The 144,179-nt window shown below is 43.2% G+C and overlaps 3 protein-coding genes across 6 annotated transcripts in view; 2 read left to right on the top strand and 1 right to left on the bottom strand.

The window, feature by feature from the left end:
- ARPC3 (actin related protein 2/3 complex subunit 3) overlaps window positions 1-94 on the top strand; it is an 8,659-nt gene extending 8,565 nt beyond the window's left edge. Inside the window, exon 7 of the mRNA XM_031948564.1 lies at window positions 1-94. This exon is cut by the window's left edge and continues 193 nt beyond it. The gene's annotated coding sequence lies outside the window, so the exon portion shown is untranslated.
- Window positions 95-32,144: 32,050 nt separating this feature from the next.
- ANAPC7 (anaphase promoting complex subunit 7) lies at window positions 32,145-59,559 on the top strand. Of its 2 annotated transcripts, none has more exons than XM_031948563.1 (11): window positions 32,145-32,463; window positions 44,638-44,824; window positions 46,209-46,328; window positions 49,644-49,755; window positions 50,174-50,327; window positions 50,914-51,056; window positions 53,018-53,135; window positions 53,738-53,934; window positions 57,238-57,462; window positions 57,901-58,051; window positions 58,629-59,559. In XM_031948563.1, the coding sequence occupies exons 2-11, from the start codon at window positions 44,738-44,740 to the stop codon at window positions 58,816-58,818; spliced, it is 1,497 nt and encodes a 498-aa protein (XP_031804423.1). In that variant the 5' UTR covers window positions 32,145-32,463; window positions 44,638-44,737; the 3' UTR covers window positions 58,819-59,559. The 2 variants fall into 2 exon arrangements, with proteins under 2 accessions (XP_031804423.1, XP_003761070.1); XM_003761022.4 differs by lacking the exon at window positions 32,145-32,463 and adding an exon at window positions 32,521-33,104.
- Window positions 59,560-64,422: 4,863 nt separating this feature from the next.
- ATP2A2 (ATPase sarcoplasmic/endoplasmic reticulum Ca2+ transporting 2) lies at window positions 64,423-117,349 on the bottom strand. 3 transcript variants are annotated; one of them, XR_004231285.1, is made up of 21 exons: window positions 117,232-117,349; window positions 116,286-116,303; window positions 116,114-116,196; window positions 109,299-109,403; window positions 105,441-105,579; window positions 80,237-80,317; window positions 77,997-78,082; window positions 77,236-77,700; window positions 75,179-75,267; window positions 73,594-73,696; window positions 72,901-73,032; window positions 72,698-72,820; window positions 72,345-72,563; window positions 71,566-71,901; window positions 70,918-71,138; window positions 70,494-70,696; window positions 69,390-69,475; window positions 69,166-69,299; window positions 68,576-68,693; window positions 66,941-68,465; window positions 64,423-65,328 (listed from the first exon to the last, which is right to left on the bottom strand). XR_004231285.1 is itself a non-coding variant. In XM_031948562.1 (21 exons), the coding sequence occupies exons 1-21, from the start codon at window positions 117,347-117,349 to the stop codon at window positions 65,315-65,317; spliced, it is 2,994 nt and encodes a 997-aa protein (XP_031804422.1). In that variant the 3' UTR covers window positions 64,423-65,314. The 3 variants fall into 3 exon arrangements, 2 of the variants coding, with proteins under 2 accessions (XP_031804422.1, XP_031804421.1); XM_031948562.1 differs by having other exon boundaries at window positions 68,345-68,465; XM_031948561.1 differs by lacking the exon at window positions 64,423-65,328 and having other exon boundaries at window positions 66,844-68,465.
- Window positions 117,350-144,179: the final 26,830 nt, after the last annotated feature.

Below are 144,179 nucleotides of genomic sequence, written 5' to 3'. Positions count from 1 at the left end.
CTTTATTAAGAATGTTGGGGTTTAAGGATCACTGAGATTTTTTTGCAATGTTAAGCTGGTGCTTAATTATAATAAAAAAAAGATTTATAACATTCCACGTCCAATACTGTTTCTTATTCTCTCTGTTAGGCAGATAACTTCTGCTTTGTTTTGACAGAGATGTGATTCAATTTGTAAACCTTAGTCAGTTAGTTATACCTCACATCTAGCCAGGAACATGTAATTTCTGTTCTCAGGCATCATCTTTTTTGAAACTGCTAAGCTTTATTGATACCTTTTGTTTTTATATCCATCATTCCAGGACAGAGTGTTCTCACCTTCCCAAAATTGAACCTACTCTTTACAAAGAAAAACATACATACAAAAGTAACCAATAGAGTGACCTTGCTCTAGAAGTATGTGCAATATTCTCTCCCAGTCCCCCCTTTCTCTGTCAAGAGAGAAGGGATAAAACTCCTTGTCTGCTGTGATTTAAGGGACAGAGAAGGAGAGTGGAAAGTGCATTGGAATTGGAGTTTAAAAACCTAGGGGCCAATCCCAGCTCTTCTGCTCGCTACCTTTGTTTTGAGACTTTGGGCAAAGGTAGGGTGGGTTTGGATGACTTCAAAGGCCCTGTCCCTTCCAACTTTAAATCTACAGTCCTGTGATCATCTCAGGCAGCTTCTCACTTCCCAAATCTGCCTTTCTCCTGTAAAGTCTTGGTTTTTGTTCAACATCTTTGTTGAAAATATCACCCTGGTGGACAGCTTGGTGGCGCAATGGATAGAGCAACCAGCCCTCAAGTCAGGAAGATTTGAGTTCAAATCCACCTCAGACACTTAACACTCCCTGGCTGTTTGAGCCTGGCCAAGTCATTTAACATTAATTGCCTCAGCAAAAAAAAAAAGAAAACATCACCTCAGGACTTCATAAAGAATGAAAGTTGACTCCAAAGGAGGGAATACCCACAGGTCATTTTCCCACCAAGCACAAAATCGCCTTTGTGGGATCTGAATGTTGGCTCCTGGGGTGTTATTTCATTAGAGTTGAAATGGTTCCAGCCATACCAACCTATTCCAAGTGGGAAATATTGTACCCCTTCTGGGCTCATGTGGCACATAAATGATAGGATTAGAAATTCCAGCCCTTTTGTATCCCCAGCTAGTGAGTTCTTTAATTGACATTGATTAGCTTTTGCAAAGAGATATTTGCTAAAAAGATAAAAATTGAATTATAGTTCAAATTCACCTCCCAAACTAGGGGCCAGTTCTTCCCTTACACAACATGCCTGGGGGAGAATGGAGTCAAGTTTAGGTCTGCACATGGAGAACCTGTAGCCCCACTGCCATGCTCATTCTCTCCCTTCGGAGGGTCCCAGGGTGAGTGAGGTGCCCTCATTCAGCAGGGCTGGCCCCTTGTAGACGTCACTGTTGGGCTCAGAGCATGTGGCTCCTGTGCTCGCTAACACTGACCTTCTGGAGCTGGCAAGGTTGTAATTACTTGGATCCTTCCATCTCTGTTGCTCGCTGATCTAATATTAGAAAACTGAACAAGAGAAACAAGTACTATATGTTCAAGGACATGTGACGGCAGGGGGGGCAGTCTGCCTGTTCCGCACCCGCTGGCTTAGTTCCCGTCACCAGAGAAGCAAACTGAGATACTCCCCTTGAAGCTTGTGTTCGCCCTCAATTCCAGCTGCTGAAGCAATTAATTAAAAGATTTCACCAGCGTAGCTGGAGCCCGTTAGTCCCTCCTCACTAGAAGACAGTTGGAAATGGAGAGGGAATATTGTGCCTTCTCTGTACAACCCCCGGGAATGGCAGGTTCGTGCACGCTTTAAGCACTAGGCCTTATGGACCAGCTGCCCCCACGGCAAAAAGTTTGGTTTTGGAAAATGGAATTTTGTCGAGGTAACTGAGCAATCTTTCGGTATTTAAAATTTCTAGCTGCCTGTTGCCAGCAGGGGGAGCAAGAACTTTCCAAAAGCAACTGCAAGGATGGGTTTTAGAAATGCCTTGTATTATATAAAAAGCAGATTAAACAAATAGAGTTCTCAAATTTAGACCTTTTAGTGAGTCCGGGAAGTACATAGTTCCTCTGCTACTCCTGACATCCTAATTCTCCAAAAAAGCATTCATTCTCTAAGAGGTGGATCTGTAAGAGTAGTGGGGGCAGGACCTCAGAGATCTCAACTCGTTCAAGTCCCTCATTCTGCAAATGAGGGAACTGAGATTGATATGAGTGAGTCTCAACAGAGTTGGAATTACAGAAATCACACTAAATTTGGCATCAGAAGGCCTGAGTTTTGATCTCTCCCTTTCATGAGCAAAATCACTTCACTTTTCTGGGTCTAGGTCCTCTCATTCTTAAAATTTTGAGGACCAGCCAGGTGATGGAGCACCAGCCCTTAAGTCAGAAGGACCTAAGTTCAAATTTGGTCTCAGACACTTAACACTTCCTGGCTGTGTAACCCTGGGCAAGTCACTGAACCCCAATTGCCTCAGCAAAAAAAAAAAAAAAAAAAAAAAAAATTAAGGTTTGGGGTGGATCATTAATGGCCCCTCAGTTTTGACCACGACTCCTTTTTGTAACATTAAATTTTTTTTCTTTAATTTGATCGCATTATTCTAATTCTCATTGTTCAAAAGAATCATTAAATGTAAACTATGGTAATAGGTCCCAAAGTGAAAAGTCAAGGAACTGTCAATTAATGCAACCCTTAGGATAAATTCCTTGTTCACAGTAATCAGGACTACTTATTCTACTTATATCTATCAATTGAGGAAAAATACATGAATGCTAAATGTAGAATACAGGAAAATACAAAAATACTGGATTATGGGTTATTAGGTGGTGATGATTCCTGATGTTCCTTCTAAATCCTGAAATTAAGAAGATCTGAGTTCAAATCCAGATAACATGCAAGCAACTGTACAAACAAATCCTAGCTGGGCTATATTGGAAATAATCTCAGAAAGAAGGTATGAATGATTAGGGGCATTGGAAAAGGCTTCTTGCAGAAAGTGGAATTTTAGCTGGAAAAATCCAGGGAACCCAGAAGGCAAAGATAAGAAATGAATTCCAAGCATGAGAGTGAAACAGCCAATGCAAATGTTCCCCAAATCTCTGTCCTAGGCCCTCTCTTTTCATTATTAGTTTTTCCACAGCTCCCTGGACCCAATTTCCATTTCTTATCAGATGATTTCTAGACCTACATAGATCCAGCCCTAGGCTCCCTCTTGAGTTCCAGCCTCATATCACCAATTGCCTGAATCTCCTGAAGACATTTCTGACTCCACCTGCCCCAAATAAGGCTCCTTCAAACCAAATGTTACCATCATGGGTGCCATGACCTTCCCAGTCAGCCAGGCTGGCAGTCTGGGTTTTCTCCTCGCCGGTGCTCACGCCATATGACCAATCGAGTCAAATCTTGCTTCATTTCCACAGTCTCTCAAGTCTGTCCCTCTCTGTCCACTCACAACGACACAACTCTAATTCAGACTCTTCTCACCTCTCCCTTGGACAACTGCAATAAGCTTTTCAGCGGTCTCCATTCATCAATACGGTCAAAGTGATTTTCCAAATCCAAATTCCAAAGTAGGTTCTCCCTCCCCAGCTCTCACTCTTGGCTTCCCGGGCTCCTTTCAAGTCCCTGGTAAATCCTGTCCCCTCCACAAAGCCTTTCCTAAATCAGTTCAGAATTGGCTAAAAAGGCAGTTCTTCTTTATCTATTACCTATCTTTATCTATTCTTTATCTATCTATAATGCAAAAATGCATTATAAACATATATCTGGCAAATAACTAAAATCTAAAGAGAGAAGGAAATTCATCAGGGTAAAAGATGCCAATTATGGAGGCAGTGATGACACAGGGAAAGGGGAGGAAGTGGACAGAGTTGGTAAATTCACCAGGTCCCAGTCACTATAGAGCCAGGGAAACTGGTGGATTAATCCAGACAGATGACTCCTTAAGCAGGCCCCATTCGGACTCCAACTGCTCACCTTGCACTGGGCTGGGCACTGGCCTTTGGTGAACATTTACACCTTTCAGCACCTTTCCTCTGCACGAAGCTCAAGACTTCCTGGGTACTAAAGAAGTTCTGGGTGGCTTCTGCTTCCCATAATCCTTCCTTACAACTAGGAAAACTGTCCTTCTCTCTGCCCAATAGGGACTCCATGTTTTTTTGTTTTAAACTCAGTTCAGTCAGTCTGGCTCTTTGTGATCGCATCTGGGATTTTCTTGGCAAAGATACTAGAGTGATTTGTCATTTCCTTTTCCAATTCCTTTTACCTGTGGGAAAGGGAAACAAACAAGGTTAAGTGAATTGCCCAGGGTCACAGAGCTAGTAAGTGTCAGAGGCTGGTTTTGAACTTATTAAGATGAATGCTCTATCCACTGCACCATCTAGCTGCCCTGTTCTGTTGCAATTGTTTTATTATTTGGTGCTTGTCTTCTCTTTACATATGAATTTACTTGTGTATATTTTAGTTGTAGTCAGAAGCTTTGGATCTTCTAGATACATGGAAGGAGACTAAAAAGTTTTCTTCCTAGTTTAGAGCAAAAATTTTAATCTCTGACCAACAAGAGCGAAAACTCTTCTTTAACCTGAGAGTGAGTGAGGGACATTAACTCATTTGACATTCTATTAGCAATTCTTTAAACACCCCAAAGATCAGAAAGAGAATTCTGTGTGAATCTGGGGCCATTATTTCTGGACAAAAGTGAATCTGTTGATTGTTGTAACTGGGTGGGGCTGGAATAAAAAAATCTCCATTCTGGCTCCAGGAAGAGGGAAGGGACTGGAGAGAGCCAGGTGTATTGCCCTGGAGGCAACAAGTCTCCCTCTCTGGCCAGACGGGTTGGGGAGGAATCAGCACTGAGGTAAGGCCCTCTCCTGAGCTGGTTGGTGGAGACAAACATGGTCTGAGTAGATTCTGGTCCAGCCTCTTTCCTGGTGGGGGAAGAAGTTTGAAGAGCAAGCAGGTGACCAACCAACCAGTCAACCTTAATCTCTGCAGTCTCAGCTTGAGGTTACAAATTGATGAAATTCTAGGGTGTGGATCTTTGACAAACTGAATGTTCTCTTCTGTTTACAACTTTTCCTTATGGTATTGACTCACGGTTGGTCTCCTGCCCCTCTCAAGCCATGAAGATAATGGATGGCTTGATATCTATAATGGTCCTCTGGGGCTAGGAGCAGATCTTAAAGTTCCTTGGAAATGCATCCCAAAGTAGGTGATATTCTCCATCTAGAGACTGAACACTAATATAGGGCCCCTGATTCAGCCATGTTCCAATTATTGAACACATAACCTTTGCTACAGCAAATAATATCCGTGGCCAATTTTGTAGAGAGGTCCATTTTGGGGGTATCTTTAGGATAAAGTCATTGACGTCAGATTGTGAACTCAAGAGGTAAAGAATTGTGAATCACATCATAAATTGCCATCCAGCTTCCAAAAACTGTGTATCTCTGGCAACAAATTTCATTTACTCAGCTTTTTAAGGTTTACTGAACACTTTTTTTATAACAATCCTATGAAGGAGAGAATATAGAAATCATCCCTATTCTGGAGCTGAGAGAATTAAGATTGAGAGCCTGGCTCAGGGACTGCCTAGGAAGGGTCAGAGGTAGAATTCGAGCCCTCATTCTACTTGATGCTACTTCCAGCTCTATCCCTTGCGCCACATTGGCTCCCAACAAAGTTTTTGTTGTTCAGTCGCGTGAGAGATTATGTGGTTTCTCATAAAATCACTAAAGTAGATGGAACCTACCATTAAGATTTTAATGTATGAAGTAAATGGATGGGTTTGGGAAGTGAAATTCTTTGTTTAAATATCATGATAAAGAACTTAAAATAGTTGTAAAGTGAACAGTGAAGCTTGAGCAAACACTGGGAATAAGCCAACCACATGGGTTTGAGTGAGCACAAACAGCCTAGAATGTAACAAATATTGTAACACTTATTAATTATTAATTAATTATATTAATTATGTTAATTATATTAACAGCTTGGAATTGTAACAAATATTGTAACACTTTATAACACTTTTACCATGGGTGAAACGGGGAAACTGAGGACTTCTCGGAAGAATAAGACTCAGCACCAAGGGTTTAATCATTAGACTCTAGGAAGAAGAACAAGGACTTTCCAAGAGAAAACATTGAAGAGAGAACTGCTTAGAGAAGAATCTGACTAATGGTCTGGAGACATTGGAGAAGGCTACAAACTGGCTAGTCTTAAAAGCAGAACAGACTCTTTCTTTCTTTTGAAACAGGTTTTTCTTAACCAAGACTCTAGTGCCACAAAAGCCCATCTATATTACAGAGACAAATAGAGGAATAAAGGTCCAGTTTGCCAATGATTTTAGAAGGATTAACAAGACATAGGTGGGTGAATAGTCCCTGTAATTTTTTTTCTTTGACCATTTAAATGATCTCTCAGCATCTGTAAAAATTGTCTCTTCTCTCTCTGAGACTCCGGTGAGTGGACTGTCTGCTTCTGGCGAGATTCTAATTGTTCTTCACTTTGAGATATCTCTGAGTAGTCATTTTGAGTTAGTCATGTCCAACTCTTCCTGACCCTGTATGGGGTTTTCTTGGCAAAGACACTGCAGTAGTTTTGCCATTTCCTTCTCCAGCTCATTTTACAGATGAGGAAATTAAGTCAAACAGGGTAAAATGATTTCGGGTTACACAGCTAATAAATGTCTGTAAGCTAATAAAAAAAAATCTTCCTGACTTCAGGCCCGGTGCTCTATCCACCTGGCCCAACAAGGTTAGCAGATCAAGTAAAATATTTGTAAAGTGCTTAGTGCAGTGCCTGGCACATGTAGGCACTTAATGTTTGTTTACATCAAACAATAAGCATTTAATAGGTGCCTACTACATACAAGGGACAGAAAGACAAAAAACACTTAGTTTCTGCCTTCAGGGAGCTTACAGTCAGCCTTAAGAAGCTTATAGGACACTAAGATTGGTGATATGGAAAGTGATGGGTCTAGTGTTACAGAAATAATGAGCTGAATTGTGACCACTTTAAGTCATCAAGAAATATAAGAAGAGGGATGGCTACATGGTGCTGTGGATAGAGGACTTGCCCTGAAGTCAGGAGGATTTGAGTTCAAATACAGCGTTAGACACCTAACACAAGCTGTGTGACCCTAGACAAGTCATTTAACTCTGTAAAATCATATTTTTTTTAATTTAAAAATTATTATTTAAATTTTATTTTTAAATTTAAAAAAAAAGATTTTAAATTTAAAATTATTAAAAAATTTAAAAAAGGAAGCCCTTGGGAACAGGGCCAAAGATGCACCACTCCCGCCTCAAGAAGAAAGAATAGAGAGAGAAGAGTGTAGGGAACTAGTAAAGCAGAGTAGTTTCCTTGCCTCAGGCAAAGGTTAGGAAACATACCCTCAAATCAATTTTTTAAAGACTAGTTCAGTGAGGACCTGAATTCCAATTCAGCCTCAGATACTTACGAGCTGGGTGATCCTGGGCAAGTCACTTACCCCCAATTGCTTCCCAAAAAATAGAAGACTAATTCATTTGTGGGGAGGGTAGGTGGCAGCAGGGGAAGCTTCCTTGTTGAACTGCCAGCCATACCCAGCCTGGATGCCTAAAGTTGCCCTGCTCAGATTCAGGCCCTGCACCAGACCAAACCTGGAGCCCATTTCTCAGGACCACAGGGCTTAAGAGGAGGAGGAAGGGGCAGGAAGTCCTTGGTGATGGTCGCAGGGATGACTTACAGGGAAGCCATCCAAAAAAAGAGTGTGATAGTGTTCCAGGAGACACAGCCAGTGGAAAAGGCAGCTCCCCCAACATGATAGGTGTATATGCAGAATGTGTTCTTCCAGAAAAGAGCTCCTGGCATCTCTCACACGGACATGTTCGGAGCAAAACCCCATTACACTAATGAAATCACAGGTCCAAGCCTTCTGCTGTTTTTAAGATTATTACTGGGTGCTAAATTCAATCTGCAAGTGTTTTCAGTAACCTATAAATTTAATTACCCTGGGACACAACTCTTACCACCGCTCCCTAGTTGTGGAGCTGCAGCCAACTGTCTTCAATTATGCTAAGATATCAAAAGAATACTGTTATTTATGCTAACTTTATATTGACTTGACATCTCATTTACTGGGAAATCTTGAGTCCATTTTGTAAATATATATACCAAGGCTTAAAAAAATAAAGTTCAGTCAGTGATAGACTTAAAATATAGAAATCTTAGTTATTAATTACTTGTGTTAGTCTTGGCTGCCTGACACTTTCCTCATCCACCCACTCTCTCCCCGCTGACTCTGTCCAATGTTCCTCTTTGGCTAGTTCAGCTCCATGTTGGAGCAGCACCAGCCTGGCTTGGCCTCCCATAAGCAGAGGAAGAGCACCATTTTGTAGAAGGTAAGTGAATAAATGCACCAAGGAGTCCAGGCAAACTCTGTTTGCCCTAAAGTCACTTTTCCACTTAAAGCGAGGAACATCACTGCCAGGAGATACTTAACCAATGGTGAGTAATGTTTCACTTTAAGCCATTTCCAAGTGGCTTGTTTTCCCCTTTGTACAAAAGACAGATCTGGGGGAAACATAAAACTGGCTTGGGAAAGGTTTCCTTCTTTTCATATTGTAATAAGCCTAAGGGCTGAGGGTGGGAGGAATAATGAAGAGCAGGATCTCTCCTTATGAAATGCTGTCCATCGAATGGACTTGACCATAATATATATCCAGATATATTCCATTTGGAATACATTCCATATACATATATATACAGGAATATATCCAAATATAATATCCAAAGTGCTATTAGTAAGTGAGCTATCATATATCATAGAACATCATACAGTGGATGCTAAGTTCTACATGAAATCAAATCAACAAGAAGTATTTATTAAGTACCTACTGTGTACCAAGCACTGCACGAAGTTCCAGGAATACAAAGAAAGTCAAGAAGCATCAGACTGAAATTCTGGGTTCTAATCCTGCCCTCCACATTTAGTAGTTATAATTACAGGTAAAATCACTCTCAGCTTCATCTGTTAAGTGGGGGAGTGATATTTATACCATCTACCTTATAAAGTAAGCACTTTGCAAACTGTATGGCAAAGATTTATAAACTGAAAAGTGCTATTTGAATGGAAACTATGATCCCATGGATTACAGATATTTTATTTTAATCAAAAAGATATCTAGCAACTACCAGAACATTTGGCTACCTTCTCATATATCTATGAAGGAATGGTCTATGTACACTCTGAAGGTATCCTTAATGAAAATAAGATAAGGAATGAGGCAGGAATTTGTAGTTTTCTGCAGACAAAGGGACATTTTTCCTCTGGATTTTTTTGATTTCTATCTGGAATTTCATTAATGTGGGTGTAAGAAACTATATATATATTTATATTGTATATATTATATAAGTTATATAATATAAATTATATGTAAAAATATGCAATACATTATAATTTATATATTATTATGTATATTATAATATATATTTTTAAATATCTTTTTCCCCCCAGAGGCAATTGGGGTTAAATGACTTGCCCAGGGTCACACAGCCAGGAAGTGTTAAGTGTCTGAGGCCAAATTTGAACTTGGGTCCTCCTGCCTTCAGGACTGGTACTCTATCCACTGTACCAAGTAGCTTTCCCAGAAACAAAATATCTTACCAAAAACTCCATTGACTCATAGATGAATACGGGAAATATTTATTTTACATTCTTGCAAGAATGGGTGCCTAGGTTAGTAGACACACCTTTGAAACTCCATCTTTTTATTTCCTATCCCCAAGAATAAGTCCCTCCCCTGATTCCCCATTAATTGGATGTTCCAGAAGATACAAGACATGAATCTCCACCCTTCATGACATAACCAGTCCCTTCCCCAAAGAATTTACATTCTTTTGAGGGAAGAAGGACCAATCATTAGGAAACATTTCTACATAATAAACAAACAGATTCTTAGTAAACACATTCCTTGTTTGGGAACTGTATTCATCCCTATCATTTCTCAGGGCTGATGACTTTCCTACACCAATGGTTTAAAGAAAATTGGCAAGCTTACAAATTAAAGGCAGTTGACAGAAAGCCCAGAGAAAGGGCTGAGTTGATTGCTGCCCACCCCAACTATTAGCTTCTGTAGGGCTGTGCTGTTTGATAACTTCTCCCAATCTGTGAAAGGGGAAAAAAGGGTGCTGCATATCTTCATACATGAAGGAGAACTGATAAAGGCTTTTAATCTCATCCTTCTTGTTCCATCCACAGTAATTACCAATTTTAGATTAACTCCAAATAACTTAGTTAACCATCTTACTATTTTCATAAATAAAAGTCAAAGAGAATTAGCTGTAATTTCCTCTTAATCTAGCAATGGAGGAGCTATCCAATTCCCTAATTTAGATTTACAAAACATTTATAAAACAGGATTAGCAAGGCTGAAGAAATAAACTTTCCACCTTCTTAATCTTATCAATTTTATAATAAACCTTTCTTGTTCCTTGGTTTTTTTTTTTTTTTAACTTTCTATAAAATTTTATATACTCTACCTTTAAATATATTTTTTTTTGAAAGGGAGAAAGCAAGAAAAACTTTAAGATTCAGAATATAAGGGCTACTAGGTGGTGCAGTGGATAGAGTACCAGTCCTGAAGTCTGGAGAACCTGAGTTCAAATTTGACCTCAGACACTTAATAGTTCCTAGCAGTGTAATCTTGGGCAAGTCACTTAACCCCAATTGCTTCAGAAAAAAAAAAAAATTCTAGAATACAGGTAATATTGGAATAACTTTAGACCAAATTTTGCAAAACATATATCCAGCAGAGCTGATAAAATCTTAAAGCATAGATCATAAAATGTTTGCACATTGCCCAATATACAATTTAGAAAGCAACATTGTACTTAAAATATATTTCATCTAATTAGGAGATATGAATATGTGACCTTTTAGATAAGTTACCAGAACTTTAATACCCATTTTTTTACTTCAAATCAAAACAAATATAGATTTAAATTTCTAGTAGCAATACTTCAGTATTAAGGCACACATATTTCTAAAATCTTATTCTCAAATACATCAATTGAAAATAATTCTATCATATACCACTTAAATTTAAACATACAGAAATTTAGTTGACATTTTTTGGGGGGGAAAAAACAAAACTCCTCTTCTCCCTAAAAAATGTCACTCTTTTAAACTCCCTGAAATCTTTGAAATGGCAGTAAACAATCTGAGTCCTGAGATGGAGACTACTGAGAGCAAAATGGCAATGGCTCCTATCTCCCCCCACTCCTGCCCCACCTATATTTTATACTCTTCCCTAAACCGATGTGGAGTGCTTCAATAATGGAAGGGAGAAAGATTTTAAAGCAAAAATGGATTTCCCTAAATTTCTGCAAGCCAAGTGGTGATAGATCACACCCTTTTAGAGAATCCAGAGTCCCCTGAGAAGAATATTGGAATTCTGGAAGGCTAAAAGATGTAGGGAGAAATTGAGACTGACTCCAGAGTGTGAGGTTTGGGATAAGCCTGCGTTCTTTGGAGAGGCTGGATTGGATGTAAGTCCACATGCAGGGGCCCTGGTCATTCCCAGTTCCTTCTAGGGAGAGAAGCTTGAAAGCTTAACTTTTAAGAAAAATTCAGCTTACTTTGCATCAAAGATGCCTAATAGGCAAATAGAAATTTAAAACAAAGATACGAAATCAGCACTTTTAAGTCCCAAAATGGCCAGATCTTTACCTTTATAATTCAGCTGACTGAAACATAGATAAAACACACACTCACACAAACACAAACTGCTTTTAAATTCATTTTTCTTTCTAGTACAGTAAAGAGAACCTCTTTTCTTCCAGAACCCTTTACTGCCTCTCCTCTAGAGTTTCTTTATTCTTGTGCAGACCCTTCCTTCACTACAATGTGAAATCTCCACACTCCAGTGATCCCAGATCACTAAAATTTACTCAACACTATATTTCCTGACATCCCCTCTCTTCTAGGACTATAAGGGGTATGTCCCAGGGGTTCCTACTCCTTGGTGCCATTTAATTTCCCATTTTACCAATCTGTCCAACACCTCAGATCCAGTAAGATGGTCCCAGACACCAAAGGCAATACTAGATAGTCCACATTCTTACCTTTGGTCTGTGCAGAGTTACTTGGCTGCTATAGAATCTATCTCATTCCCTTCCTGATTCCTGGACTCATCAGTGGCCTAAAAAATATGGTACCGGGATCTTGGACAGTCTATGAGTGAGGGACTCAGAGGCAAGCCACGAGACCATTTGAATCAACTACTAATGAATGCATCTCCTGGTGTTTTGAGAGGGGCCACCCCCAGCTCATAATGTCTGGATCCTGGACAAGCCCCGTTTGTAAGAAACAAAGTATCTTACCAAAAACTCCACTTACTTACTGGAAAGATTTATTTCACATTCTTACAAGAAGGAGTACCTAGATTAGTAGACCTTTGAAACTCCAAAGATAATACTTTATTCCCTATCCTGAAACACAAGTCCCTCTCCAATTTCTCATTAATTGGATGTTACAGAAAGTACACTAAATGAATATTCACCCTATTCCACCCTATTATACCCTATTATACCTACACACCCTATTTACATAGCCAGTCCCTGTCCCTGAGGAGTTTCCATTCTAGAAGGGGAAGGACAAGAACAAAAAGCTACCATCCCTGAACACAAAAACCAGTTCCTATCCCCAAGGAGCTTACATTCTTTTGGGGGAAGATCACCTTGATTATTCTTTGATGTCCTTGTGGGTTTCAATTTTTTAATTTAAGTTTCATTTCTACAGTTTAATTGGAAACTAAATAAATGCCCATCTGTGAAGACTGAGTTAGCACCCTAGATACCCCAGAATCAACTAGAGTCAAGATAAGCAAAAGTCCTTAGTCTTTATTCTTGGTCTTTAGGGGTAGAAGTGAATTGGATGGACACAGGATCTCCACAACCTTCCTTCTCTTTGTCTACCGCCCAAGTGACTCTGGCTTGTCTTACTCCACCCCCTAATCCCTCCTACAATTATCTTTATACACCAAAAGATGGAGCCAGCACAGAATAGTGAGAAGGGCCATTTTCCAAGCATATGCTAATAGAGTATTGTCCAATAGGTAATTAGCCTTAAGTGCTCGGTTGTCTGATTCCAGTGTACATATTCAGAGTTTTCAGCCCTTTACATCTCCCGCTTTCTTTTGTTTTAGAACACAGCTATCCCTGACTTCTCAGGAAAGGAGGTGAAAACACCAAAAAGGAGGTGATCACTGGCTACACCTGCTCAACTTCTCAGAAAGGAAATGAAAAGCACCAAAGGGAAGTGGGGATTGCTAGCAGGTTTCTGGGCTGAAAGGTCTTATTAGAAACAGGTATGCACAAACCCATAAGCATGGGAGGTATTACACAAGCACATAGCAATAACGCACAGACTATTAGTGATGACTCTCCCCACAGTCGGTGCAGGCTCAACGTGGTATAACAAACATGAATTGTATATGCAAGAAGTGATATAATAAACAATATAAATCAACATGGTGTTGTAAAAGATTTCCAGAAGTCCTAGAGTGGAGGGTATGTAAACAACAGTCACACATACACCTTCTTCAGTAGTGAAGAGATAGTCCAAAACCAATCTATTGTCCATTGCTTCACATATTAGGGAATCCAATGATCCATGTAAGTTTTTGAAGTCCTGCAACAGTCTTTTTATGTGTTAGGGAATCCAATGATTCCTGCAGATTTTGAAATCCTGCAATAGTCTTATCATTGCTCAGAAAATCCAATAATTCCTGAGGATTTTCAAGTCCTACAACAATCTTATCATGTCTCAGAGAATCCAATGATTCCTGAGGTTTTCAAGTCCTACAGCAGTCTTATCATTTCTCAGAAAATCCAATGATTCCTGCATATTTTGAAGTCCTGCAACAGTCTTATCATTTCTCAGAAATCCAATGATTCCTGAGGATTTTCAAATCCTGTAACAGTCTTATATCTCAGAGAATCCAATGATTCCTGAGGGTTTTCAAGTCCTACAACAATCTTATCATGTCTCAGAGAATCCAGTGATTCCTGAGGGTTTTAAAGTTCAACAATTTTTGATGTCCATGAGTCAAATGCCATAATAGCCATACTCTTTCAGTGGTGGGCATAGTCAGCGACAGAACCATCCGATGTTTCTTGGGTCTTCTCCTTCATTTCAGGAGTCTGCTCCGTCTCTTTCCAATGGACGAGGTGAATATGGCTTGTTGGCACCCATCTGATTCCTTCTCCATGTATAGAGATACAAGCAAACCCTCTCCCCCAAGCAGTTAACCTATCTGGTCCCTTCCATTCACCACTTTCTAGGTCTCTCCACATGACCTGGTGATTATCTAAAGATAGTGGAGCCACTTGCACTGGACACTGCCCTTCCAGTGGGTAATAAAACCTATCTGCTGGAGTCAGTGCATCTTTGTCAAAAATCAAGAAGTTAATAGTATAAAGAGCTCGATTTAGAAGTTCTTTAAGATTACCTGTGGCTCCCCCTTTCTTTTGTTTTTGGAGGAGCGTCTTAATGGCTCTGTTTCTCCTCTCTACTATTGCCTGTCCTTGAGGATTAAAGGGTATGTCAGTGGTGTGCAAAATCTTATACTGTGCGTAAAAGTGTGCAAAATGTTTAGAAGTATATGCAGGTCCATTATCTGTTTTTATTTCTTGTGGCACACCCATAATTGCAAATGCTTGTATAAAGAACTCAGTGACCACTCAGGCTGTCTCTTTTGCTGCTGGTATTGCAAAAGTGAATCCTGAAACGGTGTCTACCACAACATGGATAAAAAACAGGCAACCAAAAGATTTATAATGAGTTACATCCATTTGCCAAATTTCATTGGGTCTCAAACCACGAGGGTTCTTCCCTGGAGGCAGTGTAGGAGCGTGGAAAGGAAGGCAAGATGTACAGGCTTTTACTATACTCCTAGCTTCCTCTCTTGTTATTCCAAATTGTAAACGTAAAGCTCAAGCAGCCTGATGATATTTCAAATGAGATTCTTGGGCTTCTTGAAATAAAGGAATATTGGCCAGCATAGTTAGAAGGCTATCTGCCTTTGAATTACCATCAAAAATGGGACCTGGAAGTCCACTATGAGAGTGGACATGCAAGATATAAATCTTACCTGGATGCTTTCTCACTTGCTCTTGAAGTTCCTTAAAGAGCTGATATATATTAGAGGCTACAAATTTTATTTGGGCTGTGGCAATTCTTTGTACCACACCTACTGAATAGGCTGAATCAGATATTATATTTATATCTCCTGGATAATAAGAGCTAGAATGATTGCATACAATTCATTCTGCTGAGTGGACTGAAAAGGAGTTCTCACTACTCTCTTTATAGTTAAGTCACGAGAATATATAGCACAAATATTATGTTTTGATGTAAAGATAGTTGATCCTTTAAGAGGAACTTTAGAAACATTTTCTTCAAGAATCCATCACCAATTATGTAATAGTCTGGTTATCTTTAATGGAAACCTGTGTGTAAAATTTGGAGCTGTAGCCAATAAAATTTGCCACTCTGGGATGGTTTCACAGCACACATTAATTTGTATATTAGTATAAAAAGTGTATATCTTGTCAGGTCTTGTCCCAGATAATTGTACTGCTCGCTTAGTGGTCTTTAATAAAATTCTAGCCACAAGCACTGGGTAAGGAGTAAGGCTTTGTTCTGCTTGTGCTGGGAGGTTCATCCACTCTTTCCCACTGTCTCCTTGATGAAGGACTGCTGTGGGTGCCTCTTGTATAGCAAAAACTGATATTTCCAAGGGTTTTTGAGTGACTCAACAACATTGGATAAAGCCAGTTCAACTTCTCTCAAATCCTCTTGAACTTCTTTTGTAAGATGACGTGGTGAGTTTATAGCACTGTCTCCCCTTAAAATGTCATATAATGGTTGCAATTGATAGGTCGTTAAGCCTAACACTGGTCACATCCATTGGATATCTCCTATCAATTTCTGAAAGCCATTTAAGGTGTTTAGCTTCTCTGTTCTTAAGGAAAGTTTTTATACTGTAAGCACCTTAGGGTATACTTCATATCCTAAATATTGAAAAGGAGCATGTCTTTAAATTTTTTCTAGAGCTATGTGTAATTTGTAGTTCCTTAGTGTTTCTATGGTCTTTTGTAGACAAGCTTCTAACATTTGTTCCTCAGGTGCACATCCCAATATATCATCCATGTAATGTAATAATATTATTTTTGGAAATGCTTTTCTTACTGGAGTAAGAGCAGTAGCAATATACATTTGACACATAGTAGGGCTGTTTTTTATTCCCTGTGGCAAAACTGTCCATTCATATCTTTTATAAGGCTCAGCTAAGTTAACGCTGGGCACTGAAAAGCCAAATCTTTTCATATCCTCCTTATCTAGAGGGATAGAATAGAAACAATCCTTAATGTCTATAACCCAAAAAGGCCATTCTCTAGGTAATTGAGTAAGATTTGGAAGCCCAGGCTGAAGAGTTCCCATAGTTTCCATCTGTTCATTTCATTTTCTTAAATCAGTCAACATCCTCCATTTTTCAGATTTCTTTCTTACAACAAATACTGGGGAATTCCAAGGACTTGGAGAAGGTTGTAAGTGTCCTTGGTCAAGTTGCTCCTGTACTATATCTAATTTAAGGCCTGAATTTTATCGCTACCCAAGGGCCACTGTTCTATCCACACTGGTGTATCAGTTTTCCATTGGATAGGAACAGGTGAAAGTGTTGGCAGGCCTTCAACAGCAGCTCTGCCTAAAAAACCGAAGTACTCATTTGTAATCCTAATTGTTGTAAAATGTCTCTTTCCCATAGATTGATGGGGATTTTTTCAATTATAAAAGGAGTAAAAACTCCTGTTTCATTTTCAAAAGTCTATCTCAAAGGGATAGCACTAACTTCAGTTACTATTGATCCTCCTATACCAGACATGTAGGTGTCTGCCTTAATCTTTGGCCAGTGACTTGGGCCAGTTGGCCGCTCTAATGACTATACAATCTGCACCAGTGTCTACCAATCCTTCTAATGGTATACCATTTATATAGATAGTGAGTGTAGGTCAGTCAGTTGTCACAGCTGCTGTCCAATATATTCCTGAATTTTGTTGCTTGGAGTCAGAATCTGGGCGACTATCACCAGATTGCTTATTAGGAGTCTATATCAATAAACCTGATGCTACTACTTCTCCTGGGTGATAAGTCTCACATTGTCTACCTGTATTAGTGTTTGGGATATTATCTACACATTCCCCAGTTTCCCACATCAGTATATGGATGAACACTGTTTTGTAAGTGCTTTCAGGAGGTAAAATGGTCAAACCTACTGTGCCTGAAGCCAAGGGATCCATAGGCTGGAGAGAAACAGATTTCACTTCTCCAGCCACAGGGTATCTCAGTTTTCCCAGCTGCATACAACTCTATTCCCCCCAATTGTAATCCCTTTCTCCCATCAGATTGCTTCCTGGCTGATTGGTCATGTCTGGGTACTGAACTTCTAGGCACTCTCTGGGTGTAACATCGGCTGCCATCATACCCCAAATATTTTTTGCCTTAGGCCCTGGGGCTGGGCCCCTCATCCCGTTTCCCTGAATCAGTCTACATTCTGATGCCCAATGAAAGCCTCTGTTGCATTTTGGACATGAGGTATTGGGTCTTGTTCTCCCACCCTGTTTTCTCACTCTGTCTCTATGTCAACATTGAGCTTTCAGATGCCCTACTTTACCACACTGAAAGCATTGATGAGTCTCTCTGGAAGTCCCTTGCCAAAAGGGATCCTGTCTTCCCATGTTCAGATCTTGGGAAGTCTGCATGGCTATAAAAGGTATTTGTGCCCACTGAGGCACAGCGTCTTATGAACTCCTCTAAAGGAGCATCCTTGCGCAGTCCTAGTATAATTCTTCTGCAAATCTCATTAGCATTTTCCTTAGCAAGTTGCCTTATCATAATTTCTCTTACTGTATTTTCACAGCAGTCTGGAAACATCCCACAAAATCAGCAAAGGGTTCATTTGGCCCTTGTGTAGTTTTTGTGAAGCCTCTCCCTTGTTATTTTTACCAGGGAGAAAAGCCCATGATTTGATAGCAGCAGCAGCAATTTGCTCATATGCTGCTGTGGAATAATTAATCTGTACTGAAATGTCTGCTTAAGAACCTACACCTGTTAGTAGGTCATAGGTGATTGGAGGATTAACTCCACTATGACTATTTTATTGGGCTTGTATCCTATAGCGTTCACTATATTCAGAAAGCCACAACAAGTTTTGTCCAGCTTCTAAGCATGTCCTTGCTATAGATTTCCAGTCCCTAGGGGTTAAAATTTCATAAGCCAAATTCCGTAATAACATCTTAACATTGTAGCTGATGTAGCCCCATAAAGAGGGCAAGCCTTTTTCAGATCTTTGAGGATTTCTAGATCAAAAGTAACATATCTTCTACTTTCTTGACCCAAAGAGTTAAAATGTTGAATCACAGGATACATTCCTATTTTCAAATCAGCTAAATCCTGCCCTTTTTCTGTGGCTTTAATTAGTGCCTTTTGCAATCTAGTCATAGGAGGGGGTGATTGCTGGGGAAGAGGTGCTGGTGATATCACTGCCCCTCCCACTACTCCTCCTCCCTCCATCCCGAAAGGTGAAGTTGATGGGGGCGTGTCAAGAACCAGTTCCAGTTTAGGCAGGATTGAAGCTGCCTTGTGAGAGAGAGAATCACCATGCCCTTCACCACGTCCTTCACTATGCCATTCATCCTCACTTAACTCCTCATGTCCTCTGGTGATATTGCCATTAATCTGTCCTTTGTCTTCCTCTTTTTCCTCACACTTGCTCATCTGGCTGTTCTTAAAAACTTTTCTTTTTTTCTCTAACTTGCAGGATTCTTTAAGGCCAATTGTATTGTGTTTCTATATATAGGATGTTTCCTTGGAAATTAAATCAGGGCCTTTATCATTGTAGTATTCACATAGTTGATCTCCTACCAGCTTCCAATTATCTGTCCCTACATCTTCTTTAAGAACCAAGGGGATGTGTGTGTTCTAATGTATCCAAGAGTCTAGTGATCTGCAACCAAGTTGCAAGCCTTGTCCCTTGATCAGCTTAAGTATGCTTTCTATAGCACCCCCTTGGGGCGGGGGTGGGCATGGAGCTGGGGGAGAATCTTTTCCCAATATCTGCCCCACTGCAGCTAGAAAAGGTTACTAGTTTAGCCCTTAACAAAGTAAGTTCCCTGTTTATCTATTAAAATACTCACCCTATCTCCTAGTCACTGGGGACTTCTTCAGTGAAATTAGGGTCCTTGGTTCCACGATGGGCACCAAATGTGAAGACCGAGTTAGCACCCTGGATACCCCAGAATCAGCCGGAGTCAGGATAAGCAAAACTCCTTGGTCTTCTTTAGGGGTAGAAATGAATTGGATGGACACAGGATTTCTATGACCTCCTTCTCTTAGTCTACCACCAAAGTGACTCTGGCTTGTCTTACTCCACCCCCTAATCCTTCCCACAATTCTCTGTATTGAACCAGCACTGAATAGTGGGGCGGGCCATTTTCCAAACATATGCTAATAGAGTATTGTCCAATCGGTAATTAACCTAAAATGCTCAGTTGTCCGACCTCAGTGCATCAACTCAAGAGTTTCAGCCCTTTACACCCATCCATTTCTCACAGTGGGGAAACTTCATCTTTTTGGTTGTTTTTAAGGGATTATTCTAAATGTGATATTCCACTGAGTGCCTTATAAATAGTAATCGATAAATCAGCATATATTTATGATAGCTGCTTGCAAGTATCTAGAAGCTTCTCAAGTAGAAGAGAAATTAGATTTGTTCTACTTGGTCTGGAAAGGTAATAATGGGAGACATTGTGAAAACACACCCTCAGGGGCAGGTGGTTAAGTGGAGGGAGCCAGCCTAGGAGTCTGGAAAACCTCAAATTAAATTTGCCCTCAGATACTTACTAGCTGTGTGATGCTGGGCAAGTCGCTTACCTTGACTGCCTCCCCCCAAAAATAAAGAAAACACACCCTCAAAAGTAAGGAAAACACCTTAAATGAAAAATCTCAAATTATTGTAGGTAGATTTCAAGGGGCTAAAACTAGGGGCATACTTCATCTCCAGATCTTTGCATAGGGTGTCCCCCAAACTTGGAATCCCCCATACTTGGAACACTCTCTTTCCTCATCTTTTTGGAGCCCTGTGATGGGGTGTAGCTCCTAGGAAGGATGCAGCAATTTCAGAGAAATCCTAAGGCTATCCAGTCTAGGGAGTGCCACAAACAATGCTGGCTGTCAGAGAACATTATCTGTTGGTCAGTAAGCCATAGAATTCAATGATGGCAGCTGTTCCACCTCTATTCAATACTCGTTAAGAAGCCATAGAATTCAGTAATGGGTGCAATTCCACCCTTAATACTCCTCAGGTGTGCCTTTAAACCATAAAATTAGCATGTCAGACTTGAGCTTGATCTTTGTTTCTTTTTCCCACAAAATTCTCTTCTTGCTTCTGGCTCTTTCCAAATTCCTTTGGAACTTAGCCCAATTGGCTTTACAATTATAATAAACTGGTCCTTGACTTGGAGATGAGTCAGAGTGAAGCAGGTTGTGGTCCCTTTAAGAAACTGTATTTCCTATTGATCTGTGATTCCTTTCAGATTCCCAGCCCCTCCTGGCCAAGGCATATCCTCTCCAGACAAGTTGTCCTTCCAGGATGTCAGGACCTTTGATTCACAAATCCTGGTCAAAGAATCCCTTTGAATTCCAATAGGAGATCCGGGCTTGTCCCAACCCCTATTCTGACTCGCTTGGGTCATCCAGCCCCCTCTGGTTCTGATCTACTCGCAGTCCCAACCCCCACTCAATAAAATAGATTCCATCAACTAAAGTCTTTGTAGATGGACCTGGGTAGCTCACTCAGCTGCCAGGACTTTCTGTCCACTGAGAACTGCATTCTCAGTGCAAAACTCCATTTTCCATAGATCTGTCCACTGGAATATTCTTTTCCAGTGCCATCCTCTCTTTACCCTCACCTATTTCTCTAACCAGACTTTATGCCTCTCTGTCAGGATATCTAATCTTACTTCCAATCCCCATAATAAACCTCTTTTATGAATCTAGGTTTTCTGATCTGTAAATTCCTTTATAGAGAACCTCTGCACTGCCAGAAGAGAGTCCCCAAAACTCCCTACCCTTATGCCGAATCCCAAGGGGTGTAGGGGAGCCAAACTTCTCCCTTTTGTTCCCTGAACCCCGAACCTGCCACTAGACCTTATCATTTCACTCCCTGACCACCAGAAACCGTAATCTCATTTTGGTTCCCTAAATCTAAACCTTATCAAGAGCCTGCAAATTCTTTTGCAACACCAGTCTGAAACCCCAATCTTTTGGGGGTCTCCTCTGAGCCCCAACAGCTGAGTTTTTTTTTATTTAATAGCCTTTTATTTACAGGATATATGCATGGGTAACTTTACAGCATTAACAATTGCCAAACCTCTTGTTCCAATTTTTCACCTCTTACCCCCCACCCCCTCCCCCAGATGGCCGGATGACCAATAGATGTTAAGTACATTAAAATATAAATTAGATACACAATAAGTATACATGACCAAAACGTTATTTTGCTGTACAAAAAGAATCAGACTCTGAAATATTGTACAATTAGCTTGTGAAGGAAATAAAAAATGCAGGTGGGCATAAATATAGGGATTGGGAATTCAATGTAATGGTTTTTAGTCATCTCCCAGAGTTCTTTCTCTGCTCCATTGGAAATGATTTGGTTGCTCTCGTTGCTGAGGATGGCCAGGTCCATCAGAACTGGTCATCATACAGTATTGTTGTTGAAGTATATAATGATCTCCTGGTCCTGCTCATTTCACAGCTGAGTTCTTTAAGACTCAGCTCAGCTGACATTTCCTAGATTTTTTTGATGTTCTCTCTTTTTTAAATGATCATGTACATAAAATATCTGGATACAATTAATATCCCCTACAAAAAATGTAAGCTTCTTGAGGTCAAGGCCTATTTTGTGTTTGTATCCCCAGTACCTAGCTTAGAACTTTGTCCATAATTTTTTGTTGTTCAGTCGTGTCTGACTCCTCGTCACCCCATTTGGGGTTTTCCTGGCAAAGATACTGGAGCAGCTCACCATCTTCTTCTCTAGTTCATTTTATAGAGGAGGAAACAGGCAAACAGAGTAAATTTTCTTGATTTCTTCCTAATCATACATAGGGCTACTACAGCATTGATTATATATAATGTACATCATCCTTATATCATCCATGGTCTATTTTGAAAGGCCTGAGTTTGCTGGATTATCTTATAGTAAGAATCCGTCCTGGTTTTCTTAATAAATCTCTGAATGACATGAAGAGCTGGGGTCTCTTCTTGGACAACTTAACATTCTGATCATCTTCCTCTGAAACTGAAACCTGCTCCAGTTTTCTAAGACACGGTGCCCAGGAGGGACATGACAGAGATGGCCTGGCCAGGCTGAGTCTCTTTCATTCTTCAACCACATTTATGGAACTCCACTTTGTGCTGAGCTAGGGACTGCAGGAGCAAAGGAGAGATAATGAAACAGAAGCAAAGCAATCATTGGAAGGAAGGAAATGAATCTGATGTACTACAGCAATGATTTTGAGGTCCACTGATCTCAGGGGGCTTCTGTTCTATCAATAAGTCAGTAATCCTAAAGTTTCTGGCTTTGGAGTCTGCCCCAGGTGTGGGGAGCTGGCACTAATCTACAGCCACATAAGGCCAACCTTGAATAGGTTGAATCTCCTAATCACATCCTAACTTTGAATAGGCAGATATCTAGGCATCCCCTAATCACATCATAGAGCTTCCTGCCACCAGAAACATCTGAGCAGCTCATCCTTGGGCGGGATACCAACCCTTTGTCTAGGACCCCCACCCTGTACTGTGTTTGAACAACCCTGCCTTCTTTTCTACTGCTATATATATCTGTACTATTGCACCCATTAAAATGAGGCTTGATCAGATGGATTTGCCTTGCCTCCATTTTGCGTGTCCCCTCTCTCTTGCCCTTATCTCTTTTCTTCCAGGGTCCACACACTCTGCCTCGCGGGCCGAGGCACCCAGGGACTTCCAACACTCCCAATCTAAGAACAACAATCTGTCTGGTTCTGAGTAGACCTAATTCACTGCTGACTGATAATTTGGTCAGTGAGAACCAAATTCTGGAGACTACTCCCTGACCTTACCTCTGGCCCATAGAATTAGCATGTCAGTGATAGAAAGCTGGATAAATGTCTCTTTGCTTCTGTTTCCTTGCTACTTTGGAACTTAGCCACTTATAATGGCGTTACAATTACAATTACAATAAACTTTGCCCCTTGACTAGGAAATGGGTTCAAGCCTGAAAATTCTTCTTCTTTTTTTTTGCTGATGGAATTGGGATTAAGTGACTTGCTCAGGGTAACACAGTGTCTGAGGTCAGATTTGAACTCAGGTCCTCCTGACTTCAGGGCTAGTGCTCTATCCCCTGCACCACCTAGCTGCCCCTGCAAATTCTTTTGAGACACCTCACGACATTGGTCTATGACTCCAAATTTTTCGGGTCCTCTTCCGAACCTCAACAAATTGATGGTCAGTGAAGATTTGCTGAACACTTCTCATTCCCAAGATCCTATGCTGGGTACTTTTGGGGGCTAAAGAGAAGTATGTATAAGATATATTCCCTCCCCTTGAGGGCCTGATAGTCTGGGAAGATCAAAAATAAATGGTGAAAAAGTTAAGGAATAATCCTTTGGTTCCAGTGACAGGAGAAAGATACCCATTTGGTATGTACAAGAATAAGATGAACATTTTGTGCCATGTTTGAACCAGTTGGGCAGTGTAGTGAAAACATCCTGAAGTAAAAAATGTGAACTAGCAAATTATATATCTACTGTTAGCCTCAGTTTCCTCATCTGTAAAATGGCGATAATAATAGCATCCAAAACTTAGGGTTTGTGAGAATTAAACAAGATCATGTTTGTAAAGTGCTTTGCAAACCTTAAAGGGCTGTATAAATTCTAGCTATTTTTTTTTTGTTATGGTTCTGAGGCATAGTCTCTGATGTAATAAATATAGAAACTGCTAAAAGCAAAAGCTAAGAGATGTCCTAGTAGCAATGGTGGTGAGGATATGAGACACCCACAAAATCAGGAAGGGATTCCATGAGAGAACAACATTTAGAACCAAAGGAACAGTTGTTGCAGCATCAAGATCATCCTGATGATTCAACTGTTTGTTAAAAGCAATGTTCCGAACTATGCCCAAAGGGGTTTTGAATCATGAAACTTTGCTGCTTTGATCCAGCAGTATCACTACTGGGTCTGTATCCCAGAAGAGATCAGAAAAGGGGGAAAAGGACTCACAAGAGCAAAAATGTTTGTAGCAGACCTTTTTGTAGTGATAATGAACTGGAAATTGAATGGCGGCCCATCAGTTGGGGAATGACTGACTAAGTTATGGTATATGAATGTAATGGAATATTGCTGTTCTCTAACAAATGATGAGCTGACTGATTTCAGAAAGGTCTGGAAAGGCTGCTGAGTGAAGTGAATAGAACCAGGAGAACACCATACACAATAACAGCAAGACTGGGTGATGATCAGTTGTGATAGACTTGGCTCTACTCAACTATGAGGCAATGAAAAGCAATTCCAATAGACTTGGGATGGAAAGTGCCATCCACATCAGAGAGAGATCTGTGGAGACTGAATGTGGATCAAAGCATAGTATTTCCACCTTTTTTGTTAATTTTTCTTTCTTGTGTTTTTTTTTTTTTTCTTTTGGTCTGATTTTTCTTGTGCCATATGATAAATATGGAAATATTTTAAAAGATTTGTACATATTTAACCTATATCAGATTCTTGTTCTCTTGGAGAGGGAGGAGTTAAGGGAGGAAAGGAGGAAAATTTGGAACACAAAGGCTTACAAAAATTAATGCTGGAAACTATCTTTACATATATTTGAAAAAATAAAACACCTGAAAAAATGTTGCGAATTTTTTAGAAATTTAAAGAATAAAGGAAGTGAATACCAGTTTCAGATTTATCCTGTGGCTGGTAAATCCCCATTATGTAGACAACTTGGGAGAGCTGTCAAAAGACATTGTGAATTATAAGATGATTGCACAGATAATAATAATAAAGCACATTAGCAGGAAATCTGAAAAGGTAGTTTTGAGACTCTCAGTCAGTCAACAAGCATTTATTAGGCACTAAATGTGTGCCAAGTGGGGTCAAGGAGGACTAGCATGTCCTATGTGAAGGTAGCCAAATCCTTTTCAGGGCTGCTTTGGGGTCCATCTGTCACCCAACTCTCACCTGTGGCTCCAAGAAGCTGCAGCATGCTGTGGCCACACTCTGGTAAATCAACTGGACATATGTGCTAAACCAGGTTGAGGTTAATTAAGGACTTTCAAACATGTTGGTGCATTAGTGGGTGTTTACCCCAAGAAGGTGAAGACTTCCTGTAGAGGAATGGATGAATGAGAATAATTTGTTTCAAAAACCATAAAGGTGGTTGGAGGTGACATTGTGGAGAGCTTACAGCGTGGTCAAATGTCAAAGACGCCAAGGTCATTACTGCATCCTGGACCATCATTAGTCATCTGGAATGTCACTAGTCTTTGATGACTCCTGGGGGAGAATGTGAGACTGAGGACTTTGCACAATCCTGACTCACTTAAATCCAATTCACTCATGAGTCAAGACATTACCCCATAATGTCATTGGCCCTCTTCAAAAAGAAAGGACAAACTACATCTGCCAGATATTGTATTAAATGTCAAGGATACACAGAAAGTCACCTATCCTCAAGGAGCTCACAGTCCCCTTGGGGAGACAACATACAACTACACACAGAAAGGCTATGTTTAGGAGATAATCTCAGAGCAAAGACACTAGGCTTTAAAAGGACTGGAAAAGGCTTCTTGCAGGAGGAGAGATTTTAACTTCAAGGTAGGGATGAGAAGAAAGAGAATTCCAAGCATGAGAGACAGCTGGTGAAATTGCCAGGAGTATGGAGTTGGACAAGCTTGCTCAGGGATTAAGGAAGCCAGTAGCTGGGGGAACAGGGAAATCAGTGCAAGGTACAAGAAGATTGAAAAGGTAGAAAGGGCTTTAAATGCCAAATATTCATTTCTGACATCTGAGTGAAAGCATTTGATTTTGTGTTTTAGGGATGATGCCATGCTCATCAGACCTGTAGATAATATAAAACTGGGACTGAGAAAACAAGAGAATGACAGATTTACAAAGAGATCTCAACCAGCTGGAATCGTGGGCTGAACCTTATAAATTGTCGGCCCTTATCAGAGATGAATGTGAATTCATAATCTTGGATTTAATAAATCAACAGCAAAAGTCCAGGGTGGGAGAGACATGGCTAAATGACAGTTTATTTAAAGAAAATGGCTGTTTTTAGTGGACTTCACACTCTGTATGAGTCAGTAGTGGGATACGGAAGCCAACAAAGAAAATCTGAATTTGGATTCCATTGAGAGGCATGATAATTATAACTGGTATTTCTATAGTTCTTTAAGCTTTGAAAAATGCTTTACCCAAATGATCTCATTTTATCCTCACAACAACCCTGGGTAGTAAGGATTATTATTTCATATTTTACAGATGAATTAAGTATAGCCTCTGAGAAAGACTAATTTGCCTTAAGTTCTGAGTTGGAATTTGAACTCAGGTCTTTCTGATTCCAAGTCCAGAACTATTGCCCATTGTTCTACCTAGTTGCCCTCATTGAGCTACAATTCATTTTAAGCACAGGGCACCACATTTTAGAGAGGTCATCGACAATCAGGAATGATTCTAAAAGAGAAGAATGCAAAAATGTATATTATATTTTGGAGCCAGGCTTCCTCCCTCGGGAGGACACCCCCTCAATACTTTCTTATTTATCTTTAGATATATTATACACTTTTCAGATATAGATTTGTTTTGTACTTACATATATCCCTATATATCAAATTTTCTTGCTTTTACATATACCAGAATAAACAAGTTCACAATTTTAGCATACACCAGTTAATAGTAATTAGCTCAGACAGTTTCAGAATTCCAATTGAAACACACATAGCCCCAAAATTTAAGGTGGCAGAAAACTCCCCTTTCAGGTCCATCTACAAGGCTTTAAGAAATTGGTGGACTTTAGGATCTTGGGAGAGAGGGTCAGAGAAATTTGGATCAAGGGTTCCAGATGCAGGTCTGTGGCCCAGTGAGTAGCCCACCCTTCATGCCAGAAAAGCCAGGGTTATGTCAAAGATATTGGAGCACCAGCACAAACTGCAGAAGACTTCCCAGGACAGATTCCACAAACCTCTCCAAAGAAAATCCCAGGGAGGGTGAGAATTTTTCTTTTGCAATTTTCTGGTAGTTTCAAATCCTCAGAAGGCTTTTAAATTAAACCTACTTAAAAATACTCAGTTTAGCTGAGAAACAGTGCTGTGTGGGACAGTATCAATCACAATAACAATAACAATCAGAGACTCTCAGAATAAGAAAAAGCAAAAAGGAGTTTATTATGATCTCAGAAAAAAACACCATCTCCCATCTGACAAAGTGTCAGCAGGAGTGCAAAACATAAACTGCAAAACACCAAATTAGATAGAACAAAAATCCCCTCCTCCCCCTGACCTTTTATCCCACTGTGTGGGGGCGTTCAAACTTATACTGTAAACCTAGAAATCTATCCCAGAAACAAAAGAATACAAGTCAATAATAATGAACTCTTAATTTAAATTTCCCTAGAGATTTTCTATATGAGCAGATATTCTAAGATAAGAGAATTCAAGGCCATCATCATCTTTAATAGGAGTATTTAAATACTAATTTATTTAGTGGTGGTGGGAAACTGGAGGGGACAAGCACCTGAAACTTTTAGCTACAGCTCTATTTGTTATTATAAAGTCTTAAATCATAATTAAGGCTATAGTTTAAGGCTATATTCTCATAAGAGGGTCTTCACTCAGTTAATTCTACACTGTGCCAACCAATTTAAAACTTAGTCTCAAAATCCCCAGAATCTGCTACAATGTTTTTGCAGTCTGTAACTTTTAACTATTTCTGCAGATCCAAATTGGCCAGTTCTAGATCCACAAAAAGGTCAGTTTTTTTTCCTCTTTGGTGTGGCAATTAAAAATTTTCCCCATCTCAGAACTAATCTTTCCTCAGAATTATGTACAAATCATGTACAAAACAAACATTTTTTAAATCCCAAATAACGAGAACTTTCCTTTTTAATTCAGCTGAGAAAAAACAGAAAACACAGGCACACTCTGATTCTCTCCTTCTCTTCCTTTCTCTCTCTGTTTCTGTCCTTCTCTTCCTCTCTATCACTGTCTGTTACACATACACACACACACACACACACACACAGAGTTTTTCTAAATCAATCAATCAAGTTCTCGTTCTCGGCCCCTTCTTGGAGTGGAAGCAGGAGGGGAGTACTGGGCTGACGCATTAGGAGCCAGCTGGCTAGGGATTGAAAGCTCCTTTGAATTTACACCCAGCTCCTGGAGGATGGACAATTCCTCAGAGGGAGAGGGGTGCCTGCCCAAACAAAACATTATTTAATCCCTATGCATTTTATTTTTTCATCCCCATTCTTTCTAAAGAGCCTTTTTCCAGGGACACTGGATAGGAGAGCCTGATAGATTGTTCCTTTTCCAAGGTTCAAAGTTTCTTATCCTCTTGGAGGACTCACCTAATTCTTACCAAAGAAAAATAGGAGAATGTTTATGGACCCAAACCACTTAGAATTTTCCCATTATCAAAGGAAATAGGAGTCTTTTACGGACTTTAATCACCTAAATACGCCCAATCTCAATCCCAGTTATCTAGGCAGCTCACCAGTCCTTGGCAGAAAGATTTAACTGATGGGGGTGAAACTGTCCCTCTTGACTTTTGGGGGGAAGCAATGGGGATAAATTCTGAAACTCCTCTGACAGAGACCCACCCTTCAGGGAAGTTAAGTGATTTCATTCTGTTGGAAATCTTGGTGGGGACTAGTTACATCCTCTATTGAATTGAAGATTAGCCCAGGACCACTCCCAATAGCTCAAACTCCCAGTTATTGAGTGGCTTGAAACTTCAACTCTCTTTTCAAGTGGAAATCTAGGCCTGGGGTTATTGAACAGAAGCCTCAGCCTCAGACCTCTTATAAAAAGACAATTTTAAACTCCAAATCTCTGCAAAAGTCTAAAGTAGGATTATGCTTTGCCAAGGGACCTCTTTTCTTGGCACAGCTACCTGCTAGGACTCTTGCCCACTGTGAAGATACCCTCTTCTCAGTGATAACCTTTATTTCCCTAACAGGACATCTTGCCACTAAGAAGTCTGTCTTCCTAGCAAAGTTGGCTTCTCAGTGCCAGTAAAAATCCCTTTTGCCATTCAGACTTTTCAGGTTTGTGAATTCTTTCACATTAGACCTGTGTGCCAACCAGAGGGGATTCTCACACCTCAATTCTCTACCACTAGAACTTCATCATAACCACTTAGGGTCTTCCCCCCCACCCCCCACTAGTTGCTTGCCCTATCTGGGCTGTTCCTTATTTTACTGACTTCAAACTTTTCTCAGCCAGCTTTGTCTCCTGGGCCACAGCAATCTTCTGTCTTTGCCAGCCTACTTCCATTTTTGCTTTCTCAGAGTGTCTCTTTGGGAATTTACCCAATAGGTGTGGGAGTTCCTGAGTGAGTTCCTGAACCAAGTCCCATCAGAGAACTCTCTGGAGGGTACCTGCCCTAGGATTCAATACAGGAGAGACTCCTCATGCACAGGAAATATCATAGAACGAAGCCCCAAGACTGTGTGAGACAGTAGCAACCCCTAAAATAATTGAGAGATTCTTGAGGTAAGAAAAAGCAAAAAGGGATTTATTACAATTTCGGGAGAATGGGCAACTCCCAATGAAGTGTCAGTAGAGGAGTGCTAAGCACAAACTGCAAAACGTAAGATTTATAGACCAGAAGGCCCTCCACTCCTACCCTTTTTCTCCTTCCTCCACCTTTTTCTCTCATTGTCTGGGGGAGTCCAGGTTTACATTCTAAACATGGAAGTCTATCCCAGAAACAAAAAAAAATTTGTAAATATTAAACTCAATTTAAAATTGCCTAGAGAACTCCAATACAAGCAGATATTATTGGATGAAACCATTCAGTTACCTACATTCCTAAAGCCATCATGGCCTTTAAAAGAAATACTTAAATGCTAATTGAGGAGAGAATGTGTGTGTGTGTGTGTGTAGAACAAGAGGAGAAATATTTATCTAAGACAATCAATACCTGCAGCTTTTTAGCTATAACTCAATTTATCATTGCAGTCTCAAGGCCAAATTCCCCATGAAAGGTCTTCAATAAGTTTATCCCATACAAAGATGTCAAATATTCTGCCAAGATGTAAATCTTTACATAAAAATAAACAAGAATATTCATTTCACTTGTATGCAGATTTGCTTTTGTCTTTAACAAATGATTAAATTATATGTGTGTAGTACAGTATCAATCACAAAAATAGACTCTCAGAGTAAGAAAAAGCAATAAAAAGGAGTTTATTATGATCTCACGAGAAAGGGCATCTCCCATCTGACAAGGTGTTGGTCAGTAAAAAGATCACAAAGTAAAAACTGCAAAACACAAGATTAAATACCCTGAATGAAGAAGTCTTCCTCCTTCCCTTTTCTCCCATTGTTTGGAGGAGTCCAGGTTTACATTCTAATCACCAAAATCTAACCCAGAAATAAAAGAATTACTTTCAATAAAGTTACTTAAATGCAACTTAAGAGGTGGTGGGGAACAGGAGAGAACAAACAACTGCAACTTTTTTAGCTATAGCTCTATTTGTTATTTTAAAGTCTCAAGTCCTAATTAAGGTACAGTTTAAGACTATATTCCCACCAGAGTGCCTTCACTCAGTTAATTCCACACATCTGTATACCAAAGAATTGTTTTAAAATAAATTTATTATCAGTAAACCTTTGATTTGTATACCTATTTTATATGCCTATATACCCAGAATTGCATAAAAATTTCTTAGGAGAAAAGGGGTTGAGAGTATAAACTTTAAGAAGATCTAGTCTAGCTGACCAAAGAAACTGAATGAGAGAACTAAACTCCTTTTAAGTGCTTACAATGTGCTAAGCCCTGGGAATGCAATAGAAGCAGAAAGATGGTTCCTGCCCACAAGGAGCATACATCTAATGGTAGAATATAATTCAGAAAAAGGAGCTGAAAAGCTGGGAAAGGGGAAGGTTCCAAAGTAGGAGCAATTGTCTGAAAAGCCAGATTAGGAACCAACAGGCACTTTTGGTACTTTCCTAAACAGAGGTTTTTGGGAAGAATTTACTGATTAGGGGAAGGGGGGATGGGGGGGGAATAGTTACATCCTGCTGTGAAAAGCTTTGGGGCTGAAAAGAGGAGGAAAGGTATTTATGAACCACTTACTATGTGCTAAGGACTTTAAAATCTCATTTGATCTTCACAAGGACCCTACAAGGGAGGGACTATTATTATTCCTATTTTACAGTTGAGGAAACTGAGGCAGACATATATGAAGTGACTTTTCCAGGGGAGGTGGAAAGTCAGGAGATTCCTTCCAATTCTATAGAGACCAGGAAAATTCAGCTCCACAAGCATTTTTTTTTTTTTTGCTGAGGAAATTGGGGGTAAGTGACTTTCCCAGGGGAGGTGGAAAGTCAGGAGGCTCCTTCCAGTCCTAAAGAAATCAAAAAAATTCAACTCCACAAGCATTTTTTTTTTGCTGAGGAAATTGGGGGTAAGTGACTTTCCCTGGGGAAGTGGAAAGTCAGGAGATTCCTTCCAATTCTATAGAGACCAGGAAAATTCAACTCCACAAGCATTTTTTTTTTTTCTGAGGCAATTGGGGGTGATTTGCCCAGGGTCACACAGGGCATGTGTCAAGTATCTAATTTCTTGAACTCAGGTCCTTGTGACTTGGGGCTGGTGCTCCACTGCGCCCCCTAGCTGCCCCTCCACAAGCATTTGTTCAGCAAGCCCAAGGCCCCGTGGGCCTCCCCCCTCCCCCCCCCCCCCCCCCCCCCCCCCCCCCCCAGGTCCGGCTCTCGGGCCCGTAAATGAGAGCCTGGTCCAAATGCTAACGTGGAGCATCCCCGGGGCTGGGAGGGAAGCTCCTATTCACACGGCGCTTAGTGAACAGCATTAGGAGGCTGGCGCTGGGGTGATCCTGTCCTCCTTCTTCCCCCTCTCAGTAAGATGGAGGTGGACATCAATAACTCGCCTAGGGTCACCCGCCAGCCAATGTTTGAGGCGCCATCTGAACTCTGACCTTCCTAATTTCAAGTCCGGGGTTCCAGGCAGCGCGCCACCTGGCCGCCCGATTTAACAACTGAGGCAACAGGGCAGAGCGAGTCGTGTCTCAGAGAACACAGCTAGCAAGTGTCTGAGGCCGCACTGGGGCTCCACCGAGCCACTGGCAGGTGAGGTGCTCTGTGGGGGACGCCCAACCGCCACCACGGTTCCGGAGAGTAGCGGGACTAAGGATGTGGGGGGAAACATGTGGCATAATGACTCGCGCAAGCGCCGTTAGCCACGACGGTTAGAGTTGTCTTAGACGCGCCTGTCGAAAAGATTTAATTTCTTCCGGAAGCTGCCAGGACTTCATGATGGATTTGTATTCCTCTGAGTAAGCAGAAAATTGCGCGAACACATCTTACTTAGCTAACTTCCGCGGCAAGCACCAGTTATTTCCTCTTATACGTAATAGGTTGCGACCGCCCTCCCTGAAGGATGGAGAATTTTTTTTTATCAACGCAGGCACCACCCAGACTCCTAGACTTGCTTAAGCGAGGGGGCCTGAAGAGGACCCCGGGCCGGCGGCCATTTTGGTGCCTTCGCTGAGGTGCCGCTCGCCGCGCTCGTCGCCGTTGCCCTCCCCTCCCCTCCCCCAGGAGCCCGCCGGTGTCCGGTCCCCGCCTCGGCCGCCGCCGGGTCCTCGTAGCCGCTCCAGGAAAGCAAAGATGAACGTGATCGACCACGTGCGGGACATGGCAGCTGCTGGGCTGCACTCTAACGTGCGGCTCCTCAGTAGCCTCCTCCTCACTATGAGCAACAACAACCCGTGAGTGCGGCCCAGCGTGAAAAGTCCGGTGGGGGGAAGGGAAGGAGGGGGGAGGGTCCCTGGAGGCGGGGTCAAGGCGCGCACTCGAGGGGGTATGGCTAGGGTGTGCGCGGGCCTGAAGAGGCGAGGGAAACGATGGGGGCGGAGTTTAGGAGGCGCGCTCCCGAAGGGGCGGGGACTTGGGAACATTTGAATTGGGAGAGGCTGAGGGGCCTGAAGGGGCGGGATTAAGGGGCAGAGTAAGAATGTCTGAGCCGAAGAGGGGCGGAGCCGCGAGCAACCTGGCCAAGGGGAGGGGCGGGGCCTTAAGGTGTGGGCGGGAGAGATTTGGACCTGCGAGCGCGCCTGGGGGTGGGACTCGCTGGCCGGGACTTGGAGTGCTCGTTGGGTTTAGGGTTCTTGTGAGTAGTTGAGAAAGGGTGGGGCACTGGAAATGGACCAGAATGAGGGGCGGGTCCTGGGTGGGGTTCCAGGCAGGGGCGGGACTAGGCCCGGGTAAGGGCCAGAGTTTGGGAGGGGAGGGGTGCTGGGCTTTGGACTCCTGGGCTTGAGTCGGGACTGGAAAACGCTGAACTCGGGCAGGCTGGGTCCCGTTACGTTGCCTTTTGTTTCTGCGGTCAGTCTGGTTTTCAAGTCTTGTAGATTGCATTTACCTCTTTTTTCTCCTGATCTTCCTACAGCAGCACCTCCTCTTTCCCCCGTGCCTCTTTTCTGAAATAGGCAACACTGAGGCTGGCTGCAGAGTAAATCTGAAAGCTCAATTACCTTTTCCTTTACATAACTAATAATTTTGTGGTCTTACTGGGGGAAAAAGCTGAATGTAACACAAAGTTCAGATTCATGCATTCTCTGGAAGTGACCTAGATGACATTATGTTACCAGCTGGTGCAGAATGTTCTCATGACCTCCCTTTGAAAGTTCCTCCGCCCTGCAGAAGTCTAAGTTCATTGACCTAGTTGATGATTGTTTTTGAAAACTGTATTATCCTGAAATTTACCAGTGAGATGTCTAAGTTAGAAGAAAGGAAAAAACATAATTTAATCTGCATGTGAGAGAAGTTGTTGAATGTAATATTTTCTTAATAACTTTGAGACAGCCAAGTGATTAACTGGGAAGAGCCTTGGTCCAGGAATCAAGATCTGAGTTCAAATCCAGCCTCACACATTTACTAACTCTCATTCTGGACAATTCACTTGACCTTTCCTCAGACAGAATTCTATCTGCCCTGGTTTGCTTCATCTGTAATATGGACATAATAATAGCATCTAGATCCCAGTGGTTGTGAGACTCAAATGAGATGATATTTGTAGAATGCTATGGCTCCTGTTATTATATAATAACTTTCCAATTATTCTTCCTGCATCTCTCCATTTTGTTTTAGCCTCTACTCAGCCACCTAAAGTATTTCCAAGGTGTATCCCCCATGACCTCCCCTAGGATTTTCTTTTGGCTTCCTTTTGTCTCAGTGGTAGATTACAGATTCTTCACCCTAGCTATTAAAGCTCCCCATAATCTGGCCTCAGACAGTTTTTTTTGCCCTCATTTTTACGTAGTTTTTATTCCAATAAAACTGTCTTAGGTTGCAGTCCCTCAAATTTGGCATTCCATCTCCCTTTTCCTGCCCTTGCCTAGTCTGCTCTATATATGTGGAATGGCTCTCTCCTCTCCTCTAGCTCTCAGAATCTTTCATTTCCTTAAAAGTTCAGTGCACATATTAGCTTATAAGCCTTTCCCTATCTCTCCATTTGTTAGTACCTGTATTTCCTAATCTGTGTACACATTGCATCTTCTAGTAGAATGTAAGGTTCCTAATGGCAAGGCTTGTTTTCTTTGTTTTTATAATTCAACTTCCAAGAAGAAGGCCTTGCTTTGAATAGGTGAAAAAATGTGGGATGAAGTACAGCAGGCCTGATTGCTTTAGTTAGGAGGAGGCAGGTTTGGAGAGATGATATGAAGGTAAAATTGGCAGGCTTTAGCCACCGATTCAATATGAGGGGTAAGAAAGAGTAAGGATTCAAGGATGAAACCTTGATTCCAAGCTTGGATAATTGGGAGGAGCACCCACAACAGTAAAAGGAAGGAGAGGGGGGAAGTTTAGGAATAACGTTGATGAGTTTAGTTTTGGTGAGTTTAAGATGTCTACAGGATATCCAGTTTGAAATTTATACTGGGTCGTTTGAGATGCAAGACTATAAGTCAACAGAATAATAGGGAAGAATAAGTAGATTTGAAAATCATCATTGAATCTATAGGAGGTGAGAAGAGGAGGACAGAACAGAGACCTAGGGACACCTACTTACAATTAGAATACACGACTTGGATGAGGGGCCAGCAAGGAAGACAGAAAAGGAGCCGTCACTTAGGAAGAGCGAGAGAAGGGAGTAGCTAGGAAATCAAGGGATCAGCAGTGTCAGAGGCTTTGGAGAGGGCAAGGAGAATGAGGAGTGAGACAAGGCCATTGGATTTGGCTACTGAAATTGTTGAAGAACGCAATTCTGGTTAAATAGTGAATTGGGGAACCAAATGATACAGTTAAGAGAGAGAGAGCCTCCTGCCCTGCATCTTAGGAATAGTAAACAGGAGAGCCAGGAACCAAACCCCCTCTTCTGACTCCACATTAGCTCTCTTTCTAGATTGGTTCAGAGCATACAAGGTAGAAAGACTAGGGTGAGACTGAAATTAATAAATAGCTCATGTTCAGGAGAACTTTAAATTGATGCAACGTTTTCTTACTTACACCACCATGAAGCCTGTCTTAGGATCAAGAATCTTTGAGCTGGGAGGGAACTATAGATGATGATTGTAACAATTCCCATTTAATATTGGCATGGAGGGCATGATACTGCTAACGTACACATTTCTCCAGTGCCTGTTAATGTGCCAGGCAGAGGTGATGGATAATAGAATCAGAAATGATTTTGACAGCTTAGAAGTTGGGCCATTCGAGGTCTAATAGTGATAATCTAAAGTCGTTTTGTTTAAAAATATCAACTGCATAAGTATAAGATATGGGAACTGGGGCTAGACAGAAGTCTCTTTGAAAAAGATGTGGCATTTTCAATGAAATGCAAGCTTTGAGAGTCAGTGATGTGATATGGCAGCCAAATCAGCCAGTGCCATCTTATCCTGCATTTAGAGAGGTACAGTGGCCCAGAGCCAGGGAGGTGAGCCCCACTTTAGTCTGCCCCGGGTCTACCTGACCTAGAGTCTTGTGAAGGATTGCTCTTTAGGAATGACATCGTTGAAGTGGAAAGCACCTGACGAAAGGGTAGTCAGGATGGGGTCACACTGTGCCAGGGTAGTAATCCTTAGAAAAGACTTGAGAGAGAGGTGTGAGCTGGCATCAGATGTCTTTGAAAATTAAACCTGTCTACTCTAAGATACCACTACACACCTGTCAGATTGGCTAAGATGACAGGAAAAAATAATGATGATTGTTGGAGGGGATGCAGGAAAACTGGGACATTGATGCATTGTTGGTGGAGTTGTGAACGAATCCAACCATTTTGGAGAGTAGTTTGGAACTATGCTCAAAAAGTTATCAAACTGTGCATACCCTTTGATCCAGCAGTGTTACTACTGGGATTATATCCCAAAGAGATTATAAAGAAGGGAAAGGGACCTGTATGTGCACGAATGTTTGTGGCAGCCCTTTTTGTAGTGGCTAAAAACTGGAAACTGAATGGATGTCCATCAGTTGGACAATGGCTGAATAAATTGTGGTATATGAATATTATGGAATATTACTGTTTTGTAAGAAATGACCAACAGGATAATTTCAGAAAGGCCTGGAGAGACTTACACGAACTGATGCTGAGTGAAATGAGCAGGACCAGGAGATCATTATATACTTCAACAACAATACTATATGATGACCAGTTCTGATGGACCAGGCCATCCTCAGCAACGAGATCAACCAAATCATTTCTATGGAGCAGTAATGAACTGAACTAGCTATGCCCAGAAAAAGAACTCTGGGAGATGACTAAAAACCATTACATTGAATTCCCAATCCCTATATTTATGCACACCTGCATTTTTGATTTCCTTCACAAGCTAATTGTACAATATTTCAGAGTCTGATTCTTTTTGTACAGCAAAATAACGTTTTGGTCATGTATACTTATTGTGTATCTAATTTATATTTTAATATATTTAACATCTACTGGTCATCCTGCCATCTGGGGGAGGGGGTGGGGGGGTAAGAGGTGAAAAATTGGAACAAGAGGTTTGGCAATTGTTAATGCTGTAAAGTTACTCATACATATAACCTGTAAATAAAAGGCTATTAAATTAAAAAAAAAAATTAAACCTGTCTGCTTGGCTCCAGAGCACACAACTAGGAGTATTAAGCAGAGGTTTCTTTTTTTTTTTATTTTTTTACTTTAATAGCCTTTTATTTACAGGTTATATGTATGAGTAACTTTACAGCATTAACAATTGCCAAACCTCTTGTTCCAATTTTTCACCTCTTACCCCCCACCCCTTCCCCCAGATGGCAGGATGTCCAGTAGATGTTAAATATATTAAAATATAAATTAGATATACAATAAGTATACATGACCAAACTGTTATTTTGCTGTACAAAAAGAATCAGACTCTGAAATATTGTACAATTAGCTTGTGAAGGAAATCAAAAATGCAGGTGTGCATAAATATAGGGATTGGGAATTCAATGTAATGGTTTTTAGTCATCACCCAGAGTTCTTTCTCTGGGCGTAGCTGTTCAGTTCATTACTGCTCCATTGGAAATGATTTGGTTGATCTCATTTAAGCAGAGGTTTCAAAGAACCATTTTTTAGGTTTGATTAAAAAATAATTTCCTAGTAATTAGAATTGTTCAGAAAAGGAATGGGATGGCTCAGGAAATATAAAGGTCTTTAGGTGGATGCTTGTGGACCATTTGTTAGGGATAATTTATGGTTATCAATAGGGATGAAGAAGCTGGCCTTAGAGGCCTTCACAGCCTTGCGAGACAGGTTACACTGCCCCTCACACAAAGGCAGGTGTGTTGTTGTGAAAAGATTTGGTCTTGGAATGAGAAGTCCTGGCTTCTTGGTTGTCAGACCTTGGGCAAGTCACTTGATCTGACCTGATCTGTAAAATAATTATTATATTTGAATTATCTCAGGAAGATTCTGAAGATCAGCTGGTAGATATCAGACACAGAAGTTTTTTCTCAAACTAAATTACCAAGTATTCCAACTCTCCTGCAGAGAGTATAATTCCTTTGGGTTGGCCATGTTGTTTAAATGTCAAATGTATGCTTGTCAAAAAGATTATTTTATGAAGAACTTGCATAGGGTAAGTGTTCAGAGGGTAGTCAGAAAAAGCGAATCTAGGATACTCTTTAGATCTCTCTTAAGAATTTTAGAATCGATTATATGACATAAGAGACACTGACACAGGATCCCGCAGCATGGCACGCTGTCATTAGAGAAAATGCTGTGCTCTATGAGCAAAGCAGAATTGGATTAGCTCAAAGAAAATGTGAAATGCACAAAATTAGAGAAGCAACCCTAAATGTTCATATGGATTATTTGTGTCCGACCTGTGGTCGGAGCATTCCAAGCTTGTATTGGTCTGATCAGCCATAGTCTGACACGCTAACTTGTCTCTAACATAATGTGGTCATTTTGGTCCTTTTTGAGAACAAAGGACTGTAACTAATCAACCAGTAATTATTCCTGAACTCTTTTGCACTTATTGTGCTTTGGAAATCACCATTTCTAAGGTTCCTTCTAACTCTTAACATTCTGAGTAATTCTCTTGTCTGGTTTTACAGTATCAGATGCCCTTTTACGTACATGGATTCTAGACAGATACTCAGTATTCCCCATTCTCATCTCCTCTCTGTATATTTATTTTCAAAGATTACTGCCCATCTCTGGAAGGTTATTTCTTGCCTCCCAGTTCTCCTCTCTCTTCTAGACTTTGTCTCAGAAGGCACCTTTTCCCTGAGGCTTTTTCTAATCTCTCCAGGCAAAAGTGTAATCTTCCTCCTCACATTTTCATAGATACTTAATCTCTTTCCTTTGTCCTCATCACATACTTTGTTGTTGTTGTTGTCTTGTCTGATTCTTTGTAATTCCATTTGATGTTTTCTTGGCTAGGATACTGTTTTGCAATTTTTTTCTCCAGTTCATTTTACAAATGAGGAAACTGAGGCAGATAGACTCATACAGCTAGTGTCTAAAGCTAGTTTTGATCTAAGTCTTCCTGAGAACAGACCTGCCCCTAGCATCTCATGCTAACTTGTATTAAATGTATTCATATACACATCACAGCTTTACCCTCTCTAATAAAATGTGAGCTCCTTGAGGACAGTGATTGCATTAAAAGAAAAAAAGTCTCTCTGTCCCTAGTGCTGTTGAGGGCTAGCTTTGAAGGCAGGTCAACCTGAGCTCAAGTCCTGACATAAACTAGCTCTGTGATCATGGCTAGTGACATAACGTCAGTGGCTTAGGCAGCTCTTCAGGACTGTTGGGGAAAAAACGGCTAATATGCATTAGCCAAGGGAGTTGTCCTACTGAAACTTCATATGTTGTTGTTCTCACAGATTTGTACTGCCTTCTTCTCCCTTCCCCAAATCCTCAATGCCTGGTTTAGATTTTTTTTTTTTATCAGATAGACAATGAATATTGAATTAAATTATCATCATGAATAACAAGTGACAGAGCCAGTTGTTGCACCACTCTCTCTCTCCATCTTGCTGTCCTCCTGGGGGCAGGTGGTATAGCTGTGTTATTAAGAAATTTTGCCGGGGGTGAGATTGGGAAAGGGAAAAGATGTGTGGGAAATGGTCTTTTTTTTTCCACTTTAAAAAAATTATTTGTTTTCAACTTTTTAAATTAATTTTGAGTTCCAAATTCTCTCCCACCCACTGAGAAGACAAGCAGTATGATATCAATTATAAGTGTGAAATAAAAATAAAGGACATGAGAAAATTATACTTTATACTCAATAGTTCATCAGCTCTCGCTGGAGGCAGATAGCATTTTTTTTTTCAGCATGAATTCTTTGGAATTGTCTTAAATCACTGAATTGATCAGAGTAGCCACATCTTTCACAGTTGATCATCATAACATTGCTGTTACTGTGCAAAATGATCTCCTGATTCTCCTCACTTTACTTTGCCTCAATTCTTGCCAAGGTTTTCTAAATTCTCCCCTCCTTGTTTCTTATAGCATAATAATATTCCATCATGTTCTACAACTTGTTTTACTATTTCCAATTGATGAACATCCCCTCAATTTCCAATTCTTTGCCACCTCAAAAGGAACTACTATAAATATTTTTGTACATATAAGATTTTTTCCTAGGTCAAGAGGTATACACAGTTTTATTTTGAGCATAGCTCCAAATTGTTCTCCAGAATGGAGCAATTCACAACTCCTTCAACAGTTTACTGTTTTACCTGTTTTCCCACATCTCCTCCAGCAGTTGTCATTTCTAATAGGTGGCATGAAGTACCTCAGAATTATTTTAATTTTCATTTTTCTAATCAATAGTGATTAAGAACATATTTTCAATTTATAGCAGCTCTTTTTTCAGGGCAAAGAATTGGAAATTGAGGAATACCTATCAATTGGGGAATGGTTGAATAAATTGTGGTATGTGATTATGATGGAATAGTATTGTTCTATTGATAGTGAGTGTATTGTGGTATGTGATTATGATGGAATAGTATTGTTCTATTGAGAAGTGATAAGTAGGATGCTCTCAGAAACACCTGGAAAATCCTCCATGAACTCCGGCAAGATAAGATGTGCTGTGCTCAGAATATTAGCAACACTATGGGATGCTCAGCTGCGAATGACTGCAATACTGTGATTGCTAGTGGTCCAAGATTACTCTGAAGAACTTATCATGAAAAATCCTATCCATATCCAGAGAAAGAACTGATTGTGTCTTGAGTACATTTTGAAGCATACTCTTTTTAAAAAATAGCTTTTTATTTTCAGAATACCTATATAGTTTCTAACATTCATCTTTACAAAACCTTATGTTCCAAATTTTTCTCCCCCTTTTCCTAGACAGCAAGTAATCCAATATGAATAAAATTGTGCAATTTCCACATTTATCATATTGCACAAGAAAAATCAGGTCAAAAAGGGGAAAAAAATGAAAAAAAGAAAAAAGGCAGCAAACAACAAAAAAAGGTGAAAATACCATGCCGTGATTAATATTAAATCCCCATGGTCCTATCTCTGGGTACAAATGACACTCCATCACAAGTCTATTGGAGTAGCCCTGAACCACCTCACTGTTGAAAAGAGAGAGGTACCTTATAATCTTGTTGTTGCTGTGTATAATGATCTCCTGGTTCTGTTTGTTTCACCGAGCATCAGTTCATGTAAGTCTGTTCAGGCCTTTCAGAAGTCATCCTGCTGATTGTTTCTTACAGAACAATAATATTCCCTAACATTCATATATCATAACTTATTCAGCCATCCATCCCAACTGATGGACGTCCACTCAGTTTTCAGTTCCTTGCCACCACAAAAAAAGCTGCCGCAAACAGTTTTGCACATGTGGGTCCCTTTCCCTTTTTTAATATCTCTTTAGGATATAAGCCCAGTAGAAACACTGGTGGATCTAAGGGTATGCACAGTCTGATAGACTTTTGGGCATAGTTCCAAATCGTCCCCCAGAATGGTTAGATCAATTTACAACTTCCCCAACAATGCATCAGTGTCCCAATTTTTTTTTACATTCCTTCTAACTTTTATCATTTTTCTTTCCTGTCATCTTATCCAATCTGAGAGATGTGAAGTGCTACCTCAAAATTGGAAGACAACTTTTGACTGTCCCCAAAATAATCAAGTTCATATATATATCATCTTCTCATATAGGAATATAAATAGTTTAACTTTATTGAGTCCTTTATGGTTATTTTTTCATATTTACTTTTTTATGTTTCTTTTGAGTCTTGTTTTTGAATGTCAAATTTCTATTCAGCTCTGATTGCTTGAAAATCTTCTATTTTTATTAAATGTCCATTTCCCCCCTAAAGGATTATACACAGTTTTGCTGGCTAGATGATTCTTGGTTATAATCCTATTTCCTTTGCCTTCAGGAATATCATTTTACAAGCCTTCTGTTCCATTAATGTGGAAGCTGTTAATTCTTGTATGATAATTATCTGTGATTCCATGGTATTTTTTTTTCTGGCCGCTTGCCCTGAGAGCTTTGGAATTTGACTATAATATTCTTGGGAATTTTCATTTTGGGGTTTCTTCAGGATGTGATTGGTGAATTTTTTCAATTTCTATTTTGCCTTCTGGATCTAAGCTTTCAGGCAAGTTTTCCTACATAATTTCTTGAAATATGATGTCCAGGGGCAGCTAGAAAGATGCAGTGCATAGAGCATGGCCCTTGAGTCAGAAGAAACCGAGTTCAAATCTGACTTCAGACATTTGACACTTACCTTGAGCAGTCACTTTTACCTCACAAAAAAGAAAATGAAAAAAAAAATTACTATGTCTTCTCTCTCTCTCTCTCTCTCTCTCTCTCTCTCTCTCTCTCTCTCTTTAATCCTTTCAGATAGTACAGTAATTCTTACATGAATTCTCCCTGATCTATTTTCCGGGTGACTTGTTTTTCTGATGAGATGATTCATTTTTCTTCCCCCCTCCCCCCATTCTTTTGATTTTTATCCTACTATTTCCTGATGTCTCATAAAGTTATTATTTTTAAGAAATTATATTCTTCAGTGAGCTTTTGTACCTCTTTTTTCCTTTTGGCCTATTTTGTTTAAGTTGTTTTCTTCAATATATTTTTGTGTCTCTTTCTCTTTTTTAAAGTGTTATTTTCTGTTAGTTGACTCTTTTACCAAGTTGTGGGTTTTTTGTTTTTTTTTGTTTTGTTTTGTTTTGGTTTTTTTGGTCACTCATTTCCTTTCCCAATTTTTCCTTCTACTACACTTAATCTCTTTCTTTAACTCTTCCAGGAATTCTTGTGGAACTTATTCTAATTAGCATTTTTTCTTTGCGATTTATTTGTAATTGTTTTCATATTGTTATATGTTGTCACTGTAGTAGCTTTTAATTAATGATCCAAGTTCTTTTTTGTTTGTTTATTTTTTTAGCCTATTTCTTGGCTTTGAACTTTATGTCAGAATTGTTCTCTGCTCATCTGGAGATGGGGAGTAAACTTTTATGCTGCTGTTTTCAGAGTTAGTGCTGGGGGTGTGCAAGTTTTCTGTGCTTCCAAGATGATGTGCTCTGTGGACCTGTGTGGTCACTACTCTTTACCTAGAAAGCTGTTGCTATGGCTCCTGTGCCAGCGGCTTCCATGACCTGCTGCTGGTCTGCACTCTGTATGTTCTGGACTGGCTTCTACTCCAGTGTCACAGTCTTTTCCTGCCGGCCTCCTAAGTTGTCTTAGGCTGGAAAAAATGTCTCACCCTGACCTTTTGTAAGCTCTGCTGCTCCAAAATTTGAGGAGACGTTATTTTAAAGTTGTTTGGAGGGAAATGTTGAGATAATTCAGCTGGGATGCTGCCTCTAATCCACCATCAAAAAATGTTCTGAGAGCTTTTGAGAGAAAACTATTTTCACTTGGAAGTGGATTGTTGCCTCTCCTGATTGTCCTCATCCGAATTTGAAACCACCTCTTTTCTCTTTTAATTTTCCTTTTACCATGATCCCCTTTTGCCTTTCTCTTCCCTCCTCCCCCCCCCCCAAAAATCTTATCTGTTGACTTCTGGTTCTTATAATAGTTAAAACATGCCGAACTCTCTGGTTTTTTTCCCTCACTTATTCAGATTCTCTTTCTCCAGGGTTGGGAATATGCATCTGATATTAAGTCAGAAGAAACACTTGGTCATTATTTCAGTTTTAGGGTTATGGGATCAACACCATTTTTAAACAGATTCAAATGAAATTTTTGAGTATTTGCAACCAGCTCTGTAAATGGTGTTATGTTTAAAATCCCCCATCATTGTGGAGTTAGTATTCTGGGACTGTGGCAATTTTTGAAGCATTTTGTGCACAAACAAAAGGATTACTAATGATTAAAAATGCGGTGATTGCAGAGTCCCTCATCCCCTTTAGTGCCCTCGGAGCATCTTTGAGTTTGATGCTCACTTTCCTGCTGTCAGCCTAGTGTTGACAGTGAGGAGTCCTGGTTTTTGTCTGTCTTTAGTGTTTGCTTTAGAGCATTTCATTTTGTCCCATGTGATTTATAAGATATACAGTTCCTACTAGCAGACATCCCAAGCTTAAGTTAGCTATTTCATTTGGTTCCTGAAGATATTAAAAGGTAGAACATCTGGAATATTCTATTACCTTTAAATTAATTTTGGTCAGACTGGTGCTTTGGTTGGGTTTTAGGATCTTTGGTCCAATTTAAGATTATTCTCTTAGTGACTATGTTATTATTTCTCTGTCTGTGGAGCTTTGTTTTATGCTTTATTCATTCTCCTTCCTATGAATCAGGCCTGGGGCTGGGGCCTGTGGGCAATGTTGAGTTGCTTCTTTAGTTCTGAGGAAGAACTTATTGGTGGGATGTGTTGTTTTTATTCCCCCAGTGAATTATTCTCTCCATCTCAGAAGTACCAGCTTTTGGTCTACCATGCAGATTCTCTCTTTCATGATAAAGAATATCGGAATGCCGTTAGCAAGTACACAATGGCCCTACAGCAGAAAAAGGCCTTAAGTAAAACATCGAAAGTGAGACCTTCCACTGGCAGCGCGACTTCAACTCCTCAGAGTCAGGTATTTGGCAACACAGATGGGATGGTTTGTTGTATAACATGGGCCCCTGGAAAATAGAAATGGTGAAAACTGACTTCATTTCCTTTTCCTGTCACTTTTAAAATAACTGTTGTAGGCAAGTTCATTTTTTCCCCTTTTAATTCTAAAAATTTTTATTGATATATTCTGTTTGGACAACAGAGATATTTGCTAACACAAAGCCAAACACCCTGAAGCATCCCTTGAAAGCAAGTTAAGTTAATGAGGGGATAGAATCCCGAAGCAGAATTGCAGTTTAGGAGCCATGAGGCTTGATTTCTTAGCTCTGCTGAATCCGTGACCTTGGATTATTCCCTTTCCTGTGCTGGGCTTCATTGTCCTGAGAGGTAGAATTGAGAGAGTTGAGTGATAGGTCTCCAAGATCCCTTCCAGCTCTCTGTACCAGTTTAATAGCCCAAAAAAGCCTGATATTCCCCTGGATGTTCTTAAAACCTAGATGTCTCCTAGTAATGTCAAACTTGGGAAATTATCCCCCACCTTTGTAGCCTGCCAAACTGCACCTCCTAAATTACCCATTTCTACCCAGGACAGCCTTACTTTTCCACTGGGCCAGTCAGCATCCTGTTGTTCCCTCTCACCTGCCATATGGAGGTCTTTTCATCTCTTAGCAGCTTGCAGATTCTGTCTCGTCTGCACTCCCCTTTCTGCTGGCTGCCGCTCTAGATTGGGGCCTCCCCACTTCTCCCCACTCAGCCTCCCTTTCCCTAGCTCTTCACTTCCCTCAGCCATCTTCCCTACCACTTCCATAGATATTCCTGAAACACAGACCCAGGCATGTCAGTCCCCTCACGTGGTCTGTGTTCTGCTGGGTCTGCAACAAACGCTCTTCTTCCTTGTGGAATCCCTTGTTCCCTGCTGGGCCAAGCTCAAGGGCTACCCACAGTGAGAGGTCCTTCCTGTCCTCCCTGGTTGTCAGTCTACAGCCTAGGTCCCCAAAATGGTTTGTACTTTGATAGTACTTAATTCATAGTTTGTGTGTTAATTTGCCCTAGTAAGTCCTTATTGAGAGAGAATGTGGTAGAGATTGTTTTGTTTTGTCTTTTGCCCTTTCACCTCCCAACCCTCCAGAGATGCAGTTCTGGTAACATGAAGCTTTGCTCTTCTCATTTCAGTTTCCCGCAGCTGAGTGATCTCTTCACTTATCTAATTCTCCCTTGTATAATAGCTCTTTCTGTCTTTTTGCTTGTTGAACTGTAGTCTGAGGGTAGGACTTGTAGCAGCTTTCACTTGTTCATTGAATTGAAATGAAAGTGAAGTTGATTAGTATTTGATTTTTTTTCTTCAAATAGCTGCTGCTTCAATAGTATTTTGAACAAAGAATATTTTTATCTTTGTGTTTTAATAGTGTCTTCCATCTGAAATTGAAGTAAAATACAGAATGGCTGAGTGTTACACAATGTTAAAACAAGACAAAGATGCAATCGCTGTCCTTGACGGGATCCCCTCGAGACAGAGAACTCCTAAAGTAGGTTGGTTTGATATATTTTCAGGTCTGTTTCTGATGGATGTTTTCCTGTTTACCCTTTCTCTAGCCCGTGTTTCCTATGAATGCCATGAGTAAGAGGGCCCCCTCTGCTTGTTTACACATGATTTATCCTCTTGCTGGCTCCACTGCTGATGGGATACCATTTAGAGCAATACAGGGGGGGAAAATTCCCTCTCCAAGTCGGCAAGTTTTGCTAAGGGAGAGTCAGCTGGAATGAATCACAAAGATTGTTTGTTATTTTGGTTAGTTTCTTTTCCTAGGAAATAGTATATTGCCAGTAGAAGTTTGGCAATCATTTTATTTCTAAAAAATTTCATCTTATCCACCTGTAGTTTGTTTGAAAATCCATTCTTGCCTCAGGATAATTGGTTTGTTACCTCCTTTGCTAAGAATTCAAGAATATTGAGCCCTTTTATACACCCTTAAGATGTGGGATACATATATGTGTTTTATTATACAAGGCATCATTAATCAGAGTATTTCTGAATTGTAATTAAAAGAGCAATGGGAACTTTTGCACTCAGGATTAAATTTATATTCATATTCAGTATCCCCACATCACGCCAAAAATCCAAGACACTTTTCATTTTGAACATCTTATTCCACTAATAAGGATTTGCATCTTAGGGTCAGAAACAGTACATCTGGCTTTTTAAGAAAGGGGGCTTTTTTAGAGTTCAGTTATATTTCAGTTAGTTAGAGCCTCTGAGTCTGGGTCTAGATTAGATTTATAACTTCTGGACCCTTAAATTGTCACTTGCCCTCTGCTGTTTATACAAAGTGAGTTATTCATTACCTAAGCATAAAAAGTGGTTGATAAATATGATCACTAATTGTTTAAACTCATCTCAATAGTTGAGAGATTTTGATCGATTCCTAGTCTGTTGTTTTTAAAACCAGCATAATATCTGGCCTAGAATATAACCACATTTACTACTGATGCCTCCTTTAAAAGCATATTAATTCTTTCATATCTTAGCCCAGGAAAAAAAGAAATCACTGTCCCCTTCTACTAACTTGGACTTGGCAGAAATATTCCCCACCCACACCCTTATAAGGATTGTTTTTTCTTTTTTCACATAAAATAGTACTTTTTTCCCTTATTTTTGCTTAAGAGAGATAATAGTTATATTCAAGACTTCTGACTCCTTACAGCCAATTTTGAACGATAGTGTTTCTTTTTCAGTAAATACATATGACATTTCTTTCTTGATGACTTATGGGGTTCTTGGAATCTCGTGGAAAAAAAAGTGGTGAAATAGTTGAGATTTGTAGACTTCCTAATGCCTTACAGTTTTTTTTAATCTTCCATTCTAGGTGGATTAGGTGACCAGTAAGATTCTTTTCAACTCCCTATTTCTATTAATTTTATTTATTTTTAATGGAATGATTGACTTGCAACACACAGAAAACTGGAAAATTTTAATTTTTTCTGTGTAAAATAAGTTTACATTGTGTTGGGACCTCCTGTCCTTGATTTTGTAATAGCTAGGAGCAAACACAAAAGAATATTCATCAAGCATAATATTTATACTTTTTCTTTCTTGTCCGTTAGGGAGTTAACTGGGCTTCTCAGTCTGTGTAAAGGACAAGGAAGTGAGTCAAAATGCATCTAAATGAACTTCTGTTAATGTATGGTAAACATCGCCACACATTCCCTCACCTTTTAAAGGAAAACTCCAGTGATAGGTTATAATAACTTAGTAAGTATTCAGTTCTCTTAGTAGGAATACACCTGTCACATAAAGGTTTTCCATTTTGCCTTAGAAAATTATAACTGCTTGTGTTTGGAACTGTGAGATTTGTAATTATAATGAGATTTCCAAGGAAGGGCTTGTTTCGAAGAAAAAGGATTGGCTATCCCATTAGAAAATACTAAAAATCAGATTGGCAGTGACAGTGAAATAGGCTAAGAATGTAGGGAGTTGAATTTTGTTATATTCCACCAGGACAGGCCTATCGGGCTACATTTTGCAAGATCTGGTAGTTAAGGAGGCGCCTTTTATCCTCATTTATTGGACACACTAGCACTGGAGTCTTCCTTTAAGCATTTCCCTTTTTATCAAATGTTACATTTTCAAAGAGTTTAAAATGGAAAATTTAAAATCAGGCCAGAGGTGGTTTGCATTAGTGCATGGCTTGAGAACGTGTCATACTTGATGAGTTCATGTACAGTAGGCCTCTGTGAAGAGCAGATGTCCTTTACTCTTTTGGATAAACTTGTAGGTGTTAAATTGTATGGCACGGAAGTAGCACAGCAAGCCATAACCTAGACCCAGAGAATTGGGGAAGATGTGCCTTTTTTCTCTCCCTATTGCCCTGCCTAGCTTCTCATAGGTCTGTTTTGAGGCCTGATGGGATACTGAATGTGAAAATGCTTTGTCTAAAGCATTCTGTAAATGGACGCTACAAGATGCACATAGTCATGCCCTAGCGGGACTGCAAAATTAGGTCCTTGATAACCTTGCAGTCCAGGTGTTTTTTTAAATTAGGTATCCCAGTGCAGTCATAGAAAATATCAACACTGTTCTATCCTTTGCATTCTCTTCCTTTCAACATTTTTCTTTTTCTTCAGAATTCATTTTACCCTCTTGCATGTCTAGAAAGGTTTGTTTTAATAAAGCTTTACTAAGTCACCTACTTGTGTGTTGTGCCCAGAATGTGGGAGTCTTTCCTCGCTAGCATTAAAGAGTCTGGAGGATCTGTGTGTGATTGTCACCTGGGAGGGGAGGTGCCAAGTCTGTCCTTTGCAGCCTTTTTCTCCCAAGTGCAGACTGTAGCCAGGGATCGTCCCTTAAATGCTAATTATCACAGGGAGGCCAAGCATTCCCTCTCTGGGGACATCGGTTTCACCCTCCTTGTCTAGTCACGCCATTAGTTCTTTCTTGTGCCTTAATCATCATTAGATATTAAGTCTAAAAACCCAGGCAAACCGCTTGGGGAATTTTCCTGCTGTTTTGGGAACAAGAAAGAAGTTTGCCTAATAGGGACATGGTAATAATATTTTCTGAATGTACATTTTCCAGTTTTCAAAAGCAGGAGATTTGGTATTAGACTTGACTAAACTGTTTGCTCTTGGTCTGGTCAGCCAGGGAGCCCTTGGGCTTCCAGTGTAGCCAAGAGGGCCCAGTGTACAGCCAGAGTCACTGCAGGGGGACGGGGAGGGAGACGGCGTTTTCCTGGAAACTGGGGGTTCTAGCTGATAAAGGGGACTAGAACTCCTTTGTGGCGAGTCACCTGGTTTTCATTGGGCTTTTCTTTTTCTTTCTTTCTGGATGATCTTGTTGATTGCAGATAAACATGATGTTGGCCAACTTGTACAAGAAGGCGGGGCAGGAGCGCTCTTCGGTGACCAGCTACAAAGAGGTGCTGAGACAGTGCCCGCTGGCTCTGGACGCCATTCTAGGTAGAGACTCCCTTCCCTCACTTGGCCGTCTGCTCACTAGTCTGGGGCTGAGGAGGCAAGCGTTTCATTGCTGTTTAAGAGGAAATGTTCAAAGGTAGACTCAGGAATGACAGAGGGACCTTGAGATTTACAAAGTGCTTTTTTACAACCTGATGAGGATGGGAAAGGGAAAACGGAGGCACCAAGGAGTCAGTGATCTGCTCAGATCTACAGTTTGTAAGTAGCATAGGTGGAATTTGAACTCAGGCCTCCTGACTCCCCATCGAGGGCTCTTTATATCACGTTTCTGCTGCCCAATGAATTAGGATCGCTTTGATAATGAACGTGTAGTCTCAGCACAGCAAAAGTATAGTCACCTACTTATTGCATTTGTCAAAATGGATGACATCCCTCACCTCCCGTCTGTCTCTTGGATTAGGTTTGTTGTCCCTCTCTGTAAAAGGGGCAGAAGTGGCATCGATGACAATGAATGTAATTCAGAGCATCCCTAACTTGGACTGGCTTTCAGTGTGGATCAAAGCGTATGCCTTTGTGCACACTGGCGACAACACCAGAGCCATCAATACCATCTGGTAAGAACCAGCGACAGTTCATGTTCTCCTGGACTGTTCCCTGGTGGGAGTTGCAGGGTGTTCGGCATGGCTCCCTTGGCCACCAAGAGGATTCTTTAAGGGCCCTCAGCATAGTTTCCCTGCTGCCAGTTGTGTGTCCCTGGGGTGCTGTCAGCTGCTCCACATTAATTCCTCTCCATGTGGAATGAACCCAGGTGTAATCATCTTTATTGGAAATCTGTTAAAATGTAAAATTAGGCTGGCCAGGCCTCAAGCTTGTGCTCTGGCAAAGTGAATCGCCTTATATTGTTGTGCTTAAGTTGTGAAGAATGACAGGTTTGATTCTCAGACTATCCATGACCTGTTGTTATACCTGGCCTGGGCTGCTTCCAGAGAGCATGGGGTGCTCACATCAAAAGTTTATTCCATGTATTGAAATGTTTTTCCCTAGTTTTTTATTTTTTCTGTTATAGTTAATTTAACATAATTCTTATTCTGTTTTTTTTTTTTTTTTTTTTAAGCTGCATTTTAAATTAGAAGTCAGGAAACCTACTTACATTTGATGACTTCTGTGTGTTTGTTTTATGTAATCTCTAATATCTTAAAGTTCTCTAGAGAAAAAGTCCTTATTGAGAGATAATGTGGATCTACTGGGGAGCTTAGCAGATCTGTACTTCCGAGCTGGAGATAACAAAAACTCCATTCTCAAATTTGAACAGGCCCAGATGTTGGATCCCTATCTGATAAAAGGTAAAGTCAATATAATTCTGGGAGAAAAATCAAGACATAGGAAAATGAAGAGTTTAACTCCAGTTAGCATTTTGTGTAGAAATCTTCTGTAAATTAGACTGGAATGACTTTGTAAGACTTCTTTTTTTAGTAACATGATACTTTAGTATTGTCGCTATTGAAACAATTTATGTATATGTGGTTGAAGTTCAAAATGATCTCTTTCAACGGTGATGAATTATTTTAGGCTGTTTCTTTGTACCCAAGTCTCCCTGTGCCACTTGTTCAATGGATGTCTGTAATGTTTACTGACAGACAGTCTATCCCAGGATGTCACGCTAATGGCTGGTAGGAAGGTACACAGAGGTTACCCAGCAGTGGCAGAGGAAAAGAGCACGAAGGCTTAAATAAGGGGCACCAGCAGCACTTTGCCTCCTGACTTGGGATGAGCTCCAGTTCTCAAAGGGCGTACCTGGGGAGCCCAAGCCCTGGCAACTCCTCCTGTCCTGGGAAGGCATTGAGCAGGCCCTTGTGCGTGTGTCATCCCGGGCCCAGCTGCGGCCAGTCTAGCAGAGAGAGTCAAAAGAGCTTGGGGGGGGGGGGGGGAGGAGTATGCCCATGTGCGCCCTTCTACCCCTCTCCCCCCCCACTTGCTCTGATGAAATCACAAACCCATTTCCTGACCCTAGAGAGGAGGAAGTGAGCCATGGAGGGGACAGCGAGCGTGCTCAGCCAGAGACAGGGATGGCGCATCTGCTAGGTGCTCAGCTCCGGGCCGACACCAGGAACAGCAGAGCCATTAATGCGAGGAAAAGCTCCTGGCGGAACAGAGCCATGCTGAAGGGAGAGGAGCCAGGATGGACTTTGGACACCCGAGAGCACGAACTAGACCCATTGGAACTTTGATGGGGGAGGGCTGGGGAATGAGCCGAGTCCCTCTGAGCTGGGATTGCGGGCACGGGCCGAAGGAAGGACGTGAGGTGCATCAGGGTGATGGAAGTTTCTGAGTGCCCACAGAGTCCTGGTTCCTGAGTAGGTGTGTCACAGAGCCATAATTTTGGAATTTTAAGGGGATAATGAAGACAACGAGCACATTAAAATGGTGAAGTTAATTCCTCCAACTGTCTTGTGTGGTAGGGAATAAAAGTACATCTTTTATAGATGAGGAAGAGAAGGTCCCTAAAGATTTAGGTGATGATAAGATCAGCTTGTAATCACCCCCACTAAGGGGTCATAGCCTCTGCCTCCAGAATTCCCCTAGGATGAAGCCACTCTTAGGCCAGTCCTCGGACGGCTTCCCCAGATCCCACGGCAAGTGTGGTACTGCTGCCGCTATCCGTGTCTTCCTCCCCTTGGGGTGCCTCTCCCACCACATGGTTTGGTAAATCTAAGGTATCAGACACACGATCTAAAGAGGTAGGAGGGAGGCTGGTGCGGGGCTGTAGTGGGGCGCTGCTGCAGGCTTGTGGCCACGGGGACCGGAGAAAATACGGCAGAAGCCCTAGGACCTGTGAGCCAGAGACGCTGATGGGCTCTTGAGTGACTCTGCCTACATTGCAGATTGCTAGTACCTGTAATAGCTTCACTTTGTGTTCTCTGAGTGTGTGACTGGCATATTTAACACGTGAGTGCACTTCCTGAATTGTGCCCAAAAAATGATGGCGCGCTTTCTGGAGTCTGCGGCCTTTGCTGGGGGTTCATGTAGCTGTGCCTCATGCTGCAAAAGGGGAAGCCAATGATTCCTGAAAGTAACAGGAGGCCATTGTGTCTGACCATTTGTCGTGATGCAAAAAATGGTGTGAGGGCAAACAAGCAGAGGAGGATGCGGAGCTTAGCATCTGCCTGGATTTGTGTTGGTGGGTGGGCGTGAGTGCAGGGGCTGCCAGCTGTTCAGCTCTGCCCCTTTACAAAGGGAAGTCTTCTTTCTCAGATTCATGATTTAAAGTGAGAATCCCCTGCACAACTCCGAATGTTTATTTTAGGAATGGACGTTTATGGATACTTACTAGCACGAGAAGGACGCTTAGAAGATGTCGAGAATCTGGGCTGCCGCTTATTTAATATTTCTGATCAGCATGCTGAGCCATGGGTGGTGTCTGGGTATGCCTTCCTGCTTTTTGTTTTTCCTTCCCCTCTGTATACCAAAAAAGTTTTAGTTTTAGATAAAGCTAAAAGAGCTACTAAATGAAGTGTATAAAAGAATATGAGCTAATAACAGCTAGCATTTCTATAGTGCTTACAAATTACCTTACAAATATGACCTTACTTAATCCTCACAAAATCCCTGGGAGTTAGGTGCTATTATCCCTGTTTTACAGATGAGAGAATCAAGGCAGACAGAGATGAGATGAGTTGCCCAGGGTCACTGGCAGATCTCGTAAGTGCTCGAGGCTACTTTTGATCTCCAGGTGTCCCAAATCCTCCTCTAGCACAACTTTCTGCACATCTAGCTGCTTCTTAAAACATTTTACGGACATGGCTTTAAATTATACTTTTTAATACCATAAGGCCAGATAATTAACAAAATTTTCTTTTCTTTAAAAAGTCTTTGGTAACCTGGTAATTATTTATATAAAGAAAAGAGACAACTTTGTTTTCCTGGTTTGTATGTGATTTTAGAGCTTTCCCTTTGATTTTGGCTGAATTAGTGACATTTCTTCTAGTACTTTTGCTAATTAATCTTTGTCTTTTTTTTTCTTTAGATGTCATAGTTTTTATAGCAAACGATATTCTCGGGCCTTGTATTTAGGAGCCAAGGCTATTCAGCTTAATAGTAACAGTGTCCAAGCTTTGCTGCTGAAGGGAGCAGCCCTTAGAAATATGGGCAGAGTTCAGGAAGCCATAATCCACTTTCGGGAAGCCATACGCCTTGCCCCTTGCCGGCTGGACTGTTATGAAGGTAAGAACAGTGAGTTTCATAGAAGACCTTTGGGGACTAGAGAGGAGGCCATAATGTTGCTACTGAGCTCTACATTTCCTTCGCTTCTTGATGCTGGGAAGTAGTTTTGTGTCACATACCTAGGAATTCAACTTTCCTTTATTTGGGCTAGCTTTTTCTGCCCCAGTTTTGTTCTTTGTAGTGTTGTTGTTTTTTGGCGGCTAGGAATGTCCAGAGTTTTTTCCCTGAATGCCTAGAATGGAAGGAATATTGCCTGATACTTGGGTAGGGCTGGGTGTGGGAACCAGGCAGTTTTCTGGGTGCCCAAACTGTGAGGAAGGTTTGGCTTAAGTTTTACTTTCTTTTGAGGGATTCAGGTTCATGTGAACTTGACTCTAGAAGTTCAGATCAGCCATGCCAGTTTGACTACCACTTGGTGACTCACCTCACAGAAATTAAAACAGATCTTATAAATGTACTTCCTCCCAAGTAGATTTTTATAAAAATATAAAAATAGACTCAGAAGCTTACTCTCACAGTAAGATGAGTTCAGATTTGAAGAGAAAAATTTCCAAAGACAACACTATTGTGATAGAGCTGAGTAGCTACAGATCCTTCTAAAATTTTTCTTATTTTTAAGCAGTCCTTTCTGCTTTCTCCTTCTCCAAACAAACAAACAATGCCCACAAAATAGGACTTTTGACTTATTACTAAACCTTGTTCTTGGTGAGGAACACTTGAGACTCCCTGCTCTTCATGCTGTTATTGAGAATCCTGTGTTGGTCAGCACGTTTCCCCCTTTCATGTTCCTGATTGCTTAAAGATACCTTCTTAGTAGCCAACATGGCTTTCTCCCTGCTTTTCTCCCTTCCTCCCTTTCCAAAAGCAGATTCTGGTCATGGGTTTCATTCCAGCAGATTTTGGTGATACTTTGAAGCCCAATTTACTTGTGTAGAATCTCTATCTGGTACACCTTGTTAACTGCATTCTGTGCATTTGTGTCTAGACATCTGATTATATTACTAGCTCTTCTCTTGGATTTTTGTCTCCTGTGAACTTCTAAGGGTATTTACTGCTGTTTTTGCTTCATTGTAGTTATTTTCTCTCCCTTCCCCCCCCCCCCCCCCCAGTTACATGTAAAACAACATTTTTTTTTAGTTATACATTTCATTCATTTTTTACATATTTCCATATATATCATGTTAGGAGAGAAAAATCAGACAAAAGGGAAATATCATGAGAAAAAAAAAAATGAACATGGTATGTGTAGATTTACATTCAGTTTCCATAATTCTCTCTCTAGACACAGATGACATTTTCCATCCAAAATTTATTGAGATTGCTTTGGATCACTGAACCCCTGAGAAGAATTAAGTCTTTCATAGTTGATCATCGTGCAATCTCTTTGTTGCTGTGCACAATGTTTTCTTGGTTCTGCTTGTTTCACTTAGCATCAGTTCTTATAAATCTTTCCAGATCTTCGTTCCTCATTTTTTATAGAACAATAATAGTTCATTACTTTCGTATACCATAACTTATTCAGTCATTCTCCAGTTGATGAGCATGACTCAATTTCCACTTCCTTGCACCACAAAAAGAACTGCTACAAACATATTTTGGTACATATGGATCCTTTTCCCTCTTTTATGATTTCTTTGGGATACAGGCCCCGTTGTTGCCCTCTTGCATCAAAGGATGTGCCCAATTTGATAGTCCTTTGAGCATACTTAATGGCCTTTTTTTCATAGCATTATAGGGGATCTCGAGGTCATGTATTAAAAATTTAATTCTTCATATTAAGACGTCATGTAATTTGTCCAAAATCATACATCTTATTAGATGGTTTCCATCACTGGCCAACTTGCTTTGATTCTTTCGGAGTTGTTTGTCTTTCCAGTCTTGTTATTGCTGTTTTCCTGGTTTTGCTCACTTTGCTCTGTATTAGTTGTTAGAAGTCTTCCCAGGTGTCTCTGAAATCGTCTCCATATTTCTTATAGCACAGTTGTATTTCATTACATTCATGCGTCATCAGTTCTTCAATTGATAGCTCCTCTTCAGTTCCAGTTCTTTTAAACCCTCCTTCACATTTTCTCCTCTGCAATTTCCCCTAGCATGGAGATGGCCGGGTGACTCATCAGCAGGAGAGGTTGTGAGTAGAAAAGCAAGAGTGAGCATTGCTCCATGGCTAATAGAAACATTGTCCTGTTCACTCTTAATTAGTTTTTGGTTAAGTGTGTGGTAGGAATCAATCATGGGTCTTGTTCTGCTGGTTGGTTGTAGGTGGGAGGACACTGGAGGATCTGTTGGAGGCTGGGCAAACTATAGGTCTGATTTGTGTTCTGGTCTTCATGATTCAGAGAGATGTGTGTCAGAGTTCTTCCCGGAGATTGCCCCCTTGTTAGGATGGTTGAAGGAATGGGCTGTTCTTGAAATGATTATAGGAAGGTATCAGGAACAGGCTGTGTAGCTGCTTAAGTGCCTCACATCTGGAGTCCCTGTGGCTGGGCAGGCAAAGGATGTGTTTGAGAGCTTTGAACAGCAGATGAATTTTAGTCACTCAGTCGGCACCAGGATCCTTCTCCCCGGGTATTGGAGGACCTTGGGGCTGCCCCAGGTGGGAAATGGCCCAGGTCCGAGCTTCCATGCCAGGCAGAGTGGGTATGGGCCTGCTTTTCCAGTCTGGGCAGCTGGGAGACTGGTCACAAAGAGGGAGAACCAGTCATATGATTGGAATCTGCTTTGGCCTTTAGGGAATGAAATACTTTCTCCAGTCTAATAATTAGACTGTTTTTGTGGTGTAGAACTCTAGCATGGCATTCACGGCAGCACGTCACTTCTCCTGGCTTGCTGGGCCAGGTCTTCTGCTCTACCCGACTGTCTACATTTGGCCGATCTTAGACCACAGGGGCCAATTTAGGTTTGCCTTTAAACATAGGTCAAAGATAATTGGAAGCCAGCAACAATCAGAAGCTTGTTGCCTGAGACAAGGAAGAGGATTCTTCCTTCTGGCTGTTCTCCTTATCACTTTGATTTTCCCAAGCCGAGTCTCATGATTATATTAGAAGCTCCTTAAGGCTCCAGTTTCGGAGATAGCGCCCAACAATTGAGGTACACAGTGCAGCCGAGGATGATTTTTCTATTAGCTGCTTGAGGGAGGAACCTTCTTTGATATTCTCAAGAGTCCTTTTTGACTCATTTCATTCCAGAAGCTCTGGTCTGTCTTTTGACAGGCTCCTAGATCGCAAACCTTCAAGTGGTCAGTGGAGCAGCACGCTTTGGAATACTAATGTGTTTGCCTCCCCTCCCGCTTTGTTTTCTCTCTAGGTCTCATTGAATGTTATTTAGCCTCTAACAGCATTCGGGAGGCAATGGTAATGGCCAACAACGTCTATAAAACTCTTGGAGCAAATGCACAGACCCTCACCCTTTTAGCCACCGTGTGTCTCGAAGATCCAGTCACCCAGGAGAAAGCAAAGACCTTGCTGGACAAAGCCCTGAGCCAGAGGCCAGACTACATTAAGGCAGTGGTGAAGAAAGCAGAGTTACTTAGTAAGTGTGAACAGATCCCAGAGGCTGTTTAACCAGCACAGACTGCTTTGAAGCATCATCATTCAGATTAACTACGGGGAATACTGCTGTTGCCCAGAAATGGTGTTTGTGCCGTGTAGTTAGCCAGATGGGGTCACCAGGTAAAGGATACACGGACCAAGAAGGAAGCAGGTCATTTTGGTCAGAACATCCGATTGCATTTTGACTTGTGGTTTCAGCCAGTTCAGCAACAGCCGCAGAGTGAGAGGATGAGCAGTGGAACGCTGACCCAGAGGGCAGGAGTTTGAATGAGCTCTCACTTCTGTCGTCACTGAGCTTTGTCAGTTCTAGAAAGAGATCGGCAGGTTGGGATGAAGGCTGTGGCCGGCCACGTGAAGTAGCAGGGCTGAGATGCACAGTCAGGTGAGTGGGACAATGAGGTAATCTTGCTCTCCTCAGGCAGAGAACAGAAGTATGAGGACGGCATCGCTTTGCTGAGGAACGCGCTGGCCAATCAGAGCGACTGTGTGTTACATCGGATACTGGGCGACTTCCTGGTGGCCGTCAACGAGTATCAGGAAGCCATGGACCAGTACAGCATCGCTCTCAGGTAAGGCTTCCGCAGCCCCCGCAGGAGAGGCTCACCCCGGGCTGCAGGTTACAGGTGCAGGGTGAAGGAGGACCGTGATTGTGAGAAAGATCTGTGATGTGCCTCCGTGGCCTCATCCACGGCCAGAGAGGCCTTCCTGAGGTGGCAGCATTGGGGACAGAGTTGTGGGTCCTGCTGAGTGTGTTTCTAAATAAAGAGGAACATTAGACTTTATCCAATCATCCAGACATCCACAGAAAGTCACAATTAGAACGGTCTTTGGACATTTTCCTAGTCCAATGTGAAGTGGTACAAACTTTTCTGGATCCAAGGGTGTCACATTACTTATGACTTGTGACCTTAGACAAGTCACTTGGTCCCCTCAGGGGCTTCTGTGAGCCCACGAATCTCTTATTCTCCCTGTGACAGGGTCATCCCCTCTGAAATGGAAGGTCCCCTTAATTTTCTAGGTGAGAAAACTGAAGCCTCCAGAGGGAAGCTTCCTGTGCCGCCTCCTCTCGGGGGCTGGCTTAGGGAAAAGTTCCCCCAGGGGGGGAGCCGGATGTGACCAAGATGCTCCTGTTTTGTTGTCTCTTAGCTTGGATCCCAATGACCAGAAGTCTCTAGAGGGGATGCAGAAGATGGAGAAGGAGGAGAGTCCCACCGACGCCACTCAGGAGGAAGATGTGGACGACATGGAAGGGAGCGGGGAAGAAGGGGACCTGGAGGGCAGCGACAGCGAGGCGGCCCAGTGGGCCGACCAGGAGCAGTGGTTTGGCATGCAGTGACCCTGGCCTGGCGTCTGGGAAGAAGAGCCCCGTCTTGTTGCCATGGGGAATTAGGCTTTCTCACTCTGTGTCCTCAGTTGTCACTTCATTTTTGGAAACTGGGCCTTCCGAGCTCTCCAGATCTCTGTCCCCTCCTGCTCTTGCCGTGAGCAGTCTGGGAAGCATGCACGTTTGCTCGAGGCTCTGGGACAAAAGTCAGTCTCCGTGCACTTTGGTTCTGAGTCCCCGACCCGGAGTCGGGCTTCATGGGGAATGTGGCAGGGGAACGGCAAAGGAAGCCTGCTCCAGGGCCGCTGTGCTCCGGCTAGTGTCTGAGGGCGGCCGCCGGGACCCTTTGAACAAAAGTCCCTTTGCTAACTCCCATAGGCTCTTCCAAATCTCCCTGTTGAATTTGCTTCTTTCTGCAGTGTTGGTGATGCCTTAAACTGAAGACTGGATATTTTGCAAACATTTTCCTCTTTGATAATCTAGCAATTTGCTTCTAGAGCCCAGGCCACGAACTAGGTTCCGGATTATAGCTTCTTACCAAGCAGGGAACGAGAGTCCCTTTTCTTAGGATTCATGACTCTTCATTGGCTGTTAGAGAATAGAGCCACTTTGGGGGTACGGAAATGGAATTCCTCTGGCTGAAGTGAAGCCACTCTGCAGTTTTTGTTATTTCTTTTCTCCTGTTGTGTCTGGTCTCCAGGAATAGCTGGAAAAGTAAGTTTTTGTTAAAAGTTTTAAATTTATGCTGCCTCATCTGCGTGTGGGTGTCGTTGTGTGCCGGTAGCTTCCTAACTCGCCATTTCGGGTTTTGGGGCCTAGAATGTTGGCCACAGAATCTCCATCTTTCCCTCCAGCCCCGGGTCTTAGGAGCCTGAAGAAGAGACCGAGCTGTGGTTTGAATTTGAATGCTTAATTCACTTGCCCGTAGCCTCATCTGTTCTGTGTGGCACAGGGATCGCCCCAAAGCGGGCTCCCGCTGCTTTTCAGGACCAAGCCGGCTGTGACCCCAAGATCTGTGCTGGTTGCTTGGAAGGATGGCGGAGACCGCCCTCTTATTCCGCCCTCGTCCATCTCCAAAGCTGTGAAACGTGCATAAGCATGGGCCATGGTGGCCCTAATGGGGGGAAACCCTGTGTCTGCTGGACTTGTCTGGGAGGCTGGCGGGCATCCTTGCCATGGGCCTAGGGCCCCGAGCTTGGCTCCTGGTGGGGCAGGCCTTCCTGCTCTTCCCTTCCAGATGGTCCAGCATCCAGTGGGGAAAGCCGGCTGTGCCGTGCCTGGGGGCAGCACTTCCACTAGCTCAGGTGGGACCTGGGGGAGCAGCTCTGCTTCTACCTGTGCTCTTGCCTTGGGCAGTGAAAATGGAAAAGATCACCTGGCGACTGCCTGAGACTGCCTGAGACTGCCTGGGGTGGGCTTGGAGCACAGACCCACACCCTGGAATGCCTGGGGAGGGTCGCTACCCCCCAAGGTGGAATGAGGGCCCAAGGCCCCTGCGTTCTGCGAGCCTGGGTTCTGGGCCTGTTCACGGCTGATGAGGAGATGGCTTGAATCCACAGGAACCTGGACAGGCCCCTGAGGGTTTCTGGGTAACTCCAGCCACTCTCCTGGCCGCTGGGGAGGGGCTCAGGGAGGGAAGGACCAGACTCAGGGTTCCGCTCCCTTTGGGAATCCTCCCTGGTGAAGGGTGGGCCGGGAAGGGGCTCCCAGGGGCGAGGGAGTCGCCCGGCTGGAGAATGGTGGGGTGCGCACAAAAGGGAAGTCTGAGTGACCTGTCGGCCAGGGACCACCGAGATTGTTGGCATTTACAAAGTGTGGATGGTTCATGGTTTTTCAGCTCTCGGGGCATCACAGGCTGCGTGGGAAGGGACCGGCTCTGGGACCCTTTGCAGCTAACTCCTGTTTGTGTTTGCTCAGGGAACACATACCCACTTCACATGAGATGTTAAGGGTGCTGCTAGAAACGGGCCTTGCAGCCGCCCCTCTAGATGGGGCAGGGCGAGGACTGCACATAACCGGCGCCTACTGTGTACTCGGCACTCTGCTGGCTGCTGGGAAGATCAACCATGATACCCCCAAGGGGCTTATTTTCTATGGGGTAAAAATAGGGTGGGAGGTAGCAGAGCCCCCTCAGATATGGGGATTTCCTGTGGCTTCTCCAATGGGGCCTCGAGCATGGCCTTGGGACCGAGTTCAAGAAGCAGGAAGGACAGTCTGGAGGGCAGGAGATTGGGGGGGGGAGAGGGAGAAGAGAGGGCGCTGTGGGGGAAAAGCACCGCACTGAAAAGCAGTTGGGGGCTAGCGCCGCCGGCCCCCTCATCCCCCTGTACCCATACTAGGCTTGTGTCCCAAACAGATCAAGGGGACCTCGAGGGAAAGCACCCAAAGGTTCAAGAATATGGATTCAATATTTGAAAAAAATTGTCACGGGGGAAACTCGTGCTGTTAGAAACAGGGAGGGAGCCTGGTGAAGAGATGGGGAAAGCCTCGAATGAACCCGGGCCAGAGGAGCGAGCAAAGGCAGACGCCCCTTGCTGGGATGACCAAGGGCAAGGCGGGGTCACCGGGGAGCAGCCCCGATTTCAGACCTCTGAGGGGACTGGGACACGGCCGATGTTAGGTTTGTTTTGCTTGACTATGCATATTTGTTACGGGGAGTGGGGTTTTTGTCTTCTGGGATGGGCTTGGCTGGGGGTGGGGGGGAGAGGGAGAAAAAACACATTTTTGTTCATTGAAAAAATAAAAGTAACTTTTAAAAGATTATTTTGGTGTCTGTGAGCGAGAATGTTCCCGACTCTGCTGGGGCTAATGTAGCAAAGTAGGGCAAAAAATGTCCCTTGGGTATTAAGAATAATAGTTGGCATTTATATGGCACCTACTGTGTACCAAGTGCTCAGCAAAGTGCTTTGCAAATATCTTTGGTCTACAAAAATCCTGGTGGCGTGACCCTCATTTTATACTTGGGGAAATTGAGGCAAATGGTGACAGGCTACATTTGAACTCGGACCTTCCTTGGTGCTCTATCCACTGAGCAGGCCTTCCTCCATGGCTGCTGCACAGGTAGGTGCTCACCTTCCTTTGGATGCTCATGAATATGTGCGTCTCCCCCTGCTCTTTGCCTCAGAATAGAAGCTTGAGGCTTCCTGAGAATCAAAGCACTCTGGGACTTTGTTCTTAGCGGGTGTTTAATAAATGCTTGGATTGGGTTACAAACAAAAGTGAAGGAACAAGTGCAGGAGATAATGACCTTCAAGAGACACAGTGACTCTGGGTGGGCAAGTGCTGGGCCTTGGGGGGGCCCGTCTGTCTCCTGGGGCGCAGGGTTACCCGTCCTCCCCATGGCCAGGGACCTCCCACCTCCAGGGGCCATTGTCTTCCTCTGGGGGTGTTTTGGGGAGAGGCTTTCCGGAGTCCTGAGGGAACCGGCCCTGAAGCAGACGGGCTCAGTTTGTCCTTGGCAGCCCCTCCCCTCAGCCTGACCCTGTGTGGCCCCTCGTGTCTGATTCCAAGTCAGATTTCAGCCGGGGGGGGCCCAGTCCTGCCACTTCACAAGTGAGCAAACACAGGCAGGCCCCAGGAGATGCCCTCACCCATGCGTCAAGGCCGTCAAGCAGGGAGCCTCAGAGGCTGGTTTTGAACTTGGGCCTCGTCTCAGAGCCCACCCTTTACTGTACCAGGCTGCCCCTTACTAAGAAGTCTTATCTACAGTGGAGACTTAGGGGGCTCCCGAGGTAACAGCAGTGATGGAGAGCTGCCCTGGGACATCTGGCCCCTCCTGGGTTGTGGGTGAGGGGCTGGGGAAGGGCTGCGGGGCCCAGCCTGGGCAGAGAGGAGGGAAGCAGGGCTGGGTGCGTAGTCTGAGATCCCGCCCAAGTGCCCGCTGCCCGGCTGGCAGGGACGCCTGAGCCAAGGCGGACCCGGCATGCTGGGGAGAGGTTCCTCGAGGTGGGAGTGTCGCCCCCACAATTCCTCCGGGATATTCCCTTTGGGGCTCAGGGAGATGCTGGCCATGGAGGGCTCAGACAAGAGCAGGGCCCTGGGGGAGGTGGTCGGGCCCATGTGCCACTGCCGCCTCTGGATTAAGGCTGGGTGAATTCAGAACACGTTAAGAGCCCCAGTGCTTGTCTGCTCTTCCCAGATTATCAGCACTTGGGCCCTGTCGTACAAACCAGGCAACTATGCCAAGATTCCCAGGGAGGGATGGGAGTGTTTTCCCTTTGAGGGGCGGAGTCGGGGGGAGCAGGTGTTGCCTCGAGACCTCAGAGGCTGTTGGACTTTTGGTGCCATGATTTCAGACGTCCAGCCCAGGGTGCCTCGAGTGCCCCCCCCCCCCATTGGTATGAAGCAGGTGTTCTGTCAGCTCCCCCTGCTGAGGGGCTAATCTCCCCCAAGGAGAGGTGATGCTTGGGGGATGGAGGGGAAGGCACTCAATGGGTGGGCGAGGTCTTGGAGATTGCAGAGTGTTACTTAACACTTCGGGAAACGGGCATCGGAAACCTGCTCATGCAGCAGGGATGGGGCACTGACCCGGCCTTGTGGGAAACCGCAGAGGGCCAACGTGGCCTGGGAATGGGGGCGGCAGCAAGGCTGGGAGGCGGACTCCCTCCGCCGAGGATTTGGGATTATAGAATTTAATTTGCCTAGAAAAACACTACCATAGTAGGCAAAGCCTCGGGAAGCTCCGAGAGCAACTGATAAATATTTTTTTAGCCTTTGTGGGATCCAAACATTGATGTCAGACCATCCTGCAGAATCTGGAACTGGGAGCCCCCGGCCTCTGCAGGGTGAGCTGGGGGCCCTCAGGTCCGACTCGCCCAACTGAAGGCTCACCCAGTCCAAGCCGGCTGTTTGGCCAACACATGGGGCCTAGGACTTCAGCCCTCTGCCCCAAATCCCTGCTCTGCCTCTCACTGATGCCTTCTTTCAGCTTGAATAATTCTGAGTCTGGCTTGGGGAGGATTCCCAGCCGCTACAGCGGATGGATCTTCCCCTTGCCCCTAAGTGCTCAGAACTGCCCCCCCAAGCCAAGAAGGGCCAACAGCAGCCGCCTCCGGCAACAATCCAGGCTGATGGCGTGTGCTCGGCAGCTGCCAGGGTCTGCTGACTTCTGTGGCCAAAAGGGCAGGGAGGTCCGAGGATCCAGCCTCGGTTCAGCCCCGGGGGAGGGGACCAGCTCTAATGGCCTCCATAAAAACACAGCTCAGATAATAGTCACGTTAAAAAAAAGATGGCATAATGGGGTCAGGGTGCGATTTAACTATGATTGGCCTTGGTCTGAAAAGGGGCCTTGAGAATCCTCCTTGGGGTCCCAGAGGCCCCCCCGGAGGTGCCCTGCAGGGCAGCGTTCCCAGCATGCACCACGGTCAGCTGGGGAAGGAGGCAAGGGAGGGGATGGAGCCTTTCACAGGGACAGGTTCTTTAGACTCCGGCCAAGGCAAGAAGGGATGGACCCTTCAGGGGGCGATATTTCTACCTCACTGCCCGTTGAGCTCAAGGAGGGTGGGCTCCCAGGATAAGCAGGGGCCACGGGGGCAGTAGCATCAGGAAGCACCCCTCCCCCCAAGCAGGTCAGGCCTTTGCCGTTCAGAAAAAGTGCGCCAAATAACACCCCACGGCTGTATTGTAGAATAAATTTATTTACCTGAAACCATGATGGTTGTGATGCTGATTATTCTCAGCACAGAGAATCAACAACTCATCTTTATTTACAGTCTCTAACGTCCAACATGCGTTTGTGATCAAAAGTGGACTTGTAGCATTAGGTCTAAGATAAACGCATCACGATATTTGTATTATTGCACCAACATCTGTCTACTGCTTGGATTTCCTTAAATAAGTTACATTATTACAGTGCAAAAAGAGTTGTTTGCACACATTTTAAAAAATAATAATAATAACAACCACCAAACTTCAGTTCTGGACTGGAGGGCTGGCTATGATTTTGAACATTCAACATCTGTAGTGTTTTCCATGAGTTTATAAATAAGCGAACTGTACACGGCCGGTTTATAAAGTAGCACGTTTCGATGAGACCGTACAGGAGGTTGGCTACTCACAACAGAAGGCATGCATTACAATCGAGGGTTTGTACATTAGAGAGGCTATGGCATTGTATCCCGGGGAGAGCTATGGAAACTTGGCTGCCGGCTCCTGATTCTCAGGCGGTTGAAGTTTTTAAAGACTCCCGTCTATCTCCGTGCAGCAAAGAACCAAACTTCCCGGGAGGGTTTTCGGATTTAAGCTATATTGCACGTTTGTAAAGTAGTATTTGATTCTTTTTAAAAAGTGAAACCCCATCGGCAACACACGTCCTCCACATCACACACAATGAGCTCGAGAGGATTGTTTTTTTCCTTTTTTTGTGGGTTTTTTTTTTTTTTTTTTTTTGCTCTTTTTGGTTTTTTTTTTCCAACATCACACATGCAGAGGACCGGTAGATGTTGCTAAAAAAACGCACATGCACGCAACAAAACAACCTCACACTTCTGCAAAATGGTTTAGGAAGCGGTTACTCCAGTATTGCTGAAAAGGAAAGAGAAAGGAGATCAGCCTGGTAGGAAAATGGGGGGAGAAAGGAAGTTATTCTTAAGACAAAAATAAGACCAAAAAGATCAACAGTGACAGAGAGAGAGAGACGCTGCAGGCTTGGCTCTTTCTGGAACTCAGCTCACCGGCAGGCCCGGAGTGGGGGACGCCTGGACTACACTGACCAGCTGCCCTCGCCTTGGCTTGGCGCAGTTAGGAGACGTGTCCCAAGAGGTGGTTAGTGCACGTGGAACCAGCACACACAAGACCGAGAGTTAATGGTTAGAAGCGCAAGTCAGGAGTGAGCAGTGAAGGCAGACCTTCCCTTCCCCTGGGCCCAGCTGCCGGACCCTGGGGACTGCCTGTGCTCTGGACAGAGGCCCCCCCGGGGGTCACCCAGACGAGCAGAGCTTTGATGCTCAAGCACCTTTTATTCTCACCAGGATGGTGACTGGGTCCTTTCTCTGTTGGCTGCCCTACCGGGGAATAGACTCCTCTCTTTGGGGATGGGCCAGGCTCAATCCAGGCCATTCTAAGCCCTCGCCAGGGGCCTCCGAGGCTCTAGGGTAGAGGTCGAGCGCCCCAGTTAGGGGCAACTGCAAAGCAGCAGGCCGGGGAGCAGTTTCGGAGGGGGGCTGCAGAGCAGACAGCTTAAGGGCTGCAGCGAGCAAACCAGGCCCAATGCTGGCAAGTCTGAGGAGGGGGTCCTGTCCCATCCTGAGATCCCCAAAGCACCTTCCACCAGCCCCTTTCCTGGGCCAAAGACAGCGTGTCCACTCTGATCAGTCTAAGTGATGGGGACACCCGTGGAGAAAAGCAGCCTGTCCCCCCCACAGGCCCTTCAGACAAACTCGAGCCTGAAGGGCCATGTCAGAGGCTTCCTGCCAGCTGCCAGGTTCCCCATGGCTCACCTCCTTGAAGGAGGGCTTGTAGGGGAAAGCCGGCCTGAGCTGCAAACCTCAGACAGCCGCAGCTCATCCAGGTAGTGAAAGGAGTTTCCCAGTCCTAGCTCCCTGGTGACCCCATTCCCTATGAGGCCCTCTCCCGATGGGGGAGGTTGCCCCCTCCTCCCCAGAGAGTGGTGGGGCTGAGCAACGTGGGCCTCGGCTCACAGGATGCCAAGCAAGTGGCTGGGGTGGGCTGGGAAGGCCGCGCCGGACCCCGTCCTGGAACATCAGCTGACTGGGGGAGCTTTGTGGAAGAGTCAGTGAGGGGTCATCCCGGCATCCCTCTTTGATAAAGACTTCGCATTCTCGGGAGACCAGTCAGGTGTTGACCACTGACGGGATGGCCTTGGCTTAAATGTCAAGGACGTGACCCAGAATAGATGGAGCTGCAGATAATAACTGCCTACAGGAATCAGTCTGGCGAGGACCCCCCCAAGCTACAGACACGGGGGTCCAGCTCAGCCTCGGCCACGACTGCCGCCTGATGGTCCCCAGAAGCTTGCGTGGCTGCTCAGGCCAGGTGCCCCGAGGGCGAAAATCACAGAGCACGGCAAGGGAGCACGGGACCAAGGAAGTCATCATTTATTCGTCAACATCATACAGCAGACTAATTTGGTTTTAAATTAAAGTCACCCTCTGGTTAACAACAAAGAAATACTCACTTTAGTTGATGAATGTTGGAAGGCATTGGAGAAAAACACCACAGTTAGGACAGTTAAAGACTCACACGCTGTTGGTATTGGACTGAACTCGAAAACATGCGCAAACATCAACCATGATAATGATGGTGGTGGTTAGTGCCACAGGAAAATAAAAACCGTTCTATACAATATGTCCATTTGGTCAGGTGCTATTTACAGATTTTACAAAACACGCGCACCCCCCTCCCCCCGTATGTCTCTCACGTATCTAGCAGATGGTTCATGCCCTCAGACCCAACTTCTAACTGTGCCAGGCTCTGCCCCTCTCAAGCCGAACGCCAGGGCTCTGGTCTAAGGCCTCGAAGGGAGATTTCTCTGATCAGCAAGGAGTCCCGCCTAGGCTTAAGCCACTTTTAGAGTTAAAACGAGACAGGTCTTTTCCTCTGTCCATTTAAAAGGTTTTATTTATTTCTTTTAAAACTAGATAAGTGCCGCTGAAGTGGGCAACATTGGCAAAACAATGTCTGTTACAAGAAAATACATTAGACGTTTAAATAAATAACCTTAAAAACTACATCGGGGAGATGAGTCCAGGAGAGTGAATCTGGAACAATGTTTTCTGCACAAGCGAGAATAGGCCTACCTCTTATTGAGACGGATGTAAACATAACCATCGGCATCCGAGAACCAAGAAGCCAAGAGGGGAACAGGGGAAGGGCGGGGGGCGGTGCTGACGGTGAGGGGCGGGAGGGGGCGGCAAACCAAAAATACTGACTGAGGTAGCAGTACTCTGCTCAGTGCAGAAAAATTGGCTTATGAATAAAAAAATTAGACCGTGACATCAAATTAAATCCAGGTGATCATGCAGAAGACAATACATGCTACTTAGTTTTAGAAAAAAAAAACCACACACATTCATTCCCTAAAATCTGCCGCCAATTAATTTGCTGACAATGTCTGCTGGCTCAACGATTTCTTTATACAAGGATGAGACTATTAGACAGAACACTGTACATGCTTTTTCATCTACAAAAAAATATTTGCATAAAATAGTGTTAGTTCTCTGTACATGTCAATGGACACTTTAATTATGTGTATAAAAAAGGAAAATCTTGCCCCACTGGAGTCAGAAAAAGCAAAACAAAATCTAGAGTATGAAACCTCCTTCACCAGCAAACATGTTCATGTGAAAATTCAGCAGAAATAGACAGTTGCTTTAAACAATAAAAAAAATTAATTGATTAAGTTAAACATCTTTTATGTAAAACTATGTCAGTCAAGACCAGAACATGTCACTAAAGTTAGTGTCTGTGCTATAAAGCCAGATAACCAAGGGCATAATGATCAGCACAAACGGCCAGGAAATCCCTTCGGTGCAGGATGGGAAAGAGCACGGTTTGGTGGCGGGCTGCACAAACTCTTTACCAGGTTCCAGGTAGTTACGGGCCACAAATTTCAGGGTCTCGTCCATAAGGATCACAGGCAGGGAGATCTTCAGCACCATGAGCCACTGGGTCACGTTCAGAGGCGTGATCTGGAAGATGAGCTGAAGAAGGCAGCCGGGTCACAGCTGTGCTTCCTCACCAAAGCGGAGCGGGGGGTAGGGGCTGGGGAGGGGAGGCGTAAAGGGGGGCCCATAGGGTCTGGGAGACTCACCGGCAGAGGTTCTACATAGAGGATCAGGAAGTGCAGGGACATGGAGAGGCAGATGGAGCCTACCAGCCAGATGTTCTCCCACGGAGGCATCCTCAACAGGGACTGGTTCTCTGATAAGCTGCAGTGAGACAACGAGCGTGGATGTTCTCTCACATGACTAAAGACAACTTTAACTTCTTCAACTGAAAATTGCCTTTTCATGTTTTCTGACCGTTCATCAATTGGGGAATGACCTGTATTCTTATAAATCTGACTCAGTTTAGACCTTCCTTTTAGAAATGAGGCCTTCATCAGAAACACTGGCTGTAAAAAGTGTTTCCCAGCTTTCTGCCTGCTTCTAATCTTGCTTGTGCAAACCCTTTTTGATTTATCCACTTTTGCATTTCATAATGTTCTTTATTTCTTGTTTGGTCATAAATCCCTCCCTTCTCCAAAAGTCTGACAGGTAAGACTATCCTTCCTCTGGGAGGCCATTTCTTAAAAGCTGCTCACAGACTAGTGAGGAAACCACTTTGCAAGTTGTCAAGTGCTGTAAACATTTGACCAGTGGTAATTGTTTAAAGGAAAACGGGAACGCTGGAATCACACACCTGTTGAGCGCGTTGCACATCTCAATGGTCACCAGCACAGACAGCGCCATCGTCATGGGGTACGGGGATTCAAAGATCCCACAGTCCACGCCCTCAAAGTCTGGATTGTCCTCCTTACACTGCAGGAAGTGACTCTGAAACCAAGGAGAGACAGGGTCACACTAGCCATTTCTTCCCCCTCCCCTCCCCTCCCCACATCCCCCAGCCCGCGAGACAGCACGCACCAGCTGGTAGAAGGTGATTCTTGGACCACCGTCAGCAGCGATGAACCACCATGCAGCCGCCCCCACAGTGGCAGCCCCGACATAACCTTGGGACAGAAGAACAAAAGGTCACGTAAGGAATGCCCAGGGAAAGGGGGTGGAACAAGAAGCGAAGGATGATTCAGGTCAGCCCTTAGGCCAGGGGGCCACGCAGGAGTACTGGGAGCCAAAGGAGATGTCCTGCTGTTCTAGGAGCCAGCTCCACCACAGCTAGCACATGGCAAACCTACAAGGTGCTTGGGCACCCAGGGCCTGGAAGGCCTAGCGCCAGCTGGAAGGACGCGACTGTGGCTCCCAGCGTACTTGTGAAGCATCAGTGAACAGTTTGCTAAGAGGTGTATTAGTGGAACAAAAGACAAAGGGGGAATTGCAGTTTATTTTAAAAGGCTTCAGTATATTCCTTCAATTAAAAAATAAGGATACAACTACAAGGATATTAAACACTTCTAGTGCGGTCCCTTGGAGTTTTCTGCTGGGGTGTGGGCCAGACTTGTTTAAAGGCAGTGAACTTTTCAAAAGTAAAGTGCAAGCCCAGCATCACTAACCCCCCCCCCCCAGTCCCCAGGCACATGTCTGCATGTGTGTGCACATGTGTGCTCAGGAGGTGGGCCCCATGTCGGACACACTAAGCAGGCTACCTCTTCCCCCTGGGCTTCCGTCCAATGCTGTGATGCTTTCCCAAGGGAAGTCCTTCCTCAGCCCATCTTAGCGATGGCTTTTGGACATCAAATAACTAACCATGAGGTGAGGAGATGTTGCGAGAGCTGGCTCTAAAGCTTTGCAGACTCTCCCCCGAGTTGGAGGCTAGGACTCAAACCCTTCAGAGTCTACAATGACCTCCCTTCCTGGTGTGGCTCACACATCGAGCCAACCACAGGCCCACTGGGGTTCTCTTCACATGGCATGTAGCACTTTAGAGGGGGAAAAAGGGTACGGCCCTCCCTGCTGCAGAAGGGGCCGGGTTGTGGAGGGAGAAGGTGGGACAGAATAAACACAGTTCAGAAAAGTTCCAGAAATGTGTGACGCAACTAGCAAGTCAGCCCGGCCCTCGGTGGCCCCACTCACATCCGATGGCCAGGTAGCGGAAGAAGAGCCAGCCGCTGATGAGGGGCTCTTTGGGGTTCCGGGGTGGCTTGTTCATGATGTCCAAGTCGGGAGGGTTGAAGCCCAAGGCCGTGGCTGGCAGGCCGTCCGTCACCAGGTTCACCCACAAGAGCTGGACGGGGATCAGAGCCTCGGGAAAACCGAGGGCAGCAGTCAGGAAGATACTACCCCCCGGAAAAGAAGAGAAGGACAGCAGGGTCATTTCTGTGGCCACAGCAGGAGAACGAGGATTCAGACAGTTCTTCAGCCACACAGAGATCCGAGTTAAAAAGCTAATTTTAGATGTGAGGAATGCCCAATTCTGGGCTGCTGAGCCCTGCCTGGGATGTGGGTTCCATGATGCCCCTCCCCGGCCTCCGTGGGGGGTCCCGCCCCACAGACTCACCACACGACCTCCCCCACGTTGGAAGAGATGAGGTAGCGGATGAACTGCTTCATGTTGTTGTAGATGGCACGCCCCTCCTCCACGGCTGCCACGATGGTGGAGAAGTTGTCATCGGCCAGCACCATCTCCGATGCGGTTTTGGCCACTGCGGTCCCCGAGCCCATGGCGATGCCGATCTCCGATTTCTTGAGGGCCGGCGCATCATTGACACCGTCCCCAGTCTGGAGGGCAGTTGGGATGAGAGCAAACCATCAGAGGGACGGATGTAAGAGCAGCTCCTGTCCCAGCCTCTGTTCCTTGTAAAGGAGACCCCCACCCCCCACCCCGTGACCACTGCCCAGGCCCTGCAGACCCCAGGCCTCTCTTCCCCAACGCCGCCTGTCCTGTCCTGTCCTGTCCCCCCCCCCCTCCCCCCCCCCCCCCCCCCCCCCCCCCCCCCGGCTCTGCTTCCCGTTCAGGGGAAGCTACTCCTGGCCTTCCTCATGTGGCCCCTGCAAAGGCCCTTCAGCCTCCTCTGGGGGTTTCCTTCCACCACCAACTAACAGGGAGCCCGTTTCTGTCCGTTTCTTCCTGCACTGCCTGGCTCTGTCTTTGGGGAGCCCCTTATACCCCCCCCACAAAGGTACCAGCTCCTCCTCGGGGACTCACCATTGCTGTAATCTCATCAAAAGACTGGAGGAACTCGACAATCTTGGACTTGTGGGAAGGCTCGACCCTGGCGAAGCAGCGGGCGTTGAGGCAGGCATCCCTCTGCGCTGAGGGATTGAGCTCATCGAACTCGCGGCCTGTGAAAGCCTTGGCGGTGACGTCCTCGTCGTTCCCAAAGATGCCGATGCGGCGGCAGATGGCCACGGCGGTGCCCTTGTTGTCGCCCGTGATCATGATGACGCGGATGCCGGCTTGCCGACAGAGCTTTATGGATGAGGCCACCTCGGTCCTGGGGGGATCCAGCATGCCCACGCAGCCGACAAAAGTCAGGTTGGTCTGGAAAGGACGAGGCCAGTGGTGACGGGGCAGAAGCGGCCTCGGTGACAAAGCCCCTCATCCCCGTGTCCCGCAGCACAGACACCGGGCACCTTTTGGCCAGAGTGTGACAAGGAACCGCAGAACCAGGCCACCAGGTCCCAGACTTCCTCTGGGGCCTCACCCACACCCACAGACTCCTGAAACCCCAAGACCCCGGCCCTCCCACAGGGGTGAGGAGGAAGTCTGGGTCCGCCCCACACTGTGATGAGCAGCACACCATGTCCTTTCCTGCCCACGCCCTCACCCCACGGTCCCCGGCTGCCCAAGCTCAGGACAGAAGAGATGGGGTTTTAGAACAGTAAAACACGGAGAGCACCGAGCCCCTGCCTAGGCTGCGCTTGGCCGTTGGAATCCCGTGGCCTCTGAGCAGGGGTGCAGGAAGGTTCCTCGCGCTGGCTCACCTCGTACTTAATGAAGTTGGCCGAGTCCTCCAGGTTCATCTCCTCTCTCCTGGGCGGATTGTCGTGTGTGGCCAGTGCCAGGCAGCGCAGCGTATCCCTGCCCGTGCCCCATTCCCGGATAACCGTCATGATCTTCTGTTTGACCCCGGGGGTCATGGGAACCTTGGTGCTCCCCACCCGGATGTGTGTGCACCTGTCGATGACACCTTCGGGGGCTCCCTAGAAAGAAAGGATGAGACGTCCGAGTTACCCAGGGGTTGGGGGTCACCCCCCCCCCAAATCGCAGTGCTGAAGTTAAGCGCCCAACTCGTGCTGGCTCGAGGCAAGGAGAAGCTCTCTTTTCCAGCGCGTACCTTCACAAACATCTTGCTCATCGAGGTCCGGCTGGGTTTGTTGGGTGTACAATAGACAGACATGGATTTTCTATCTCTTGAAAACTCAAGGGTGAATTCTTTCTTCATCAGTTGTTTGATAACCTAGAAGACGGACAGCCCATGAGACCCGTGGCACCTACAGCCCCCCACTCTGGCCCCTCCCCCACGGGCCAAGGACTGACCGAGTTGCAGGCATTGGCGCGCTCGATCCTGGAGAGGCCTTTGAGCTCCGTGTCAAAGACGTTCATCTTCTCAACCAGACAAGTGAGGGCCGTCTCCGTGGCTTCCCCAACCTTTTCATACACACCTTTTGCCTTTATTTTAAAGGGAGAACGAGATGAGGGCTGCGAAGGTTCTCCGGTGCCAGAATCACCCCAGAGTCTGGCTGGACAATCTCTGCATCCTCCCCAAGAACTCCCTGAGAATTTGGTTTGCTCATGCTCAGCAGTTCCCTTCTCAGGGAAGCGAGATAAAAGGGCTTCATGGGAGGAGACCAAACCTCACAATGACCTTCACAGGAAGGACATACTGAAGGTCTCAGCTTTTCCTCTCCAAGACACAATGTTGATCACGGAGTTCTTGGGGAGGGGATGGCCAGGGGGGCCCCACTCGGGTCACCTCCATTAGCTGCCCCAGCCATGTAAACCCCGAGATGTATGAATGGCAGTAAAGGGTACCTGATGGATGGAGCTCAAGTGTGTCTGACTGGATCCAGGATGTCTCAGATAAATGGGGAACAAGAAAATGAGGTCCTCTCCAGAAGGGAGGAAAGAGGAGGCTGGGTTCTAAGACCCCAAAAGGGAAAAGCTCAAGTAGCAAAAACTGGCGTTAAGGCCCCGGCCAGCGGGGTCCCTTCCCCTCGGACGGGTGCTCACCTCATTGTAGTCTAAAGCAGAGTCATTGCAAAGGGCACAGATGGTGGCCAGCTCTACGAGACCGTCGTACTGGTGACACTTCACTTGTTTGTCATCCTTGTGCCTGTCAGAGGAAGACAGAGAGCACAGAACCCGTCATCTCTATGGCGCGGGTTCCAAGCTCAGCTGGTCTGCTTCTTAATTCTGTTTCTGTATTAATGACATTTTTACTCCAAAATGACTGTGCCAAATGCACCTAGGGCAGACCTCTATATTCACAAATGCTCCATCAGCTCCGGCTAATCCACCGGCAGAGAAGCCGCCTTTAACACGCTTCTCACTCAAAATGAATCAAGACCATTCTTTACAATGGCCAGCCAGTACAGGCCCTGATATTCGGGTGTTTAACCCCTCTCTTGAGAAGTTTGGGGATGTCTTCTGGACAGAGAGGTTTGTCACTCAATTACACGAATGAAGCTATTTCTAAAAATCCCTCGGCAGAACGACCCTAACCAAGAAGCCGTCCCTAACAGGAAAAAAAAGACTCATCAGCCTGTGGAGTTTGATTGGCATATTTTACTCCTTCAAGACCAGAGGTAGAAGACTGAAAGCAAATGTAAAAGGTCTTTTTCTTGTTTCTTTTTAAGCACCTTTTTTTAAATGAAACAAAACAAAAAACAATCATCCAAACATTTTATTGTCATTCAATGACACTCACTGGGAATGTGGGTGCAATCTGATAATAGGAGACAGAAATCATGGAAATCTTTCTTTCCCTCTCGAGTACTGCATCATCTACCTGCCACTCATGAAATCATGTACTTTAGACTAGATTCTTTTAAACGTTATTTGACTTTAAGGCTGTTGTCAGCAGTCTCCCTGTCACTACCTTAAGAAGACAGTAGCTCAAAGGATCACATCGGAGAATAAGAAATAACTTTATTTTTGCTTTGAGAAAAATTACTCAGGAGACGATGGAAAATGGACAATGTAGCTTCCTGAGATGCTTCAGATCTATGACTTTTTTTGGTCACTGGCAGGGTTCATTAGATCTTTAATCTCCTTTAGAGAAGCTGTTATCATCTTTATCCAGATCAGCGACATACCAGTGGCCCTAAGTGCCTTCTCATCCAGTGTGTTCCTGGCAGACTGGCCCCCTCCAGCTCATCCTCCATCATGCCTCATTCCCCTGCCTAGGACTGGGACCAGTAAGCAGGTTGTTCTAACAACAACCATGGCTGACATTCTCCTTATATGTGTTCTCAGGCAACAATCGCTAGTTCTCCCACGTTAAAAACTCCTTTTACTTGAGGTCCCCCACCTCCTTATGAAGTCGTCCCATACCCACTGCTCCTTCTCTGTTGCCCACAAATGTGCACAAGTTAAAAACATGATAGGATCCCACCAATCCTCCACCACAGCATCCTTCTTCTCCCTCTCAAACATCTCAAAAAGTGTGCAGCCTCTTGTGCTCGCCCTCTCTCCTCCCTTCGTTTCGCCAGCTTGCACAGGGCTGTGGCCAGACAGAGTGAGAATGTGGCCCTCCTCACCAGGCCAGACTTTGGGGGTGGGTGGGTGGCAGGTCTACCAAGGATGCCCTACTTACACTTCTCCCATGGGTGCGTATGTTGACCCAGTTATGGTAAACTCATTCAAGGAGCAGCTATCCCCTTCCACTCGGTCCAGAATAAACATCTGTGGAAGACAGTTTTAAAGCCTGATGAGCTTATTGCTGAGCAAAAATCAATCAGCCTGACACACAAGAGAAAGCAGCTGTCTTGTAACACAAAGTCAAAGTCACTCGAGTTTGTCCCCCAGTGGCCCCCGGAAGACCCCGGCCTCAGACCAAGAGCAGACCGCTCTTCTGTTCGAGCCAATGGGCAAACAGCCCCCAGACCACGCAGATCTGCCCGCCCCAAACAGAAGAGCCCACTTCCCTGCTACTGGTCACGAGTAATTTGTTTCAAAGGCTTATTTCTTTGTCTATATGAAGTGAAATTAATATTAACAAGACTTGGGAGTCGGCATTCAATTAATATAGTCAAACATTGTCCAAACAGGGCTGGGGGAAAGTAGAGCATCCCAGGGCTGCGTCCTCTCAGGGAGGTCACTTTGCCTGCCCGGAGCAGGTTGGATCAAGTGAGTGTTGGGAGATGTTTGGTCCTTCTGAAACCCTGGACACATGTCCTCTTCCCAGAGGCCCCTTGGCTGGAGGATGACCAACACCCACAGCTAAGACTCTAGGCCCTCTTTAGGTTGTCAGCAGTGGAAACCACAGCATTTCCACCATGGGAATAAGGAAGAACAGCTACAATCATCATTATCTACTATTTAGCAAAGTGCTGATGCTTAAAACTAAAACCTTGTTATCCCAATGTTCTTTCCAAGTATCAAAGCACCAACTTATGCACAAGATGGCACGACCAGTGGCAGGGTTGCTGGGGGCTCTTCACTTTAAATGAGGAAGAAATCAATGATAACACTCCTAAAGCAGTGAGCAGAAGCACCTAGGACTCGTGGGAACCTTTCAAAAAGGGTTCAAAGAAAAGAAAATGAAGTCACCTTTGTGAAGGGTGATGATGCTATCAAAATAAATCACTAATTTCTGTAGCACCGATCATGTGCCAGGCGCAGGGCTAAGTGCTTTGCCAAGATTAGCTTATCTGATACTCAGGACCATGCTGGGAAGAAGGTCCTGTTATTTATTACCCCCCCACTTTACAGATGAGAAAACTGAGACCTAAAGAGGCTAAGTGAGCTACCCAGGGTCACACAGAAAATGAGCTCTGAGGCAAGATTTGAAATCGGGCCTTCCTGACTGCAGGCTGCCTTACTTTGAATTGGAGGTAATTCTGAGGCCCAGAGTCAAGTGAAACCTGTGCAATACGGAAAGCCAAGTTGATTTTTAAAAACTAACAGCTACTTCCCAGGGAAACTGCTGCCTCTCTACCCTCTCTCTAAGCTCCCCTGAGCTTGGATTTCTCCAACTTTGTCTAATCTGGCAAGACCCAAAAGATAACAATCTGGGTTTATTTTTGTGGCAGGGTAGGCTAAGAAGGGCCTCTGACTGCTAAGTTGATGTCCCAGGCAGCCCGGGGACCCAGTGCACACACCCAGCCTCAGACACCTCCCAGCTGTGGGGACTGGGCTGAGTCCCTTCCCTGTATGCCTCAGTTTCTCATCTCTAATACAAGCTGGGGAAGGAAATGGCCAGCCACTCCCCAAAGGAGTTGGATACAGCTGAAAGGAACGAACAGGCTCCACTAACGGATGGCAGCTTCTTCCGGAGGAAATGGCATGAAGTGCACCATGCCCCTGCCACCCAAACTAATTGAGATGGATGCCCAAGGACAGGCAAGTTCATGTCCCCGGTTAGCACGGGGCAGAGCAGATGCCCTCAATCCACTGCCACAAGACAAAAACCAAACCTGCAGCGGGCAAGCGGGCCTGTCGTCAGGAGCCCTCCCCCCACCCCTTCGGGATCTCCCTACACCCCTGCTCCTTGTCCTGCCTCCAGACTTCAGGACCCTCCAGCTTTTCTAAGGAGATCCAAGGACCTCTCCCACCTCCCTGTGACAGACCGAGAGCATCAGAGCCAGAAAGGGGACAAGCTTGCTCCCCGGCCCCACGGAGGAGGGAGGGAGCGAGCCCAGGGCGCCTTACCCTGCACACAGACATCTGGTTGGTGGTCAGAGTGCCGGTCTTGTCTGAGCAGATGACTGAGGTGCAGCCCAAGGTCTCCACGGACGGCAGGCTCCGGACGATGGCGTTCTTTTTGGCCATTCGGCGGGTGCCCAGGGCCAGGCAGGTGGTGATGACTGCAGGCAGACCCTCAGGAATGGCCGCGACAGCCAGGGCGACTGCAATTTTAAAGTAGTAGATGGCGCCCCTGATCCAGGACCCCCCATGCACCGGGTCATTGAAGTGCCCAATGTTGATCATCCAGACGGCGATGCAAATGAGGGAGATGACTTTGGACAGCTGCTCCCCAAACTCGTCCAGCTTCTGCTGCAGGGGTGTCCGCTCTTGCTCGGTCGCCACCATTTCGTCACGGATTTTGCCAATTTCAGTGTTCACGCCAGTGGCGACAACTACTCCCATGGCTTTTCCAGCGGCAATATTTGTACCCTGAGAGAATTATGGGAGAAATGGGGGGCAGGTGTCATCTAAATCCTTCTCCCCTGGGCCAGCTCCATGGCTTACAGCACCCACAGTGGTCCCTAGCTCTCGAGTTAAGTTTTTCAGAACAAACATCAGTTCTGAAAAGTGGTCAACTTCGAGACTTTTGAAGTACAACCTATTTGCTAAGCAGGGCTCCCTTTAGCAATCTCCTGTAGGCCAGGTTTCTGGTTATTCATTTTAAGAGCTAAGATTCCCCGAAACCCATAATTCTGAGCACCAATTAGGCTTTAAGTAATACTTACAGAAAAGAGCATATTCTTCTTATCTTGATTGACAGCCCGGGGATCAGGCACAGGGTCCGTGTGTTTAATAACAGAGACAGATTCCCCTAAAATACAAACATTAAAAGGGAGATATTAAAATGTAAGCTCCCTGCTGAGGAATGATCAATAAGTTTAAAGTTGCAAAAATCTGTAATACTTTCTATGACATGACAGATTGCCAATTAAAAGCAAATGTCAAATAATAAAAAGAGAAAGAAAAAAAAAAACCAAAACCAAAAAACAACGATTTCACAGAAAGACCAGGGGCAGCCGAGAGCTGGCAAATACCAATCTGATTCTCAATGACATGGTCTGCCAGGGCCTGCCTGCACCTCAAGGATCAACCTTCCCTTCCCAGGCTTTAACCAGGAATTACATGTTAATCGGGTTCTTAAACGCCTATTAGCAAAATCCTGTTTAACTGATGCAGATCTTTCAGTGGCAGTGCAGTTTTTGAAGGGAGAGTTCTCTTTTCTAGAATAACTTTTGAAGTTCACTTTTTTCATTCAGAATTTTGTACTAGGTCATATCATAACAAGACTCCCATTCTGGGGGCTCCTGAGGCAAGTTTGGTACCTAAGTGATTAGAGGTTTCAGGGCCTGACTTTTTGTTCATACAATGCTGTGGAGATAAAGAAGGATCAAGGACTGGGGGGAGTGAGAAAGGCCTGCTCCCTTTTTGGGGGCAGCCCCATCTCTCAGGCACCATGGGATAGCAGCAATAAGCTGCAAAGGCAGGACCCCTCGATCTCCTCTCAGGAGTTCTGTCCTGCTGACTTCTCCAGGAGGCTTCCATGATAAAACAAGAGATTTATGATCACAAAAGAACCCTACTTCTCTGTTCCATAACAAAAACACAGGTACCATGCAGCGAGAAGGTGGCCAAGAGAAGCTTACTTCTACTCATATTCTCTCTGTAGATTCATCAACCTTAGTTTTAGCTTTCTTTCCTAAGTTTCTATTTCAAAACTACATGTGAACAACTCAAAACAGATTCCTATTTTTCATCTCCAGCCATATGCACAAGTCTTCACTTAAGCTGGTAATAAGTTTACTTGCAGACTTTGGGAACTTTCCTTCCACATAAAGACTGTTCGGAAAGCTGCCAGTCTGAGCATTGTTGTTTCGACTTTTCTCACATCACCTCCTCTATACAAGCAATTGCTTTGGAAATTAATAATCTGATAGAGAATCTTGATAACCTTTAAAATTTTTATTTTCCCCTACCAATCTGTGGGCTTTTTTTCAGGCTTTCATTGTTTTTTGTACCGATCTTCTGCCACCCTTCCTTCCCTGGGTCATGTAGTCATTTGTGGGGCCCTCCACCCTGCCCTGCCCAGAACCTTTGCCAACAAGGGGAAAGAAAGAGCTCCTAGCAAGCCTCAAGTTCAAGTGTGCAGAGTCCAGGTAGAAGGCGGCCTTATTGTTAGAGCACTTTTATTGTTAATCATGCCTGTTTAGTAGGTGATTGTTGCAAAGGAGTTCAGATCTGAGATCGGGAGATTAGAAAGCACCAAGCAGGCAGCCCAACGGCCTGGGATTCTATCAAATGAGGCACTTCAATAACAATCTAAGACCTTTTGTTTTGTGGCAAAGAAAGAAGGAATCAGGGCTGGAAGGGTCCTCAGCTTCTACAGATAAGGAAACTGAGGCTCAAAGTCACACAACTAATCAGAAACAGAGCAGGCACTTATAGATTACCGAATGCTATAAAACTTAAAGGTCACTTTAGTATTTACCTTCCACCAGCTCATACTTTTCCCTCTGACTCCAGCTGATTTGGCTACTAACTACCCCACACCCCATTGCCCATGAGATGAAAGTCAAGGATATAAATGTACACATGCATTACAATAATCTTTTCCTTTATACCCTCTCCTTAACCCCCCCCCCCCCCAAACCTCTGGCTTTGTATAAAAATAAAAACTCAAGAAATGTTTGGCTAGAAGTACTTTAGAAATTATTATTTTCTGAAAGATGAAAATAGTACAGGTTCTATCTCTTGACAGGGGAGAAGCCTGATAAAAGATCTCCCAACATGGAATCTATTCTTAAATCTCTTTCTCAAGTGTCTGAGCCAGATCTCTTTAGTGCTTAATAAAAACTCCTGACCCGGCCCATTAATGGCAATTTAACTCAGAGCATCCTCTAGCAAGCTTTAGAGTGACATGAATCAGGCGCCGGAAGGCATTCAGCTTCACATGTACATAAGCAATTACCTGTGAGAATTGACTGATCCACTCGTAAGGTGGTAGACTTGATGGACGTCAACCTTATGTCGGCAGGAACTTTGTCACCAACTGTATTAAAATAAGCAAACATTTGGATTGACAATTAAACCAACAAATTTAAACTCACAATTTTTACAATAATCCATATAGAAATCAGATCTGAGGGGCCTTCCCTTCCCACACATTTCTCTTATCCTCTCCGTGTATAATCTCTATTTTTTCAAACAAGCTAACACCCCTTAATTAGTAATCAACAAACACTTACCAAGTGCTTATTATGTACCAGGCGCTGTACTAAGCTTGGAGGGTACAAAAAGAGGCAAAGGACAGTTTCTGATTTCAAGGGACTCCTATGTGTCCTTCCTAATGCCCTGACCCTCTCCTGCCTCTGCAATGCAAGGCCTCTGCAGCAAGGGGACTAAAGCATCCATAGAGACAGTCTGCAGGGCCCAATAAGAATTGGACTTACTGGGCTCATCCATGGACCCCCCCCGGAAGTAAACACACAGACCAATAAGCTGGAAAATAAGTTCTTACAAGCCCTTCAATGGGTTGCTTTCTGATTCTAAGACTATGACTATGTCTTGGGGGGGGGGGGGGCCTGGTAGAGCCTTGGAGAAGCCAAACCAGCCAGGGAGCCTTACGGGCCTTTTGGGTTACAGAGCGGGCACTGCAGAGCTCAAGACAAAAGCAAAGCGATCCTCAGAGAGCTGACATTCTAAGAGAAATATGAACTACAACATCAGTGTTGTGAAGACCCTAAGAGCTGGGGGGGGGGGGGGGGGGGAAGAGAAGAAGAGATGAGGGAATCTGCCAAGAAAGAAGGTGGCCCTTTGGAACAGAACTTTGCCATATATGAGGAACATCAACTCCAGGCAAGGGGATCTGGCAATCTGGGGGCTGTCCACAGACAGAGAGCAAGATGGTGGTCAGCACAAGTAGCTGGTCCAGAGGGGGAAAAGAGGAGCATGTGAGAAGGCCGGGAAGGTAAATAAGGACCAGCTGCAAAAGGGATTTGGTGGGGACCAGGAAGGGCTGCCATTCAGCTGTGTGGCAAGGAGCACGTGAATGGGGAGAAGGAGCAGGTGAGGAGGTGACGCGACGAGCGACCGAGGATGGAGCCGCTGGCTTCTGTCCTCCACAGAAAATGGGAACTCCAAGAGTGCAAAAGTTTGAGAGGAAAATGAAGAGACTGAGAGACAGAGCACAGGGGAAAGGGGAGCAAGCCATGGGGCCTGGGAGTTCTGCCAATAGCTGAGGGAATGGAACCTTCCAAGGAGGTTCTTTGTTTTCAAAGATGGAGGAGCCCCCTGGCTTGTCCTTAAGGTAACAGAGAATGGGGTGGAGGATACTGGGGAAGATAGGAAGACAAGGGGGAAAAAAAGATGAGAGGGGATTTCAAAGGGCTGTGAGAATCTAAAGGAAAGTCGGGGCTCCTAGAGAGTGGTCTTGATGTCCTTAGCAGGGAGGGAAGGAGTACTGGGTACAAGGTTTTCACAGTATAACTGTTCTCAAGTAGACAAATAGCCAGAAGAAAGGAACATTTTATCCAAGTTAAAAACTCCAAATAATGCTCAACTTCTTGAATGATCAAAGAAATGTAGATCTGGATCACTTTAAGGTCCTACTATACCTTAAACATCTGACTTCAACTTTGTGACTTGTACATATACTGGCAGTTTCTAGGGATTCATGTCTACATTATAGTTTAAAAAGAGTTTAAAATGGCAAAATTCACACTTAATGGAGCTATAGAAAAATAAGCACTATCACATTATTATTGTAATTGTGTAGTGATATAATTTTAGCATAAAATACAGAGTAAGCTAGAAAGGAGACTCTGCCCTTGGATCTCATTACTATGGCTTTATTTTAAGTTAGAAGAAAAACAGCAAAAAAAAAAAAAAGAAAAAAAAAAAAAAAGAAAATTATTAATAAAACCATTCCCAGATATTTGTAACAGCAAAAAAATCAAAACAAACATCCCTCCCCCTCATCCTCATCATTACATATACACCAAATGACAACGCTAGAAAAATGCTCTACATTCAAAGATTGGTAAACTACTGAGCCAATTGTTGAATATAAATAACAGGAAGCCAAGAAAGCAGAAGTAGAAACACATGTCCTGACTACAATGACATCAAGCCTCTGAGCATGCAGCCAAATATGGTGGAAGAGGATGCAGGTAAATAATCTTGACACTGTTCTGATGAAAATCGAGACTTTTAAAGATGCAAATGGATCCTTTGGGACTTTTTAATTTTTGATTTATGTATTTATTGAGCTCATGAACTTGATCATCTAATTCCTCATCAATTGCTTCTTTCTCCTCGTGTCCCTTCAGGGAAGAGGCTCCACACTACACACAATCATGAAGAGCTGAGAAGGGCAGGGTAACCACAATACCAGGAAGGTCCTTGCTACCCATGATCAAATCTGTCTTGTATGTAAGTTTGGGGGTGAAGGGGGAAGAAAAGACAGAAATACATTTAAGAGTTAACTTGAAGATGAGATTGCTCCTCTAGCGTGCAATTTTGTATTTGGCTTAAGAAAAACTCCCTTAATATATATGACAATAAATCTGCTCTCAAGGTGCTTCAACTCTGCGATCTTCAAACCATCCTAAGTGAGATATGATTAATTCAATTACTGCCCTGTAATGCTAGCACAGGGCCAAATGACTGGGGAAGATGAAAGGATTTGAACTGGTTTCCTGCCTCAGCCTCCTGGATTATAGATGAGACCCACTGAAAGTTCACTAGCACTCAAACCCAGACCTGTCAAGACCTTGCAGTAGGCCTTTCAATGGGCTTGACATATATCCATTCCTTTTTCACCAAGATCACAAAGAAGGAGGAACCACCAGCTTTCCAAATATTTTCAAAATGCATCTAAATAGTCAAGGAAAAAATGTGGCAGCCAGAAGAATAAACACAAGAAATAAAGACGTGCTGTGAATCCCCGGACTCCCAGAGAGCCTTGAAGCCTGCCAAGATGTTCAGGTGAGTTGAGTGGGAAAGATCTAACAGGTAGGAGAGCTTATCTGCCCCAAGAGAGTTTGTATTCCAGATACAGATAGATGGGAAAGGAGAGTTACAACCCAGCCACGTTCTGTGTGTGTGTGTGTGTGTGTGTGTGTGTGTGTGTGTGTGTAGGGGTGTTTGTTTATCACAAATAGCTGGGAATAGTTTTATTTAGAATTTTTTTCCTTCTTGAATAGTATCAGAACAGTGACAGCAGCCTGAGGAACATTAGCCCTCAGGACAAGCAAAGAAAGCAAAAGCTGCATCAGAGCCAAGAGCTACACGGGGCCTCCATGACTCCCAAAGGGGAGAGTCTGCACTGGCTGCCCTCCCGCCTCCCGCCTCCCCCCCCCCCCCGAAGGTGAGGATGGTCCTCTTTTCTGACTGTGCCCCGTGCCTAGCACCCAGTAGGCCCTTCGCACCAGCTGGGTCAATACCGTGATGAGACAGCTCTTCACCTCTGCCCCCAGGTGACCTGTCTGGGCTGGGTGCTCTGCCAAAGACAACCAGAGGCTAGCAGGGAGTTGATTCCCCAGGTAACTAAGGAGATAGGAAGAGTTCCGAGTTGCTCTTAATTGGTTTAAATCACTTGGTGAACGACACCCTCTGGCAGAGAAAGAGCCAGAAGATGTGGCTCTGGGAAGACTTTTCCCCAAAGATTACAGAGAACAGGGGCAGGCCCCTAGCACTGGGGGACAATTGTACTCCGCTAATGAGCTGACCTGAATCTCTTTGGTCTTGGGCAGGAAGCTTGGAGACAAGGGGGATGAATCTGGAGAAAAGAACAGGGACAGGGCCCGCACTGGGAGGTCAGGGCCCGAACAGGGGAGGCCCAGCCAGTCACTAGTGGCCTGGCAAAGTGGCCTCTGGGCCAAGTAGCCCGCTGCCCCCACCCACCCACCTCTCCAGGCTGTTATGGTTGCAAAAACCCAGTGCCAGGCAAACAGCAAGCACTACCTAAGTGTTAAAGGCTATCACAATGGCCAGAAACAAAGAGGAGTCCAAGAAAGGTTCAAGGCTAATTTACAAGCTCTCCCTTGGAGTGGCCCAGAGAGCCAATCTTGGGGTGGGGGGATGTCCTATATATATTTAATACTTTGATCAATGCCTTGGGTAAGGGTAAAGATGACATTCAGGGTTCAGAATGGTTGGGACAGAATGGAATACTGGGCCTTGGTTTGACCCCAGTCGGCGCCTCAGAAGGACACCTGATGCAATCTCAGAGGGTGACCATCCTGAGCCTCAGGGCTCAGCCCCGACTCAGTCGTCACCCAGAGTGAGATGCCCAAGCACCCCGAACTCCAGCTGTCCCCTCCCATTAGTCTTCAAGCTCTCAGAGAGCAACAAATGCCTGGCACACAGTAGGTGCTCAATAAATGTTTATTGGACTGGAGAAGCAGGATCAGAGCTCGGAAGGAGAGGAGGGCTGGATACACAGAAGCCTGGGACGTATCATGCCACGGGGTCACCAGGGGAGACAATGGAGAGGGAGGCACTGTGACAAGTCTTTGGAAACAAGGCTGGGCTGGGCTGACAAGAGGAAGATCCAGCAAGGAGAGAAGAGAGAAGCCAGACTGGGGAGGGCTCTTCCCAAGGACATCAGGAGACATGGGAGAGAAGGCACTTGCTCGCTAAGGAGTGACTGGAGATGACCATGCCCCAGTGATGGGGCTGCTGAGGCAGGCCACGGGGAAGCCAGCAGAGTGGGGATGTATATACGAAAACTGGCTGAAGGATGCTCAGCCCTGAGAAGGCTTGTGGGAATTTTTGTGTGAAAGGCACCTTGGGCCCCAGTGAAAGGATGAACCTCCCAATAATTAGAGCTGGGATGAGAATCATTTGGCTCGATGCCCTCCACATTAAACAATTTTCTGCATCCTATCAAAAGAGAGCTTATTCACATCCAAGAACTCCAGCTCTATTTACTGCCCCACTTTTGACCCATGAATGCCAATCTGTGCAGAGCCTAGGCTCACTCTTTAAATAAAGCTCCATTTCACCCAAGTTACAACACAGGGCATGTGATCACTAACTAGCATAGGAAGGAGACTGTCAATGCATAATCTCAGGAGATAAAAACTCAGCCTTTCACCTGACTGCAGGGACATAGCAAGTTAAAAAGAAATTCCTTCAGGAAATGCTTATGCAACAAGCAGCAATATTTCACACCTAACAAGTCATGGAGTGTGAATATTATTATTGTTATTAGTTCTGCTCCAGCCCCAAAGAAGAGGGACTTGGGAGGAGACAGCTTAGGAAAGTGAATTCTCAATATTCCAATACACTGCTCAGCTTTCACATGCCCCAACAAGAGATTCAATAATTTGGTACCACTCAAAATATAAAACTCCCAATATTAAAAGTGATCCTTCCTCTTTTTGACATCCCTCACTATTCATGAAGAGTAATCCAACCCTAAGTGTTCCCTTTATGGTTTAATTTTAAAGGTATTAGACAACCTTTATTCCCAATAACGTTTCTCTTTGCAGGTCCATGGAGGCCAATGGCCGTTTAGCTCTGCAGGGGGCAGAAGGGGCAGTCAACCCACACTTCAGAACCCAGTGGGGTGTGTGTGTGTGTGTGTGTCTAAACCCAATCTAAGAGCTCTAATTTATTTCCCCCCTCCAGGGCAGGACTATCCTTAGACAGTCGAATCAAAAAAAAAAAAATTTTTTTAATGTAGCTAAACCCACTATGGGCTGGGGATAGATTCAGGTCTGTAGACAGATCTGAACGAATGTCAGGGCAGAAAGAGAGACCCTTCTCTGAAGAGATCTACACCCCCACTCCCACCCCATTTTATAAAGGAAAGAGGTGCACAAAAGCTCACCTGGCTCCAAACCAAGGCCTAAAGGCAGATTCCCAGGCAAGCACAGGACCTCAGTCCTCACACTGTGGTCTTCCACATAAACTGCCACATACTGGGAACTCAAAAAATTCTTTCCTCCATCCCCATAGTACTTTTCCATTCAAACCCAGCTAAGCAACGCCAGTTAATAGAGCAGTTGCGATTCATAATAAAAAGGACATTTTACAAATAAATATAGAAGGGAAAGATTTGCGGGTATAGAATGGAAACTAACATTGATTCCAGTGAAAGGCAATATGGCCTAGTGGGCTGAGGGCGGGTTTGGGAGTCAGAGGACCCTGGGTTCCAACCCCCACCTCAGATATTTATTAAGGAGGAGGCTAAAGAATCACAGCACTACCTCTAAGCCTCAGTTGGGGGTGATGTCACCTACGGGCGTGTCTTAGAGGGGACAGATGTGAAGTGCTCTGCACAGGGTCAGCTCTTGCCACCACGATTCCCACTATTACGGGCTTCTCCAAGGAATGGGAGGATGAGATTAGGTGGCTGGAAGGAGAAGCATGAACGCCACCCAAACACTCTCTAGGTCATTTTCCTTAAGGACAGTGCTGATGACAAAACTTTCCCACATGATCTACAAAAGACTGTTTGGCTCTTAAAGCACACCCAAGCTGACCCCAGCCTGTCTTAGCTGTCCCACCAATGGACATTCTTCCCCTTCTAATCCTCTGAAATCCAGACAAATTGGTTTTCTCTCAGCTCCTCACACATCACACTCCATTTACTACCTCTGAGCCTTTGTCTTGGTCACTCCTCTGCCTAGAATACCCTCCCTTCCCCAACTGTGCCTTCCCAGAATCCCTCTCTCCAAGAGTCACAAAATCTTTCCCAACCCCCACCCATGGTCCAGAGTTCTCACTGCTCAATGACATTATCCTTCACTTCTCTGTGTATACTTGTATTTATGGGGCATACATGGATAGGGATCTTTGTGGTCTCCACCATCAAACTATATGCTCATTTGGTTCACTCTTGCTACCTGTATCTCAGTGTCTAGCACTCAGTCTGTGCTTAATCACTGCTTGTTGATTGACTGGTACGAGGCCAGAGGAAGCATCCATTATTCACTAAAACTGCCTGGAGGAGGGCCAAAAGTCCAGTGTGTGCCCTGGCCAGGGCACTTAGCCTCTCAAGTGTTCTGGGCAGATAAGACCTGAATTGGTAAAAGGGCGTTTCCTCATTTCCAACCCAATAGTCCAGTGAACCTTTACTAAGGGTTTGCGATTCAGGGATTGTGCCATACCATTAATAGGGAGCCCTCAAGGAGCTTACAGTCCCACTGGGGAGAGACAACACAGAAGGGAGGGGGGAGGGGGGAGAAGGGGAAGATACCAAGAGGAGCCCAGCCCAGACAGAGCAGTAGTGGAGGTGGAAAGCGCTCTCAAGGAAGAAGCCCTGCCTCAGGGCTGTCCCTACGCAGCCCACTGTGAGCGTGCTTTCATCATGGGGGGCGGGACAGGCGACACTGCACAGAACCCCTGCCCAAGAAGCACCGGGGCAGGTTTGTTACAATGTTCGTGTGTGGAGCAGGGGGCCTGGCTCCTAATCACTAAGAGCTAGCTCCAGATCCAGACATTTAGCTGCGTGACCAATTCCCCCCCCCCCCCCCCCCCCCCCCCCCCGCCTCTTAACTACTGATAGCCATCAGAGCTTCCACCCTGGGAGCTCTCCAAAGTGACGCAATCAAAGGTCTGGCCCCTAAGGAAAACCAAGATTCTCTCTAATGGCAAAACCACCCACTCCAGAGTCCTAACACTGTCATCAGACACAAACTACTTCTTTTCAAGCTTTCTGCCTCAAAACCAAATGAACCTCCAGGGAGACAAACACAGATCTAAATGCTCCATCGTTAGCGATGGGACGTGTGTATCTTACATAGGAAAATGGAAGGAGGCAAAGACTCGGCCTGCTCTTTAGGCCAGCCAGCTTGAGGCAAAGACCTAAAACATTCCTAAAAGCCCCTGAAATGAAGGAAAACCAAGAAGTCTGGCTGCGGCCAGTCGCCACCCGGGGGGAGCCTCGTCCTCCCTCCAGGTCCAAAGTGCTCTCTACCAAACCAGAGAGCCAACAGTCACAGTCGAGTTCGTTTTGGAGTCTCACACCACCAGGGAGACAGGTGGTGTTATTATACCTATCTTACAGATGATAAAACTGAGCCTCAGAGCAGCTAGACTGAGCTAACGAGTCTGAGGTAGGATTCAATCTCAGGTTCTCAGATCTCCAACTCAGTGCTCTACCTACCCTGATATTTAACTTTTAGATCAGAACACAGAACATGCACTTTCTAACCCCATGCCTGTTCCCCAAAAGAAGGCCCAAACCCTCACAGCCCCCAGGAAAGTCCTAGCCTCCTCACCAGCAGCTCCTTTTGGTCTCCAAATCCAGGACTATTGCCAGTAAGTTGATTATTGGCAGTGCCACAGAGACAGCCATTTTAAGTATGACCAATTCTGACAACAAGATGGTGCAGAGAACATGGAAAAGGTTAACTGCTAAGAGACAAAAAGGATACCTGCTGGAATAAAACTGAGTCATACTACTTTTCTTACATATTAAATGGGAAGGAGAGTAGGAGGAACATCTTATTCAGTGACTCCTATATACCAGGCTCTGTGCTGGGCATTTTACAAATATATCAATTTATTTCATTAACAATAGGATAACTGTAGTTACAGGATTTGGACATTTCTGGAGGCAGACTAACTCACTCCTGCTTAAAAGACCTATGGGGACAGCTATGTGGTGTAGTAGAGAGCACCAGGCTGCAGTCAGGAAGATCTGAGTTCAAATCCAGTCTCAGACACTTAACATTCACTAGTTATGTGACTTTGGGCAAGTCTCAAGTCCAAGTGCCTCACACAGCTCCAATGCCCTCCCCCCAAAAAAACTAAACCAAGGCCTCAACATGGAGGCTCAAAGAAGAAACAGGCCTTTACCTGGTGGGGCTAGACAATGATAAGAACAGTTCCTTCCTTGTTTGTGTATACTTCTCATGCTCCTCAATTTTGAGAAACACTTTTAAAAACTAGCAAATTCCTTTTACCCTGCCATTCCCCCACCCCCTTTTGAACCTTTAGAAAAGACCCAATCTACTCCCAAGGAGAGATATTTTTCTTTTTTAATTCTTTTAATATCCTTCTTTTTAAGACAGTAAGGTTTTAAAAGGACATTTGTTTCTTCTCTATCAGAATGTTAGCACTATATCATCACACATATTTTTATTGCTCAGAGAAATTTACCTTTCTAGGTTTCTCTGAACCCTTGTGGTTAATAATTTATATTAACTTAAAAGTTCCTATTCAGTTCTGGTCTTTTCAACAGGACTACATAAAACTCCTCTATTCCCAAAGGTTAACTTTTTATTTTCTTTGTAGGATTATATTCAGCTTGGCAACACAAATTATTTTGGTTATAAGCCCTCTGAAATGCCGTATTCTCAGATCTCTTATTTGTAGTAGAGGCAGGCAAGTGGCAGTGCTTGGATTCTGGTTTCTTGATACTTGAACTGCTTCTTTCTGAATGTTTATAACACTTTGAATGGAAGAGGAGAGCATTTCAAGGTCTTTTGAGGTTTCTTTCAGGAGGTAAATCTGTGGCTTCCTTTGATTTTCAATTTGTCCCTAGTTCTCATAACTTATATTATTGAAAATATAGTGTCCTTCATATTCCCTCCTTGGGTTCCAATTTTCCCTTCACCTCTAGCTCCAATTGCTAAACTATTAAACTTCCCTTAGCTATTTAAGGTCCTCCCTCAGACTGGCTAGCTATTTTGGTTAACCAGTCACGGTTCTCTTCCAGACTCAGAGGTTCATACTTCTTTGAGGATTCACAGGGTTTAGAAAAATTTCTCAATGCCTATTTTACATTTTGTGATTATAAGAACTTCTCTAGTTATCTTAGTTGAAATGGGAAATGCAGATGCAGCTACGTCTTTTACATATGGATTACTTTTAATGTTGCTTTCATTATTCTTTCAATAACTTTGATAGTGGTTCAATCATCAATTAAGGGATTTAATATAAAGATCAATATCATTATTATGTTTGGCACATAGTACTTGATAAGTTGGGAAAGGCAGCTTCTCTAGTTTATTTCATAAATAATACTTATAGAAATGAAGTGGAAGTTTGAGTCAGCTTATTAATGAACAAGGTAGAAATTTTATTAATAAAAATATATAATATTTCTGGATTATTTGAGTCATGGGTAAAAAAAATATGTGGAAATGAGTCAAGTGACAAGACTAAAGGATGACCAACTAGTGAAATTGGTGAACCACATAATTCTGTTTCACATGGAGAAATTGTCCTAATAATAAGATAGCTTTGCTCATGCATACATAAAGTACTAGCCAGAGTGGAGAAGAATTCTTGAGACCAATCTGTGGAGTGTTTAGTTATTAGAAGGAGTAATAGCTAAGATCCATGCCCCTTAAAACTAGTCTAGTTTGTCTCTATAAAAGGAAGAAAAACTATCCCTGAGGCCTTTATTGGTCCAAAGGATGGCTTTTGACATGACTTCTCAGTCACCTAAGGCACAAAAAAGCCATTCTCCAAAGAGTTGGTGCCTCTTAGATTTGGTGGACCTCCCATTGCCAAACAAGCCAACACTTCTGATGAGGCACTTCTGTATGAAGGGGAGCTGTGTCTACCTGAACCTATACTGTATCTTTACTGAATATCAATTCTAAACTATTGTTAAATAAACTGCTTTTTTAAAGTGGAAAAAAAAAAAAAACAGGGTCTGTTTTGATCATGATTTTCACAAAGTTCAATGACTCTGACCTGCTTTCCAGGCCAATTGTTTCTGTTATCAGTTATTGTACATATTCTTTTATTTCCTATGAATCCATTTTGCCATCTCTCAGAATCACCGATTTCTGTTTGGTCTATTTTAGTTCTCAGGGAGTGTTACTTGGGTAAGGTGTATCGCTTTGTCAGCTATTCATTTCTCTTCCCAATTCTTTCCTCCTAAATCTTCATTTCATTTTTTCTTTCTTGCTTTTTCTCTCTAGGTATTCTTGTACTCTCTGTAGAAAGTCCTTTTTTCTTTCCCTTTGAGACTCTACTTGCAATTGTTATGAAATTACTGACTCCTTTTCTGGGGGGAAACTGTAAATGGACAAAAATTTGGGGTACTGGCTGACTTTCCTCTTCAGCTTTAGTTTCTGAATTGGAGGTTTGCCCCCCACCTGCATTTCTGCTTGGACTTGCTTTTCAGCTGCCGCCCTCCCTGCTCCTTTGAGGGTTAGAACCAAAGACTTTCAGAGCCTCTCTGATATTACATATCATAATGAAATAGCCAAACGTGCCCTTTTGATCTTCACAACAACTGAGAGGCAGGTGCTATTGTTAGTCCCGGCACACAGATGAAGGAATTGAGGCTGAGAGAGAGTCAGTAATTTGCCCAGTCACACAATTAATTAGTAAGTTATCCAAGGAAGGATTTGAACTCCAACCCTGCTGCTTTGAGTATCTGAGGGACCCAGGAAATCCTTAGGCTCTGGCCCTCTCTAACTGAACAATTCAGCCACGCTAGCTGCTGCTGTGGTGGCTCAGGACGTCTGAGGCCCCAGCTAGGGCCTTCTTGGGGATACGAGGCATGGAATGTGTTTGGGCCTCTTTCTGGGGCACTGGGGGGCCACCTGGCAGCCATGCACTCATGAAGGAAGCCCCTTTCTCACTGCCCTTGTCTGACTTGTTTGTGCAGTGATGGGGCAACATTGGTCACCAAAGCTTCTCAATGGGTTTCTTGATAGTCTGATCTGGGACAAAGGCCAATGTTTTGTTGGAAATGGGGCAAGGGGCGGAGGGGAAGTCTGCCTCCTCTTCAGGCAGCCATCTTAACCTAAACAATGTCTCCAAGAGCCACCAAGGCTTCAGTGTCTTTTCCAAAGACTGGGATACCCCCGAGACCTGCACATGGTGGCAGTTTATTTTATATCCTCATCAAGGACTTGGGCGAAGGCCTGCAGGTGCCAGGGCTGGGAAGCCCTGGGTGGGAAGCATTTGGGAAGGAATGCTAAGGCCCTGCACAGTAAAGTCGGGATCCAGAGCAATCTTGACGTATTTGTCCCAGGTGCTCTAGCCTGATGAGGTGAAAGTCAACAGGGATAAACACAATAAAGATCAGGGGGTTAAGAGGATTACAAGAGAGGTTGAGTGGGGCGCTATGGGTAGCGGTCTAAAGCTCCCTGCATCCCAGGCTGCCTGAAGATGGGCAGAACTTCCCGGAAGAGCAAGGCCCTGCTCCTGATGCACTCTGCCCCATCAAATATACCTGCAGCACTACAAAGCATTCTGGGAAGCAAAGTTTAAGAAAGACGTTGATGAACTGGAGAGCGTTGGGAAAAGAGGCAACCATAAGCCTTTCTAGAGCACCTACTATGTGCAAGCCCTTTGCAATTATTATCTCATTTGATCTCCAACACAATCCTGGGAGGTAGGTGCTATTATTTTAGAGATCAGGAAAATAAGGGAGAGTAACTTGGCCAGGATCACACAGTGAGGGTATGTCTTGAGATGGAATTTGAACTCAGGTCTTCCCACCTCTAGGAATGGCCCCCTCTCCACAGTGCCACGTCATGAGGACTAAGTTCAGTCTGGAGAAGAGAAGGCTTCAGGAGAACGCCTGCCTTGGAGGGGGAAGCATGGGCAAGAGGTCCATAGAAGCTCTCCGGGAGTCCCAGAGCGGGCCGGGGGCCTCGGCCTAGGGGCTGACCAGCCACAGGCATGGCCTTCCTTTCACTAGACCCAACTCTCAAATTCTGGGATTCTCACTGAACTGAAGAACTTAATTCACCTCTAGGAGCAAGGAACTTGTATGCTCAGGGGATGAGCTCAATGACCACAGCCGCGAGCCCTCAGGCCACAATAAAAGATATTGGAGAAACTGAAAACTCTGAAATTCATCCCGATAACCAGAAATTAATAGTCTGGGAATAAAACATTAATGACAACCACCCTCCTTCCCCCCACATACACAAGACAGGAAAGTGGTACATGTTTTATGCACAGAAGGCTTTCCCATATAAGAAAGGCAGTGCTACCTAAACTCTCAATCACTCTCAATACCTGGAGTGTCTGGCACACAGCAGATGCTTAATACCCATTTACTAGACTGACAGGGGCAGACATTTAGTGCAATTGTAACTGTGAACAGGGGAGAAGAAACGGATTATCAGGAAAGGTTTCAGGGTAGACAGGCCCTTAAACAGAACTTGCAGAATTATGATGTTTGAGTGTCTCTACTGGGCCTGTATCCCAAAGAGATCATTTTAAAAAGGGAAAAGGACCCACATGTGCAAATAAATAAATAAAATGAAAAAAAATTTTAGCAGCACTTTTTGTAGAGTCAAGGAACTGGAAACTGAGTGGATGTGGATGCTTATCAGCTGGAAAATGGCTGAATAGGTCATAGTATGTGAATGTAATGGAATATTATTGTTCTTTAAGAAATGATCAGCAGATTGATTTCAGAAAGGAGAAACTTATATGAACTGATGCCAAGTGAAATGAGCCAAACCAGATTATTGTACACAGCAACATCAAGATTGTGTGATGATCAATTGTGATGGATGTGGATGAGGCAATTCAGGGCAATTCCAATATTTTTTCCCCCTTTTGGTTCGATTTTCCTTGAATAATGTGACAAATATGGAAATGTTTAAAAGTTTTGTACATGCCTACCTTATATCAGATTACTTGCTATTTTGGAGAGGGGAGAAGTAAGAAAGAAGGGAGAAAAAGTTTGGGACACAAAATCTTACAAAAATGAATGTTGGATGCCTTTTTGATTTCCTTCACAAGCTAATTGTACAATATTTCAGAGTCTGATTCTTTTTGTACAGCAAAATAACGTTTTGGTCATGTATACTTATTGTGTATCTAATTTGTATTTTAATGTATTTAACATCTACTGGTCATCCTGTCATCTGGGGGAGGGGGTGGGGGGGTAAGAGGTGAAAAATTGGAACAAGAGGTTTGGCAATTGTTAATGCTGTAAAGTTACCCATGCATATATCCTGTAAATAAAAGGCCATTAAATAAAATAAATAAATAAATAAATGAATAAATCACAGCTTGTTACTACTGTGTCTCCCCCAAATCTTTTCTAGAATTTTTGTGTTGCAAGGTTTTGCAGAGGTAAAAAACTATCTTTGCATGTATTTAAAAAATAAAATACTATAAAATATATATAAAAAAATGAATGTTGGAAACTACTTATATATATATTTGAAAAAATAAAATACCTCAGAGAAAAAATGATGAAGAAGCATGTTTTAGAATAAAAATAATTTTATACCACCCCCCCAACTATTTAAAGCCTTATCAATAAAGGGTCCCCATAATGAGCACCCACTGATCAGGTGTTTGTTGACTGAAAGCAACAGAAGACAAGAATAGCACAATCATCAGAGCAGATCACTTGGCCGCCACTGTAAACATATAAGAACAAACTTCAAAAAATAAACCACCAAACCAAGAGTAAGAAAAAGCAAACCACTCATCTACCACAATATGAAGAGATTTCTCTATCCAAAAAGGCTGGTTTCGTATTAGATTAATAAGAATGATGCTTAAACATTTAGTCCTGCACAATATATCTCAGTTTCTCTAGAGAACCCCAACCTAACAGTCGTGCAAACATATAAAAATGAACCACCCCTAATTTCTACTAGTAGCTGAATTTCCTTGTTGGGATAGCAGATAGTCCCAAACTGGGATTCAAAGGTGCTGGGCCAAAATCTTGGGAGTTTCTGGCTAAGCCCTACAAAATCAGAATGTGGATTAGAGATCAAAGGTTCTTAACAAGATGACTGGAAACTTGAATTTTGATATTTTGATAGCTGGATTTTAATAAGATTGATTTCCTTTGTAATCTTAATGTCTTATTTTATGTACTAAAATAAAATTACTCAAGGGCTCCTTAAGTTTCAGAGCATCACAGAGTGCATACAAAAAAAGCTAAGAAACCCTGGACTACATGTATTCCAAGAGCTTTAAATTTCATGCTTAATTAAAAGTTGGTCGTACATGTCGTTTATTAAAAAAAATATATAACATCCTTTTTATGGATAGTGAATTTGAAGCCAAATAACTTGTTAAAGGTTACAAAGCAAAAATGAAAGCCAAGATTGCCATTCAAGTCCATGCTGCCTCCGACTTGTGTTACATGAAGGTTTCTCTTCCTATCTATATAATCTGAACATTTTAACACAATCACCAATTTGGCCTGTAAGACTGGTTAGAGAGGACGGAGAAGTCTTAATACATACTGAAAGCCTCAGAAACAATGAGGAGAGTCAGCTTCAAACAGCTGGGAAGTAGGAAGGGGGAAACTGCTTTGCCATTTTGAGACAGGCCCCCTCGTAGCAAAGACTTCTCCTTGGCTGTCACTTCTGACTTTTCAGCTATGGTGGCTGCTCCTTGATGCTCTTGTTTTTGGTTACCCTATTGGGAGATTCCTAGATTGGATTCTGCTAGTTAATGCTCCACAAAGGACAATCCTTAAAGTTCAGTACTGAGGGGCCTATGCTCTCCCCCTGTATTTTATTTGGAAAAGACTTACTCAAAGGAGGTTGACCTCTTAATTCCAAATGATTTGCCATTCCATTCAATGGTTTTGTCAATGATCTGGAGGGAGGACAAGGTTATCAACTTGATAGCTGACACAAAGCCTGGACCGACACACAGGACAAGAAAATCAGGCTCCAAAAGGCCAAGACCGACAAAATAGAACAATGGGTCAAGCCCTGTAATATTACATTTATTCTGGCTGAATAGTAAGCACTATATCAGGTTTAAAAAATTTTCTATACAATTACAGGATTGGGAAGAGAGTAGGTAGCAACACCTGCCATGTCTCAGTTCCGATGGTGGAAAAAAAAGATCATGTCCAGGCCCCTCCCATCCTTAAGAAATGCTTTCTTGACCCTCAGATCTCCTCAGAGGCATCCTTTCTTTCCTTTTCCAACCAAATTCCTACCGCCTCTTTTCTTCATTAATCAGAATGTGCTCCAGTTATCAATGATCTGGAATTGCTCAACTTGATTGCCCGACTCAGCTGACTACCCTCTGGCACTGGTCCTCCTCCTTCTCAATTTCCTTTACCAGACCATTCAAATCCATAGTGTGAACACCTCCAAATTCTAAGCGACTCCGAGGTCCTGCCTTAGGCTTCCTTCAATACTCTGCTCCTTCCTCTCTAGAGGAAAGGTTTTATATTTTTCCCCTACAAAGATGATTCCTACCTCTATATGCCCAATTCAAAGGTCTCTGGAGCTCTAGCCCCCCAACATCCACAATGTCTTGTAGACACTTCATGAATAAGGACAAAAAAAGCACACATCTTTCTTCCATGAGCCTAATGCTTTTCTCTCCCTTAACTTTTCCATTTATCTTGGGGGCTAGAAACCAAGGTATGCACCCAGGATTCATGCTCCAACCTCCCTTCCTCACCCTGCAACTACCTTGCATAGAAAACTTTATCTCTACACATCTGTGCACACCGCCTTCCCTGGGACCTAACCCATGGCCCAACCTCATAAGCCTCCCACAGTAAAATTGATCCCTCACTCTCTTACCACAAGGCCAGCCCCAAGGTACAGGAGAATGCTGGCCATGGTGCCACAAGCCCAGCCAACTGGTTGTGGGACTGAACTAGATGGACAGGACCCACTTGAACATCTTCGATCTTAAAGCTTCCCTTGGCCTACTCTAAGTGCTCCTTCTTCACTGTTTTCCCTGCTTCCCATCTTTTCCTTCTGCCCAACTTTATACAAAGTAGATAATTAAAATTCCTAAAACAGAGACTTAATCATTTCAAACCCTTCTCAGCAACCTCAAGTGGTTCCCTACTACCCATAGGATAAAATATTGTTTTAACATTTCAAGTCTTTCAATGGTTTCACCTTAATTTTTCAAAACATGACTGTTGCCTCATCTCTCATCAGGCTGTACTGTTCTCCCTGCTGCCCCAAACTTGGGTACCTTCCTCAGGGGCTCAGCTCCATTTAGCTTCCTTCCTTCTCCCCCATTACATGGCAAGCAGCTTGAGGAAAGATTTTTGGTTTTTGTATTTGTATACCCAGTATTTAGTACAGTGACTGGCACACAGTAGGGGGAGATCCTCTCTGGGAGTCCCTGCAGGACCCACCTCTATGCTGTACCCGACGGCTTGGGAAAGGCAAATTCCTAATCAGGCTGAACGTGGACTGTAACTCAACTGTTTAGGCTTAAGGAATATTTCACTCCTGATACTCAAGTATTTTAAATTGGGTTTTTAACTCTTGAATCAACTCTGAAACTTTTACTACTGAACACTGGCATTAAAATGAAGGTCAACCAAAAAGCTGAAAATCACAAACTATAACCTATTGCTTAATATAAATTTCTAAAGTGAATGTAATTAAGTGTGTAATTAAGTGTAATTAAGAGATACAATCTTAAATACAGACCTGCTTTTGAGTCTAAGAGATATTTAGGAAGCCACCTGAGGCAAAGGACCCTACAGAACCTGGCCTTATTGGGGTCAAAGGTGAATAATCTTCACGGTACGCTCAAAATCCCAACAATCCACAAGCCTAACCATGAAACTCCTGGGGTGATCTCATCTTTCCTTCTTTCTAACATGCAAGGAAATGCTCCTGTAAGATTTTAAAAGTCCCACATGTTCATTTCTCCCAAAAATCAGGTCTGCTTTCTGCCATTTCTGTTAATTATCCAACAAGACAGATGTCATCGGTCTGATTAAAAAAATGTCAAATTTCAAAAATAAACACGTGCTGGTTATTGTCTTGCTTTACCTGCCAACCTGTTTTCTTTGCTGTCTTTGCAGTAGCTATTTCTGAGATTCGTTTTTTCTCCTTTTCTTTTTGCTTTGCCTGTTTCTCCTTAGAAAGAATGCTGGAGGATTGCACATATTTTAACCTATATCAGATTGCTTGCTGGCTTGGGGAAGGAGGAAGCAAGGAAGGAAGGGAGAAAAATTTAGAACACAAAGATTTACAAAAATAAATATTGAAAACTATCTTTACATGTATTTGGAAAATAAAATATGATTGTTAAAAAGAAAAAAAGAAAATGCTGAAACACAGTCCCCAGCACATCTAATTCATTAGGAGTTTCAAGCAAGACCACCCTTCTTCACCAAAGATTACAAAGGTCTCTTTCCAAATCTGGAGGATTTGGATACAAAATAGCAAAGTCTTCATCTCCAAAGTAGCTAATGTGTACATATACTAGTGGAAAAGGCCCAACTTCTAGCAATTAGCCATGGGACCTTGGAACCCAACATCCCTGATAGCATTAAGAACTAGTCTGTGATTCCTCAGCATAGAGAGTTGGGTAACTCAAAGAGATACACAATTTCTAAAATGTCACATTTTTGGCAAAAGGGCAACAACTTTCTATCTGATCCTCATTTAATTTATTACTTTGAATCACATAAATCAAAAGATTTACAATTATTGTAAAAAAAAATTATCACTAACTGCCAACATACTGGGTCCAATTAAATTACTCTTCTTTACTAAAATGGAATACACGGAAGAAAAAAACCTACCTAACAAATTTAAGTGAAATCTTATTAGATTATCTGTAATCATTTTGCAAATCTCGAAGCACTCCAGAGATGCTAATTTCTGATCTGGCAATTGGGGGTGAAGGCAATTAGAATGAAGTGGAAAACTTTGCTTATTTCTACCATTCAAGTGGGATATATAAATATCACTGGCATTCTTGCTTCAATAGGTATCCCAGGGAGACATATTCTATCAGTTCCTTACATGGTCATCTTTTTGCAAGCACCATCACAGGCTAGCTATTTCAAAATGCTTAGATTGGAGATGCAGAAAATGCAGTCTTATCTCCAGGACTGGATAAAGTTCGCTAGCAAACACCACATCAGCCCCTTCTCACAGCCTCAAGGATTGGGCTCTCCTTTGGACAGTCAAAATGTTAATATATTTTTTCGCAAAACTTTTAGTTATTTTGAATGCCTCAGCACAGTATCAAATGGAACAGCTGTACAGTCTATTTCAAAGATATTGCCATCTGTCCAATTTACCTGCCAGCTTACTGATAAGGCTAACCCAATAGTTACTATTTATATCAATGCCTGTAAGTTGTGGCCTGATTGCCAGCAAAGCCAAAATAACTGCCTTATGCACTTTAAATTGACACAAACTCCTTCACATAAAGAGAATTTTCTAAATACAACAGCCATAAGTAGAACTTATTTGAATACACATATAGCCGTATTTTTCTATATCAAGTTGAAGACTTCATCCTCCCTACCACTCTTGGAAACTTTATTACACCCAACATGAACTATTATTCTTTCATACAAAAAGCACTCAGTAAGCATCCACTATGTGCTAGGCACTCAGGTACAGAGACAGTAACACACATTCCCAGCCCTCAAGGAGTTGACTTTCTATTGGGTCATGTTGGAGGTGGGAACAACTAGTTCCATGGACTACAAGTCCATAAAAACATATGGACACAGCAGACACAAAGTTCTTTGTGAGAGGAGGGCACTGCGCCTGGGGACGGAACAGAGAGAATCAAGAGAGGCTTCCTGAAGGAGGTGACACTTGAGCTGAGCTTAGAAAGAAGGAAGGCATACACAAGGGGAAGGTGAGGAGGCACATTCTAGTCCAGGTCAAAGTCGGCACAAAGGCCTGGGAAGGCAGGGCAGCGCCCTCCATATGCCAAGTGCTGAGTGTGGGGGGGCACAAAGGAACTAGAAACAGATGAAGGGCTCTGAATGCCAGGGGAGGAAGTCGGGATCAGCTATGTGGGAGATGGATGGGGAAGGGGAGATCCCATGGATGTTGGGAAGTGGTCTTGGCAAGAGACCATCAATGAAGGGATAGGAAGAAAAAAGATATCTGAGAGATCCACACTGGTGGTGCCCTCGGCAAAGAAACGGGATGTGACAAGGGATGGCTGGAACTCATGAGCCCTGCGAGGAGCCACCTGGATGGAGATAGTCAATAGGCTCCAAGTGGGGAGCAAAACCGCTCTGGGATGCTGGAATTAAATGGCAGAAGCTGCTTAGGTCACAGCCATGGGCGCACCTCTGCCTGGGGATAGACTGAAGAGAGACCAGCCAGGGAAACCTGGCAAAGGGAAGGACCCTGTCCTAGGTGAAGGCAAGAACAAGGGTTGAAAAGTGCCAAAGACATCACTGGGAGCCTTCAGAACAATCTCAGTTGAATAAAGTTGGAAACCAGATGACAAGGAGGTGAGAAGTGAGTGGGAGGTGAGAAAACAGAGGCAACAAACAAGAGTCAGCTTTTTCGAGGAATGTGGTTGTTAAAAGCAGTCAGGACACTTGTTTGCCAGGATGTTATGGCCAAGAGAAGGGGAGAAGGCACCGATGAATAAGGAGAAAATAACTTGTAATTACCCAAATATACCTTACAAATATTAGCAGAGGAAGACGTATGCTTTAAAAACATGATGAGTAATAAGTCTAGAGACCAATTGAGTTTTGGGTAAAACATGTCTCAACAGGATGCTCACACCTCTCAACTCAAGTCCGGTAAGACCACAGTCATGAACCAGCCATCCCCCTCCCCTCCCCCCAATACGTGCCCCAACATCAAAACAACCCATATTCTCTTAGGGATGGGTTAGTCTTTAAGGAGAGTTGTTAATCTTCATGTCAGACTTTAGGATGAAAGAATAAGAAATATCTAAGGAGGATTCATTTCAGGAGCTGGTACAAGGTAACATATTCCCACCAATCCAGAAAGTAAGGAAGCTACCAAGGCAAGATAAAAATACCAAACCTTGCAACTCTTAAAATTTTCCATGACTTGGATATTTCGTTCCAGAAACTCCAATGTGCCAAAAGCCCACTGGATACCAATTGTGGCTGCTTTTGTTTCCATCAAGCAGTCACAGGCTCTTCTTTTCACTTTTACTGTACTGGCCTAAGTATATCTGTACTCTCAAAAAATAATGATTTTTTTTTTTTTTGGGGGGGGGTTATATATATATATATACAGACTGAAAAATGATCACAAGTCAGATTCAAAATACTGATCTAAAAGTAAGTCACCTTCTTTTATATCAGAGCAAATTAAAGGCAACACCAAAAAGTCAGCACAAGTTAGAAAGAAAGCCCAAGTGGGAAGTGGAGCTATGTCTGCAAATCAGCGGCCACCTCCCTCCAACTAAGAACTTTTGGGGAAGAAGGGGAAACCTGTCCTGGGGATTGTTCAGGACTGAAGAGTTAGAGGTGAAGGGCTCTGCAACAACACCCTTGGCTACAAAACAGGGGTCAGAGATATAAGCAGCACCAGCTTCCTTTACCTTGCAGCAATTGTTGTAAAGCTTCTGCTGGGTTATGAGGTTGAACTAATCAAGCTCTTGTTAGGGTACAAAAGAGTTTGGAAGCAAATCTAAACTGCCCTTACAAGTTAGCAAGTCCGGACGTATTGTCCCAAGGGCAGCAGAGAAACTGCCAGAGAGACCCCGAGTCACGCTGAGTGATGTGAAAAAGGATGGAAGAGAAGGGCACCAGGGCATTTTCCTCAAAGGGGGACAAGTTTGGTGAACTCAACTAACTCTTTAGCAAAATTCTAGAACATCTAATTAAAGACAGACAGCAAATAGTTAACCAAAACCACACCAAGCAGGATCACAAAGGGTCAACATGGGCAGCACCAAGAATGAGTCACTCCATAACCTCAGTCTCCTTTCTGATAGTTACATGGAAGGCTACGGATACAGTTTACCCAAACCTCAGAAAAACATCTTTATAAAATCTCTCTAACCTTTGTAATATATTGTGTATATATATATATTCCTTTGTAGAAGGAGATGCGAGCTCTCTCCATCAGAGTGGAGTTAAGTGAATTTTAGACTAGTTCAATGACTAGACCTAGAAGAGTCTGGTTGCTAGGTCTCCAGTGCAATGAATGCCCCTGGGACCATGGCTTGGCCCCAGGCTATTTAACTTTCTTATTAATGACCCGGGATAAAGGATACAGTTTCTTGGAGCAAGAGATTGACATCCACTTCTATCTCCCTGTACCTTTCACATGATTCTCATCCAGGGCATAGAGGGTTCCTGAATGCTGGAAGCCTTCCATATCTTCTCCTGGCCTAGAAGGTCACCAATGAAGTATCTGAACTGTCCAACCATCAACCCTCACCCTTGCCATGTGACAAGTCTAATCCATGTCATCTCCCCACTGACATCTTTAATGCTTGTTCCTTTATGAAGGAATAAGTTGGTTCTAAGTCACTGATTAGACCCACCTACCTACCGTACACTTCTCCCCTGCCTCATATATTCATTTTCAACTCTTTTGGAGACTGTTGTATTCACTGGCAAGCATTTCTTATTTGTGGGCCAGCCACATGTTACACACATGCACACACATACACGTATTCCTGTATTACATAATAAATCCTGTAACATTATATTCTGGTGCAATCTGCCACTTATACCACATGATCTATATTAAAAATGCATTTTATTTTTGATAGAACACACCGGCATTTTTTCCACTTTCAAGATCTCTCTCTTGACTCATCCAGTGGTCATTTCAACATGGAAATTGTTTCAACACAGAAAATGTTTCTAAGTCAAGTCTTTTGTCCCTTATTTGCAAAGTGACAAAAACAGGAGAGATGCAAAGGTTCCTTAGGATAAGAACTAGGATTTGAAAAGACTCACCAAGAGTCTTTTCCCAATCTAAGAACCATTGAGCTGAACTGAGTAAATTACATTCATCCCTATTTACTTTCAAGTCTTCATATGACAGTTCAAAAAAATCCACTTCCAAAGTACAGGGTGGAGGAGGGCAGCTAGACAGAAGACTGGATAGAATAGATATTGGGGCTTTAATGAACAACAACATAGTATGGTGCCCCCCAAGGCCAAAGAAAGTAGTCTAATACCATATTGAGAGCCTAGGTTTCAAGGGAAAAGCATGTCTCTCTTCTCTGGCCTGATCAGACTACAGGTAGACTCTGCTTTCCATTTGGGGAACCACATTCTAAGTAGGGACTGGATAAGGGGAGGAGGGCAATCAGCATGGTAAAAGGCCTTGAGGGGCATAAAAGTGAATTTTCAAGTATCTGAGGGGCTCTCTTCTAGAGAAGGGATTACTCGAGATCACTCTTGCCCTAGAAGGCAGAACTAGGAAGGACAAGAGAAAGAATGTAATTTAGGCCTGCTCTAAGGATAAGGGCTCTTAATAATTTCAGGAGCTGGGCGAAGGTGACTAACCCTGGCCACTAGACAGGTGGTGGGAATTCCATAATGGTCTCAGTAAAGAGCCATGCTCCATGCCCTGAGCTTATAAAACATCCTGCTATTCTGTGACTGCCCGTTCTTGTTCTGAGGCAGCTCAGCTTTCCTAATGACACTTTTAAAGGACATTTTTACCTTATTCACTGAAAACAGGCCAGTGCTCCTTTATTTATTTATCCCTTCAGAAGAGATTTCCAGAAATTTCTTCTCCTTTGTCCTCTTCTGGAATCTCTTTCCCAGGGAGCTTTTGAACAATTCCATCTACTGATGAAATCAAGAGCAATGGCTCACTGATTCAATGTTTGAATGGTCTCACCAGCTAAAACTGGTTAGGAATTAGAAATGGCTTCAGAGCCTTATCATTAGGTCTGACAGAAAATGTGTATTCTGCCAGGAAGCTGAAAAGGGACTTATTAAAAAAAAAAAAAAAAAAAAAAAAAAAAGGAGTAATTCACAAACCCTTAAATTATGCAGTGTGACTTAACACATTCCACCCACTACATTTTATACAAAAGCATCAATGACAAATTTCATTTCCTTTGCTCCTTTGCTAATAGATGTTCCTCCACAGAGGGGTAACAAGTCCTGAACTTCATGTAGGCAGGCAAAATGAAGGGGCTTGAATCCTGACTTGTCCCCCTACTAGCTGCGTGACCTTGGAGGAAGTTCTGGAGCTCTGTGCCTCAGCTATACAGCACCCACCACTTGGGGATGTTAGGAGGAAAACTCTAAACCACAGTGCTAAGAAATGTGTGGTTGTCCTTTTTAATTCAAATAGTGACTAAATCACTTCCCCTTCCTGGCACCATTGATTCGGCTAACTCTAGTGCTCAAGTCACCAGTACTGACTGGTTACAATATTAGTGCCCGGCTGCGGGAACAAAGCCCCCAGCTGATGCTATCTCTAGTTGCAACTTCCTTCCCAAGATCAGTTGGAGGCTCACCAGCACAATGGGGAGCTGAAGAGGGCGCCATTTTGGTAGACTTAATTGAAATGACCTTCTGCTATTAACCACTCCCCTCTGGCCAGACCACCAGCAAATACTAGTGAGGAAATAATCATGAAAATAAAAGTCAATTAAATGGTAAACTCCTTCTAAAAGGGGAAGATCTCATCCACACTAGTCAAGAATCAATCAATAAACAAACATTTATTTAGGACACAAAAAGACGTAAAAGATAATCCCTGCCTTCAAAAAACTCCCCAAATTGGGAAAAGAACAAATACAAAGAAGAAAGCTAAATCACTGAGAGGAAGCACTACAACTGAGGGGGTGGGAAAGGTTTCCAATAGAAGATGGGATTTTAGTAGGGACCTAACCCTCTCCATACAGGTGACTGATTCATGACGCCAAGCGTGGTGGCCCGACTTTTTTTTTTTTTTTTTTAGAACAAAAGTTCTTTGGCATCCACTTAGGACCAAAAATTGAACAACCCTTTGTGGCCTCCGAGTTCAACTCCTATTTTACAGATGAGGAAACAGGGGCGTGGAGTTATATTAATAAGCTATTCTCCAAGATAATATTTAAATGGATTTTTCATGAGAGAATAATTTGTAAGAGATATATTGTCCCTTAAACCCAACTCTCATGGATAAAATCAAGAACGGGTTTTTTTTGCTGGGTTCTTTTTTAAACATTGTACAGAGAATGAGAAAAAAAGTCATGTCCTTTATTTTCAAAGCCTTCACACGATCACCACATCCCAATAAAAAAACGTTAACAATTTCAGCACCATTCTTGAGTTTCGGCATAAACCAGACAAATAAGTAATTCAAACAAATTTTGTACAGAAAACTTTGTAGTCAATGGGTAGGGGAAGATGCCAAAACACTCTGAAACATATAATTCAGGAAACAGTTAGGCTCTGTTTTGAAGCTGGTCTACTCCTAAAATGCGATAATAAGATAATTCATCTATGCAAGAGCACTCATTTAGGTGTAATTACAGATAAACACACAGACTTAAGCATCAGAAAACACTACAAAAAGCAGAATGCTTAGATGCACCCGAGTACTCACCAGCTATTTCCACAATATCCCCAGGAACTATGTCTTTGGCTTTGATCCGCTGGACACTCTTCCTGTCCTGACGATAAACTTTACCCATTTCAGGTTCATATTCCTTAAGAGCTTCAATTGCATTCTCAGCATTTCTTTCCTGTAAGACAAAGATTATTAAATGCCTATCAATGAGTAGTTTATAAAAAATGGAGGGGAAAAAAGATATTTCAAGAAGTGTTACTGATGGCAATGTCACCATTAATTAACAAAGTAAAGCCAGATTATGAACTATTAATTTCTTACTGTCACTTCATTCCACTTCTAGGCCAAAGAGCCAATCAAATTTAGAACTGCTAAATCTAGTTAAAATTATAGTCTGGAAGAATGTTGGAGACCTAAGTGGTCAAGATCATTGTGATGAAAATTAAGTTATCCAAGACTACTTCAATCTCATACTACCAAAAAATTTCTATGATCTGATCAAACAGACTGAGGACAAGAAAAAAAAACAACAGCATCAGTTCTTGGATACCCTCAACCCTGTTGTCACGCATCATGGACATTTTAGGAAGTCAGTATCTATTTGGAGTTCCCCTCAGATCACAGAATGAAGAGCTGGAAGCAACCTAAGATATTATCTAGTTCAATTCTCTTATTTTATAGTTAAAAGTGGCCCAGCGCCATTAAGACACCTATTCAAGGTCACACAGACCTTCTTTCAAAAAAAAAAAAAAACACCCCTTTCCACAAACCCCAGAAATGCTACAGACATGTTCTATTTATCACAAAATGATCCAATTTACCACATTTCATATTAAGCTTAATCTCAGAAAGTTATTTTGTCAAGGACATTCCCCCTCCAGTTAATCCTATACATGACCCTCAACTTGGTTTTTATGCAGAAATCTCAAACTCCATCAGTTTCCTATTACAAGAAAATACAAACTCCTTTCAGATCCAAGATTCATCCTGTGTGATTTCAGGCAGTTCTCTTAGTGATTCTGGGACCACTTTCTTTATCTATAAAATCATAGGCTTGAATTAAAATTCCTCTAGGATTGCGTCTCTCAATTTTCCAAAACTGGATCTCTTCTGTATTCTTAAATCCAGCCCACTTGGCCCCTTCTCTGTTCCTTATGTCTCATTTATGTGCCTTTGAATTTTAATTTAATTCCTTTAAGGAACAAATGCAGCATCTACACCAAGTCTTCACTGACCTCTTCTCTGACCCCTTCCCCTACCTAACTGCTAGAGCTCCATCCTCTTAGCTATCGCAGTCTTTATTCTTTTTTTATTCTGTATTTTTTGAATATGTGGTTTTCATACTCTGTCTTTGCATCCCCAGTGTCTAGCTCAGTATCTAGTACAGAGCAGAAACTTAGAATAAATGCTTCCTGAGTAACTGGGGCCACATTCTCTCCCTACTCATTTGATGACCAGTTACCATAATTATTACTTTCATGCTGGCTGATAATGACCAGAGATTCTCCCCCTCCCCCCAACTTTCCCATCTGTGTCTGCTGAAGGGTACCACAATGCTTTGCGTCACTCAGTTCTGGACATCTGTGAAATCATCCTTGTTGCCCCGATTCCACAATTTCTACCTTATACTCACATCACCTCTTGGATGAATTCCTGTAATAGCCTAATGCTCTTCCTTACTCAGGTCCCTACACAGTCTAACCAAAATGGCCAACTGATTTTCCAAGCAGAGGCCTGACCACATCTGGCTGACCAATGTATCTCTTCCCTCCCCACTTCCCCCAACTAACTGACTTTTAGGAATAGGGACTGAGACACAACTCCCCTTCCAACCTTCTGTTATCTATTAAGATTAGCCCTCTTGTTGCATTTCCAAGATGTCTTTCATATCTAAATCTTCTGATACACCTCTCACTCAGCCTCTCCAATCCCTGAGTTGCCAGTATCTCACCCACAAATGGACTTGTGTAAACACCAGTAATGTACCCATTTCCCCAACTGAACAGAGGTTTTGCGTGGGCAGACTTGTTCATCTCTTGTATTGGTTGGCACCAATCACGGCACATTTGTGGTTCAGTAGCGTCTCACTCTCTGTGACCCCATTTGGGGTAATCTAGGCAGAGACACTGGAGAGGTTAGCCAATTTCTTCTCCAGCTTGTTTTACAGATGAAGGAAATGAGGCAAACAGGGTTAAGTGACTTGCCCAGGATCATCCAGCTAGTATCTGAGGGTAGATATAAACTCGGGGATTTAAGTCTCCTGACTCGGGCCAGTGTTACATCCACTGCACCATTAGGGGTCAACAACAACAAACGCACCTGGAACATAACAGGTGATTAATAAATGGTTACTGATTAGGTATGCCTCACTCTTCCAATTCATTCATCTGTAGACCACAGGTATAAGAATTGGCTAGGATCTTTAAAAGGCTGTTTACATGGGGCCTAAAGAAAATATACGAATATACTGAAGTTATGCTAAATTAAGAAAGTTCAGATGCAAGAAAGAATCTTGCAATTTAAAGTAATCTTACTTACACAAAAACTCTTAAAAAGCCAATTTAGACATTCACATATTAGGACTGCTCTAAGTATGCTTGTGTGGAGAAGATGCACACCTGTGTTAATGTGTTACAGAGCCTAGATTTCAAAGCCCAAACCAATAAAGTTACACTGACATAACCCCTTTCCCCAAGGAGGAATACTTTATTCCTCATTGAGATTTGGGGGGAAATTATGAGTACTGCTGCTGTGGTAAATTTAAGAAATTTCCTCCTTTGTCAATTCAGGCAAATTCACACAGTCACTTCCCTTTCCCTACATGTAGGTGAAAAGCTTCATCACACGGCTAAAATTTAAATAGACTCTTGGGAGAAAGAGCAAATAAGTCACACTTTAACCATATTATGCTCACCAAAAATGAGCAAAGCTTTCTCATTAAGAACAAGGAAAAGCAACATTCCAAAACATCTAGAAACAAAAGGCCTGGGGCAGCTGGGTGGTGCAGTGGATAGAGCACCAGCCCAGAAATCAGAGGACCTGAATTCAAATCTGGCTTCAGCCACTTGATGTCTGCTTACTGCATGACCCTTGCCAAAATAAAACATAAAAACCACTGCGCACACAACCTCACACACCTGCATGCACGTATACACAAACACACAAAGGCCAATCAAAGCCAATTAACACTTGGCACCTTCCCTACCACTATTTAAAAAAGAAGTTGGAGGAAAAAATTGGGGGGGTGGGATGAGAGGAGACCCTGACCTAGAGTAGGGTAGGTCAGGGAATAGGGAAGTAAACAAAAAAAGAAAGAAGGGGAGAAGCGAATTCATAAATGACTATAAGCCAACCTCACTTAACGGAATAGAGAAGAACATCTAAAGATGGGGGATTAGAGTGCAAGAATATATTCTATAAATATAAAGGATGATATATTGTCTCTTTGGTTTATGTGTGGTACACTCCTTGTGTATCCCCAGAGTTTAGCACAGAGCCTGACATAAAGATTTATTGAGCTGACTTAATAAGCCACGAGCACAAGCTTGCTGAGTGATTGGAGGGGAAGGGAAAGGAGCATGCTGTTACACCATGAAGCATAGGCCAAAATCACAAACTGATGTTGAGGTCCTAAAACTATTTCCCAGGAGTCAGGAAAACCTAAGGAAAGTGATCTCCTAGTTCTCTGAAAAACCAGGTAACTTCTTAGCAAGTAATAGGAAAGAAAAAATGTAAATTAAAAAAATCACAAGAAGGGAAAAAAAGAGTTTGTTGCAGACAGTAAGACAGACTGCTTCTTTTTATTTAATCCCTTCAGAACATTACAGATCTTAGATTAGAATGGAAAGGGATATGCTGGGTTAACACCATCACCCAAGAGTTACAGGTGCTTACCTGCCACACACCCACAATGGCATTGGCCACTAAGATAAGCAGGATTACAAAAGGCTCCACGAATGCTGTGACTGTTTCTTCACCTTCTTCAAACCAGGCCAGGACCTACAAAAGAAATGATATTTGCTGCAGTGAGCAGAACATGCAGTATTCCACTTTAAAGTACCACTTGATTTTTCTTCAACATTCTCCAAAAAAGCCCAAGAACAACAGCAGGGTGTTTGCAACCAGCACCAGACTACTTAAGACAATTCATGGATACTTGGTGTCACCAAAACCACTTTGAGTGTTGAGCATCAGCAGAAAAGACCATCACATTTGAATTCAGGGGAGCCAGAGCAGCAAGCTCCCACTACCCTCGTCTGACCCTCATCACCTGAGGACCTTACCGCTTGTCTCTGATATGCCCACCCCATCTCTAAGCCAACCTCTTGCTAGAAAAACAACAATATCCTGCAAAACCTCCATAGCTCTCCATTACATACAAGTACAACCAACTTGGGCCTTCCTATCTTATCTTATCCTCTTTTCCCTCTGCTCCAACCCAGCTGAGCTCCTCACTGCTCCAAACATATCCTGTACTTGATATAGAACTGGGCAGACCACCAGTGCAGATAGCGATTCACACCTCTATCCATCCATCAATCCATCCATCTCATGACTACTAGATTCTGCTCATGAATACTGAGATTCTGCTCCCTTAACCCAAGAGCAATCCCTTCCCTATCCAAGCTGTCAGAGTACTTTGTACCTCTTAACCCTTTCAATTATTAACATATTAAGCTTAAGCAGTAAGAGTTACAACAAAGGACCTTCCTCACACCCACCAGCAAGCAAAGGAGACAGGCTCACCTGGAGTCAGAGCCTTATGTCCACCTGTTCTGTTAGACTCTACTCTCCTTGAGTACAGGGTTCAAATCTTACTCTTCTTTGGAGCTCTCCCACGGTTTACCAACCAGTCACTTAAGAAAAGCTATATAGCTAAAACACCACCATCTGTTCCTATCCCAAAGCAGCCAAAGAGGGTGAGAGAACTTAGTAAAGAAACAACCTTGTTATTGGTCTGAAATAGTTTGGATTAGGAACTAACGGTCAGCAGAATGTTTTGGGCATGGGAAACAAAAACAGTTGTTAAATTAACAAAGATGATAATATACTTTTTAAAAAATGATCATCTGTGTCTGATCCAAAGGGGAAACAAGCAATAAAAATTATGCTAATAAAATCAGCTAATTAAAAGTGATTTAAATTCAGTTAAGCAGTAGATAGGATCATGTTAGATATGAGAACAAAAGCAACCAATGATATATTTTTAAAGATCTGGGATTTTTACCCCAATTTTGTTGAATTTTTTTGTTTGAAATTTTATTGAATGCTGGTTGAGAATAAAACTACTAAAATAGTGCAGTGACTTTTTTTAAAAACAGGTTTTGTTGGTAGCTTTTCTTTTTTCTTCCCCCTGTATCTCTCCTCATGGAGATAACTTTTATAAACAGAATTTTTTTTTTAATAAATGATCAGATATCTGCAATATTAGGAAAAGAGTTTTTTCAAGAGCTATGTTATTTCAGACCCATGGGCACACACCTAGAGTGATTAGGAGGCCATTGGTTAACAATGTCAGGCCAGGAGTCAGGAAGACCCAAGTTCAAATCCAGACTCAGACACTTCCTAAGGTGTGTAATCTTGGACAAGTCATTTCACCCTGTTTGCCTCCGTTTTCTCATCTGTAAAATGAACTGAAGAAGGAAATAGCAAACCTCTCAAGTGTCTTTACCAAGAAAACCACAAAAGGGATCACAAAGAGTTGGACATGACTGAACTACAACAACACAAGTTCAAGCATAAATATAGAATTCCAACCAAACCAGGTAATGACGGGATTATATTAAGAGGAGTGTCTTAAAAATTAAGAGCAGCAGACATTACCCTAAACCTATTGGTGCCAAAGCTAACATTAATTTTAATATGACATGCTATTACCTCTTAAGTTGAGTGATAAATATAAAGAGTTCAAATTAAAGTATCCCAATTTAACTAGAACAGATTCTGAAGAGAAATTCATTCCAATATTTTAGGGCAGATTCTGTATTTTAAACAAATATTAGTAACGGTAGCTACTAAGAGTTCAAATGATCTAGTTAATAGACAATGCATATTATTTTTGACCATTTTTGGAATAGCAACAGAAATACCTGTCTAGAAAGCTAGCCACAAGAAATCGGTATGGTTGATCCAATGGGCATTTCAATGCTTACTATTTAATGAATTCTAAGGGCAAGGCATAGAAATAAACATGGGGGAGAGAGGCAGAAACTGGAATATAACCAAATTTCCAAAAAGATTCTGAAAATAAAGAGGCAGGCAGATCCCAAGGAGAAAATGCAAAAGGGCCAAGTTGGGCCTAGGAGGCCGAGACACAGAGCCCTGTTCCTAGGCTCTGACACACAGCACACTACTGCAGGCCCTGAGGATCAGGCCTAGTGCCAAAAAGGCAACTTCTCTGAGGAAGTGATAAATTGTGATGGATGCAAGATCGCAGCTGCTCTGCTGCTAGCTTTCCAAATGCTTGCCAAGGAGAGTGTATTAGAAATAGGAAACTTAACTTTCCAGCTAAGAAAAAAAATTGTTGGACTTGAGGAGGAACAAGGGCCTTTCTTAAAGGTCAGCAAGGCATTAGCAACTTGAAGATAAGCTTCGCACCTTGTTAGAGGGAGGATGAATTTCCTTCTTGGCAGAAGGATGTAAGGCACGCGTTTAAGTAACAAACTACAGGCCTTTCTCGGCTTCTCTAGTCACTGGTGCCTTCCAGACTAAATTTACCTTCCATGTACTCTGCATGTAACTGTCTTTTGAATTAGAACATAATCTTCTTGAGGACAGGTCAGGCTTTTGTATTGCCAGCATTTAACATCTGTGCTTAAATAAAATGTTTGGACCTACTGATTGAGACTTTTCTCTTCAATTTCAAGGGCAAGATCGTGTTAGTTTAATTAAAAAATGTTTTTCCTATAAAAAAGTTTCATTGTGTTTTTCCTTCCAATATGAATCTATGACTTAGCACAAGACTTATTAGATGAGTATTTTGGAACAATAAATGATAACATACTGATTAATTGCTGATGGATAAAATTCTTGTAACAGGCTTACCTTTAAGGACAGAAAGTAGCTGCTAATTATTTCTATTGCAAATAAAATTAGAATAATGGAGCCTTCCATATGACAAAGAATGAAAGACTTCAAAAGACAGGTATAATTTATAAATTTAAACAAAAAGACAATGTTCTAATTTCAGACTATAAACCCACAGGAATCAGCATTATTAACCACACTAGAAGATGAACACACACAACTAGCTTGTTCTACTGACCCAACTATTTCTTTGAACCTGAATATATATAGCTCTCTCTATTCCAGGACCTGGGGAGACAGGGAAGAAAAGGGGGCTACAGGAAGTATCAGTACTGACACATTAAAAAAAGAGGAAGGCTCGAGAGGTTCATGATAAAGACCAATCATAGGCTGGAAACAGATTGGAGATAGCAGTAAGAAACTTACAAAAAGCAACATGTGAGGTAATTGGACCAAATAAATCTATGGACAGCACCAAACACTGACCCCTAAGAACCCCAGGGTCACTCCATTTACATATGCGTGTGCACACACACACACATGTATGTGTGTGTGTGTGTGTGTGTGTGTCCCTCTCTGATGTATATACATAATCATTTTAGCCTGAGGTCCTTCTCAATATATTCTTTGGTGAATATTGCAGCTAGATGGCATAGTGGACATAACACCAGGCAGGAGTCAGGAGGACTCATTGTTCTGAGCTCAAATCCAGCCTTAGTCACTTCCTAACTGTGTGACCCTGGCCAAGTCACTTAACCCTGTCTGCCTCAGTTTCTTCATCTGTCCAATGAGTTGAAGAAGGAAATGGCAAACCACTCTAGTATCTTCACCAAGAAAACCCCAAATGGGGTCACAGTCAAACATGACTGAAATGACTAAACAAATCCCTACAAATCACCTATGTAAAAATAATCACAATTTCCTCTATTCAACTATGCCAGAAGATTAACTAGAATTAACAGCTTCTCTGATTTAATGTCACGCAGTCACAAGAAACATCACATTATTTTTTATAATCTAAGAACCTATTATACAACAAATATCCCCCTATCTTCTTATTAAACAAGAATCAAACTAAGCATCACTATTTTAAAGGAAACTAATATAATGATTCAGAGCTGAAAGAGACTTTGAAGACTGTCTAATCTAACCTCTTTATTTTATAGATGAGAAAAAATAAAGCTTGGAGACGAGTTCATTGGCTCAAGCTCACATAATTACTAAATAACAGAACCAAGATTCGAACACATAACAAAGATTCATTATGCTATAGCCTCCAAAGAATCAAAAATCAAAAAAGATGGCAATTCTGGACATTTCCTAGCAGGGATACCCCAAGATAAGTGGAATGTTCCTTCCATGGGTCTGTAAAGGTTAGAGAACATGAGGGTACTGCTTGAAATACTAGGAAAAAGACTACATGAATTCCAAGAAACCATTAAACTCTATTGGAATTTAACAATAAACTTTATTTAATAAAATAAATATCCTTTCAACATCCACCACAAAATAAGTTTTAAAGTATACCATTCTAACACAGATAAGACTCTCTCTGAGAGAAAGATTATATATTTGAAAGGGAACAGATTCTGAATGAGACCCAACCACCTCCTCAAGCTTCCAACACTAATCCCTGTCTTTTTTTTTTTTTTTTTAAATACCAACATCAACTACTTAGGAGCTAAGATTAATTTTGCTTCAATGTATACATGACCATGCTTCTAATGTAACATCTCAGTAGGGGAGGGTAGCCGCTCATGAAACCCAAGTACAAATTTCTCTTGGCCCAGAAATGAAATTTTAAAAACCATCTTAGTCATCTAGAAATATAAAATATTCACCAGTCTAAATATTCAGTCTGCCTTGTTTTATGAGGTTAAATCAAATTCACATTTTATTCTACTTCAACAAATTGTGATTAGTTCAAGGTAAAGCAGGCAAAGTCATTTCCAATGTGCTTTAGCTGCCTACTGTTTATTCTTTCTATAAACTATTCAGGACTATTAGCAGTTGCTTAGTCCCTAAATGAATTCACACAGTATTTGAAGTTAAAAGCTCAAGTGAATGTTAGTGGTAACAATCTGCTGAACCTTCTAAACGGCAAATTGATTAATCTGTAACAAAGAGGATTCTAATTTTCTTAAGATATATTGGAGTTAAACTATGTAATTTAAATTTTTAAAAAATGAGGGAAAAGGGACATAGGAGGCAGTTGAGAGCAATTCAGTAGGCTCAGCAAGTCATCTGCTGTGATATCATGCCTCAATTTTCCTCTAAGAGAAGAATCCAAGAACCAGACCCTAAAGGTAATTGATGGCACTCTCAGGATAATTATGACGTATACTACACTTAGTGGGAAAAGAATCATTTTAGACTTAGAGCACTAAAATTGTGTCTGCCAAATGTTTGCTGCTCTGAGAGCTGCCATTTGGAAAAACAACTCAGGACTACTGTTTTAAGTCACTACCTCTGCCTATTCCTCAAATCTCCTTCTGCTGAAAGATGAGAGAAAAGACAACGAGAAGAAAGATGAGGATGGCCCCTTGGGATTGCTGATAGCACACCCAACTGCTCAATGATTCATCTCCAGTGGGTCGTTTGGGGGTTTTTCTAAAGTTAGGCCCGTCTGAAAAGCAGAGGCACACATGCTGCATGAACAGATGCGGTCATATCAGAACCAGTTCTTCCTGTCCTCAAGTTGGGGGTAGGGAAGAATTTTTTTTTTTTTTTTTATGAATGAGATTATTTTATTTCAATCCAGAGAATCACGTTCTCAAAGTTTTCCTTCTAAATCTGTGAGGTTCTCTTTCTATCACATTTAACAAATATTCTCTGGGCTCAAAAAAGAATAACCCACATGAGAATTTGATGAAGAGAACAAATTGGTTAATAACTTATCAAGAACACATTCGCCCCCATCACCTCCGGAGGCTCTTATTCTTTGCATCTCACTCTTTGTTTCTTAGCAACCCACCAGCTCTCGAATGCAAACCTAGACTTCCCAGCTCACACAACCATAAACTGCCCAGTTCAAATATTTTGTCTATAGAACAGGGTAAGCTGAACTCTGTCCTGTCCATCTGAGGACTTCTATCTGTTTGGTAGTCAGTCATGAAAAGGGGAGGGGGGGGGGGGGGGTCTGACTTAGATGAACATACTACCACCCTGAAGGTCAGTGACCAAATTTGGTCAAGCACAGAGCCATCACCAGCGTCATCATTCTTGTCACAGTCAGAACCAACTGTCACCTTGCTATTACCAGAAAGGGAAAACAACTGGAGAATATACTTTTGCTGAGTGCTATTTACAGATGACAATGACCCCATCATCATCTTCATGTGATCTTACAATTTGTGAATAAGGAGAGCCAAAATTTAACAATAAAACGAAATTTAAAAGGCCTAATAATAATAAAAACTTTGGTTTCAGAAGCTTATTTGGCTCGACAATATGTATTTGGAAAATCCAATTGGCTTTAAATCCCTTAGTTTAAAAAAATCCCTGACTGATGCATCCATTTACTTTGCAAAAAATCCCTAGTTTACATTATATTAAGACAAACGGCTAACACCAGGGCAGTACATCTTTGCTTATCCCCATTATCTGCTCTCAGTTGTACAACTTTCCTCCCTGCCACCTTTGGCTGACCAATACTTTTAAAAAAGATGATTTTGTATACTTACAAAAGATATGCAAGCTGCCAGCAGTAAAATTCTAACTAATAAATCTTCAAACTGTTCAATGACAAGCTCCAATAAGGTTTTCCCTATAACAAAAAACGCACATTATAATATAGTTATCTTAATTGCTTCAGCAAGAAACAATGAAAAAAAAACTTTTCATCAAATGACTTACCTTCTTCTGCTGGCAGTTCTGTAGAATGCAGAGATTTGCAAGGGAACAGCAGAAAAAAGAAAAAAAGACATTAACGTTTGGTTCGTCTCCGAGGAAAATTGTTAAAATTAAACATCCCACCTTCTAGAAGACAAAACCTTTAACCAGACCAGGGACCAGCCTCCCCCCAGCTGACAATTAACAGAGAGACAATCTTTCTTCGCGTTAATGACCTTGTGCTGTATTTCAGAGAAACCCAGCCCGGTAAGGCAGGGACCCTAAAAAGGAGACATTTCGGCCAGTCCCCGCGTCCTGCCAGATGTGGGGGGGGGGGGGGGGGGGGGGGGGGGGGGGGGGGGGGGGGGGGGGGGGGGGGGGGGGGGGGGGAGGTGTCTTCTGGGGAGTCCCGAGCCCTGCGTCCGGGGCAAGCCCACTGCTCCTGCCCGTCCCCCGTTCAGTTCCATCCCCTAAGAAGGGCTGGAGTTGCGTGGGCGATTCCCCGATGCACAAAAGGAAGGTCACGGATACGGGACCGGAGATACGGCCCGGCCTGCCCTGGCCGCGCGAGCCCCCCGCCCCAGGGGGAAAGGCTCGGGGGAGAGGGATTAACCGAGCGAACCAGCTCGGGTGGGATAGACCCACGAGGTGGAGCCCCAGTCAGCCATCTTCCCTCTCTCTTAGGCCGCCTTTCCAGCCAGATGCGGACTCCACACGCCCAGAGTGCCTCCGCAGAGGGGGGGGTCGGGACCCCGTAAGGAGGGCGGCCTCCTCCTCCCCCCGGACGGGCCTCGGGAGAAGGGACATGGGAAGCCCCCACCTCGGGGGGTGGCCGAGAGGCGAGGGTCCCCCTCCCCTGCCGCGCCGAGCGAGCGCCGGGAGAGGGCGGGGGAAGGGCGGGCGGGCCCGGGGGGCGCGCGGTGTCCCCCGGGGCGGAAGCCCCCACCCCCTCGCCGCAGCAGGCACGCACCGTTGGAGCCCCAGCGCTCCTTGAGCTTCTTGACCTGCTCCAGACTCAGCCCGGTGCTCTCGTTGACGCCGAAGTAGCCGAGCACCTCCTCCACGGTCTTGGTGTGCGCGTTCTCCATGGCTGCGGAGCCCGAGCCCGCCCGGGGCCGCCTCCGGCTAGGACGCGCTCGGCGCGGCTGGGCAGCAGCCCGGGCTCACGAGGCGGCGGGGGCGCCGGGCGCGGTGCTTCCCACCCCCGGCGGCAGCAGCAGCAGCAGCAGCAGCAGCAGCAGCCCCAGCCGCGGCGCTGCCTCCTCCGCCGCCGCCGCCGCCTCCTTCCGCTCCGCCGAGCGCTGAATCACCCCACGGGCGCCCTCCCCCCGCGGCCCCGGGGCAAGTGACGCCGCTGCCCGCCCGATCGGCCCCGACCCGGGCCCGGGACGCTGCCCTCGGCCGCCAACCGCCGCCCGGCCCGGCCCGGCCCGCGCCTCGAGCTTCGCCCGCCCGCCCGCCCGCCGGGCGCTGGGCCCCGCTGTGGCCGCGGCTCGGGAGGCGCCCCGATGCTCCCGCCCGGGGAGCGCTATCTAGCCGCGGCGGCGCTCGCTGCCTCGGCGGAGCCCCCACCCCGAGGGGCCGCGGCGCCGGTGACCCGAGGAGGAGACTGCGGCGAAGGTGGCGGCGTCGGGGACGGGAGCGAGCGGCGCGGCAGCGACGGCGGCGGCGGCGGCTCTAATAGCATTTATTCGCTGCTGCCTCCCCTCTCGCCGCCGCGGCATGTGGACGCCGCTCATTGGCCGAGAGGCACCAGCGCGGCGCCGCCGGCCGGGCCACGCCCCCTGCCTCCCCCTGCGCTCCCCTTCCCTCCTCGCTCCTCACCCCTGCCCCTCCCTTTCCTCCTCGACTCCAGCCCTCGGCCGCCTTCTTCACCCACGCCGCCCGAGAGGACGCGCTGGCCCCACCCCCTCCCGCCGGCTGCGAGGGCCCGGATCTAGGCTCCAGGCGCCCACGGCGCAGGCGCACTGCGGCCACCGGCCTGCAGTTCCGAGCGGGCCTGGCGGGAGGGCTTCAGGCCTTGGGCCTCCTCGTGAGGAAGCCCCGGCGCATCCCGTCGTGAAAAGCCGGGAGGGCGCCGGGCTGGTCGTCGGGCCCCTTGGGGGCCGCGGCTCTGGGGTTCGTGGCCTCGGCCCCCCAGGCCCAGGGCTCCCGAGGCCCGGCTTTCCCCCTTCCTTTCCCTCTTCCGTGGGTCCCCTCTCCCCCCGGCCGGGGTCCCCGGGAGGGCGGGCGCCCCACCGGTTCGCTCGGGCTCTCCAGAGCCCTCTAAAGGACCCCCGGCGGGGGTCCCGCCCGGCCCGAACCAGGGGCCCCCGGCCCCTCAGTTTGGGGGCCCCCTCCCCCGGGCTTTCCCCGAGGGCCGGCTCCTCCAGGGGTTTCGGGCGGGGTTTAAACTCCTCCCGCCCTGTGGTCCCTCCCGGCCTGGGCGGGGGCCCCCACTCCCAGCCGGCTGGGGGTTTGGTCGGGATGGCCCCCCTTTTGGTTTGGTTTCACTGGTTCCCCCGTCTCGGTCTGGGCCCCCCCGATCTCCCGGGTCGGCCAGTTCCCCCCAACCTCCCCGTCTGGGCTAGTTCCCCAGATCTCCCGGTCTGCCTAGTTCCCCGATCTCCCGGTCTGGGCACTAGTTACCCCCCGATCTCCCGGTCTGGGCACGTTCCCCCAGATCTCCTCCGTTAGTTACCCCAGATCTCCCGGTCGGCACTAGTTACCCCGGATCTCCCGGTCGGTGCACTGTTACCCCAGATCTCCCGGGTCTGTGCCTAGTTCCCCGATCTCCCGGTTGGCCTGTTACCCCGATCTCCCGGTCTGGGCCAGTTACCCCGATCTCCCCGGTCTGGGCCCGTTCCCCCAGATCTCCGGTCTGTGCACAGGCCCCCCGATCTCCCGGTCGTACTTTTTGATCTCGGTGCCTAGTTACCCAGATCTCCCGGTCTGGGCACTAGTTACCCCCCGATCTCCCGGTCTGGGCACTAGTTACCCCCCAATCTCCCAGTCTGGGCACTAGTTACCCCCAATTCCCGGGCACTAAGTTCCCCAGATCTCCCGGGTCGGTCCTAGTTCCCCGATCTCCCGGTCTGTGCCTAGTTACCCCCAGATTCCGGCGCACAGTTACCCCAGATCTCGGTCTTGCACAGTTACCCCCATATCTCCCGGTCGGGCACTATTCCCCCCCAATCTCCCGGTCGTGCATAGTTACCCAAACTCTTAGTCTTGCCCATTACCCCAAACCCCAGTCTGTCACTGGTTCCCCAGATTCCTGGTCTTGTGCATTGGGTTCCCCCCTCCCGGTCTGTGCATAGTTTGATCTCCCGGTCTGGGCACTATTCCCCAACTCCCGGCTGGGCACTGTTACCCCTAATCTCCCAGTCTGTGCACTAGTTACCCCAGATCTCCTTCTGTGCGTTTCCCCAGATCTCCCGGTCTTGCCTAATTACCCCGATCCCGGTCTGGGCACTAGTTAGCCCCAGATCTCCCAGTCTGGGCACTAACCCCATATCTCCCCTTGGGCACAGTTACCCCGATCTCTCCCTGTCTGGGCACATTTGATCTCCCAGTCTGTGCACTAGTTCCCGATCTCCGGGTCTGGGCACTAGGTTACCCCCAGATCTCCGTCTGTGCACTAGTTACCCCGACTCCCGGTCTGTGCACTAGTTACCCCGATCTCCCGGTCGGTGCACTAGTTACCCCAGATCTCCCGGTCTGTGCACTAGTTACCCCCGATCTCCCGGTCTGTGCACTAGTTACCCCCAGATCTCCCGGTCTGTGCACTAGTTACCCCCAGATCTCCCGGTCGGTGCACTAGTTACCCCCGATCTCCCGGTCTGGGCACTAGTTACCCCCGATCTCCCGGTCTGGGCACTAGTTACCCCCAATCTCCCGGTCTGGGCACTAGTTACCCCCAGATCTCCCGGTCTGTGCACTAGTTACCCCCGATCTCCCGGTCTGTGCACTAGTTACCCCCAGATCTCCCGGTCTGTGCACTAGTTACCCCAGATCTCCCGGTCTGTGCACTAGTTACCCCCAGATCTCCCGGTCTGTGCACTAGTTACCCCCATATCTCCCGGTCTGGGCACTAGTTACCCCCCAATCTCCCGGTCTGTGCACTAGTTACCCACAAATCTCTTAGTCTGTGCACTAGTTACCCCCAAATCTCCCAGTCTGTCTACTGGTTACCCCCAGATCTCCTGGTCTGTGCATTAGTTACCCCCCAATCTCCCGGTCTGTGCACTAGTTACCCCGATCTCCGGTCTGGCACAGTTACCCAATCTCCCGGTCTGGGCACTAGTTACCCCTACCCGTCTGTGCACTAGTTACCCCCAGATCTCCTGGTCTGTGCATTAGTTACCCCCCAATCTCCCAGTCTGTGCACTAGTTACCCCAAATCTCCCGGTCTGGGCACTAGTTACCCCCTAATCTCCCAGTCTGTGCACTAGTTACCCCCAGATCTCCCGGTCTGTGCACTAGTTACCCCCAGATCTCCCGGTCTGTGCACTAGTTACCCCAAATCTCCCGGTCTGGGCACTAGTTACCCCCCGATCTCCCGGTCTGTGCGCTAGTTACCCCCCGATCTCCCGGTCTGTGCACTAGTTACCCCCCAATCTCCCAGTCTATGCACTAGTTACCCCCAAATCTCCCGGTCTGTGCCCTAGTTACCCCCAATCTCCCAGTCTGTGCACTAGTTACCCCCAAATCTCCCGGTCTGGGCAAGATCAAGTGGGCCACAAATGGTCCGTAATCCGGGGTTTGTCCATCGGGTCAGTTAGAAATCTGCCTCCCCCGCCCCCCCCACGGTGCCCGATCTTCGTGCTTGCCCGGGGTGCCAGCTTCTTCAGGGGACTGGCAAGATGTAAACAATAGCCCTTCTTAATTAGCAAGCGTTTGTGAAGCCCTCCCTCGGTGGGTGCTGTGCTGGCCGCTGAGGGCAGAAAGACAAAAATGACCCGCTTCCTGCGCGGTGAGTCGGGGGAAGCAGGCTGGATTCTCTCCTGCCCGAGAGCGGGCTCAGGGTCAAGGGCCTACCTAGCGAGGTGGGGAGCTGAGACTAGTACCCCAATTTTCCTGGGGTTTGTTTTCCCCCCACAACTTTAGATTTTGGGGTCTGGGTGAGGTAAGCATGAAGGAATTACCCTGCACTTGCATCATGGGCTTCTCATCTATACCATTTTTATGCATGTTGTCTTTCCCATTAAGATGGAAGCAAGGGGCATAGAACCCTGATCCAAAAGGCAGGGAGGCCTGAATTCAAATCCTGCCTCCGAAACTTGGGTAGCTGTGTGATCCAGGGCAAGACGGGAGCTCCTTGGGGTCAGGAAATGTGGTTTTGCTTTTATATCCTCAACATTTATGTGCCCGGCACACGATTAAGTGCTTAATAAATGTTTGTTGACTTAACTGATGAGGACCCTGCATTACTTGAGTACTAAAGTTGAGAATGTAGTTTAGTGGGATCAGATGAATCACAACAAAATGCTATCTAGATATTGTAAGTGTTGCGGATTTCTTTATGTCATCTTATTTGAGCATCAACAAATCGTGAGCTTAGTCCCAGAGTTATTAATATCCCCATTTTACAGGCTTAGTAGATGAAATAATTTGTTCATGATCACTGTGTCAGAGGGAACCTGGGGCTCCTCCGGATCCAACTTCTTACAAATCCACCCTGCCCCTCAGGAAGCTGGAGGGGGATTAAAGACTGATCTCCTGATCTCGAAGACTCATCTGTAGGTAACCACTGGCTCAGGGTTCTTGGGATATCTCTGAGAGCATGCAATTGAATGGAGAGGAACATTTTCAAATGATTTTGACTAGAGGTTGTCTTATTTCAGTCCATTTTGGAACTAAGAAAACTTCCAGGGAGGTTAAGAAACTTGTTCAAATCTTGACATCAGTTACCGTGCTTGTCCCAGCCACCCTTTTCCTACCAGATATTGACAGACCTGGATTGAAACTCAGGAAGGCCACAGGAGGTGGAAAAGTAAGAAAGGAAAGTGCTCTCCCAGGGACGTCATCCCACTGTCCTTCACCCTGGTCAGACCACGTCGGTCGTATTATGTTCAGTTCTGAGTATCATATTTTAGACAGGACATTGATATGCTGGGACATGTTCAGAGGAGGGCAACCAGGAGGAAATCTGAAACTTGGTAGAAGGAACCAGGCCTGTTTAACCTAGAGAAGACTTAGCTGGGCCACGACAGCACCTTGTAAATATCTGATGACCAAGAAGAGGGAACAAGCTTGTTCTCCTTGGTCCCAGGAGACAGAATTAAAGAGGTAGTGAACAGAAGATTCGGAAAGAATGAAAAACTTAGTGAAAGAGTTGTCCAAAAGGGGAATGGTCTGCTCTGAGAGTCGGGGTCCCCCATCATCTTGAAGAAGGAGGATGGATATTGAAGTGAGCACTGTAGGGTATACGCGGTTTTGGATGGCTGCTGTTGTCTCTTCCAACTCTGAAAGCCTCTGGTCAGCCCCAGTCCATACCTGAACAAGAGTCATTACTGTAACATCTGACAAGTGGTCATTCAGCTTTTGCTTGAAAACTCCCAAAAGGAGCAAACCCACTGTTCTTGGGGCAGCTCACTCCTAGGAAGTTTTTCTAACTTTCTAACATCCCTCCTAAACTTAAAATCTATTTACCGCTTCTACTTATTGCTCTTAGTTCTGCCTCCTGGGGTCAAACAGAAGTCTCATCCTTGCTGCATATGAAGGCCTTCTGAAGACAAAACCAGCTATCAAACTCCTTCTGCACCCCCTAGCCTGTCCCATTATCTGCTGTTTTAGAGGCATCCTGGGCTGGTGAAAACAACATTAAATCTGAGATCAAAAAACCTCTACTTGAATCTCAGTTCTATCCAGTACAACTTAAGTGACTTCAAGCAAGTTAACTCAGTGGGCTTCCATTTCCTCCCCTGAAAAGCCCCTTAAGAAGAATTGTACTCTGCCTACTGAGAGTTCATGAATACTTTCCTGGCAAAAGAAGAGGGGAGAGTGGCATAGTAATTTATTATTATTATTTTTAACTCCCACACTTGGTCTTATGATACCATTTGTCTGCATTAGAAATCACAGGTTATGATCTGGGAATTTTTAAATAGCTATTAGAGTAGTATAGAATGTTTGAGTACCTAGTTCTCAGCAGCTCCAGGTTTGGGAAGATGGAGGCACTGATGCCATAATGTTAGGTGTATTTTCTTTTCTGTCACTTTCTCCAACAGGGAGAAGGAGGGCCACTTTTCTCCAAAGCCTACACTTTAGCTGCAGATATTTTGTTCAAATATTCTTTACAAAACCCACGCCTCCCTGATATAAAGGAAGTTCCCTAGATTTAAAGGAGTTATACCACTTAACTGGAGGGTGGAGGGGAGGGACCTCTGCACTGAATCCATGGATAAAATATGCGCAAATTAGGTTTTCAGGGACCAACAGCCTTCTTGCAGCAGGTTGCCAAAGCAAAACATTTTGTCTATCTGTAGAGGCAGAGCACACCCTGAAAGGAGCAGGGGAGAGCCAGCTCAGCTGCCCCAGAGTTCAGCCTGAGGACTGGAAACATTAATTCCTCCAGCCAGATGCAGGTCACATTGTACTGCCCAGCTGAAAGAATCATGCACGTCATCTCATTTCATTATTTCCAAGGAGTGGAGGCTGGCATGAGGTTTTGATTGATACCTGGAAGAAGATTAAAAAAAAAAAAAACCTAACCACCATGAAGCAAGCAAACAAAAATTCTTGTGTATGGTAATGCACCAGGTGAAGCAAGGTGGAAACTGGTTAGGTCACAGCCATGGAGTAACTTCCCGTGATTGTTCCAGGGTGTTGCACTTGAGGGGCTGATGGCTATTTTCTTTCTGGTAACATATCTACACCATGTGTAGCCAGTCCCAGTTGTCTCTTCTAGCACTACCAGAATAGAAGATTACGTATTTTTAGGCCTTATGGAACTTGCAAGAAAAGTGCTTTCTAAATCCAAAGGCCTAGAAAGCTGTGGAATTTGAACATAAAGGTAAATTGTAATTATTGTTATTACTGTTCTGCACTGGAAAGTCAAACTGGAATTTAATGATCATACTTCCGTGACTCCCCCACCTATTCACCTTAGTATCCTTATCTGTAAAATAAGTATCTCCATAAGGCAATAAGAATTTATTATAGTAGCTGGCTTTTATGTAAAGGTCCAAAAAGCACTTTATATGTTATTTCATGTGATTCTTACAACTCTGTGAAAGTGGGTTTTTTTAACCCTGATTTACAGATAAGGAAAGTGAGACTCAAAGAGGTCACAGAGTAAGTGTGAGCATTCAAATTCATGTCTTTCCCAGTCCAAGTCCAGCACTCTTTGTTTCCTAGGCCACCCAGTTGCCCCATTTGTTAAGTGCCTACTATCTATTGGATACTGTGCTGAGCACTGGGAACACATTCTGTCAGGCAGGAAGCAAGACAAAGATAACATGTAAGCATTATAGGACTACGGTTCTAGAACTGGAAGCAACCTTGTAAGTGGTCTAGTTCAACAACCTGTGTCCAAGATCCCCCAGGTAGAAGAGAGGGAGCTGGGAATTAGAAGGTATGACTCCAAATCCAGGGCCCATTCCACAATAACATGCCACTGCTACTGAGAGCAGAAGTATACGTGGTGCTCCGAGGTTTGCCAAAACCCTTTACAATCATTTCCTTATTCTATTCTGATTTTAAATCTTTGATACTATAGAGATGAGAAGAATGATATGAACATAAGTGAAACCCCCAAATAGTTGAGTATTTATCAGATAAACTGCACTGTTAACGTTTAAGAATGGCATTAAAAATGTTTATTTTTAGTTTCAAATTATCTTCACTCCCTCTCAATGAAAAGACGAGAAATATGATAATAATTATACTTATGAAGTCATGCAAAATAATTTCACATTAGCTATGTGGCAAGGGGAAAAAAAAAGCAAGAAAAATAAAATGAAAACAATGTGCCTCAATCTACTCAGAGCTCAGTAGTTCTCTTTCTGGCAGTGAGTAACATTTTTCATCATGAGATCTTTGCAATTGTCACAGACATATTGATCAGAGGAGTTATCTTTGACTGTTGGTTGGTTGTACAATATTATTGTTAATGTGTACAATGGTGAGCAGTCACTTCACTTTGCATCAGTTCATACAAGTCTTACTAGGTTTTTTCTAAAACCATCTCCGTCGTTTTTTGCAGTACAATAGGATTCCATTACATTAATATACCACAACTCATGCAACCATTCCCCAGTTGACAGGTATCCTCTTAGTTTCTAATTCTTTGCCATCACAAAGCTATTTTAAGCATTTTTGTACATATGGATCCTTTTCCTTTTTATTTGCTCTCCTTGAGATATAGACCTAGTAGTAGGATTGCTATTACTATCAGCAAAAGATAAGATCAAGATAATAGCAGATAATAAAGGCTATGCACAGTTTGATAGTCTTTTGAGTATGATTCCAAATTGTTTTCCAGAATGGTTATTCCAGGGTACAACTCCAACCATGCATCAATATCCCAATTTTTCCACATTTTTTCCACAATTTGTCATTTTCTTTTTCTGTCATGTTTGTCTTATAGCTCAGAGTTGCTTTAATTTGCATTTCTCTAATAGTGATTTAGAGATTTGTTCATATGACTATAGATAGCTTTGATTTCTTAGTCTGAAATCTGCCTGTTCATATCCTTTGATCATTTCTCAATTGAGGAATGACTTGTATTCTTATAAATTTCTCTCAGTTTCCTACATATTTGAGAAATGAGGCTTTTATCAGAGAAACTTCCTTCATATCCCCTCCCTCCCACTTTTCTGCTTTCTCTCTAATCTTGACTGTATTGGTTTTGTTTGTGGAACGCCTTTTTAACTTAAGGTAATCAAAATGACCCATTTTACCTCTCATGATCTTCTCTGTTTCTTGTTTGATTATGAATTCTTCCTTTATCCAGATATCTGATGGATAATTTTTTCCATCCTCCCCTAATTTGCTTATATTATCACCCCTTATGTCTAAATCATGTACCCATTTCAAGCTTGACATAAATGACAAGATATTGGTCTAAGGATGACATTTTTAATAGATGTTGGCATATGAAAGACTCATCATCCCCCAAATACATGGAATAAAGTTTTCAAATAAAGAGGCCTGTCATGTGGGAACAGGACACAGTACACATCATCATTGTCATCCTGTATGATTTGGAAGTTGTCCCAAATAAGGCTGGGTTTACATCCCAGTATTCCTATTCACTTACCCCAAGTAGTCATTTTTATCTCTGTAATAGATTCAAAATAATTAGATATACATGCAAGAATAGCAATTCAAGCATTAACTTTGTGTGTGTGTGTGTGTGTGTGTGTGTGTGTGTGTGTGTGTTTGGTATTATTCTAGATAGCACATGGCAAGAGAGCAGCTTATTCTACCTGAACCCTGTTTTAAAAAGATGAATTGGGTAACCGTAACAATGACAAAAACCTAGCAGAATAAATTAGAATAATCTAAGAATGGAAAGAGGTACCTATTATACTTGCTCCTGGAGCTGTCCCAAGGATGCTTTTAGTGAGTCTATAGAAGACATTCCTTACATCTCAGTATTTTTATTTAGCTACAAAAGGCAGCTATTTTATCCACCTGTGCTATTAATAATCAGTAGAACATTACATGTAAAAGAACAAGATCAGTCTAGTAACTTGTTCTGGGTCTGTTCTGTCAGAACTTCACTGAAAAGATGAGAGCTAGATAACAGCTAACAATTACCTGGCTCTTTAATAGAGCTCTGTGAAGTGCTTCATTTGATCCCAATCATCCTGGAAATATATTGTCCCCACTTGACTGATGAAGAAACTCGGGCTCTAAGGAAAAAGGATCATAGTATTAGAAATGGAAAGGACTTTAAGGGCCATCTAGTCCAACCCTTTCATTTTACAGATGAGGGAACTGAGACCCACAGTCAACCACAGAGGATGAGTGGTTGTCTGGGTGACACAGTGGATAGAGCTCAGGACATCTGGTCTCAAGCACTTATTTGCTGTGTGAAATTGGGCAAGCTGCCTAACTTCTTTCTGTTTAAGTTTCTTCGTCTGTAAAAAAGGATAATTAAAGCACTTATTCCCAAAGTATAAAGCACTTTGAAAACTTTATTATGTAAATGTTGTCTATTATTATTAGACTTGTTCATGATCCTCTAACTTGGGTTGGAGGCAGTATTTTGAATTCAGGTCTCTCCTGACTTCAGGTGCCGCATGCTTTCCACTATTGCCTCCACCCCCCTCTACAGGTCTTCAAACAATAGATCTAAGACCTGTCTCTGGGTCCATATTTACCATCTTTTTAAATTAGTCATCTTCCAGATGTTGCTACAGATCAGTTGAATCACAATTATAGGTGATCCATGGGGTAATGAAAAGATACATGTTGAGCAGCTTATTACCAACAATGATATGTTCTTATGATATCTTAAAAGTTATTATCGAGAATGTGATAACTAACTTTGATCATTGGAATCAAATGAAGCACTTCACAGAGCTCTAAAGCATGGCTCTTTAAGATTTGCAAATAATTTTTATATTATCTCAGTTGATTCACATTATAATTTGGTGCTCCAGGTATAATACCCATTTTTACATATGAGAAAAATGAGGCTTTAAGGCATGAAGTGATTTGTCCTTGGCTATGCAAGTAACAAGTGTTAGAAGTGATATTTGAATCAGTTTCAAAATCAATTATTCTATTATATCTTACTACAATTCATACTATGACACCTGGGACTGAAAAATAAGGAAGGACAAGTAAGATATCAAAAGAGAAGGATAACAGAAAGCCCAACTATTGTGCTGCTAGCCACAAAATGTTACCGAACGACCTGTAATAGTAACTTTTACCTAACATTTTAAGAATTGGAAAGTACTTTACAAATACCTCATTTAATACTCAAAACAGCTTGGAAATAAATAATATCCTTATTTTACAGATGAGGAAACGGAGGCACGAAGAACTTAAAGCATTGGATGGATGCTTCATTGAGATTTTATGGAATAACATGGATTTCCATTGCACAGGATAAGAAATTGTGGGAGGGCACCAGTATAGAAGGTGCCCATATTGTTGAGATCAACAGATCCAGCAACATACTGAATTATAACCTCGGCTTTCCTGGGCTTTGAGTTATCCAACTCAAAAGTGGCTTCATAGATTCTCTTTCCAAGGTTCACTAATAGCTGGACTCAGTATGTAAATTGAGTGAAAGACAAGGATGAAAAGAAAGAGAAACTGTTACAAAAAATCGGAATTCTGAAGAAGGAAGGATAGGATAAGGATTACATTTGATGAATGCTAATAAAGAGAGAAAGGAGTTCATTGGCTCGATGGCTGCCTGGAAGTAGGCCAGGTGGAAAAGGCTTGAAATTGGGGAGCAGGGACTGAGAGACATTTTGTTCCTATAGAGGAAAGGAAGATTTACTAAGGAAGTGTGGGGATGAAACTCAAGGAAAGAGAAAACTGCTAGATTAAAATTCAAGTACTTGCACAAAGGGAAACTATAATGAAGAGTCTAAGGATTTTTTTCCCTGAAATCTAGTTTAAAAAATAAGCTTATGTCCATTTAAAGAGAGAGTCAAGGGAATGAGTCACCGGAGAACTGATTAAAAGTAAAAACCTGATCAACAAATAATCTCTGCCTATTTAAATATAGTTTGTATCCCATGGTTTTCTGTTAGTCTCATCCTCTAAATGGTAGGCTAAATATGGGTTCAGCAGGGGACCCCCTACAGATGAATACAGGATTCCTAAAACAGTTTTCTTCAAATCCACCACCTGCTCAGAGGCTCCTTGTCATGTGTAGGATGAAGAACAAACTCCTTTCCAACTTTTATTTTTTACTCTACATGAACTCTCTGTTTTGGCCTAGTTTGTGTACTCCCTGTTCCTTGGACACACCGAGTACATTCCTATATCTATGTCTTTCTTTGTTCACTGTCATTTGCCCCAAATGGAATGATCAACTCTTCAGCCTTCCACCTGTCCATATCCATCCTTCAAGGCTCAGCTCAAGCCCCAGATCTTCCAGAAAGCCTTGCCATGTATGTCACCCTCCCTCTTCTGAATTCCTCTGGTATTTATTTTCTGTATCACCTGTTTAGTACATACAATATTAGCCTGATACTCTTCATTGACACTTCCCGTACTTTCTATCTTGACCTACTAACTAGATTATAAACTTCTTTAGGGCAGGTTTTTTGTATGGTCCTTGGTATCCTGCATAAGGTTATGTATATACACACATGTATACTTATATTAAATAAGATTTATTGTAGATAATCAACAGAGAATGTGTAAACATTAAGGGGAATTAAAAGCTTCTTGTGGAAAAACAGATTTTAGTTTTAGCTGGGACTTGAAGGAAGCCAGGGAGGCCAGGAAATAGAGATGAAGAAGGAGAAAATTTCAGACATGAAATTGAGTGAATGAATGAAGTAAAGGGAAAGTGCCCAAAACACAAGCTTAGGTAATGCCAAAGAAGTGACCAACAGTGAACACCAGGAAGACTTTTGTTTTGATGGCTGCTTTGATCTATTTTACCATTGCTCTAAAACCTCTGTAATCTCTTTATCTTCTTGGATTACGGTTCTTGATTCAGTCAACAATCAGCAAGCATTTAAGTCTCTATTATGTGCTTCACATTGTGCTAAGCACTGGTGACACAGAAAGCAAAAACAGATTCTGCCTTTAACATGCAAACAACTATGTACAAACAAAATACATTCATAACTTGGAAATAACCTCAGAACATAGTTATGGCAAAACCATTTTAAAAACAAATTTATATAACCCTGTCAAATGAAGTACTGTAGAATGATTTTCAAAATGGTAGCTCCCTGATGGGATAATGCAGTTTAAATATAGCAGCTATTCCACCCTGCCCTCCTTCCCTCCAAGTCAGATTGTTTTTTTGATTTTGTGGAAAGATGTCAAAAGTTTTCCACTGTCCTTGTTGCCCCCCTCCTTTCTCTTTATCTTAAGGTACAAATAACTTAAACAGCAAGGTGTACAAAATACAGAGATGAACTGCCTTGTCAAGCCCAGGAGAAAGGTGAATAAAGGTTGAACGTGATTTTAATTTTTAAATCATTGAACTGGTCTGACGGATTCCTTCTCTATCACTAGGCAGCAGTGTATGGCAGCAGCAGCACCAACAGCCAGAGGCAGGTAGAGTTTCACTCCGGCAGAAGTCCAAGGACTGGGCATACGAAGGATAATGTTGCAGTGGGCAGATTCCTAGAATAGGATCTTTGTTCCTGAGCTGACCAGCTGGCTCTCTCAATTCCCAACAATAGAAGAAAAAGGGGAGGTGGGAGGCTCAGGGGTTTCCTTTTGTAATCTTGCTGTAGTTACCTGAGTGCTCACTGATCTTCTTAGATTAGTTGCCCTTTTGGTCACCTTGTGATTTTTTTTTTTTTTCATCTCCTGATTGGGGGCGGGAGTCGGTGGGAAATGGGTCCAGCTCTTACTGTGTATCCTGATAGGAACATGTCTGACGGGCCCAGTCTGATCCAAGAGGAGATGCTGCATCTCCTCCATCTGGTTGGAGCATCCTATTGAAGCCAAGACTATTTTCCTCCCAGCTCCTCTCTCTTTTACCCTATTCCTGCTATTGAATCCCTTTTATAAGACAAAAAGCAAAATGTCTCTAGTTCTATTTTAGCACCTAGTTCATTCCTTGCCCAAATTTTGCAACCTCTAATGGAGTCTGGCTTTGGAATCAGAGGCCTTGGGGTTGGATCCTAACTCTGCCTTTGCTTACCTCTGACCTTGGCCAAGATATTTAATCTCTATGGGCCTCAGTTTTCTTATCTTTAAAATGAGGAGGTTGGATTACACTTTTAAGGTCTTTAAGCTCCCTTCCTCCTCTAAATAGATGCAGGCTTTTCACTTTCATCGTTTATCTATTGCTCCTGTTCTTGGAAAGCCTTCTTGCACTCAACTGGCAAACTGAAATTCCTAAGGTGATCTGACCATGTCCCATTAGTTGCAATAGCTTCCCCATTACCTTCAGGATCCAGTAAAAAAAAAAAAATCTTCTATTTGATTCTGAAAGCCCTCCATGATTTGATCTCTTCCTACTTATCCAGTCTTTTGATACCTTCCTCCCCTTGTCCCACTCTTAAGATCCAGTGACATTGGCTTCTTTATTGTTCTTCAAACAAGATACTCCATCTCCCAACTCTGGCCATTTTTACTCATCATTCACCAGATCTGGAATACTCTTCTCCCTCATTTTGACTTCAAGTCTTAGACAAAATCTCACCTTTTACAGGAAAACAATAGAGATATAGATCTATAGCTCTCTATATAAGCTTATAATTTTAAAAAATATTTATTGAAAGGAAGACTGATATACAATGTAATTATTTCCTCTACAAAGAGATTTTGTCCAACAGAAAAACATTGTGAAGTTTAAAATACCAGATTTTTCTAGGAAGAACTTTACCTCTTCTTTCACATTATGTGAATTTTTGTTAATTATAGGGAAAGAATTCAAAATCGATTTTATTAAAAACCCAGAAAAAGATTGGGTCTCCTCCACTCGCAAAAGATGGACATGACTGAGATGAAAGGTTAATGGGGCTCCCTGGTGGCACACAGAAGGCAAACTAGTAACTTGTCACTGACTTGGCACCTTTGGATTGGAAAGCAAAGGCAGTGAAAGGAAGGTTGCAAACATCTTGTCAAACGTCAGAGAATGCTAAATCGGGCTTCATTTGGGCTTCAACCATGCCCAGGCAGGCAGAACGAATAGGAAAAAGGCAAATGAGCAGCTAGCCATCCAGCTAACTTCAGCTGACAGCTAAGTCTTGGGTAGCACTATAACTTCCCTTGCCATTGTCATCCTCAATCTATTAATTTATAATTTATAATACACACACACATACATATATAGTCTTCCTTTAGAAGATAACCTCTCTCATTTGAGATTGAATGTAAACATCTTGCTTTTGTTGTTATTAAAGCTTTTTGATTCTTCGACATTAACTCTTGCAAAACCATAAGGTTTTTTGGAACATAAGTTCCAATTCTCCCCTCCCACCCCACACCCAGATGGCAAGTAATCCAATATAACATCTTGCTTTTTAATTTTTACTGGTGGATCTACCATGGCAGAGGTGGGGCATGGGGATGGGAGTTAAGAGTTGGCGATGGGGTGAGGAGGTGAGGAGGGCTAGGTGCCATACAAGAAAACAGAGATTCTCAATTCCATCATTTGGCTGGAGATGTTTGTAAACATTAGATGTTTCCCTTCAGAGATTCATCTTGGAATACAGTGCATCAATTGCATCCTCCCACCATTCGCTTCTCTCCCCAATTAAATCAACTCACACATATAGCTTTGTTCTCAATCGTCAAAATGCTCTCAAGATTTGATATAGTATCTCAGAGACATCCATTTCTTTTTTTTTTTTTTAAATAGCTTTTTATTTACAAGTCATATGCATGGGTAATTTTACAGCATTGACAATTGCCAAACCTTTTGTTCCAATTTTTAACCTCCTTCCCCCCACCCCTTCCCTCAGAGGGCAGGATGACCAATACATGTTAAATATGTTAAAGTATAAATTAAATACAAAATAAGTATACATGAGACATCCATTTCAAGGCTAAAGTCTGGCCCTCTCAGAGGGTCAACACCTGATTGGTGATGTCAGTGGAAAGGTAAACAGGGATTAAAAGGGAGTAAAAGTGAAAGCATTGCTTGGAGCAGTAGACTGAAGATCATTAGCAAGTTAAAGAAGTTCATTGCTAAAATAACTACTCCAGAACAAAAGGACTAAAGCCTATGCTTTCTTAAAACTTCTAGTGAAATTTAGGGTCAGTAACAGGTCATCAGAGACAGGCTTATATTTTATCATGGGAAAGAGATACTTAAAGGATCAGGCAGCTTAAATTCCTGAAATCCCAAAATTAAATGAGTCAACAAATGAAGTTCTATAACTGCAGAACCACACCTGGATACAGAGATGGATCCTAGTTTTTGAGGGAAAAAATTGAGAAAGGCTGTGTCCAGGTCCAGTGTCTCCCCACCCAATACAACAAATGGAAACATGGTCTCAGTAATGAATGCTGGAATGCAGTGCTGAGCCAGCCCAGGGAGAGGTAGGGAATAGAGAAGAATCACTGTGGGCCCCACTGAAATGTGGCCACCCCTGAGGGCGGGGTGGGTGGAAGAGCAGCTGTCTTAACTGAACACACAGCCTAGAACTAGAAAGAAGCAATGCTGAGCTGGCCTGCCACGGGAGGGGGTGGGCGGAAGCAGCAACCTGAGCTGGAGCCTTGCCAGGGCAGTGGGATTAACTGCCAAACCCTGGCCAAAAAAAGGGCCCCGGGATTTTTATTTTTGTTCATTTTCCATTACAACTGCACAGCAACACAAACAAGCCACACAACAATGTGAGCTGCCGGGAGCATTTTTTTTTTCCCTGTACAGTTTGCCATCTGAATACCACACATCTTGCTGACCTCATCTTACTGAAGTTTCATTCTTGGAGCCGGATGACTTCTCTACCAATGGCAGAAGGAAGAAGGCATTGCTATGTTCCAATTACGTGAGTGTAGGAACTAAAAGGAAATGAAAAAAAGGTCCTTTCCAGTTTAAAATCCTATAAGGATGTAGCTTCACAAGAAGCCAGTGGCGTTTATGAGAAGGCAGATGGAGTTCAAGTCTTGTGCACTAGTCCCTGTCCTTGTCTGCCCTCCATTTCTTTTTTGCCCTTTGGAGCCCCACTCAATCATTAATCAATTTCTCTTCAACCCTGCTCTTTCTTCATACTCTTCTTGCAGTCTTGGAAACCTGGTTGTTTCCCAAAATCACTGGATCCCTCATCATCACCTTCTGCAGTAATGTTTTCTCTTCCTCTCATGCCCCTCAACACACGGGGGCAGGAGGAGGAGGTTCTCCACAGTCCTTTCCAGACCACTACTTCTGCCATTACCACTCAGCAACTTCTCCTTTCAAAATTCATTCCATTTGTCTTTACCAACTGGTTTGGTAGTTATTACTTTGATCTCTCAAACTCCAAGTCACTCTCCTTCCTTCCTTTCTCAAGGAGTTCAGGACTTGGCCCATGACTTTTTTCTCTAGCCCAATCCTTGCCTTCACACTTGGAAATTTTGATAACAGAAGCTGTCATTTTCACAAGTTCCATGACAAACAAATATTCTTGCTCACAGTCTAAACGCTCTCCCCCTTCAATATCAAAGGGAAGCTGTAATGAAGAGTCTTAAGGATTTTACCTGAAATCTAGTTCAATATCACCCTACTTCATTTACCTAAAGCAGTGTTTCTCACTTTTTTTTTTAATCTTAGGACCTTTTTGTATTTTTAAAAATTATTGAGAGTCCCTGCCAAGATTTTTTTATTTATATGGAATATATCTACTTAGATTTACTAGGAACTAAAATTATTGAAAATTATATCTTAGTATCATTATGAAATTTTTTTTTCATGAAAGTCATGTTGTGAAATAAAACATAGTTCTCCCCTAAAAAAAAAAAAAAAAAAAAAACCAAAGGGCAAAAAAAAAAAAAAAAAAAAAAGCCCTCAAGAAAAATAAAGTTTTTTTGAAAAAGAGTATGCTTCCAAACTGTATTCAGACAAAATCAGTTCTTTCTCTGGGTATGGATAGGATTTTTCATCATAAATTCTTTCAAGTAGTCATGGATCTTTGCATTGCTGAGAAAAGCAAAGTCATTCATTCATATGAAAATCATTTTGATCTCAGGTCTTAGTAAAATCATTTTGACCTCCTGTATTCCCTGAAAAAGTGTTGGTGACACCCATGGATCCCTAGACTATACTTTGAGAATCATTGACTTAAAGCCATGAGAATCATTGACTTAAAAACCATGGTCATATCTTAGATCTCATTAGGGCCTATCTGAACTCTGAACTTCTCTTGTTTGCTCATAATACCCTGTCCTTCCATCTTTCCGTGTTTTTTAGTGTTTCATTCTTATCACAATCTCCCATTCATTCATTCATTCATTCTTTCACTCAGAACTTCAACCTTGTTTTGGACTTATTTTCTTTTCTTCATCAGATAAGCCCTAGATGTGACCAGTTCAATTGTCCTCCACTCTCGATTTCCCTTATCACAATCAGTCTTTTTTGCTCCTACTCCACAGCTGCTATAGGAAGCTCAAAATCATACCATTTAATCAATCAACAAAGTTATATCAATATAAACAGGCAGTGGACTAGGTATTTGAGGCCCACCGTGACAATAGGGATCGTTATAACTTTACACTGTCTGATCCCAATTAGGCCCCTCACTGTTACAGGGCAAAACTTGTATTCTTCTTTGATTGCTCTCTTGCCTGCTCTCCTCATTGTCAGTCCCAAATCTTTTTCTCAAATCCCCGAGTATCTCCTCCCCACTCTCTCTGGCTCAGTGCAAGTCCTTACCTCTGACTTTGCTAAGAAGTTATAAATTATCCACTGCAAAGGGTAGAGCTTGCTCTTCACATCAAACCTCTCCATATCATTATCCCTTGTTCTCTCTGACTCTTGGCTCTCAGAATTAGCCCTTCTTCTGGATAAGGCAAAGTCCTCTACATGGGGGACTTGATTTCATTATTTTCCCTGCTTCCCCTAATAGTTTGAGCCCAATTCCCTCCAGACCCTTTCCACAAGGGTTCTGCCATGGACACACTTTTCTGTTCCTATGCCTTTTCATCAGTTTCCAAGGATCCCCAAATCTATTTAAACCTAATCTTTATGCTGGATTTTAGTTGTCACATAAAATCAGTATTTCTTCTTACAAATCCCATGGTTATATCAAGCTCAGTGTGCCTAAAAGAGACCAATTTTCTTTTGTCTCCAAACTTGGTTATTTCCATTAAGGGTGACACTGTATTTCTAGGGATCCAGAAATACAGGCGAGATTTATAACTTCACATTGATTCCTGATCCTTCCCTCTCTCCCATGTATAATAGTTGACAAGTCTTGTTGATTTTGTGTTGATAACATTTCTTTTCTTCTACCTTTTAGTTTTCCTTCAAGACTCAGATTTCCACTTTTGCAAAATACCTTTTTCTCTGTCCCTAGATGTTAGTGTCTTCCCTGTTGAGATTAAATTCCATTTACTCTGTATGTATATATCTAGTTAGTTACATGATTTTTCTGTATTAGAATGGGAGCTCCTTGAGAACAGGAAGCATGTTTTTATTTATTTATTTTTGTATCTCTGTCCAGTTCCTGGCATACAATAAACCTTTATTGCTTGTTGACTGACTGAGTGTATTCACAGGTGTATTATGTGAGGTTATGTTTGTACAGTCTCTCACCAGGCGTACTGTAATAGTCTCTTCGTTGATTTTTTCTTTCAGCCTTTTCCCCTTCCCTCCCCATACCACATCCAACCTACTCTTCAGATATCTGACAAAAGTAATCTCAAAAGGTCATTTTCTTGCTTTAAAATCCTTAGTGAATTCCCATTACTTATAGGAAAAAATATAAAATCCCAAGCTTACTTCACCTCCCTCCCCACAATAGTGTTTTATTTTTCCAAATACACATAGATTTTCCACCATTCATTTTTATAAGATTTTGTATTCCAAAATTTTCTCCTTGATCATTATATATTTCAACAATACTATATGATGATCAATTATGATGGACATGGTTCTCTTCAACAATGAGATGAAGCAAATCAGTTCCATTTGTTCAATAATGAAGAGAACCAGCTACAACCAGTGTAGCTGGGAAATGAGTGTGAACCACTACATAGCATTTCCAAGTCCTCTGTTTTTGTCCGCTTGCATTTTTGATTTCCTTCTCAGATTAATTTTACTTTATTTCCAAGTCCGATTTTTCTTGTGCAGCAAAATAACTGTAAGGATATGTATACATATATTGTATTTAACATATACTTTAACATATTTAACATATATTGGTCTATTCTGGGGAAGAGGGTGGGGGGAAGGAGAGGTAAAGTTGGAACAGAAGGTTTTGCAAGGGTCAATGCTGAAAAATTATATCTTGTAAATAAAAAGCTGTAATAAAAATAACAACTATTAAAAAACCCCAAAGTTTTCTCCTTGCTCCCCAAGATAGCAAGCAATCTGATATGAGTTAACATGTACAATCCATTTAAACATATTTCCATATTTGTCATATTGTATAAGAAAAATCAGACCAAAAGGGAAAAAATCACAAGAAACAAGCAAAGGTGAACATATTATGCTTCCATTCACATTCAGTCTCCATTGTACTCTTTCTGGATGCAGATGACATTTTCCATTCCAAGTCTATTGGAATTGCCTTGAATCACCTCATTGTTAAGAAGAGCCAAGTCCAACACAGATGATCATCACATAATCTAGTTACTTTGTGCAATGTTCTTTTGGTTCTGCTCAGTTTCACTCAGCATCAATTCATGCAACTTTTTCCAAACTTTTTTGAAATCAGTCTGCTCAGCATTTCTTTTTTTTTTTAAGCTTTTTATTTTTAAAACATATGCATAGATAATTTTTAACATTCATCCTTGCAAAACCTTGAGTTTAAAATTATTTTCCTTTCTTGCCCCTTCTTCCTCTCCAGATGGCAAGTAATTGAATATATGTTAAACATATGCAATTCTTTATACATATTTCCACAATTATCATTTGGCACAAGAAAAATCAGATCATAAAGGAAAAAAATGAGAAAGAAAACAAAAAGCAAGCAAACAACAAAAAGAGTGAAAATACTATTTTGTAATCCCCACTCAATCCCCACAGACATTCTCTCTGCAAATGGCTCTCTTCTTCACAAGATCATTGGAATTGGTCTGATCATTTCATTGCTGAAAGGAGCCGCGTCCATCAGAATTAATCATTGTATAATCTTGCTGTTGCCGTGTATAATGATCTCCTGGTTCTACTCACTTCACTTCTGCTCAGCATTTCTTAAAAAACAATAATATTCTATTACCCAAGCTTGCCTTGTAATGCCATCCATAATCTCGCAGCTCCCACCCAGCCTCTTAGCCTTAGTTCCTATTATCTCACAAACTGGATCACCATCTGTTCTTTGCCTGAACTTTCTCCTTGAATCCCTCCTGATTGCTGCTTTTCCCAATCCTCATCTTCCTTCCAAGCTCATTTCTGATGAAGCCTTCCCTAATTAGTTCAGCAGGCAGAGCTCCCCTTCATTCTGCTCATACTAAAACTTGTCTGTGTCTATGTCACACATTTCTGTGTGCCTCCCAAGTTCCCTGAGGACAAGTAATTTATATCCTTTGCATCTCCACGATTGGAATAGTGCTTGGCGCATAGTATACATTTAATGAAATCTCAACATTAAAGAGCTGGAAGGGACCTTGGAGGCCAAGGAACTCATTCCATTTTTGCATAATTCTAATTATTTGGAAGTTTTTCTTCCTATCAAACCTAAATTTGTCTCTTTGTAACTTGTATAAATTGATCCTAGCTCCACTCTCCCTCTGGAACCAAGCAGAACAAGGCTAATCTCTTGGCCAGCCCTTCTAATGGTTGAAGATAGATTTCACATCCCAATTGAGTTCTCTTTTCTCCAAGCTTACCTAGCTGTCTTCCTCAAGATGCTCAATAACTTGTTAGCATCCTTTCTAATATGTGGTATCCATCATGGACTGACCAGGACAAAGCACAGTTAGGAGTATCTTTCCCCTAGTCCCAGACACCATGTTGCTCAATGAGCCATCAAATTACATTTACTTTCTTTGTTACTGTGTTACACTGTTAACTTACATCAGGTCCATGGTCCACCAAAAACCTTGAGATCTTTTTCAGCTGAATTGCTGTCTAGTCATATCTTGCCTATCTTTGATACAAACTCTTTGAACTTATTAGGACTTAATATTTATTCCTATTAAATTTTACATGTTTCATTTAGGCTAATATTATAGCAGGCCAAGATAAATTTTGAATTCTGATTATCAACCACTGTTTCAATTATTTTTCCAGCCTTAGGTCACTAGCACTCCTTTAATCAATGTGGATTGAATTGAATTATAGCTCCAACATCTGACCTGTGGAACATAAGAATGAAATTGGAAAGAACTCAGTTGGCACATCGAAATTCCAATAAACATGGAAAAATGTCTCCTGACACGGATGTCATCCTGAAAGTCCCCTGGGTTCCTTGGAATAGTGCCACGCACAAGGTAACATTTAATCTAGTCTACTTTGGGATCTCCCTGTGCCTCTGATTCAATTATCATGTCAAGGAATATCTGCTTCAAATTCTTGCATGTACTGTATCCAGAGAGGGAAATAATTTTATTCAGCAATGCACCATAGCAAAGCAAAATGAATTATTGATAAAAATACTTGAGAATTAAAGATGGATTTTTTTTTTGCTGGTACAAGGAGCGACATAACAGTCTGGGTCTATTGGAACATTTAGTGAAACAGGGAAAACATGAAAATAAGTAGGGGCAGATGTAGCTTTTCCAGTGATGCAAAATATCCTCAATCCATTACTCTGCAGGGATTTTCTTTTTCCTTCTTAATTCTGGGAACATTTGCCACCAACTTTTCTTCCTTTCTCTCTTGCCAGGGAAAGAGAATAACCTGTCAGAATGATTCTGATGGCCTCATTCTGTCACTCTCCTGTGCTGCCAAGGGCCTCTGAAGGAGCAGAAGCCTGTTCCCAGAGTCCCCAAGTGTGAAGATCTAAACCATAGCAGAAACATCTTCCTTATTTTCTTGCCCCTGAAGGTGTAACCTGTTGATGCTAGAAGCCTATCAGCATCAGACATTTGGAAAAGTCAGAACTCATAGGAGAATGGAAATTTTTGATTGTTTCATTTTTTGTACCTGAATATGCAGGGCTTTGTCCAATTATAAGCATTTAATAACTACTCATTGATCCATATAGGGTGGGAAGTACTGCAGAGACCATCTGGTCTAACTGCTGTTTTTATAGATGAGGAAACAAGGTCAAAGAATTAATAGGACCATAGACCTGGAGTGGGAAGATACCTTGAAGACCATCTAGTCCAACCCTCCCCCTTTTACAGATGAGGAAATAAGGTCCTAGGGAGATTAGATCACACAAGGAAGCACAGATCCCACATCCCCCACTCTCACTACCAGAATGTCTAAGACATTTTCTAGAAAATGTTCATTGAATTGAATTGACTACTTCATTCAGTTGAAACATTTCAAAGCTGTAGGGCTTTTTCTGCCTGGAGCAAGTAGTGCCTTCAGCAGACAGGAGTTGGGAAGCATGGTGTGAGTATGTGGGAGGAACTCACTTCAGTCCACTATCTTGTAGCTTCTTATTTTAGTTAATTGATCCTGCTAACTGTGGCCTAAGCTTGGCTGTTTTTATTCTGCCTGCGTGATCAGCATCTTCTAAACCGGGGCCCTTAGGGTGTGTGCCCTAGAACAGGGATCTAGTCACAGCTGAGCTAATTTGACAGATGAGTACACTGAGGCTCTCCTTTCCAGAGTCCTAGGAAGACAGACTCCTGATTTAGACCCTCCCCTTGGCCTCCATTCCAGGCAAGGAACTTCATAGAGCAGCTGATCTGGCTTTCTGAAACTTCTCTAAGCCGGTGACTCCCAAAGTGGTTGAGTCCCAATGTCTGTCATGGACTGTTCTTTGTATCCTCAGTGCTAAGCACAAGACAGGGCAAGTGTTTTAAAAAATGCTTGTTGAGTGACTGGCCAACCAAGTGCTATACTATGGTCCACAGGTGGATGTATCATTACTTCTGCCAGAAGAATGAAAGTAAGAAAGGAAAGAAGAAAGGATGGATAGAAGGAAGGAAAAAAGAAAGGAAGATAGAAGAAAGAAATAAAAGATGAAAAGAAAGCAAGAAGGAAGAATAGAAAGAAGGAAGAGGAAAGGAAGGAAGGATAAAAAAGAAAGAAGATAGGAAAGAAGAAAAGATAAAGGGACGAAGGCAGGAAGAAGGAAGGATAGTAAGAAGCAAGGGAGGAAGGAAGGAAGGAAGAAATGGAGAGAGGACAAAAGGAAGGAATGAAGGTAGAAAGAAGAAAGGAAAAAGAGAAGGAAGATGGAAGGGGAAAAGATGGAAGGAAGGATAATAGGAAGCAATGGAAGGAGGGAGGAAGAGAAGAATGAAGAAAGGAAGACTAGAAAGAAGGAAGAAAAAAAGGAAGGATAGAAGAAAGGGAGGAAGGAAAGGTAGAAGAAAAAAATGGAAGGGGGAAGAAAAGAAGTAAGTATATATTAAGTGCTTACTATGTGTCAGGCAGACATTGTGCTAAAGAGCTAAAGACCCCTGCTTTCGAGCCTCCTTTGGATTTCATCACAAAACTAGATCCTCTAGAGGTTTCAGGGTTAACTGCTTAATTTGGCCAATCAACAAACATTTAGAGAGAGCCTCTTTTAGGCCTGACAAGATGCTAAAAGCTCTTTGAGATAGATAGAAATTGATAGGAATATTTGTTGCCCTTTAGAAGCTTAAAAGCTAAATAAGTGCTGACTGATCCTGAAGATAAAGAGGAAAAGATGAAAGGATTCAGTCTTGCCCCAGATCAGTCAGATATTGTCCTGGATCAGTCCCCAAGAATGGGCTTCCTTGATGCTAAATGCACTTGGGCAAATCTCTTCACTTTTTGAACCTCAGTTTCTTTTAGGCTAACAATGCTTAAGTTTCCTATATATACCTTAATAGGTTTGTTGAGATCAAAGAAGCAATGAACATAAAGCATTTTGTGATTCTTAAAGCTATTTGAGCACAAATTAGGATTGTTTAATGTCTTATTGTGACAAAGGGTGTGGAAAATACTTTATAAACTGAAAAAGCCAAATGGGTGGGTTCTGGTTTGTTTGTTTGTTTTTAAATAAACCAATGTCTGATTTTATCAGTATAAGGGGCATCCAGGGAGGAATTTTTTTTAAACTAGATTTATCATAATTGCTCTTAGGGAGTAGCCTAGGGCACAGAGAAGAAGTGATTTTTCTCTGGGTCACATAGCCAGGATGTGTCAAAGGTCAAATCCGAATTCAGATCTTCCTGATTTAAAAACTAGCTCTTATCTGATTTATCCCAATGTCTATAATATACAAATGTATAACTAGATAATTATTAATGCTAGATTAGCTAATTAAACACATTAATAATGTCATAATCATATTGAATAATCACATACGTTTTATTCATAGCAATATAGTTATTATAAATACTTATAACTATAATAATAATTATCTCATTTACATCTTTGTTGATTGAGTTCAGAGAGAAACAGTTCAAAGATAGGTCACTATCTTGCTAGACTTGGATATCTAATGATCTGTGAATTCTTGCACAGGTACATACAACTGACTACTTTTGTAATTGGATGAGAACATTGGGATGTCAACTCATCTTTATAAATTCATTTAAGGATCAATGTTATGGGCAGGTGATTGTGAGCAGCAGTTTTGGCTATGATAATGTTTTAGTACTAGAACAGTTTAATTGCTGAATTTTCTTTTCTTTTCTTTTTTGCTGAGGCAATTGGGGTTAAGTGACTTGCTCAGGGTCACACAGCTAAGAAGCGTTAAGTGTCTGAGATTAGATTTGAACTCAGGTCCTCCTGACTTCAGGGCTAGTGGTCTATCCACTGTGTCACCTAGTTGCCCTAATTGCTGAATTTTCAAGAATATTTGGGGTTTTATATTTGGAGTACAGAAATTTGTCCTCTGTTAGTTTATAAAAAACAGAAAATTTTTGTATACAATTCCAGCCACTTTATCATGTCTTTCTAGGTATCTGGTAGAAGCAAAATTTTTGCAACTTGCCACAACATGTTGCTCAATTTCTACTTCATTACACAGAATGCATCAGTCAAAAGTCCCAGTTTCCTTAAGGGCACCTTTCTCCAATTTCTGGTGGTTGTGATCTGACCCTGAACTATTAGCATAAATCCTTTTTTTTTTTTTTTTTTTTTTTTTCTATAAATGGTCTCCAGGACTCAAGCATTTATTTAATACTTGTTTGTCATCATTCTGTTAAATGGGTGTCACTTATGGAGTCCCTTTTGCTGTAGGTACTCTTGAAACTTAGCCATTTCATAGGCTCTGACTAGACAGAAATCACTTCATGTTACAACTGGCAAGTCTAATGGCTTGTACCTGTTGCCTGTATATTATTAACATTAGAATGAATAATTAACAAACAATAATTATCAATAACTACAATAATATTAATAACAATAGGCAGATAGATGTAGCAGAAAGAGCATTTGGCTTGGAGTAAAAAAAAACCATGAGTTCAAATCTTCCTCAGACACTTCAGTGTGTGTGTGTGTGTGTGTGTGTGTGTGTGTGTGTGTATCTTTGTGTCTCTCTGTCTCTCTTTCTCTGTCCCTCTCTGTGATATCAGATTCTGGAAGACCTTGAATGTCAGACCACAGAACTTTATTCATCAAGCAATAGGGAGCCATTGAGGATTTAAAAAAAAAAAAGATTATATGTATAAATAAGAAAAATCATTCTGGTGGTGGTAGAAAATATAGATTAAAGGAGAGAGCATGGAGGCAGAGGAAAATATGTTAGGAGATCATCTTTTTAGTTTCATTGGACATTACTCTCCTTTCTATATGCTGCGATCCAGACAAACTGGTCTTCTCTCTGTTCTTTACATTCCATTTCCCATTTTTATTCCTTTGCACTAGCTGTGCCTCTTACCTGGAATACACTCCTTCCTTACTTCTGTCTCATAAAGTTTCTCTTCCTTTAAGATAACTACAATTTCCTCATGAAGCCTTTCTCAATCTCAGTTGCTTGTACTCTCCCATGCATATGACCTTATATTGAACTATTTTGTATAACTTTGTATTTATTCCCCTCATATTTATTTTGTATATATTTTTATGTCTTTGTTGTCTCCAGCATTACAATGTAAACTTTTTGTGGTTGAGAATGGTTTTATTCTTTGTCCTTGTTTCCAACATAT

Source organism: Sarcophilus harrisii, chromosome 1 (genome assembly GCF_902635505.1).
Source record: "Sarcophilus harrisii chromosome 1, mSarHar1.11, whole genome shotgun sequence".
Taxonomy (NCBI): Eukaryota; Metazoa; Chordata; class Mammalia; order Dasyuromorphia; family Dasyuridae; genus Sarcophilus; species Sarcophilus harrisii.
Note: the sequence above shows the minus strand (reverse complement) of the source record. Positions and strands in the feature narration are given on the sequence as shown.

What these genes read in the sequence shown, in the direction of transcription:
- ANAPC7 (XM_003761022.4), top strand. Translation starts at nt 33,004, where the DNA reads ATGAACGTGATCGACCACGTGCGGGACATGGCAGCTGCTGGGCTGCAC. An exon ending in GGCTCTGGACGCCATTCTAG is followed by an intron (nt 49,756 to 50,173) that starts GTAGAGACTCCC and finishes CTCTTGGATTAG; the next exon opens with GTTTGTTGTCCCTCTCTGTA. An exon ending in GAAGAAAGCAGAGTTACTTA is followed by an intron (nt 57,463 to 57,900) that starts GTAAGTGTGAAC and finishes TGCTCTCCTCAG; the next exon opens with GCAGAGAACAGAAGTATGAG.
- ATP2A2 (XM_031948561.1), bottom strand. Translation starts at nt 117,349, where the DNA reads ATGGAGAACGCGCACACCAAGACCGTGGAGGAGGTGCTCGGCTACTTC. An exon ending in TACGCACCCATGGGAGAAGT is followed by an intron (nt 73,697 to 75,178) that starts GTAAGTAGGGCA and finishes TTCCTCTGACAG; the next exon opens with GCACAAGGATGACAAACAAG. An exon ending in GCGCCAATGCCTGCAACTCG is followed by an intron (nt 72,821 to 72,900) that starts GTCAGTCCTTGG and finishes TCCGTCTTCTAG; the next exon opens with GTTATCAAACAACTGATGAA.